The 107,741-nt window shown below is 41.9% G+C and overlaps 5 protein-coding genes across 14 annotated transcripts; 4 read left to right on the top strand and 1 right to left on the bottom strand.

The window, feature by feature from the left end:
* Nucleotides 1-5,996: 5,996 nt before the first annotated feature.
* Nucleotides 5,997-7,486, top strand: rbp4l (retinol binding protein 4, like; the record flags this gene model as incomplete). Its single annotated transcript, XM_083669790.1, has 4 exons — nucleotides 5,997-6,113; nucleotides 6,323-6,459; nucleotides 6,952-7,064; nucleotides 7,263-7,486. The coding sequence occupies 4 exons, from the start codon at nucleotides 5,997-5,999 to the stop codon at nucleotides 7,484-7,486; spliced, it is 591 nt and encodes a 196-aa protein (XP_083525916.1).
* Nucleotides 7,487-19,177: 11,691 nt separating this feature from the next.
* slc26a1 (solute carrier family 26 member 1) lies at nucleotides 19,178-21,800 on the top strand (the record flags this gene model as incomplete). Its single annotated transcript, XM_083670785.1, has 2 exons — nucleotides 19,178-19,768; nucleotides 20,280-21,800. The coding sequence occupies 2 exons, from the start codon at nucleotides 19,178-19,180 to the stop codon at nucleotides 21,798-21,800; spliced, it is 2,112 nt and encodes a 703-aa protein (XP_083526911.1).
* A 1,662-nt stretch (nucleotides 21,801-23,462) lies between these two features.
* Nucleotides 23,463-31,029, top strand: prc2 (protein regulator of cytokinesis 2). Of its 6 annotated transcripts, none has more exons than XM_083670710.1 (14): nucleotides 23,463-23,603; nucleotides 24,148-24,280; nucleotides 24,399-24,521; nucleotides 24,813-25,046; nucleotides 25,689-25,859; nucleotides 26,390-26,539; nucleotides 26,859-27,009; nucleotides 27,177-27,313; nucleotides 27,574-27,669; nucleotides 28,427-28,573; nucleotides 28,853-28,951; nucleotides 29,297-29,377; nucleotides 29,657-29,746; nucleotides 30,272-31,029. In XM_083670710.1, exons 1-14 carry the CDS (start codon nucleotides 23,587-23,589, stop codon nucleotides 30,335-30,337), a joined length of 1,695 nt encoding a protein of 564 aa, XP_083526836.1. In that variant the 5' UTR covers nucleotides 23,463-23,586; the 3' UTR covers nucleotides 30,338-31,029. The 6 variants fall into 6 exon arrangements, with proteins under 6 accessions (XP_083526836.1, XP_083526835.1, XP_083526834.1 ...); XM_083670709.1 differs by having other exon boundaries at nucleotides 29,654-29,746; XM_083670708.1 differs by having other exon boundaries at nucleotides 29,294-29,377.
* A 1,079-nt stretch (nucleotides 31,030-32,108) lies between these two features.
* LOC310804306 (5-hydroxytryptamine receptor 4) lies at nucleotides 32,109-50,270 on the bottom strand. The gene is made up of 6 exons (XM_083669474.1): nucleotides 50,215-50,270; nucleotides 49,895-50,044; nucleotides 48,900-49,100; nucleotides 48,032-48,185; nucleotides 46,631-47,196; nucleotides 32,109-32,724 (listed from the first exon to the last, which is right to left on the bottom strand). Exons 1-6 carry the CDS (start codon nucleotides 50,241-50,243, stop codon nucleotides 32,631-32,633), a joined length of 1,194 nt encoding a protein of 397 aa, XP_083525600.1. The 5' UTR covers nucleotides 50,244-50,270; the 3' UTR covers nucleotides 32,109-32,630.
* A 12,060-nt stretch (nucleotides 50,271-62,330) lies between these two features.
* On the top strand, nucleotides 62,331-92,439 carry LOC310804830 (putative cytochrome P450 120). 5 transcript variants are annotated; one of them, XR_014554220.1, is made up of 12 exons: nucleotides 62,331-62,719; nucleotides 63,684-63,761; nucleotides 64,811-64,895; nucleotides 66,839-66,874; nucleotides 67,176-67,327; nucleotides 68,387-68,510; nucleotides 68,667-68,811; nucleotides 69,091-69,201; nucleotides 74,470-74,597; nucleotides 83,776-83,863; nucleotides 90,415-90,789; nucleotides 90,973-92,439. XR_014554220.1 is itself a non-coding variant. In XM_083670188.1 (11 exons), exons 1-11 carry the CDS (start codon nucleotides 62,530-62,532, stop codon nucleotides 90,643-90,645), a joined length of 1,347 nt encoding a protein of 448 aa, XP_083526314.1. In that variant the 5' UTR covers nucleotides 62,331-62,529; the 3' UTR covers nucleotides 90,646-92,439. The 5 variants fall into 5 exon arrangements, 2 of the variants coding, with proteins under 2 accessions (XP_083526314.1, XP_083526313.1); XR_014554221.1 differs by having other exon boundaries at nucleotides 90,415-90,931; nucleotides 91,053-92,439; XR_014554222.1 differs by having other exon boundaries at nucleotides 90,415-90,931; nucleotides 90,971-92,439.
* Nucleotides 92,440-107,741: the final 15,302 nt, after the last annotated feature.

Below are 107,741 nucleotides of genomic sequence, written 5' to 3'. Positions count from 1 at the left end.
CGGCAGGTAGTTACCTCCTCTTCACGCGTTTGTCTTTAGGTATGGGTAAACAAGTTGGGGATGGGGTTGACAGAAATGTGGATCCCTGGAAAGCAGACACCTCTCTGAAAGCAGTTAGTAAAAGATGTCCCCACTGTTTTGTTTCCAGTCATAGTCCCCTTGCCCCTGGCAGTGCACAAGCTCTTTATGTTCTTATATAAAAAAAAAAAAACACTCCTCATTCCTAAGCCCTATTTAGCCAGGCCACTACCTGATTATCTCAGCACCACATCTCTCGCCTCATTCAATGTGATAGTCTTACCGTTGCTGTAGCATTCACAGACCTTTAGAGACTCTGAAGCATTTACAGACTAGTTCTACCAAAGAATCTTCACAGGCCTCTACAGTCTAGTTCCAGGTCCATGCATTGGGCGATTACCAAGGGGCTTTCTATTGACATATCCACTACTGTTGATGTTGCTTTATCTGATCACCACTGTGTCGTTTTTACTGCCTTGTTGCCCACAGCACAGAGTAATACTGAACATATTACTAAGAAAAGTTATCTTACCTCACTGTGAATTTTATTGAGTTGTATGAACATCACCATCACCAATTCTACCTTCCTGTTGAGATGATTTAGTTGATGTAGATGTCACATGTGGTGCTCCATCTACATGTTACCCCTACATGTTATCTACATGTTACCCCTATGTTACTCCTACAGTAACATAGGGCAGCATTATCAGAAAGCACGGCATTGATTTTAATTGCTATGCAGACAATACATCACTTTACGTTTCTGTGTCACCAGAGGATTTTAGACCCAGAGAGAGATATTGTCTGTACATTTCATGGGCACTAAAGACAAAGCACCAGGTAAAACACTACATTTTGAACCACACATTAGGAATGTGATCAAAAGACCTTCTACCTGAGGAACATTGCCAATGTGTGGCCTTTTCTCTCTCAGGCCGGCACTCAGAGACTAATCCATGCTTTTATTACTAGCAGGCTTCACTATTGTAATGTTCTCCTGTCTTGTCTACCCAAGAAAGCCATTGGTCAACTGCAAAACATACAGAATGCAGCAGCATGGGTACTGGCCAAGACCAGACAGAGAGCACTCATTACAAAGGTTTTAAAGTCTCTGCCTATTTGTTTTAGAATAGATTATTATTAAATTATTTTATTGGTCTTTAAATGACTTCATGAATGTGCACCCCAGTACATGACATACTTTTAAGGTATGTACCCAGTATGTCCTTCAGGTGCTTTGGCACTGGTTTTTTAACTATCCCAAAGCCGAGGACTAAGAGCCATGGAGAGGCAGCTTTTAGTTGTTATGCCCCCAGCCTCTTGAACAGCCTGCCAGAAGATCTTAGGTGGACTGAAACTGTAGACATCTTAAGGCCCCATAACCATCTTAAACAAAAGGTCAGCTAGATAAGCTGCACATGAATAGCTTCTCATACTCACAAAGCAAGTGGCAGATCTGGTGCCTGTGAGTGGCAAGAGCCTTATGAAAGTTCTGTGATGAGCACATACATAGATACACACGCACGCACACACGCACGCACGCACACACACACACACACACACACACACACACACATACATACTGTACAGGAAGGCTGGTGTATAGATATGAACTGCAACTACATAAGGAAGCTGATAATCCTCTTTACCTACGGTATGTACTGTAGTTAGTAGTCTATAGAGAGTAGTAGTCGACAAGTGTCTTGAGTGAATATCATGGAGTTGCAGTGCTACAACACAGCACCAGATGGCAGCAGACCCATAGACTGCTCACATACTGTAGCTTCTCAGGCCTGCTGCTTCCAGGAGAAATTGATCGGAAATTGAGAGGCAGCAATAAACAGTAGAGTGTGAATGATGTTCTTCAGAATGCCTTAAGCTCACATGAATGGAACCAAACACCCCTACATTTCCCAGTGGACTGATTCATAAGCATGATTAAGTATGAGAGTTTCCCAAGGATCAGACACAACTGGTTGGAGCCCAGTGGTCAATTGCATTCCAGAAATGTTGGTCTGTATAACAATTTTCTTCGCTAAGTGGAACAGACGTTGTGTTGTAAGACACAGACACACAGTGGCTGTGGAAAGAGACTATACTACCTGCAAACAGTATAATGGTCCTAATCAAGCCCATAATCGGCCTGGAAACACCAAAGAGTGAACACCGGCTGAGTGGTGCCACTTCTCCGTCTGGTCCATCAGCCAATCATATTCATCCCCCGGTCATCGCCTGTGTCTGAGGCCAGTCCACACAAAGCTACTCAGGTGTCCCCATAGGCCATTACCAGGCAGCTCCAGAGCCACAAATAGGGATGTAAAGCTAAATATGGCTTCAGACGGTGGCAAGAAGACTCTACACTTCCTAGGCATTAAGTCCCATTGAGGTTGAGGGGGATACAGCATGATACCATGCAGTTCACTAACTCTTGCAGTCAAGCAAGGAGGGCCATGGGCTTCTGAATTTTACTTGTGGCCGAATAGCATACTCTACCCTATGTGGTCCTCTGTGGCTCAGTTGGTAGAGCGTAGCGCTAACAATACTTAGGTCGTGGGTTTGATTCCTGCTGGGACCATATATACTGAAATGTATGCACTCACTCAATGTAAGTCGCTTTGGATAAAAGCGTCAGCTAAATGGCGTATATGTTATCTTGGTCGTAATCATTTTATGTTATTAGATTAGATTAGATTAGATTCAACTTTATTGTCATTGTGCAGAGTACAAGTACAGAGACAACGAAATGCAGTTAGCGTCTAACCAGAAGTGCAAAATAGCAGAAAGTGCAATGAACAGTATTTACAGGTAGTGCAATATATGAGCAGTAAGTAGTGCAGTATAATATAAGTAGTGCAGTGTAAGCAGTATATGAGTAAGCATTAGCATTATAGCAGAGTAAATAAGTTACAGTATGAACAGTGTAGCAGCATATGAACTGTATAGTAATGCAGTCTAGCAGTATATATATGTATTAACAGTAACATGAGGTAGATAGCAGAATAAATATAAATATGGAATGCCGTATGAACAGTATAAACAGGTATGTACAGTATGTGCAGAGTATTAACAGTAGTATTAAGAAAAATATAAGATATGTGCATTATGTGCATTATGAACAGTATGAACAGTATGGACAGATATGTACAGAAGAGCAGTGGTATTGAGTAAGAGCAGGGGAGGGGAGTGACAGTGCAATTGTCTGGGTGGGGGGGGGGGGGGGGGGTTGCAGGGGTAGTAGGTTGTCAGGTAGGTGCAGTGTTCGAGTTCAGCAGGGTGACAGCCGCAGGGAAGAAGCTGCCTCTGAACCTGCTGGTTCGGGTGCGGAGAGACCTGTAGCGCCTCCCGGAGGGGAGTGGGGTGAAAAGTCTGTGGTTGGGGTGAGAAATGTCCTTGACGATGCTGCGTGCCTTACGCAAGCATCGTTTGCCCTGGATAGCTTCGATGGAGGGGAGTGAGGAACCGGTGATGCGTTGGGCAGTTTTCACCACCCTCTGCAGTGCTTTCCGGTCAGATGCCGAGCAGTTGCCATACCATACTGTGACACAGTTGGTAAGGATACTCTCGATGGTGCAGCGGTAGAAGTTCACCAGGATCTGAGGAGACAGATGTACCTTCTTTAGTCTCCTCAGGAAGAAGAGACGCTGGTGAGCCTTCTTTATCGTTATGGTTGGCAACTAAAAACAAATAACTGAGGGATAGCAGGCTAGTCTCACTAAGTCAGATTCTCCATAGGTTCCCCTTATAGCTGGTTCACTGTAACATCACTTAGTAGAATGCAATTGAATGAAGACATACTAGCCTGTGGGCCAGAGATGACGTTCACTGTCAATCATCATGACAGCACCAGTAAAGTCACACGGCAAGGCGGGACCACAATAGGCTGAGTATTTGCTGTTTAAATTGTAGCTAGTTTGTGCCCCTTTTACTGTAACACTTTTACAGAAATATGTTGTCTGTCAAAATGACAAATGGCATTTGGAATTTTAGTTTAACACCTCTAAAAATCTGTAAATGACAGGAAATTCTCAGCTAACAGAATTCCTGGCCACTGGTATTGACATTGGTCAGGCCCATGGACATGTGCACAACCTGACACAGCCTGCAAATTGCAGGCTTCCCAAATGAGAGAGCCAAGCAGCTGCCAAGAAATGTTTCTGTGTCAGTTGTTTTGAGAAGCTTAGCTGAATGGGCAAAGGTTGTGCTTTTATGTGTGTGTGTGTGTGTGTGTGTGTGTGTGTGTGTGTGTGTGTGTGTGTGTGTGTGTGCGTGTGCGTGTGCGTGTGCGTGTGCGTGTGCGTGTCTGCGTCTGCGTCTGCGTCTGCGTCTGCGTCTGCGTCTGTACCATGTACAGCCTGGTCCCTCTAAGGTAACACAGATGCTCTATACATCGCTAGAATTATGTAACACACTATGATAACCTTACAGCCAATTCGCCATGCTGTGAAATCTATCGCATCTACATGGATCAGAGATCACTGAAGCCTAATGTAATCTAAAAAAAACACTTGCTCACACATGAAAAGCCCATTATCAGGGCTGTTATAACAGCACACAAACGATCACAATATGTAGTCATATGTGATATTTCACTAAACTGTTCTGTGCCCTTAAATTCCGTTAAGCTAGCTGCTTAATAGGGCAATCTGGGATTGGTACCTACATTTCTTGACTTTTAGATTAATGCTATACTGTATAGCTATTGATTTTTGAAGAATATAACTTAGAAATGCCTCATGAGCTTTGTTCAACTGTCTTAGCCCATCAGAATCCCAAATATAAGTGTGTTTTACAAAAGAAAACGATGTGACTGTAAACTAACACTGTATAGCTTCAAAACATGGTTAAAACTATAATTTCGATCTCATGAATTGTCAGTCCTTGCATCCATAGATCTGTCTATAAATTTGAGAATTAAATTTCTGCAGCCCCTTCCCTCAACTGTTCGCCAAAAAAGTGGAGAGGACAACCACTTTGTTGTTGTTAGAATCACAGATTGCCCCTTTAATCACTCTCCAGGAACCCCCAGTTAGTCTCATGGTTTACAATACAGCAGTCGGAGCAGCAAGGTTCAGTAAGGTTCAGACTCAGGCACATGTTCATTAGTGTTTTCTACCCTACCATGTGCTTTGTAATTTTTGCTAGTGCTTCCCTAATCCTGCCAGTCCTGCCAGTGTGTGTGTTACATAAAGCTCTAATTGTTTTTGTTTTAACGGCAAGCTTGGGTGGGTTCAAAGGCGAAGCCACATAGCAGTAAGGATTTCATCAACTGGATTAACCCCTCGATTTAAGCATCTTATTTAGTTACAAGAACTGAAAATAAGCTGTAAGCTTGTCTGTGGACCCTGTATATAAAGGTTCCACAACCTAGTGGACAACCATAAACTAAGGGTGCTACACCACAGAATCCTACCTGCTTCTTTGATCACCTACATATAAACAGGTAAGGACCCAGGCTTTATATGTATGTAGAGGACATCATTGGTACAATCTGTGGCTTGGTGGAGAGAATCCAGAGACATGATCTGTGCTGTTAAGAAGACTATATTACTTGTACATTTATAGTTCTTAAGAAATGCAATGCAGCTCAGGGAAACTATTCAAAAGGCTTGAGAAAACCTTGATACTGTTATTCTTGTTAACAAAATCTGTTTAATCCAAAAATATGGGCATGAAAAATTTAGACAACCAATCTAGAGGCTCTATAAATTACATGACTGAACGATCATCGCCAGAGAGAAGAGAAAGAAAGCAGCTATTTTGTGATGCCATTTTCCTCCATTGAGGATTAGAACAATGTCTCAGGAAATGCTTTGAACGTTTTTGGAACTTGAGAGAGAGGCAGACTATTTGAGGCTCTCTCCTATGATGACACCTGTACCTTGTCTGGTGCAGTGATGTCATCTCTACCATGGCTCCTCCTCTGTGTTGCAGCCTGAGGTAGTACATTGATCCATTGTTTCTACCTTCTATGGTACAGCATGGGATCCTTCAAGCTGGCCCTGCTGATGGTCCTCCTGTCCTGCGTGGAGCACTGTTTGTCTGCCTCATGTATGGTCGACAGCTTCACAGTCAAACAGGACTTCGATCCCAAGAAGGTGAGCCTTGCTACAGATATCATGGGTCACTCCATCCCTAGTCGGGAGATGATGAGATCAGATAAATGTGGTCAGTGGAGGGTTTATCTAAAATGCACCAGAGAGAACCACAAAGGTCTAGTAGGTGATATACAGTTGTCTACTGTGTGTACAGTAGATGTTTCTCACACCTCTCTCTCTCTCTCTCTCTCTCCATCTCTGTGTTGCAGTATGCTGGGAAATGGTACGCATTCCAGAAGAAAGACCCAGAGGGACTCTTCCTTCAGGACAACATCGTGGCTGAGTATACCATTGATGACGATGGTTCCATGACTGCCATGACTAAGGGCCGTGTCACTCTCTTCGGGTGGGTAGGAGATTGAGCTGAAAGAAAGACTTGTTTTTCTAGCAGATCACATAAAGTGAGGGTAAACTAAGAGTCTGTACACCACAAAATGTGACATTCAACGGCCATGGAAGTAGATAGGAATTATAGAACATTTCCAGGAACTATTGAAAGTGTGCATAGGTAGGCCCACTGGTAAACCATCATAGGGGTTTATGAGTAGGATGTCATCTGCGTATAGTAAGACTTTTCAGAGAAAGTTCGAATGAGACAGAAAGCGTATTCACTTTTGATGGATTAAATGTGTTCACACCTTAAGTTATGAATTATAAGAATGCTATGAATGGGTTTGGATCTTGGTTCTCGGGTTGTGTGTGCTAATGTGTGTGTCCATAGGTTCTAAGTTGTGTGTGCTAACATACTTGTGTGTTGATAGGCTCTGGGTTGTGTGCTAACATAATATGCATGGTTATAGACTATCTGCAGTGTGTTCTAATTTACTTGTATTTACAGGTTCTGGGTTGTGTGTGCTGATATGGCTGCCCAGTACACCGTCCCTGACCCCACCACCCCTGGCAAGATGTTCATGACCTACCAGGGTCTGGCCAGCTACCTGTCCAGTGGAGGTCAGTAGTACAAACACTGATACACAGACACACTGATATACATACATCTACATATCTTTACATATAAATACATATACAGTATATACATATCTTTAGATATACAGTATACTGTATATATATACATACATGTTCATGCGTACACATATATCATGCATATACACATACTGTACATCACATCCACACCTGTCTACACACTAGGTGACAACTACTGGGTGATCGACACCGACTACGACAACTACGCCATTACCTACGCCTGCCGCACATTGATGGAGGACGGGAGCTGCGATGACGGCTACGCCCTGACCTTCACCCGCAACCCCCGTGGTCTCCCCCCTTCCATCCAGCGCATTGTCCGCCAGAAACAAGGTGAGATCTGCATGGCTGGCCAGTTCGAGCCCGTCCTGCAGTCTGGAGCATGCTAAAGCTGTTTCCTTAAGCATGAGAGGAGGGGACCCATGGGCCAGCCACCGCTAGCAGCACTGTAGAGATGCATCGACCATGTGTGTGTGGTGTGTGTGAATTGGGAGCATTGTGGACGTCCACCTTCGCCACTCACTATTGTCTCAAAGGATTGTTGGTTGCTGTGTTGTATTACGTGTGTGTGTGTGTGTGTGTGTGTGTGTGTGTGTGTGTGTGTGTGTGTGTGTGTGTGTGTGTGTGTGTGTGTGTGTGTAAATAAACTTTTCTAAACAAACCTTCATGGGTTGCGTTCATATTTGATCAGGATTGTGTAGTGCTAAAAGACTATATGTTGATAGAGAACACTACGATTGCTTCCTCCGAACTGAATTACATCTACCGCACATATAACCAAGTCTGATTAGTAGTTTTTTTTTTAAACTTTTTTTAGGGCCCTGTGAGCCTTCTTAATTAAACTCCTTAAGAGGAATACAATAAGTAAAAGGAGTGGTGCTCAAATAGGATTTGCAGTACGATCCTGAAGATGCAGGTCCTCTTAAAAGGCAGACGTCTGGGAGGTGTCAAAGTTCACATCTAGAATGAACTTAAGGGAGATCATGGTGACAGCCTCTTGTTTCCAAAACTGTTCTGTTCATCCACTTAGTGAACACTTAGTTGTGGAGCCCTGATGCTATGGGTCTGCAGTAGTTATACAATTCTTGACTTCAGTGAAAACACATGGAAACCCATGTCCACTACTAGAGAGAGAGAGTTACTTATCAGGGTTCCATAATATACAGTATGTACATCATAGGTCCTGAAAAATCCATACCTTGCTGCACTAAAATAAAAGTGACTAACTATTTTTCAGGGTGTACTGTGTCATGCCGAACCAAGAACCCATAATAAAATACATTTCTGAATGCTACTGAAGTTACATCCCCTCGATTATGTTACACAAAAAAGGAGGCCTAAAAACCAAGCCAACTGAGGTATAGATATTGATTTATTGATTGATATAGATATTTGTATTGATATATCCAACTATGTTATTAAAGACAACCAAATATAAGACAAGTAATAAGAGTAATCCTGACATGTTCTTCTATATGTCTAGATATCAACTGGCCTCACTTCAATGTTGTCTGCATTTACTCAATCATGCTGTATGTCATACAACTAAATACAAATCAAGTTCCATGATCAAACTCAACTCTTGGAACTGTTAAGCTTGAGCTTGTTTAGTGGTTAAATTGCGACTGCATTGGGAGGCGTATTCTCTTATAATGTAGATATAACGTGTGGGGTTCAGCAGGGAGCTATTCTTGGTCCCTTACTATTCTCTCTGTATAAGCTCCCCTTGGGCAGAATCATTAGTAAACATGGTATCAATTACCACAGTTATGCTGATGATACACATCACAAGACATATCTGTGTTACCAAATGATAGAAGTGCATTCAGCTCACATATGTAGTCATGGAGCATGCTGTGGGCTCACCTTGTCACCTACATACCTACCAATAGTCTCTGGGGTTACAGTAAGGCTGCACAGAGGACCACCCCACCATATTGCCTAACAAGCCATGTTTCACTCCTATCTGCATCATATTCAACCTCACGATGACCCTGGTAGTTACAGGTGGTCTCTGATGCATTTTCTTCAGCCCAGTCCATTTCTGTGCCAGTCCGTGCCCTATAATCCTGAGGCAGGAGATCAGGGCACCAGAATAGAAAATAGAAACATTATGGCCATGCCTTTACAATAAACAGGCGTCAGGCTCAGTCTGAAAATCAATTATAAAATCAATAGAATAGAATAGGTAATGAACTCGGGGGTGGAATTAGGGCAGTTGTTCCAAACCTTTTCGACTCACTACCTCAAAATGACATCAAGAATTTCCTTTTGACCGCAACAACTTAATATGCTAACACAAAAATATTATCTCTAAGTGTAATCTAATCTAATCTATTCTGCAAATAGTATACAGTACATTATGTTTTTTTTTATATCAAATAAAAATCAAAGTGAAAATCCTATTGACGTACGCATTTATTTTGAGCTGAATGGCTATTATTTTTTTTAATTTCCACCTTTGGATGGACAACAATCATCATGATAGAGAGTAGAGCAAACACGTATGGAACGTGGCATGTTTGTCAAATGAGTGTGTCTTTTATGATGTTGTTCAAGATTCAAGATTTTTTATTTGTCACGTGCATACAAGTATACAGTGAAATGCAGTGTTGTTTGATAGCCTAATTGTTAGCCTAATTGTTATTGTTTGGGGTTAGTGTTCCTGATGGTCCCACCCAGCACAGGCGACAGATTGCTGACGAAAGCCTCCTCACATAGGGTCTTTGTTAGAGCCAGAGGTAAGAATATAAGTGGATTTAGCTGCTTAGTTCTGGCTTGGCTCAAACACAGGCAGAGAGAAGGAGGAAATGGTCCAGGACAGATGTCCTGTGTGTGTATGGCCCCGAATTATCAGTTGCAGATTACATCCCAGAATGTATTTTTCCTTTATCTGCAATTAATTGAATTTGGGCCCAAGAATTTCACATCTCACACAGGCTGGGCCAGAGTTTCTGTATGTAAGGTTGCACTCCAGATTGCCTACATTGAATGATAATCAGATCTCCCAACACCTGGATAAGAGTTTAGATCTCAGGAACCACATCAACATAACACAGCAATTTATTGATCTACGCAGCCCAACTGAAGTGTAGAAAACATGAATCTCTCTCTCTCTCTCTCTCTCACATACACACACACACACACACACACACACACACACACACACACACACACACACACACACACACACACACACATACACACACACACACACACACACAATTAGAGCCATTACATAGAACAGCCACTGGACTATGGCTTTCCACACATTCCACGGACCTCCTAACACAACAGCTGAATTGCACTTTTGCAATAATCAAACTAGTTTCTCTACAAGTAGACTTCTTAGGTAGACTTATGTTTTTTCAACTGAGCATACAATCCTAATACTTTGCAACATTGCATGCAACATCTGTGTCTCCCTATTTGGTAATCATTTAGATTTCCAATGGCAATGGCTGCAAACTCGTAAATCGGCATTACAATGGCAGCAAACTCATAAAGATACAGTACCTGTGTATGTTCCTGAGAGGTTCTTTTGAAGCACACTGTGACCTTGGCTCAGTTGGTAGAGCATGGCGCTAACATGGCGCTAACAACGCTTAGGTTGTGGGTTTGATTCCCACTGGGACCATATATACTGAAATGTATGCACTCACTGCAATGTAAGTCGCTTTGGATAAAAGCGTCAGCTAAATGGCATATATATATATATTTGATTCTAATAGGAGTTAAATGTGGCTGCACTGTATTAATGGTTTTGTAAACACTGCAACAAATGTGTATGCTATACATACCACCTTATAAACCCTTTGTATACCCTTTATAAAAGTATTATCCAAGTTATATCCATTCTAAACCATGATCATCCACTGACAAATTATTCTGTTCTATGAACAGGATCAACATCATTCAAGAAGTTCTTCCATTGTTTATTAGTGTGAGTTATGAGCTCTAATGATAAGAGACCCTGCCCTCTAGTGGCTGATGGCATTTCACTGCAGTTTCCTTCTGGCTGAGCAATTCACATCTCTCTGCTTTGTAACTCAAGGTGTAATGCCAACATTTAAAATATCATATCATTACCTAGGCCCAATGGTTCCCTTTGTATCACACTATGGTTACAGACTCTTCCATGCGATTATATAGTCTAGCGTCTACAATAATAATATGGAACATTGCTCAAATGGTGGCCAAGAAATATCATATCATTACCTAGGCCCAATGGTTCCCTTTGTATCACACTATGGTTACAGACTCTTCCATACGATTATATAGTCTAGCGTCTACAATAATAATATGGAACATTGCCCAAATGGCGGCCAAGAAAGTGCGTGACTCAAGTTTAGGATAAGGATAAATCATGTCACGTCTAGCAGCCATACTGGCCAATGTTGTAGTTCCATATATTATTGTAGCCACTCCGCAACAGAAAAAGTTGATTGTATATAGTTTATATGCAGCGACTATAACCTTTTATGTTATAAGAAAATTCAGTTCTACCTTCAGAAGTACTACCTTGGTACTCATTACCAAGCTCTCCTTACTGTGGAAGACCCACTATACTTGCAGCCACCAAGGTAAAAGTGTTTGAACACTAAGTAATGTTGCATGCAAAGTTGATACAACGTAGGCTAACAATTATTTGGTTATATTATGTAATTGTACAATAAGGTCCACATCTTTGTACGAACTCTGCAAAATGGCAAACCACAATAAGTGACCTATTAACTTAATGCATAGCACTTAAACAGTTGTTGAGCACGTGGATCGACAAGCCAAGACTGCTCTTTGTTTCTCTAGGTTTGGATCCCTGTGCCAACTTGTGATCCTCTTTGAACCTGAAGTTTACCCATGAAGGTTTGTTTAGAAAAAGTTTATTTACACACACACACACACACACACACACACACACACACACACACACACACACATAATACAACACAGCAACCAACAATCCTTTGAGACAATAGTGAGTGGCGAAGGTGGACGTCCACAATGCTCCCAATTCACATACACCACTACACACTGTTCAGATGGATAATATCTTCCTACATTTTACATTTAAATTTTTGACATTTAGCAGACGCTTTTATCCAAAGCGACTTACAACAAGTACATTTGTCTAAAGTAAGTGAATCATCTATACATCAATCATCATAAGCAAAAATCTATGCTAGGACCAGGTGCCATTGGCAGTCACAATGCTAGAAGAAGGAAGGATTACTTTATTTATTTTCAGAGGGGTAGTAGGGATGAAGAGGTCTTTAGGAGGGACAGTCAAGATGTAGCCTCAAGAGATTGGTCTTCAGTCTACGGTGGAAGATAGGTAGTGACTCTGCAGTCCTGACAGCAGTGGGAAGCTTGTTCCACCGGGGCGCCAAGACAGTGAAAAGCCATGACTGCACAGCGTGACTGCTGCATCCTCGTAGAGGTGGAAGAACGCCACCTGTGTGTCAGAGGGGGAGAAAGACAGAAAGAGTTGAGTTTCATCAGCGTAGCAGTGGTAGGAGAAACCATGTGAGGAAATTACAGAGCCAAGAGATTTGGTATAAAGGGAGGACAGTAAGGGCCCTAGGATGGAGCCCTGGGAGACCCCAGTGGTGAGGGCCTGTGAAAAGGACAGCGACCCTCTCCACGTCACCTGGCAAGAGCAATCGGCCAGGTAGGATGCAAACCAGTAGAGTGCAGAGATGCCCAGCTCTGAGAGGGTAGAGAGAAGGATTTGGTGGTTTACTGTGTCGAATGCAGCGGACAGGTCCAGAAGAATGAGAACAGAGGAGAGGGAGGAAGCTTGAGCAGAGTGGAGGGTCTCCATGACAGCAAGGAGAGCTGTCTCAGTAGAGTGCCCAGTCTTAAAGGATTGGTGAGGGTCAAGGAGGTTAACAAATGGGTGACTATCCCCTTTCTCTCTGGTTAACCTTATTCCACCATGTATGTGCTCAGCTAAGCAAACAGTTTCTTTTCTGTAGAGGAGTTAATGTGTAAAGGACGTTTAATTATTCTGTTACTCCACAAGCATACCTGAGTTACCTGAGTTGCCATTGAAGCTAACATTAAAGAGCTTCAAGACTCTATGAATGAATCTAGAATAATGTTGAATTGAGATAATAAAATAAAACAATTATAGAATAGAGCACTGAAATACTTAGTTGACAGTGGCATATTTGACACATGTTGGTCAGTGAATGTAAACTTGGATATCATGAAATAAAGCAGTAAACAATCTGTAATCTGACAGTATTCCTTTTTGAATATTCAAAATACATTATTTTGGCTGCACAGTTTATGTGAGTAACTTGAAACAAGAACATTCCCCCACTCCCTCACTGTCACACAGACGCTCTCTCACATCAGCGGATGCATCCGTATCCATGGTAACCACCCAGGCAGCCCCCTTTTCCCTCCCTACTCTCCCACTCTGATTGGAGGATAAGATGAGGGAGCCTGGATGACAATGAGTCTAGTATTTCCCATCATCCTTTGCCCCACCCGGTTGTAGAAAGGAACTAGGCTGGTGCAGAATGGATCTCTGAGCTGAAGAGGCATGGCTGATGTTTCCTCTCCACACATCACAGCCTCCTTCTCTCAGGGTGAGTCCCTTCTCGTCTCCTGGTCTATGATACTGCATATGTGCTCTGCTCAGCTACAGAAACATCCCCTCCTTGAGGCCCTATAATGCGGTTCAGCTAAGAGTCTGAAAGGGGGATTTATTTATTGCTGGCCAGACGGTGCCTGCCAGTGTATTTAAAGAGACAGAGCATTGATCCGGCCTGGTTTGATGTGTTCAGTGTTTCTCCTGTAGAATTACAAGCCATCACAGCTAAAAAAATTCTGCAGTGCTTTTCAAGAAGGTAGTGTTAAAGCTACACAGTAATTTGTGAAGCTGTTTTTGGATGTATGAATTGTTGCTATTCTTTAAGAATATTACTTATATATGCCTCATGAGCTTAATACAACTGCCTTACACCATCATAAACCAAAACATAAGGCTGTTTTACTGTTTACAAACAACAGGAACGTAAACATACATTGTGCAGCTTCAGAATATGTTTAAAACTCCCATGTTAACTCCCATTAATTCATCCCCATTCCTCAGCTTTATGTGGTGGGGCTGATGTTTTTGTAGTTATTCAAATTATGAATTCTGGCTTTAATATATAAGCACATCTCAAACCACTGCAATGTTTTATATGCCTACATGTACAGCTGTGTGTTTGAGACATGTTTTAGATTTAGGATATAAGTGCAGTTTATACATAACAAGTTAGCTGCCTTACTCCAAAGTAGACTAAAGATACATTTGTTTTATTTTACACTTCTTGTAACCTTGTTCAAGTGATATTTTCTATCTGGAATACATCTTATACAACTATGTGAATAGCTGTGTTGTCTTGCACAGTAACTACAATGACGTACCCCGCCCTGGCTTGTCTGGGTAATGTAGTAGTGTTACTCTATTGAGAGCTGTTTCTGAAGCAAGGGATCTGAACTGGTGCCACGTCTTCATACAACAATGGTGCCATTCACTAAAAAAAAGAGCCACACAAGACACACACCAAATCAAATAGTGGGTTGTATTTACTATGCATGAAAGCTATTCTTTTGTAAAAATGTTTTGAAAAATATTACATGGGGAGGTTTCACTGACACATTAAACTTATAGTTATGATGTACATATATTATAATTACATAATCACTTTGGTTTCTTACCCAGAAATGAGTCTATGGACAAGGACAGACTTCAATCCATACTTTGGTTGTTTATCTAGCCACTCTCACTGACCGCTTACTGATAGCATTTTTAATCTAGTTAGTCACAGCAGTGACTTACATGTCCAAATTATCTCAAAGCAATGTCAAACAAGTCATAGAACTCCACTATCCTTTTCTATGTTACTTTGCAATGATTTTGTTGTGAACATTAAAAAATCGGTGGGGTTTGACTTCTATTGGTCTTTGGTTACTACTGCCACTCCTGGACGAGACAGCCGTTTCTACACTGAGCATGAGTCTTCAACTAGGGTTTCTTCAGAGTTGGGTAGATATTTGCGATATGCTAAGAAGTGGCACCAATACAATTTCCACACATCTCACAGGACCTCGCCGTGTCACCTCATGTGATTTCTCCTTCCAAAAGCAAAGGTCAGGCAAAACGTCTCCATACACACCACATCATGTGATTTTAAATCATTCTGTTTCTCTTGAGTTCATACATACAGTGCCTATAGAAAGTCATCATACCCTGTGAAATCTTTACCTTTTGTCACATTACACCCTGGAAATTGAAATGAATCAAATCTAACTTTTTTGAGCTATGTACACATTATAACCCTCATCATCAAAGTGAAAATAAAAAATGTTAAAATTCTGGACAATTATTAAAAATTAATTAGTGAAATACCTGGTTTGGTTAAGTGATCAGCCCCTTAGAGTATACCATTATAAACTTGCTCAGGTGCAACCAATCAACTTCCAGATCAAACACCAGGCTAATTGCCCCCTACCTGACATCAATTGTAGTGGTTTTGATTACTTCAGAATAAAACCAGCTGTTTCTTGAGGATTCCACTACTAGAAGTGCATGGTTCTGCAAAGAATTCACCATGGTTGGAAAAGTACTTTCAAAAGGTCTCCGGGATAAAGTTGTAGGAAGGCACAAGTTAGGTGAAGACTACAAAAAGATTTCGAAGGCTTTAGCTATCCCTCTGAGTACCGTTCAGAGCATCATTAAGAAGTGGAAGGTGTATGGCACCACCAACACCTTGCCTAGATCAGGCTGTCCGTCCAAACTGGATGACCGAGCCAGGAGGACATTGATCAGAGAAGCTACCAAGAGGCCAAAGGCAACTTTGAAGGACTTACAAGTCTTTATGGCTGGGACTGGTCTGTCTGTGCATGTGACAACAATCTCACAAGCTTTACACAAAGCTGGCCTGTATGGCAGGTTAGCAAGAAAGAAGCCTTTTCTGAAAAAGTGCCACAGTCAGTCTCGTTTGTGCTATGCAAAAACACACCTGGATGATTCTGTTGCCATGTGGAAAAAGGTTTTATGGTCAGACGAGACTAAGATTGAACTTTTTGGACTGAACTCCAAGCGCTATGTTCGGCGAAAACCAAACACAGCACACCACCCAAAACACAATACACTGTGAAGCATGGTGGTGGCAACATTATGTTTTGGGGATGTTTCTCTTCAGCGGGGACTAGGCAATTGGTCAGGATTGAAGGGAAAATGGATGCTGCCAAGTACACCCAAATTCTTGAGGACAACCTGCGTCCCTCTGCTAGACAGCTGAAGATGGCAGGTCATTCACCTTCCAACACGACAACGATCCTAAACATACCGCCAAAAGAACATGCAGTGGCTTAAGGATAGAAAGGTGAATGTCCTTGAGTGGCCAAGTCAGAGCCCTGACTTAAATCCGATAGAAAATCTGTGGATGGACTTGAAGAGAGCAGTCCATTGTCGCTCACCACGGAATTTGACTGAACTCGAACAATTCTGCAAGGAAGAATGGGCAAATATTCTCCAATCTAGGTGTGCAAAGCTAGTAGAGACATATCTAAACAGATTGATGGCTGTAATTGCAGCAAAAGGTGGCTCTACAAAGTATTAAATCAGGGGACTGATGACTTTTCCAACCCTGTTATACTTGTTTTTCATTTTTTATACATTTTCAGAACTGTCGCCTTTTTTTTCATTAGTTTGATGTTGTATGGCTAAATTTGTACATAAAGCTGGAAAAAGGGTTTTTTGAATGGGTTTTGATTTCAGGCTGTATGACAAATATAGTAACTATTTCAAAGGGGTATGATGACTTTCTATAGGCACTGTACATGATATATATTTATGTGACAATTTAATTTGACATTAATTCAGTTCAATTCTTATTTGAATTAAACCATACAATTTAAGCTTTTACATTAAATGTTCTACTTTTTGATAGCAGGGAGCAGGTCTAATTAAGTCACCTGCTAGAGTAAGACAAGGGTAGAAGGTTAGTATTTGAAGTGTGCTTGATTTAGCTTGAAGGATGCTCTTCAGGACTATTCCATTGTATCACACAACCTAAATCAATCATAGCTCAATTATTTGAAAGCACTATACAAGCATGGGAAGATGCCCTTTTGATGTAAGACAATGTGTGAACTAAGTCAATGTGTAAACTAGGCCACACTGTCCATATGTGAATAATGAGTAACCCTTCTTCAAAGTTAGCCTACAATCAGCACAAGCAAGGTCCCGAGTTAGGTCTGAATATTAACACACCATGCAAGATAAGCTATACCCGTCAGTAAAACATTGATTTGCTTTACCCTATTGCCCTGATCCTCACTGGATTGCCCAAGGGAGGCGGGCTTGACAAACATGCTTACAATATCTCAACCCAGAAGATGACATTTCCCACCCCCTTGGGCTGTCCAGCCAATAACAAAGAGCTACAATATGTCAGGCCCATATCCTTTCATTCATCCAACATAGATCTGTGGCCTTTTTTGTCAGTCTGTCGGGAGGAACCAAGAAGGTGGTACGTGAGAGATTGCAAAAGAGAGTGGAGAGGAGAGACAAAGTAACTGAAAAGAAAGAAAGCCAGTGACTATTATTTAGGTTGACCTCCTAAAATCTAAGTCTGATACCTGATTTGCCCTCTCCTTTGGGTTGGCAGAACATTGACACTGTGGGTGAGTAGTTACTGTTTGATAACAGTCTGACATAGCTTTTAGAAAATAACTGCGTAAACTGAATTGAATACAGTGTATCAATGTTTTACAGACAAAAGTAGTTCATAAAAAGTGAATTTGTTATAACTCCGTAGTAGTTATAGGATGTAGAGCATTTTACCACTTTGACGTTTTAAGACCAGTTAACTTACTGTATGTGCAAGTTTTCAGACCTTTCAAAATAGTAAAAAAAATCCCCACACACACCATTACCACTGCACAAATGTATCATTTTTTCGGACATTGCCTTCTGGCTACTATGTGAATCCCGACAGTTCAGCTGGTGTATGAGAGCTGAGGGTGTTGACTTTGGCACAGGATGCAAGAATCAAAGCCCATCAGGAAGCCTATAATGAAGCTATGATTACACATAATTATATGATATAATATGTTGATTATGGGCTTCTTCAACTGGTTATCACATCGGTCTAGTCTAGCTTCTGAGACATTACGAGCTCCACAGTGAACTCCAGGAAATAGAGTAAAATCCAACCCACTATTCAAAGTTTGAACACTACACAAATGTGAAGACTCTCTGTTATTGAAATATAGCATAATGTTATTTTTTCTCTGGAAAACACTAGAAGCTTGCCTTGATGCTGGCGTTTGCCAAGCAGGTTCCCTTTAAAATATATTGAAGTTTTATGTAGACTGTGAACCCATTTTAAGTGTTTGCTTTTGTTTTTTTTGTGTTTTCTCTTTTTTCTATGAGTTGACAGATGGGTTTCCTAAGTGTATTTGCCCTGTGTACCATCAATAAGTGTTTCCATTGCCAATGTGCTTGACACCGCTGTTTTATATTGTACTGAGTATGATCACAGTAAAGTTGTTTCCCTTGAAAGGCTAATTTCTCCTGTATTATAAACATTTTGCCGACACTAGAATTTAATGTCAGTTTTGGTCTGCAAATATTCTTACTGTATGTTAAACGGCAACTGAGCTAAAAACAAAAAGTATACAATAAAAAAATCATCAGAGGGTGGTTCAGGGATGAGTCAAACATGACTAAAAAAAAAAATCATCATCATCATTCTAAATTATTTATTTATAGACATGCATTCACTTTCATTTATTTAAATTGGCTCATGTAATTCAGATAAACGAGCCATTGATGAATTACAACTTACTACACCAGCTAATCAAACTTTAAGAAGAGACATGAGTGCAACCACCCATACGAGAGTTCATTGTGTTTTATCATTGTTTCCTTTGGACGGACACCCTGTCGAATGATCAAATAGTGTCATGATTAGTACTGATCTCTCTCGGTGTGCTTCTTCCAGGAACACGGTTAAGTGGCCTACCCCCACCACCACCCTCACCCTCCCCTCAGCCCACCCCATCCACAGATCATGGAGGAAGGCAAGGTCACCGAGCTACCCCCCCTGGAGCGGAGGGTCCGCCAGCGGAGACAGTCCACCGCCGTCCTCCGAACCAAACTGAGCCGTAGCTTGTCCTGCTCTGTGCCCAAGATCAAGAGAACTTTGACCGGGTTCTTCCCTGTGGTGAGCTGGCTGCCCAGGTACAAGTTGAGGGAGTATGTCTGGGGGGACCTGATGTCCGGCCTCATCGTGGGGATCATCCTGGTCCCCCAGGCCATTGCCTACTGCCTGCTGGCGGGTGTAGACCCCATCTACGGCCTCTACACGTCCTTCTTCGCCAACATCATCTACTTCTTCATGGGCACATCAAAGCATGTGTCGGTGGGCATCTTTAGTCTGATGAGTCTAATGGTGGGCCAGGTGGTGGATAGGGAGGTGTACCTGGCCGGGTTCGACCTCAACGATGAAGGCCAAGCGGGCACTAGCGCCTGGAATGGCACAGAGGGCTCCAACAGCTCGGCAGTCAGCCTGACTGTGGGGGTCTTGGGTGTGGAGTGTGGGAAGGAATGCTATGCTATCAGCATTGCAGCAGCCATGACGTTTTTGGCTGGGATCTACCAGGTACATTTTCAGACCTTCAGATTTTCTATCTATTTATCTTAGATTAGATTCAAGATTAGATTCAACTTTATTGTCATTGTGCAGAGTACAAGTACAGAGACAACGAAATGCAGTTAGTGTCTAACCAGAAGTACAAAAGAGCAGAAAAGTGCAGTGTGAACAGTATATACAGGTAGTGCAGTATATGCGCAGTATAGTAGTGCAGTATAGTATAAGTAGTGCAGTGTAAGCAGTATATGAATTAGCAGTAGCATTATAAGCAGAATAAATAGAATGCAGTATGAACAGTGTAAGCAGCATATGAGCTGTATAGGCAATCTTGACACTAAGCTTAAAATGAACTGATTTAGTAATTTAAATTGTAAGTCATATTGGAAAAACAAACAGAACATGTATTAAACACTCGAGTGTTACAAATATTGTGGTCAATTCAAGCCAAATGCTTTTCGTTAGGGTTAGTTGCCTAATCATAAATGAAATATTATATATGCTTCTCCTGCTGTTTCTACAGGTGTTGATGGCTGTGTTCAGACTGGGCTTTGTCTCTGTCTACCTCTCTGCCCCCATGCTGGATGGCTTTGCCACTGGCGCCTCCTTCACCATCCTCACCGTCCAGGCCAAGTATCTCCTGGGCCTGAAGATCCCCCGGCACCAGGGCTATGGCACCGTGGTGATCACCTGGATCAATATCTTCAGCAACATTCACAAGACCAACATGTGCGACCTGGTCACCAGTGCCATCTGTATCTCCATCCTGGTGGCGGGCAAAGAGCTCCAGGATCGCTACAAGGACCGCATGAAGATCCCGCTGCCCACCGAGTTGGTGGTGGTGGCGGGTGCCACTCTGGTGTCCCACTTTGGGGACCTGAATGCGCGCTACGGCTCCACTGTCTCCGGGCACATCCCCACAGGCTTCATCCCCCCAGAAGTGCCCAGCTTCAGCCTGATGCCCCGGGTGGCGTTTGATGCCATCCCTCTTGCTGTGATCAGCTTCGCCTTCACTGTCTCCCTCTCGGAGATGTTTGCCAAGAAGAATGGCTACACCGTCCGGCCCAACCAGGAGATGTTAGCCATTGGTTTATGTAACATCATCCCATCTTTCTTCCACTGTTTCACCACCAGTGCGGCCCTGGCTAAGACAATGGTCAAGGACTCGACCGGCTGTCAGACCCAGGTGTCCAGCCTGGTCAGTGCCTTTGTGGTCCTCCTGGTCCTGCTTTTCTTCGCCCCCTTCTTCTACTCCCTCCAGAAGTGCGTCCTGGCATGCATCATCATCGTCAGCTTGAGGGGGGCGCTCCGTAAGTTCAGAGACGTGCCCTCTAAGTGGCGGGTTAGCAAGATGGATGCCGTGGTGTGGCTGGTCACCATGAGCGCCTCAGCTCTGATCAGTGTGGAGCTGGGCCTGCTGGTTGGGGTGGTCTTCTCCATGCTCTGCGTTGTCTTTCAAACCCAGAAGCCCAAGACTTCTCTACTGGGAAAGATCGCCAATACGGAACACTATGAGGACATGGAGGAATATGAGAACCTTGTGGCGCCCTCTAGAGTCCAGATCTTCAGCTTCCAGGCCCCTCTGTACTACGCCAATAAGGACTTCTTCTTGAAATCTCTATACAAGACTGTGGGTGTGGATCCCTTCCTGGAGATGACCAGGAGGAGGAAAGCAGAGAAAAAAGCCAAAAAAGAACTGGCAGCCAAGCAGGCCGGGAAGAATGACATGTCCAACGGGGAAGCAAACGTGAGTCTGGTAGCCCAAGAACTAGACTTTCACACCATCATCTTAGACTGCTCCGCCATCCCCTTTATAGACTCAACAGGAATGAACACATTCACAGGGATCATAAAAGACTACGAAAAGGTGGGCGTGACGGTACTGCTGGCGAGCTGCAACACCACAGTCATAGATGCCCTGAAACGAGACTCTTTCTTTGGGAAGGCTGACAAAGACATGAACAGATTGGCGTTCTATACGGTGCATGCTGCAGTTCTCTTTGCCAACAACAGGGCAACATCAATAGGCGACTCAGTGATGTAAACTGAAAAAGAAGCACAAACTAATGATGATCACAGATTATGAATAATAACAATACATTTCATTTGTAGAAGAACATTTCCTAGAAGAAAATCTCAAAGCATTGTACAGTACATAAGGCATAAAGCAAGTTGAGGTATTTGATGTGACAGAATCTGGTGAGGGGGTTTAGCAGATGAATGTGATTGTATACAAGATAATATACTGTAAGTTCAGGTAGGAGAAGAACATAACCAGTGATTATCAAGTTTTAAGTTTATTGTGTATTGTCTCATACACGAGTGCAGGGAGTAAAATTCTTTGGCTCGGTTCCATGACAATGCAGCATACAAAATACAAATAATACAATAATACAAATAATACAGTACAAGACAATAAGTGACATAGTACAAGATCAGTGAGACAGTTGGACAGTTGGACAGTGACGATTATGCTCCTCACTTGAAGGCTTTGTGTGTGTCAATGTCAAAACATTCTCTTTTTGTATTTTCATATGTTGTATATCACTTGATTAGGAATCATGAAGTGAAATAATGCTAAAAGTGAAGCATTGAGAGGGAGAAAGGTTTTTTCTTGAATCCTGTTTCCATACATACTGTACTGTTGACACAAGAACAACAAACTAAAATATTTAAACAACCAAATATTGCCTTAATACTATACCTGAAGAATGAGACCAATAAGCTTTTGTACAAACTAACAATTTTGGAAAATTAAATATATACTGTGTAGATAATTAATTAATTAGTTATTAGTTATATAATGAATATACATGTGTTAGTTTGACCAGTACACTCCTACAATATATTCAATACATCAGGTGCAGTGTTCATTTTCTGTTTAAAATTAACAATGTCTGCGTACTTCAATCCAATATGCCTGTTCTTTCAAGTATAATGATAGCCTAGTAGTCGATATTTCAGATGGTGACATTTTATTTTTTAAAACCCATTTCTTTAAGTCTTGTTTTCTCATGGGGATTGAATGTATTTGTACTGTAATTTATATATATGAGGTAACAAGTTCAGAAACTGAAAATTTGAAATTCTTCACACAGTATGTGGACAATTTATTTTGATAAATAAATTTATAATAAAACATGGGTAATTCAAAAAAGACAAATTATTTTGAGACTATGAATCATTATTTATGTAATTGCCAATTGACAGTTTCAGTGTCAGTGACTAATAACAGAATACAGCATTTGCCAAGTTACAGTTTGTCATTAGACAGGGGCCTATAGGCCTACTCATTATTATCACTCCAGTTTCTGCTGCATTTGTAAAACAGAGAGAAGTGTTTAATCATTGTCACTATTGACATTTTTTAATCACCACGCCAACTTTCCAAACTGTGGTTCCAAACATGCAATGCTTGAGATGCATGAAAGTAAAGAGGCACCGCATATCATCACCACGGAAAAACATTAACACCCGCCACCCGCCAAATGCGGATAGATTTTTGCATGAAACTGAAGTACTGTACTGTTATTTTGGTGGCAGTACTGTAAAAGTGCACTCTCTTACCGATGTTTCCTCTTTGGCTAGAAGAGGCGGGGAAAGCAAACAACGGAACTCTGTCATTGTTGAGTACCCAATCATATAGCCCCTTTAGAAAGAGCAAACCATTTTAAATTTCAAGCGCTTATTTGCACTGGTGTTAGTACTCAGACTGCAAATTCGCCAAACAGGCAGTCTGACGTATGTTTGATTTTATATGAAACATATTATTCCTACCAAGCTAGTTATCGTGTTTTTACAGAGCGCTTGATTCCGATCAGACTTACAGTATGTCAGCGCGGAGGAGGTAAGTTGTTTCAAATCAGTATCAATCAATGCTTGTATGCTATAGCTCTGGCGAGCTAACTCGATTAGCACCGTTTCGATGTTCTAGCTACCCTAACCCAGATTGAACGCTGTACGCTTAACCCCCTTTTGTTATTCCTCCTTCGGCTGTATTCTGACATTCGTTTACCCACAAACTACGGTAATCATGAATCATGACTCTCAAGTCGGCCCTCCGTATGAGACAGAAGCCTACTGTAGGCTAGCCTATGTTAGCTTATGTGGATTTGTGTCGTGTTGTAGTTGCAACTAGCTGTGTGCAGGATAGACTTCCACTAGTTTTATGGGAGTCGTGTTTCATGATTCTTAACCCCGTCAGTAAGCTCGTATTGATACATGAATACTTGGTTTTATATGTTAATTTGAGCGTTGTGTATTATTCACACCACACCCAAATGGAAATCTAAAATGAATACCGAGCTAACAGGTGGATCTACTGATTTTGCTGCTGCATGGGTGTTGAGCTGCCACACATCTGAAGTTTTTCTCATGACACTCATCTGCAGCGAAGTCCTGGCTTTCTCGCTTGTGACGGGTATTAACATCGCCAAGGCGAAGCTGGTGGACATCTGGGACAACATAGGGATCATGGAGGAACAGAGAGTGGAGCGGATGGAGACGGTCAAGAAGCACATAGAGGTGAGCTTTGGGTGTGCTTAAAAGCAGTCCTCTCAACTAGCTAGCTAGAACACAAGAAATGAAATGGTATATAGTATAAGTAACCATGTATCTTCCACCACATACTCAAATCCCAAAGGGCCTTTTGAATGACATGATTGCCGAAGAGGAAGCATTGAAAAACCGTATCCTGGCCAATATCATAAATTTCCAGAAAGAGCTGGATACCTTATGTCTGGAAATGTCAATGGACCCATACAGAGTAAGTGGGACTGGTGAGGGGCTGATGCAGAACTGCAGACAAATGTTAACCACAGTTGTCTGTTACTAGCCACAGTTTGAGTTTAATAAGGAAAGTTTAAATGTATTTTTCTTAATATTATGGAGATTTGAAAATAACTGTAACAGGCATGCTATGGGTATGTGTTGTAGTCATGCTGTAGGGTTACTTTTTCATTGGAAACTGACTCCTCAAAAACTACCCACACTGGTTCCCTTTGGTCAAACTAGAAAACTGTCCCCTGGCCTTTTGTGACTCTACCCTTCTTTTAAGTTGAAGGAGGACCTGACTGTCCTGCAGGTGGAGAAGCACCTGCGTCTGCGTGTGGAGGCTCTGTCCAAGGAGAAGGGCGAACGTTTAAAGGACCTGCACAGGCTCCAGCAGCAGGATAAGGAACTGTGTGTCGAGCTGTGTGTTACACCCTATTACATCCCCACCGGTACCTTTCCCTCATGCACACAGCTGCAGAAGCTCCAGGACCACATCAATACCCTTGATGAGGAAAAGGTACTGTAAAAGGTGCTCCCCTCCTAAAGACCTCTTCATCCCCACTACCCCCCTGTGCAAGTGTCTCTCCTGAAAATAACTATATATATTTTTAAATCCTTTCTTCTAGCATTGTGACTGCCACTAGCCCCTGGTCCTAGTATAGATTACTTTTTCTTATGATGACTGATGGATAGATGATTCACTCACTTAGACAAATGTATTTGTAAGTCGCTTTGGATGAATGCTGTAAATGTAACTGGTGCTTTGCTGTTGAATGACATAAATATTGGGTCAATGATCAACTGGGTCCTCTTCCAGGACTGAGGTGCGGGGCAAATGTAGTATCTGCTTTGCTTGTTCAATGTGTTGGAAAGTAGAACACTACCTAAAAGCATATTTTGCTATTTTGTAAATTTTGTGTCAATATTTGCTATAGTTTTTTCTGTCCCATGCGCCAACCTCACCAAGTCAATTTCCTTTATGTGCAAATATACTTGGCCAAATAAAAGAATTCTGATTCTGGTTATATAGGCAGTGTTGAAATGTCTGTCTTGTTTCATTACTGATGTTTCAAAAAGTGTTTTGTCCCTCCCTGTAGAAGAGTGATGCGATGTGAAGGTGTTTTTAGAAAGGGCGTTCGTTTGTCCTCCCCTCCTGTAGAAAAGCCGGCTGACGGTGTTCTCTGGGCTGAGGGAGGCCATCCGGAAGCTGATGGAGGAGATGGGTCACGAGCCTGAGACGAGTCTGGAGAGAGAGTCTGTGTGCAGCGACGAGGAAGTCTTCCTGCTCTCTCACGAAAACATCAAGGCCCTCAAACTGCTGCACGACCAGGTACACAGCAGATGATCCCTCTGCTACAATCATATTAGCATGAAGTTGAATGAAATTCAGTTTTTCAGGACTATTCTTACCCGTCCCTGATGATATTATTAGGTTAAACACTTCCTTTTTTTCAAGCAAGTAATTGAGATTACAATGATCCACCAAAGCCCAGTGGTACGCTGATCACCTGTGAAGGAAACAAATCAGAAATACTGAAAGAAAAAAGAAAAACATCACGAAGTGACTCAATTCAGATTTATGTACCTATGTTCTGTGTGTGCATATAGGGCTGGCATGTATGTATCCGTATGTGGATGTACTCCTTATGATGGCTATTATACAATATCTACCTAGGCATACAAGAGTGTACACAGTATTTACTGACTGTGTCTTAGGCTGGTAGCCCATATGGGCAGGGCACCATGAAAGGTGGAAGTAAGACACTTGAATAAACTCATTAAATCACTCAATCGGATGTTTAATTAATGTGAGTAGTGCCTCCAGGAGTTTGTGCTCATGAGTTGTGTGTTTTGCTTAAGATGGAGGTAAAGAAGGAATCCCTGGTGAAGACCCTGGAGGAACTGAAGGAACGAGCCCGATGCCTGTGGAACCGTCTGGAGTGTCCTGAGCAGGAGAAACGGGGGTTCCAGGAGAGCGTGCAGGGTACATTCTCTGACTGCATCACCCAGGTTAGAACCTCATACACTTACTGAGGGTTCAAATTACATGTGTTGGCTTGGGGGAGCCCAACCGCTGAATGTAGATAGTTTTGGGGGGGCCAAACTGAAATTTCAGTTCTTATGTATATGAAGGTATTTTAGAATATTCTGTGGTGTCAGCGGGCTAACTCTTATGTCCCGCTTTGTGACTTGGTTACCAGTGGTTAAACCTCACACCCTCTAGTAACACCAACACCACACTGGTGTGTCTGTGCATTTCAGTGTAGAGAGAAGGGTAGAAGAGTACCCATTTTCCCAGAGTGAAACATGTATTTGTTGCTCCCACTAGTGGCAGAGGGAGGTGGAGCGACTATCTGAGCTGCAAAAGGCCAAGCTCGAGGAGGTGATTGACAAGGTCAGACAGGAGCTGCTCTCTCTCTGGAACCAGTGCATGTTCAGCCCTGAGCAGAGAGAGCCCTTCAACAACGATTTCTGTGACAGTGAGTGGAGCAGTGTCAAAAATGGTGTATACATACATACCACCCATCCATTCACTCACTCATTAACACACGTGAAATAACTCCTGTATGGACACAGCTACACACAGTGGTAGTCACACAACAGTGCCAAACACCACTCCTTTCTGAACCCCTCTGTTGTTCCACAGGTAACTTCACAGAGGAGCTGTTAGCAAAGCACGACGTGGAGCTGCTGAAGGCAAAAGTGTACCAAGAACAGGCCAGGCCCTTACTGGAGGCCTTTCAGAAATGGGAGAGGAACTGGGTCCTCTTCCAGGACTTTGAGGTGCGGGGCAAATGTAGTATCTGCTTTGCTTGTTGCATAGATAGATATGTATTTGTGTTCCTTGAGGACCATTAGACATTTTTATAATAGTTGAGACAATGACAAACCAAAGCAACCAAGACTTGAGTTGAGTTTTTCTTGATACTACCGCACTCGTCTGTCTTCAATGTGTATCTGAGGCATTTTTTATTTATTTAATTATTTTACTGAATGAGAGAACTGATCATCTGAATACCCAGAATCTTTACCTTTCTCTGCAGAAGAAGGCCAATGATCCAAACCGCTTCTCCAACCGAGGAGGTGCGCTTCTTAAAGAGGCCAAGGATAAGGTCAAAGTTCAGAAGATGCTGCCCAAGGTTATGAATACTACTTTTCCTCTTCAGATTTACAGACTTAGTTGTAACCTTAGAGTTAATGTGCCCACACCGTTCCATTCTACACTATTGGACCTTCTGCTGACCATAGTCAACGGATTGTCTCCACGGTTTTTACTGTTAGAGAGTGGCGCTGTCCGGATGTATGGACTGCGGCTCCAGAGGCTAAAACATGTCATGGGCTGCTGGACTATTGAGGCTATGCGGCCAAGGACTCTAAATTCAGCTTCATGAAGAATCTATAAACTTTCTATGTACACAGTATTGAAGAAAAGTATGTGATGGAACGTTTTCCCCATGAGTGTTTCATTTGCCTCAGGGAATTCTCTTGACCTGATTACAATTGACATTTGAAAAGATAGGTCTCCGAATTACATTTCCCTGTTTATGAAAAGTGGCAGCTACGGTTGATGACTAATCAGGGGAACAAAAGACAAGACACCTCTCCCGACTAGTCGAGGCACTTTGCAATCGAGCATTAAATCAGCAGCGATTCTATTCAGGACGGCTCGCTGGAGCAGTCATTCTCAATGTCCCCATTGTTCTCTAATATTTGGATGTCAATTCTGGCCTCCGCAGTCTTCTAGGAGGGCCTCTGCTGTCCTATAGGAGGGCTAATGCCAATATCTGAAGTTGGGATCACTTAATGGCTTGTTGTTTGGAACATTAGAATGCTGTCAAAAGACAGAGAACTGTAATCTTCTTTCCTTTGTCTGTGTGCTGGGACCTGCTGTGACAGTTGGAAGAGGAGCTAAGAACCAGGGTGGAGGCCTGGGAGAAGGACCTAGGCTCTGACTTCCTGGTCTGGGGTCAGAAGATCATGACCTACATTGCTAACCAATGGGAGGAGCACCGTCAGCAGAGGGGCAAGGAGAAGAGTGAGCGGGTGAGTTGCAGAGGGGCAAGGAGAAGAGGTGAGGAGGAAGAAGAGTGAGCGGGTGACTCCCAGTACTAGTTCACAGGGTCTGTTGGTTTTTCCGTCTCAAACTATATCTGTTGCTATCAGCCATAAAGTCTATGATAAAACTCTACAAACTTGGATTAAAACGGTCCTCATCAAAATGCACTGGTCAGCATGTGGAACTGGGGTGTTAGGAGTCCTGGGAAATAGAGTTCCTTGTTAATTGTCTACTGCCATTATTGATGCTTTATTTCTGCTCTGAAGTTGCAGACATCCAAGAAGGGGGATACAAGTACGTTCAAGACCCCCACTAAGAGACCTCACGGAGGGATAAATGGCCCCACCCCAAGCAAAATCAGGAAGGTACAGTAACCACTGTCCCACAGGGGGCGCTGCACTCGCGTCATTTTTTTACTTTTATTTTTGTACTAACTTTTCATTTCAATGTTCCATATGCAAGCCTATGTAAGGTTGTTCCAGACATGACGTTGCAAACCATGACAGTTTAAGACGGCTTATGTCACATTGCACATAGGAAATCTGCATATGTGCAATGTGCATATCCAACTTGTCGCTGAATGCTGGATAGGAAATACATCTAAGATGAGGGGTGACACTTCCCTCGGGTAGGGCTAAAGTAGGAGGTGTGAGATGTAAGATGTGACATCCTAAAATGGACCTAACCACTGTCCCATTGCCTCTCAGCAGACCCCTAACCAATCCACACTACCAAGGATCTCCACCACCTTCATCAGTGTGTCTAGCAAGCCCCCCCTCTCCTCTCAAAAGGTAACGCACCCTTAAGTCCTAACTAACTGTAGGCTCATTGAGTTTGTCATTTGGTTTCTCTGTTCTTGTATCTTGCACATGATGTTCTTATACATAGCTTGAGGACCATTAACATAACCACTAGGTGATGCTGTCGCTCTAGGATTTGGCTTGCTCTCGCAGCGGAGCCATTTAAAAATGCAAAATGTAAGGCTAGTAGCTCTGGTCAAGAAATGTTCAGATTTATTGTGTCCAGCGTGACTGAGATGTGTTTTTTGTTTTGTTTGATTGTCCCAGCAGAAGATCAAGCCCTTGGATAGCAGCGTACGTACACCCCTGCAGGAGAACAGCGAAAAGAAACCTGTTGCCATCAGCTACTCAGACTTCACTGTAAGACCACCCCTCAACAGTACATTACACTCAAAGTCCCAAATTGACACCTATAAGCCCCAACAACCTTGGTACTTGTTTCCCCTAAAGTCAGACTGACATGACTTTATGTATCTACATTATCTCAGAACAACAAGTAATGAAATTGCCTTCACAGCCATTTCAATATATTAATTTGAAATGCAATCATATTTTTTGTTCATGTTAGCCATATGACTTCAAACGATTATGACTGTTAGAATGATTATTTGCATGATGATCGACTGACACCCAGAATTCCATGACAGTGATAGCCCTGGTTAATACCAGGTTGATGGCTATTCATGATGAAGCTGAAAGCGAGTAAACACGCAAATTAAGGTGCTAGGGGGTGAGGAAGGGACTGTTTCTGGACGGACCATGTCTCATGTCACTGTGTACTACAACTATTCAAACACCCAAAGAAGGAGTTATGTCTTTGTCTGTCTCTACTTCACTTGAGTGTGGCGTAAGTGATGTAAGTAAATGTGTACCTTTTTCTTTCAGAGTGAGTTGTCCAAGAAGGCAGGTCATGATGCAGTTCTCAATTCAACAGTGAAGGACCATTTCTAAGTTTCTCTCACGATGGATCCCCCACTTATCCCCTCACTGATGAGGTTGTTCAGTCTCTGCAAGTTTGTCCATCTGTCTGCTGGTTGATGGTGTGTCCCTGTCCAGGGCCACACCTAAGCCAGCTGCTGATTCGGAGGGAAGGATGAAGATCTTGCTCCTATATAGGTTTTCAGTTTTTAGGATTTTCTCTCCTGTATATAAAGCATGTGTCAGTAAGCCTTTCAGGTAACCAGTGCCTTCAAGGCACTGTTGATGCTAATGATTTGTCAACAAATGTCACACTTGCCTTTTTTGCATTATAATTCTTGTTTTAGTCGTCCTCTTTAGCAGCAGGTAGTACAAAAGGGAACTCTCTCATAGACATGGCACTATATAACCATGTTTTCCAGAAAAACATCCCGGCTAGTAGAAGTTTAACACTTCGGTTTTAAAGTGGAGTACCACCATTTTTAAGGGGATATCAAACTTGCAGTACTTGTCAGTCATTTGGTAATATTCCATTTTTAATATTTTACTTGTTTGTTGTTGAGTTCCAAGCGCACTGTCTTTTTTATTGTCTTAGTGATCTGACTACACCAGCAGATGCCCTTTTAAGGTATATCTATTTGTATTTATTTTTTGTATGTTTTGCAACACTATTTTCTTATTCTGTTTCACTACTTCTACTTCTGTCTATCTACTGTGTCTTTTCTATGAGCCAATAAATATATATTTCAATATTTCACCTGTCTTTTTTTCACTTTTTAGTCTTTATTGCAATCTTCATATAACAAATGAGAGCAGGCAGCAGGGGTGGGCTTGGCTTTATTTATATTGGGGAATGTTGGAGCAGAGCCAAAGTCTGGAGATTGAAGCAGACTTGGAAACTTGATATTGTGTTCAGAGAACAAGATGCATTCCTCTGCTTCTCTTTCAATCCTGGGGTGCATCTCAGTAGGCTGAACTATATTCCACCTTGTCTCTCCTTCATCTGCACCATTATAAACACATTCTAGGTCAAAACCGATCAATTACCTTGCTTGGGTAGAGCAAAATAAAATAAAAGGTATCCCTCAGGTTTACTTCCATTTTCTTCAATGTCGCAATCTAGCATAGGCAACAACTCTGCTAATAGTCCTACCTGGTTGGAAAAGATGCACATAACAAGAACCATTCTACAGGCATGTGGGTGGAGGGTCACATCACAGGGTCTATCACTCTGTCCAGTTCGATCCAAGCCAGAACGGAGGTGTGAGAATAACATGATTTGGAGGTATGGCTACACAAGACTAAATCAAGCCAGACTTGAGCAGTGCTGCCTCTCAGTCATTAGGCTTAGGTTCAGTGGATAGAACTGTTTACTTATTTACTTACTAGAAATATCTTTGGTAAAAGCGGCTTCCTGGCATGAGGTCATATCCCAGAGTCTAACATATGCTGTACAGCTTCAAATCAGGTTTATAAAAAAGTAATGTTGCTTTCATAGAATGTCCTTGAGCACTACAGATATTTCATAGAAAGCAAGGATGTACAGTATTTGCTTCATTGTTAACTTTTTTCTTGGTGGCCTACTCTTTGATTGTATGCACATTCTACGAAGTGTGGCTTTAAGGCATCAATAGGCTAGAATATCATGTGTTGTAGTTGCAAGAAGCATTCAAAAGTTAAACATTTATTATCACCAATAGTACATGCAACACAATGCAAAACTGCTCAACTATAAAACGTTGTCACACAGTAACAATACATCATTGCTCCTTATCTTTGAAGCTGGACATTGAAATAAATAAATTTGTGTAGATAAGTTTTATACTGTATTTCTTTCATACCATCATTGTTTTCAGATACAATAGTTCATGTCAAAGAACCCTAATAAAATAATATAAATAGTAAATGCTAGATTGATTGACATGATAAAATGTAGCTCTCCTCACAAAATAGAAGCCACTAGCAGGACCAAGAGAGATCCTCATCCACACTGTTTTCACAGGAACCCTGGGGAAAATCTACCACAAATGTACATCTTGTTATCACGGTTGATTGACTTATTCCAGAAGCACTTGAACTGGCTTTTGATCTAGTCATGTGTGTTAATGTGTTATGTTTTTTATTGACCACACAGTGGGTTAGGGTTAACCCTAACCCTTTTTTTCACAAACCATGGTCTTACAGTTCTATCTACAAATGATTGTCTTCGCAATCCTCTCAAGCCCTTCAGCTCAGTCAGAATCTCTGAACTAAACATATCCAAATGCATTTCTACTCTGTACGTACATCAATGTTTGTTGGTTTGTTTGTTTGTTTGTTGACGTCATCATAGAACGCCCATGGACTCCTGGGATTCCATCTCATTGGACAGAATCCTCCTGCCGTTGTCGCTGTAGCTTCGGTTGGGAAGAAACGAGAGCCTGGAGAGGGAGAATGGAAATGAGTTATTGTTAAATATCAGAAGAAAACAAAACTGATGAAGTCAAGTTAAAGACTGAGTGTCAATCATATGAGTATTGGGTTTTTAATCATACTGGTGGACTAAGGGCTCTAATTTATATGAGCAAAAAAGTGCCAAAAAGTCAGCAAAGTCAGCCAACTGCAATATTAATAATAAACACTATGAGATGCTACTGCAACTTGGGTTTGGATGATTTGCAATGTATTTACAGACTGTTCACTAAAACTGTGGTGGAATAACCACCGTTTTCGCAAAAACATTGTTAAAGACAAGGTGTAGAGTTGTTCTGATTTTTTTGCTCAGTTCAGCATTTATGCTCAAGCCTATTGGAGCCCTATCTGAGCCTCTCTCTAAGGCTCTAAACAATAAGAAGGTCTTGTGTTCACTGCTTCTGGCCAAGACAGCCCTGTCTGGAGTCCAACAAACTCAGAATCAGCTCTTAGCCTAGCCCTTAACCCTGTGAACACTCCTGTAGATCAGAGGGGATTTGACAGACCTAGGCCTAAGTAAGATGGAGGAAAATTACACATGACCCTAGGGAGGTGTTACCATATTGCTTAAACCTATCCAGTTCTCTCATATCTACAGATCAAGTGTCTGGGGGGTAGGGGGTTGTTTTAGGATTCAGAGCTGAAATCACTCTGATGAGTCAAAACGTTTGTATCACTATCAGACCATCAAACCCCTTTACGAATACCCACGGGGTAAAACAAGTAAACAAGCAAGTCATTGTTTTGTTTGGGTCAACTTGAATTTAATTAAAAATAGGCAATTGAAAACTGAAGGAAAATAACCAAAATTGGATGTTTGGTTCCCAATGATGTATTCCATGTCTTTAGGGCATCATTTTATGTTTCCATTGTTTTCCAGGATATTTTTATTCAGTTTGGGCTGTGTTTATGGTGTAAGAGCAAAAATAGCTCTCCATACCAGATTTTCCCAGGTTTGAACTAAATTGGGTTTGAAGTCCCCCCATAGTAACCCCTGAACTCTCCAGAATCTTGTTTACATTGAGCATGTAAATGCTTTGGCAGTGTTGTCTCCCCAAACTCTCATACTAAGTTAGAGACATCACAGATAAGACATAACTGATAACATAAAAGGCAACATCTTTGGATGTAGCACAAACTCGTCATTACCGTAACAACAATGTTACAACAGTGTTGTCCACATCTTTGAGAAATTGGGGATCACCAACATGTTCTGAAAGAACTAGTGCCAAAATAAACCCACACATGGTCAAACACACAACATCAACAGAACATGTTGTTAGGTCAAAAGGGGAACTAGGCCTGTAGGCCTGTGGTTTGACTCTATGCATGCCTATTTTGACCTAAACATTCCAACATCTATCAGACATCCAAATGACTCCCAAAGAGAATGTCTAGCGAGCGCAAGTACATTATGTGTCCCTTTTCATAGCTTAGATCGTTGTCACTTAATACAACATCCAACAAGTGAAGAGAAAGCATCAGGCCTAGAACTAACAAATTGAATCATCTTTTAAGTTGGTAACATTAAATAATCAGGCCTTATCTGTGCTCACTAGAACATTAAGCAATAAGGAATAGTGGATAAAATAGCTATTTTCCCAAAGGAAGGCTGATGTAGGCCTACAACGAAAGGGGAAACATCTTTTCAAAGAAATACAAACATCGTACATCACAAAATGAACACACTATACTCTTTTACAAATATTATACATATATTGCATCAAAATACTAAAACTGTGTATGCCACAATAACATCATACTGTGATACACTGTAATCCTATTTGTTGATGCACATACAGTTAGGTCCATATACACTCACCAGCCACTTTATTAGGTACACCTTGCTAGTACTGGGTTGGACCCCCTTTTGTAGCCCATCTGCTTCAAGGTTCGACGTGTTGTGTGTTCAGAGATGGTCTTTTGCCTTTCTATCATCTCAAACCAGTCTGGCCATTCTCCTCTGACCTCTGACCTCTGACCATCAACAAGCCATTTTCGCCCAGAGATCTGCCGTTCACTGGATATTTTCTCTTTTTCTCTGTAAACCCTAGAGATGGTTGTGCGTGAAAATCCCAGTAGATCAGCAGTTTCTGAAATACTCAGACCAGCCTGTCCGGCACTAACAACCATGCCACATTCAAAGTCACTTAAATCACCTTTCTTTCCCATTCTGATGCTTGGTTTGAATTTCCGCAGGTCGTCTTGACCATGTCTACATGCCTAAATGCATTGAGTTGCTGCCATGTGATTGGCTGATTAGATATTTGCGTTACCGAGCAGTTGTACAGGTGTACCTAATAAAGTGGCCGGTGAGTGTATCTTTGGACTCTGACACAATTGTTTAATTGTGATTGTCAATTATTTTAGCTGTTTACCAAAACATAATCAAGTCACAGTTATACAAATTACAGGGCTTAAAGTGCAGACTCTCAGCTTTAATTTGAGGGTATTCACATCCAAATTGGAGGGTTTAGGAATTACAGCTCTTTAATATGTAGCCCCCTCTTTTTCAAGGGACCAAAAGTAATTAGACAATTGACTCAAAAGCAGTTTCATGGACAGGTGTGGGCTATTCCTTTGTTATTTTTTTATCAATTAAGCAGGTACAAGGTCTGAGTTGATTCCAAGTGTGGGATTTGCATTTGGAAGCTGTTGCTGTGAACGCACAACATGCGGTCAAAGGAGCTCTCAATGCAAGTGAAACAGGCCATCCTTACGCTGCAAAAACAAAAAAAATCCATCAGAGAGATAGCGGCAACATTAGGAGTGGCCAAATCAACAGTTTGATACATTCTGAGAGAAAAAGAAAGCACTGGTGAGCTCGGCAACACAAAAAGGCCTGAATGTCCACGGAAGACAACAGTGGTGGATGATCGCAGGATCCTTCACATGGTAAAGAAAAACCCCTTCACAACATCTAGCCAAGTGACACTCTCCAGGAGGTAGGCATATCATTATCCAAGTTACCATAAAAAGAAGACTTCATGAGAGCAAATACAGAGGGTTCACTACAAGGTGCAAACCATTCATAAGCCTCAAGAATAGAAAGGCCAGATTAGACTTTGCCAAAAAAAACATCTAAAAAAAGCCAGCCCAGTTCTGGAATAGCATTCTTTGGACAGATGAAACTAAGATCAACCTGTACCAGCATGATGGGAAGAAAAAAGTATGGAGAAGGCTTGGAGAAGGCTCATGGTCCGAAGCATCCCACATCATCTATAAAACACGGTGGAGGCAGTGGGATGGCATGAGCATGCATGGCTTTCAATGGCACTGGGTCATTAGTGTTTATTGATGATGTGACAGAAGACAGAAGCAGCCGGATGAATTCTGAAGTGTTTAGGGATATACTGTCTGCTCAGATTCAGCCAAATTCAGCAAAGTTGATTGGACGGCGCTTCACAGTACAGATGGACAATGACCTAAAACATACTGCGAAAGCAACCCAGGAGTTTTTTAAGGCAAAGAAGTGGTCTGGGTTCCAGACATCAGGCAGTCATTGCCTGCAAAGGATTCTCGACAAAGTATTAAAAATGAACATTTTATTTATGATTATGTTAATTTGTCCAATTACATTTGAGCCCCTGAAAATAGGGGACTGTGTATAAAAATGGTTGCAATTCCTAAACGTTTCATACAATATTTTTGTTCAACCCCTTGAATTAAAGCTGAAAGTCTGCACTTCAATTCAATTGCAAAATTATGAAAATTGTGTCACTGTCCAAATATTTCCAGACCTAACTGTATCCATCTCTATCCTAGGTGGTTCAGGAAATCACACTCAAGCGATGAGTAGCCTTGCTGAGGACTTGAATTAGATCACAGAGCTAATGTCTAGGTTTTAGCTGGCTAAACAGTCTTGTGGCACGCAGGGCACTCATGTTCGAACATAGTCGGTCATACTGACGCTGTGTCAAAGGTCAAAGGGGTGTCATCGGTAAAGAGGTGGCACGGTGTACCTAGCTCATGTGATGATGAGTTATCTTGTCTGAGACATGAAGACTTGTGTTAGCTGCCCAAGCTAATGCCTTGGCAGGCTTACACAGTCCTGTGGTATACAAGAGACCTGGGTTCAAATTCCTTCGTTCGAACTAATGAACAAATGGTGGTCATCTCGTTAAAAATATGAAATATGCATTGATGATATTAACACTTCATCAACAGTGGATCAATCTCAGCTGCTGCTATTACTGCTGAAATACAGTATAGAAGGTTATTGGCACAGGACTTCAGGAGCAGTCCAGATGTCTGCTATCCATCGTCCTCTCGGAGACCTCCGACAATATTCGAACACAGATTATCCCCTAAGCCTGAATCAAATACACAGAAGGTCTCTACATCAACAGAGAGGCTGGACCATTATTTGAACAAGTTCATTTTCAGGGAAGGCTTTATTGACTAATTTGCTTTTTAATTTCATCCTGATTCTTTTTCCACAGTTCAGCTTTTCAAACTATAATGTGATCGGTATTGAATTCTCGAGGCCCAGAGAGACACTGGGTTGGAAACCAAAACCAAAACACTGGACTTCAGAACCGAATCAGGTGGACGCCAGTTTCCACAGTCGTTCATTGTTGATTGGGTTGATATGATTTTGTTTTGACATCAAAGAGTGTATAAATCTGCTTTTATGGAGATACAAGGATACTCCTACCTTATCTTACAGGTTTCAGAATACAGCATGTGACATTGCTGCAGTACCCAAGGACACAAGCTTTTCTTATTGCCAAAATATGCTGTGAAAGATAAGTTCTGCCACTAAAAACAAATACATTTCTTTTTTCCCCCAGCTCTAGCTAATCCCTATCATGTCCCATCTAATTTCAAATGAAGAACAACTGGGCCTGAAATAGGAGATATTTACAAAAACCTGGAGTCACAAAGAATAGAATAAAGCACCCTGTCTGCAAGATCCAAGGACTGTTAGAAGACATTGGGATTTCGGCTTAACTGAAAAACAACACTAGCCCTAATTCAATCAACTGCAGGTAGAATGATTCCAAGATAATGGATCAGAAACATAAAAGCAAGCTCAACCCGAACTAACTCAATATTTTATAATTCACTCATCATCTCTCCACTGTGATGGCTGATGATTTTCTGGCCCAAAATAGCTGCCATGGCATCCCCCAGGATCCCCCTACAGTGAGTTCCTCCAATACAGTACAATGAAATGTAAAGGCATTTGAGTCCCTGTAAAAACACTATATATGAATAAATGAATGAATTGATTTATTTTTGTTTCCGTATTTCTCAATTATACTGTTATCACCCTGATCGGTCCTTGGCGATTATACTGTAATTTCAGAAATTAACTAAACATTTCTTATGCACTGCATCATGTGTTCTGTTCACAAGCTTCAAAACATGTGTTTAATTCTCCGCTGGAGGACAATAATCCTACATCATCTTTTGACTGAAAGTTTTTAAAAGTATCCACAGAGTCCATCTCATATAGGGAACAAGCAAGCATAGTCTGCAGAGCCTGGAGGGGTTGTGTTATGAGGCATGTACAAAAGTAAGATATATATAGTTTGAATCAGGTGCCTATGGCACAAAGAGATATTGTGAAATAATATAAAAACCTGACTTTATATTGTTTATTGTGTGCAAAATAATGCTAAACTGCAATAAATGTTTTTGTTGTTTTCATATATGATCAAAAACTACATAAGGAATGACTTTGACTAGAGCCTTCATTTTTAGACTGAAACAAATGAAACCCTGCAAGGTGCCTTCGGGTCAGGAAGTGATTTCAGTACATCAAGACAAACGGGGATAACATCAGAAACATCCTCAGCATTTGAGGGCCTCCCTTTATGAGCTATGTTTAAACTCCCCTTTACGGTTATAAACCCCATATACCTTAGGAAAATTCATTACCACAAGTGAATCAAATCAGATCAGCTCTGACTTGTTATTCCAAGTAAAAAAAACTACAGTAAGTCTTACTACAGTCCAAATCAAGTTTGTTTCCTTTGAAGAAAATGAAAAAGACTTCATAAAAGCCAGCCATCTCATTTTCCACTGACGTTATCACAGTCATTCCTAAAATTCTAAGCCTTCACTTTTTTATTGTCTATTTCAGGGTCATACCAATGTGTTGGCCTCTGAAGACAGATTTCTTGTGAATTTCTGTATATTTGTTCAATGTTTCTTCTTTCTTCTTTACTTACTCCTTTCATCATACTTCAATTTACAGTTCACTGACAGCAGTTATTTACAGTTAATTCCAAGCATTTGTGTAAATTGGCCATATCTGTTAAGCCTTACATACATACATAGCATACAGAAAAAGCATGTTATGGTTGGCCTAGAGACACAGAGAGGCGGTTTATTGGTCAGAGAACCTGTACTCCTAATGTGATACTGGCTCACTCACTGAATAGGTTTGTTCATCCATTAATGTCAAGACAGGTATTCACAGCTGTAAGTACTAAATAACAAAGATGTTCATGTACAAACTATAAAACTATCTGGATCGTCCTACAATAGTGCCTGAAAAAAATGGTTGAAGTCTAAAAATAGTGTGTGTGTGTGTGTGTGTGTGTGTGTGTGTGTGTGTGTGTGTGTGTGTGTGTGTGTGTGTGTGTGTGTGTGTGCGTGTGTGCATGCATGTATGATTTACAAAAGGAACTCAACTTTGTTACATGGCCATGTTTGTCTACGGTTGGTTACATTGTGTTGCAGTACAATACAGGTGTGGCCGTGTGTGAACAGTGTAAACACCGAATTAACATCGGTCAGAGCAAGCAGGTTGATAAGGAATGTTCAAACATGAATAAACCTTCTAAACTCTTAATCCAAAGTCAACAGAACCAAGGGGTGATATGTGAACTTTCCAAACCTCTGGCTTTAACATTTCGGAATCTCTAGGGGAAACTGTGGATTGATGGAATCAAGACTCACACATAGCAGACAAAATTCGTCCATGCCTATGTTTAAATGGTCAATCATTACTATGGAAGAGAATGGAAGGGTGCAGGATTATATTGGCAACTGCTTGGAAGCAAAATCTTGCCAAAGCTTGTCTTGAACTGAGGAGAGATGATTCAAAATGATAATTTCTGACAGATCTGGCAATATCGACAACTCTGTTAAACGTATACGTATACGTATACCTGTACACTGTACACTGACTGCTCAAATTCTACCCTATTTCAGTTGACAAAACAAATACACATGAGATCATCTGCCAGTTATTTGCTGTTACTATGTAAACAAACAGAACGTAAAATAAAATCTAGGGTTTTCAATATATCGTTCAGAAAATATCTGATGACATTTAGGACCAGTCACCACGGTGCAGGCATTTATTGTACTGTAGTTCAGTTTAGTCCTACGAGCTGAGACCCTGGCCATGAGGCAATCAACAATGTCAATATCTGACCTGGTATCTCAAATTGGAGGCCTGTCTACAAATCTACACCAGCCAGACATCCAACTCACCTAACCTAACACACAATGTGTATCCCACTCATGACCAAATATGGGCATATTCTTCAGTGCACAATACATCTTGGAAACTTATTGAAACAGTTGCCATGGTGATCAGCACAAATAGACTGATTTACATGACAGACTCTATGCAGACCTATTGTTGATATCAGCATCAACAACAGTTGGAGATTAGAGGAGAATACCAGTTATTAAACAGATGCACTGAGGCCCTACCAATACACATTGCAAAAACACATTCACCTTACCAGAGGTGGCCTGCAATTATCAAGGCATTGAAATCTATAACCATCATTTATCTCGCAGTAAGTGATTATAACTCAATAACACCAGAATATGAATACTGCCTTTTCTCTTTCCTCTACTTATATCACTTCTAGGGCTGGTTTACCTGACACAGATTAACCCTAGATTAACCCTAGATTAACCCTAGGCCTACAATTAAATCTTCAATGGAGAATGTTTATTTAGTCCAGGACTAGGCTTAAACGGTTGGTTCAGGATTTTTCAATTTAAAGTCAGATGGTTCCTTACGTTGAAAGTAGTTTATGGATCAGGTGAAACTTTAATTCATGGTTCAGAGTTGCTTAAATAGCCACTACCAACTTCGCCACATTCAAGGTAAGAAACCATCTGACTATAATTTGAAAAATCCTGAACCAACCCTTCAATCTCTATCCAGAAAACCCGGAATACTCTCCTGTCCCAAAATCAGTGTAGAGGAGAACTAGATTAAGTTGTATGATTCAAGGAGTTATAATCTACTCTCTACATATGATATTATTAGACTTCCATACAAAAAACCAATAGCTGTTTATATTTACAAAGTAGAACGGTTGAGAACTCGAGCAGCAGTTGATAGCAGCAGTCAAGATAGCAGCTGTGAAAACAAGACATGCATTGTGTGTTGACCTCAACCCGTCCGTCTCTACAGAACACAGACCTTCTCTCTAAAGAACACATCAATCTACTAAACACCAGGCCAGACGCCAAGACGACAGCAATATATCATATATTGCAGTGAAATCATTTTTGTTCAATAGTAGATAACTTACCAGAATCTTAAATTCACCACAGTTTTGGTGATTACATTTTATACCTAAGCGTTGTTAGCGCCATGCTCTACCAACTGAGCCACAGAGGACCACGTGCCTTCCACCAACTCTTCAGAGGATCGGGTAGGGAATTGGACCGCAGCCAATGTCTTGTCTGATGGACATCCTTATAAAATCTTACTGTGTTGAACCATTAACCAGCCCTGTGGCTACCTGGTTTCTACACCCTGCAATAACCACACCTACTATCATCGCCTCTGAGGAATAAAGCAATATCAGCACATTGAAGACTTTAAGGAACACAGTCAATGCTTTAGAACTGCTAAAGAATTCCAGCATCTTTTGATCACTGCTGGCCCAATACAATGTATGAATGCAAAATGTTTTGGCCTGAATTTGCTTTCCGTTTCATCTGTATCAGATCAAATCTATGTTGCATGTGAATACCAGGTGTAACCATGGCCTAAATGTGGTCATGTTCAGTGTCCTAGAGAATGTTTTTTTCACCAGAGACAGCACAGACGAATGCCAACACCACTTCTTGCAGCGACTAGACTTTCCTAGCAGATTTCTGCTCCACACACTGAACAAGGCCAGCACTGCAACTTAGCTTCAGCCATTTGCCAATAGACAGACTGGGTTGGGTTTGGTGTGTGTGTGTGTGTGTGTGTGTGTGTGTGTGTGTGTGTGTGTGTGTGTGTGTGTGTGTGTGTGTGTGTGTGTGTGTGTGACTGTAGGAGCCTGATACAATCTTCTACAATATCCCTCAAATAAAAACTCCCACCACATGTTGTTTTCAGTGAGCCCATCATTACCAATGGCTCAGCAACGTTTGGACAAGCTCCTGCTTTTTGGCATTACTGGATTACAATTTTGACAACATTCAACAACATTGCAAACAAAAGTCCAAAGTTCTGCTCATGCAAGTAAACATTATTCTAAGAGAATAGTAGAGTTGGGCACAGATATGAGACACAGCGCTCGGTGAAAGGGCACTCCGGACTCCGGGAAAAGAAAGGGAAAAAGAGCGGAAGGGATGGATGGAGTCATACTATCCATTTATACAATGATTTTGTTTATCAGTTCATTTTGTGATGTTTCATCAAAAGCTTAACATTTCAATCCCCTCCTTAAATCTTTAGAAATATCACACTGATATTTCTAATCTGCGGACAGCAAAGTAAGAATTTCGTTGTACAGGGAAACATGTTTTCTACTGTGCCAATGATAATAAACACTTTGAATCTTGAATCTTGATAATAGGCTATCGCTCCATAGCACTCACAGCTGTCATCATGAAGTGCGTTGAGAGGCTGGTCAAGGCCCACATCAACTCACATTACCTGACGCACTGCACCCAATCAATTTGCATACCACCCAAACAGATCCACAGATGATGCAATCGCTACTGCAATATTCTGTATCCATGTTGTGGCCACATTCTAGCATCTGTACGCTACCATAAAATGGGGCCCAAAAGTCACATTGCTACAGTACTTGATTCTGCTTTTTATCACACATTTTCCTTTGAAACCTCTTTACTTGTAATATGAACAAAACCAAAGAGTACTAAGTGAATGAACATGAATAAACCAATGCTAGACCTGTGTGAACCGGAGCCTATGGCTAATCTGTGTGTGAATCAAGACTCAACAGAGATTCCTTTCTCTTCTCGCATTATTACCACACTTGGGTGTTTTTTCGTGTACAGTACAGCTTGTTATGCCCCTGCCTGCAGATTACTAAACACACACTCTCAATCCACACTGTGTTCTGATCCTGAAAGCGGCTTTCGAAAGAAAATACGGTGTGGCTAAAGCTACTGAGAAGAGGAAAATGTTTTTCTACATGCTGATGGCGTTAACACATACAGTAATGATTTCCGTTACCGACAGGGAATCGTTTATGCACAATACTGTACATAACACAAGTTAGACATAATTATGTTATTTATGACACAACTATGAATGTATGACACAACTATCAATTAAGTGTTACAACAGCCTCAAACCTCATAAGAGGTCCTGACCTGGGTCAAATCCATGTAAAAAAAAAAAAAAAAGGCCTACTTTTTGCACTTTTATGACTATTCCATTGGTTGCATTTTACCGGGCAAACTAAATAAAGCGCAACTTGAGTATTTGACAAGGTGAGGAGGCAAAGGGAGGGCAGTAAAAGTAAAAACAGTACGTTTTTGTTGTTATATCAATCAAACCTCTGACTCAGCCCTCGTTGATGCTTTTTATGCCCACTAAACAGTTGTCTGCAAAACACTTAAACGACAACAACAGAGGCCTTGTGACTGAAAACACACCACACCTTGTGGTGTGTTTTCTTTACACACTGTACTTGAAATACATAAGTGATTTATCAAAGAACAAAGACTTGATTTAAACAACTGCAGAGGGTAGCAAATTATTTCAAATCAGATCAGCCCTCATGTTTACGACCGCTAGATAAAAATAACTTTAAAAATATCTCACACACACACACACACACACACACACACACACACACACACACACACACAGACAGACAGACAGACACACACACACACACACACACACAGACAGACAGACACACACACACACACACGCAGACAGACAGACACACACACACAAACATCACATGGCTGCACATGGGACTGTGCCTAAATGTTCCTGTACCAACCAGTTCAACGCTAGGGAAAAGAATATTCAACACCAAATCCGGAATGAGTTCCCAACGGCTTCTATTCTAGTTGCAGTAATCAGATTACGAGCATCTGTTTTGTGTCTCAAACACATTTTAATAGACAGCCATTAGACGGCATCTAATATTGTTTGTTTTTCTGCTTCCTAAATTACGCACTCGTGAATCTAACTAGTGACCATTACAAGTGTGAACACAGCAACAAAGTTACCAGCTAAGCATGAAATGTAATGTTCTTTTCCACTAATATATAAAATAAAAACATATGGGCGCGTCCTAATATGGAACAAAGTCATAAGCATTAAATGTGAAAAACCCGCAAACAACATGGAACAATAACAGAAAATCCCACCACAGAAAGAGACATGTGCTAAAACCATGCACTTTAAAGTGTCTTTCTCTATAGTCTGTGATGCACTTAAAAAAGCCAGAGACAAAAAAGGTCATCCTAACAGAAGATCAGTCACCTCACAGACACCTAAAAGATCTAAATAAAATATGCCAATGGAGTGTCTAAAGTACCTAAGTAAGACTGACTTAGGTGCCGTTTGACATTCCAGCCTTGAGAGGCACATCCATTTTGTTTTCCTTCTGTAAAGCGTCTGTGTTGATGATGATGTCATCGAGGGCGCGTGCCATTGGTGCAAGGCTTTGTGGGTTTAAGTGTCTTCACTCACACATGGGTCTGTGTGTGCCAGCTACCCAGCCCCGACCAAATTGGGTATGGAAAAAAACAGGCTTATAATCTATATCCCTGTTCTTCCCTGGTCTGCAGATAAACTCCCCCGGGTTAAGGTTTATAGTTAAACAGAGATTATGTGCTAGATGATACACCTCTTCACTTGTTAAGTTAAACATAGATTATATACGTGATACCCTGTTAAAAACTTTCCAAATTTCCATTACCTTTTTCTAACATGTATGAGATTACTATACGCTGAAGTCATATATAGCTAAGATTAGAGAAAACCATTAACGGTCAAATCAAAAAAAGTATGGCATACAACAGACAGTTAAGTGTCAGGGTCTATACTCAGGGTCTATAAGACTATGTTGTCAATGGCAACGTATCTATTCATAACTAAACCTGTTTCAAAAAAGAATGATACCATAGATTAAAGATAGGATAGAAACGAAAGAGGGACATACAGGCAGTCAACAGTTAAGGTTTGAAGCCTTATTTGAAGATGATTCTACATGTTGAAAAGTGGACTAAATATTCATTGTACCTGACCCTGATGGAAGCGTGAGATTAACCTGGTTTTCTATCCAAACCCCAGATGTGTTTGCCAACATCTCATCTCTGTTGGATCCAAATTAATTGAGAGATTCCTATTCCCCCTACCTGAGAGAGGAGGAGGATGTTAATTCAGTCTGGGCCGTGTCTGTGTGGAGTCAATGGCTCTCTAGAAACCAGTGAAGATGTACAGTATATTATCCAATGCAGAATTTCTGCTTATCTAGAAGCTGGCAACGGTGTGTATCATCTAATATAGAGTATCTGCTTACTGTGAAACCAGTGAAGAGGTGTATTCTCCAGCATAGAATCTCTGGTTAACTAAAAACCAGTAAAGAGGTGTACCAACTCATATATAATCTCTGTTTATCTAGAAACTGGTGAAGAGGTGTAGGAACTCATATATAATCTCTGTTTATCTAGAAACCAGTGAAGAGGTGTAGGAATTCATATATAATCTCTGTTTATCTAGAAACCAGTGAAGAGGTGTACCAGCTCATATATAATCTCTGTTTATCTAGAAACTAGTGAAGAGGTGTGTTCTCCAATGTAGAGTCTGGTTAACTAGATTAACCCTGACCCCACTGCAGATGGATTTGATGGTGCCAGCCTTGATTTAATTGTGTATACCTATTTACAGTTGAATGAGCATGCCTTGCGGACATCCTGAAGAAATCGCACCTCACCATTTGTCAATTCCTTTGCGTGGAATGTGTCTCACACCTATGTCCTTTTGTTGGGAATGATATTTAAGGAGAAGGACAGCAAGTCCTTTGAGTTACTCTCTTGTGTTGTCCTTGACACACGTTAAACGTATGGTTAAAAGTTACAGTCATATGTTGCTTTGAAACTGTTAAATTGTTTACTTTGTTGATACTCTATTCTCATTCTTCCTATGTGCATTAATGTGATGTTGTGCGCGAGATAAAGGATCTGTTAATACAGCACAACATAATCGTGACAAGGTTCTCCCATTTAATGTCTAATGTTCACATGCATCATTAACGACACGTAGAGTGAGTCATCAGCTTCATATATTGGCTTGAGCGTAAACTCCTCACAATCCGATTTATCTAGCATTTTGGGAATTCTTAATTGAATCTAGGATCCGATAAGATCGTTTGTCTGTCACATAGGGATGAGCAAAGCATTATCAATCATTATTAACCATGAAATATCTTTTGGAGTCAGATATAACGTAATGTTAACTTGTGTTAATTGGTCATGTGACCACTTACCACGTACTGAGTTTGCCTTATCATGTCCATAACCGTCTGAAGTTGTACATGGGGATACATATATATGTCTTATTCTTAACCTGTCCTCTATTGTTCTGTTTGTTGTTTTTTTACTTCCAATTCTTCAGTACCTACTTGAGGAAGGCAGATTCTGTCAGGGCCCCGGCACTTGTGGGTCTGGGCAGCAACCTACCTGAGAGCGATTGAGGTCCCGTTGGCGGATGCAGAGTAGGGCCGTGTGGGGCCGTAGCTGCTCTGGCGGACGTAGCGCTCATCCCCACAGCACAGGATCATGAGGAAGGCCCGCCGGAAGGCCCGGTTGAGGAAGGCGTACAGGAAGGGGTTGAGGCCCGAGTTAACATAGCCCAACCACAGCCAGGCAGTCCACATCTGCCAAGGCACGCTGTAGTGGATGAAGGGGTCCACCACGTTGGTGATGAAGAAGGGCGCCCAGCACAGGCAGAAGCAGCCCATGATGACAGCCAGCGTCTTGGCAGCCTTGGTCTCCACGCGGATGCGGCTGGAGCCGTGCTGCTCGGGGCTGAGGTAGTTCTCAGGGGCAGAGCCCGCCCTCTTCAGCGTGCCAATCTGTCGGGCGTGGCCCATGGCCGTCACATAGATCCGTTGGTAGGCCAGGACCATCAGGCTCAGCGGCACGTAGAAGGCTACGGCGGAGCAGACGAGGGCGTAGGGGCGGTTCACCAGGAACACGCAGCTGGTCTCGTTACTACCACCGCTACTAAACTTCCTCTCCTCGATCTGAGGCAAGAGAGACCAGCAAAACATGACTAACAAACAGGCAGAGACCAGTCCACAAACAAGCTGGCATGTACACACAAGCAAAACCAGGAAATGGAAGACAAGAGATTTCTATGTACAGTAGTAACATGATAATACAATGTTGTTACCTGTGTAAATACAGAATTACTACACAGGTGTTCCAAAGAGAAACGTAATGTAAAGTGTCTAATGTTAAGTGTCTAGTAACTCAATACTAACTTTAGGCTGAATGATCACATTATTGTTGTTCAGAAATCGGTTGTAGTGGATTGTTCTAAGCACTGATTTGTGTTCAGACATCGGAGCTATGTTGTATGATCTACAGTATGTCTACATTGCAAACAACAATCATCACTGTCTATGTTGTTTTTAAAACTAGAAGAGGACTTCATACAACAGACTTCAAATGCTATTCAAATGAAAAGGCTTTGACCTCAGTTTAAAGTGATACTCTTGTTCACTCAACAACAAAATCACATTTTAATCCTCATGCCTACTGTACCTTGAAAGCAGTGTATGGACAAGGACAGACTGCAATCCACACAGTGATCAAGCCACTAGCCTAGTTGCTTAATGCTAGCATTTTGTAACCAAAAAATGAATAGAAGTCAATCTCTACCGATTTCATGCCTAAATCATCTCAAAGTAACTTAGAAACATATGGTTGGGCTCTATGACTTGTTTGAATTACTTTGAGATGAGTTGGGCATGAAATCAAGAATGTGTGTGTGTGTGTGGGGGGGGGGTGTATTGCACATATGGACACTGTTATGTTCACTGAGAATACCCCCTATGTCTACTATTGCACACTCACGATGTCCTCTATGCCAATGGCATTCCAGCTTTGCATGATGGGAAGAAAGGAGATGAAGACAGGGATGAGCCAGCATCCTCCCAGCATCATGGCCACTCTGACAGGTGTCATCTTGTTTCTGTACACCAGCGGCTGGCAGCAGATGGCATAGTACCTGGCAACACACACACACATAAAGCTTACAATGCATTATGAAGAGGATATTCATAGAAAGTGTAACTGTGGCAGTAGTCCTGTGTACCGGTAGTTGGGTAGGACAAATAAGCAAAGTGACTCATCATGGATGAATCAAAAAAAAAAATATATATATATATCGAAAAAGTATTTTCACATTACAAATTCCATGAGTCATGTGTCATATTTACACCCAGGGAATATGGAAGGAATGATAATGTGAAGTGAATAAATCTGATTAGCAGAGTGAGGGGGTGGAGGCGCTGAATGCTATGGTGACTCACACTGCCTCTGTGTGGGGCAGGTTTTTAAGATTTTAAAGGGATGTTCCACTTTTTTAACATTTGTTTCTGGTTTGGCCCTGACCTTGGGTGTAGTTAATTAGGCCAGACAGTTTTTAGCTACATCTGTTGCTTTCTTAGATACTCAGTAATAATATTTTGAGCCCCTATGGGGCTAGGGCTGGGTACCGACCGAATCACGTCGGTACCAAGTATAACGTGTCCAAAAAATGTGTTCCAACTTTTGGTTCTTTTGGATAAACAAGTACGCTGATGTCTGATTTGCGGGCGGCAAAGTTAGCTGGATGGGCAAAAGTTAGCTGTTACAGTTTCTCCTGGCCCACAGACAACATTCAAGGTAAGAAGCATCTGATTATAAGTTGTAAAATAGTGAACTATCCCTTAAAGATCACCTGTCCAGTGCTATACAGCACAAGTGCAGGATAGATGCAGTGGTCAGAAGGACGTCCAGTGAAGTCCGGACCAGACAGAAGATCTCTCCGTAACCCCAGTGACCCGTGGTCAGCTCCATGGCCGCAAACGGCATAACGGCCAGTGCCACCAGGAGGTCCGCAAACGCCAAGGACACGATGAAGTAGTTAGTTTTCTTTTTCCTATAAAGGAGAATTATAGGAACAAAGAAACTGGTAATTGTTTTGAAAACACCTAAATTATCTTCCATTAAGGCAGTTTATTTAATCTTATTCGATTTGAATGGAACATGGTGAGTCAGTTAAGAACCAATTCTAACAACGATGACCTGGCCAAGAGTGAACAGCTAAATGCAATGATATCATGCTTCTTTTTCACAGTGCCTCCATGGCCTACTCCATGGCCTACTCCATGGCCTACTCCATGGCCTACTCCATGGCCTACTCCATGGCCTACTCCAATGGCCTACATAATATCTTTACCTGACATGGAACTGTGTTACTGGCTAGCGGCCCCATGTGCACCTTCCTGATGATAATTGCATTTTTTAACCACCTGTGGTGCTTTGCTATGCACCAGAGAGACAAACCTATAGAGGCTGTGCTAAGTACAGTACACTAGTGGCATCTCAGACCATTACATGTTTACATTTATGGCATTTAGCAGACGCCTTTATCCAAAGTGACGTACAACAATACATTTGTTTAAGTAAGTGAATCATCTATCCAACAGTCATCATAAGACAAAGTAATCAATGCTCACACCAGGGGCCATTGGCAGTCGTAATGCCAGTAGGCTAAAACATTTTTTTGTAGTATATTTAAGTATATTTTATTAGCAGGAGAGAACTTGTACAGGGGGGTAGCAAGGGAGAAGAGGTCTCGGGGTTAGGGTTAGTATAGGGGGGGTAGTGAGGTGTCTGTTTGGCAGGAAGTGACCTCACTGTCGGTGTCTATTTGACAGGAAGCGAACTTACCGTAGCTGTCTGTCTTTGCAGAGTGCTACCATCACAAGCAGGTTTCCCAGTACGGTCATGATGATGATGATGGCAAGGAAGATGGTGAGAATAATCCTCTCCAAGGGGTTCAGTATATGTTCTGTGTTTACCACTTCTTCATCGACTGAACTACAGAAACAGACAATAATGGTTATTTCATTATTTATTACAATAATGGGGAAATACACAGTCATTATCAGTGTGGCACATCAAAAGCATATTGAATTATCGAAGGCATGAATTTGGTGGTGGCCTTCAAGTGTTTTGTGTATGCAACGTATTAAGGTCTATCTCCTTACTGTTGAGTTGGGTGTGATTTTGTGGCCATCACTGTTTATCTGCATGGAGGTCACCAGAGGGTATTCCTCCACACCAGACGCTGTGGCCCTGTGGACAAACAACCATAGTCCCCATCAGAGCTCTTATACTGCTGGAAAAGAGGTAAAGACTGCAGTAGTCCTGCTCCTCAGTGCTCTTAAACTGCTGCTACAGACTACAGTAATCCTGTTCATCAGAGCTCTTACAGACTACAGTGGTCCTGTTCATTTCTTTCTTGCTCTGATTATGATCAATGACTGATTATGATTAGCTACTACATTTATGTATCACTATGATGATGCTAAATGATGCTGAAAATAACAATAATGCTGAAAATTTTATGTATTGTACCTGCAACTTTTAAATGCTAATAATAATAATAATAATAATAATAATAATAATAATAATAATAATAATAATAATAACAACAACAACAACAACAACAACTACATAAAAAAATATAGTGGTCCTGTTCCTCAGAGCTCTTAAACTACTGGTGCAGACTACAAGTATCCCATTCCTCTGAGCTCTTAAACTGCTGGTAAAGACTGAAGTAGTCCTGTTCATCAAAGTTCTTACAGACTGAAGTAGTCCTGTTCATCAAAGTTCTTACAGACTGAAGTAGTCCTGTTCATCAAAGTTCTTACAGACTGTAGTAGCCCTGTTACTCAGAGCATTCATACTGCTAAGACTACAGTCCAACTACCCACATCTGGTAGGCCTACACATGACAAACCTACTACACTGAGATCTTCCATATCAGTTAGACATCTCATGCAACAACAAATCATATCCCTGAAGAATGCAATGCTCTGGATAAGAAGTCCAGGTATTGTCAACAATAATCAGTGAGGTGAGTTTACAGTTATAAAGTTCATTTCATTATCTACAATATCAACAGCGCTTTGCAAGGTTTACCTGATGTTCATTATGGGCCAAGGTCAACACAGCTACCTGAGAATCTCTTCTACCTTAGGAATCTCAGTCAACAAGAGATAAACTGGTGTGCAGCAGATTTGAGATAACACAGCTCAAGTGCATAACCACCACATTCTGAGAACTGCATCAAGGAAAGATACCACCAAGTAATGTCTACTCGTACTGTACGTTGACAAAACAATGGTGTGAGAGAGAGAGATAGAGAGAGAGAGAGAGCAAATAGAGAACTTTGGTAGTTTGACCCATAAATCTCTTAGCAGCTTGACTACATATGTGCACGCCATGCACACTTGTATGTGCATACAGTGAAACACACATAATTTCTGAACTAACTCTACCCACACATTCAATGGCATGAGACAACATTTGCCCAATGTGAATTTCAGACAGGTTGCTGTCCTTTGATATTTCTCCAAAGAACATTTTCACAGACCAGTCCGTAAATTTCTCATCTGTCAGACAAGTAGGTGATTTGAACAGGATGAACTCCCTCTTGAGGCCCAACACAACGGTGAGGGATTGTTGGTACATCCATAACAGGGAGTCCTTCATGGCCATATCACACCCACACCAAGGGAGCTGTGGGTCTAACTCAAACAAGAGCCCCAGGAGCTGGGACCAGACTGAATGTACTGTATCTATGTTTCACTTGGTTGCCTTAATTGTGTGAATATCGGTCTGGAAACTCCTTCATTGAAACCTGTTGTGTGCACACCCCTGCTGAGGGAGGTTATACAAATACATTTAATACCCACAGATATGGCTTAACCTGCCCATAGTTTCTGAAAGGATGCTGGTTATCTAGATGGTCCAGATGCCTCTGTACAAGAGCAGAGGTGAAATAAAGGAGCAATATTTAGAATGATTCCAGGCTAGAGCTGAGACCCAACTGGGTAAATACAAGAGGAGAGTGAGAGGAAGGTGGGAGTACTCAGAAGTCCAAGTGGGTAAATACATGAGAACAACATGCTGTTTGCATTAGGGAACTCCTCATTCCTCAGGATATCACACCTTACACAGTGCACTTCAGGAGAGAGGCATCACACTTTACTGACCCTACACACCACAGTTACAGAGAGATACAACACACACTGACACAGACACAGACACAGACACACGCACACACACACACACACACACACAGTTACAGAGAGATACAACACACACTGACACAGACACAGACACAGGCACAGGCACAGGCACACGCACAGGCACACGCACACGCACACGCACACGCACACGCACACACACAGTTACTGTTAGAGTGGGAGGACAAAAACAGTTATCTACAGATTAAATACTATTTATGCTTAATAAACACTGATAATAAATAACTGTTTCCACTAGTCTAGAGTCCATAAAAAGGCTTGACTATTATTAGTATTAACATGAAGTAATGTTTAACATACATTTATCATCTTATTTGATTGGTACTGTACACAGTATGACAAGTCATTGATTCTTGATGGCAATAAAACACACTTCTGGCATTTGTATTCATGCACAACACAACACTGCACTGAATATAGTCTCAGATATTGCTAAACAACTTGCTTTTCATTAACTGCATAATTTAGATCATGCTAACAGAGGTCAACAGGGGTTAATGCTAATTTGTAGCCAAGTAAACAAATCCAAATCTAGGATTGCTGACTCCAGGTCCACACACTGAGCGACCGCTTTCTATGCAAGGTGAGATTTATAAATTGAGATTAATGTGTAATTTGAGGGAACTATCTCTTTTATAATTGACCCAACAAACAAGCATCCTAATAAAGCATTTAATAATAAGGTTAATTACTTTATCAACAAGATAAATCTGAAAACTATTTCAACCCTTTATTTATATAAAAAGTAGTATTATTAATAGTTTATAAGTGTCTTTATTATTAGTTTAGTAAACATTAAATTATTTATGCTTTGTAAATGCATGACTAAATAGTTTATATTTGTTAACTACTGCATTAATACTTGTTTATTAATGTATCCTTATTGTAAAGTGTTACCAGGAAAAGGCATTCCACAAACTCTGAACAAAACCTATAATGAATACATGATCGATCGTAAAAATATGCATTCAGAACCAAACTGAACATTGTAGTTTATGTGTCATTAATGACTTAGCATGTCAGTGTCAAAATTATGATTCGGATTGTATAGGTAATTTAAGGCTCATTCCAAGCCTTTGAGGAAGGGAAATCCAGTCAGATTCAAGCATAAAGACTGTACTTTAGTTATTAAAATGAATGGCTTGTTAGAGAAGTCCATAGTGCTCAGAAATGCACCACAATAACCAAGGACAGGAATGTACCCAAACCACAGAGATCCAGTGGAATAAAAACCACCCATGCACAATGTGTTTCTTGAAAACAAACCGGAGGATTGCCATAGTAAATTGATAATTAGTGTGTGATTGCTGCTCCCTGGAAAGTCTGTCTAACCAACTTCATGCAGGACCACGTAAATGAGTCCAAACGGCAGCAGGAAACTCAGGACAAAATAAATGCTTAGTAAAAAAAAAGAACTTTCATGTGACCATTTCAATGGATATCACCAATGAGTGAGTTTGAAAAATGTCTACCCCGATGTACAGTATGTAAATCATGGACTAAATTAATCATGAAAGCAGGAAGAAAATCAATGCCATGATCAGTGCAATTGCCATTGCCTTTGCCAGTGTAATTCTATTAGCCCAACTGTTTCTTTTGTAAAACATAAACCTTAAAGTTGCAGTTTAGGGGGTACATTTGTTTGTTTTTTCTCTGAAACTCAACTCTTTTAGCAGTATTTCCAGAAAATTCAAGTAGCAGTTTAAGACGCTTGTGCCATGAATTCTTAATAAAACTCCATTAAACACATTAGAGAATCCTTAGTCTCGTTCCCAGACACTTCCACTCAAATGCATGGAAGGTCTGGTGGACCAATGCGTCAAACTTGTCCTTCATTAAGCCAATAAAAAGAGCTTAAAAAAAACCGTAGCACATAGCCATTGGCTTTACCTCGCATCAAACATTTCCCACAGCAATTTACCCCAATGCACACCACATGTTTCTGATTTGGAGCTCTGCCTGGCAGCTGTGTAATTCGCTGAAATCAATTAACACCAAATACTTTACTCAGTAAATTCAGTCCCACTAAGGCCATTTTGAGTCGTTGTTATTCCAGGTTTATATGCGCTGTGCACAATAGCCTGGGGACAAGGTTAGTGAATCCTAAACAGTAGAACTATTTGCCAGCCCAGTGCCTGAATGCATTTCATGACATGATTCATGACACCACACATGTCCCATACTGTAGCAATGAGGGAGCATCCTCATCATGTCCCACAACCAATTAGTTCCAGAAAACTCTGACAGCAAGATAACTGACTACCCTGCATGTGTTTGAAATTGTAATCCCAAAATAGTTAGTACTGCAAAGATGTAATGTATATGTTTTGCAACTTGCATGAACACAAAAATCCATGAACAGAAGGCTTGCCACTATAGTTAGCCAATCCATCCCTCACCTCTGAACGATGTAACAATTTACATTTCACTCCTCAGTGAGCTCATGCCAGACTTCTGTCCGATACGATCAAGCACAGATCTGGTTTTAACATAAACCAACATGGGGAGAGGAAATAGAAGGGAATTGGAGAAATAGCATACTGTTTTAGTTTGTTCAAGAACCAACAGACATGGGCTCCGTGTCAAAAACGCAGAGATCAATAATCATGAGTTATTACATGGGACCTTAACTGATTCACTGCATTAATTACCTAACATTAGCAGAAGAAAAACAAACTGTTATGATGACTGCTCTCATAATTAAATATGACACCTTCCCAGACAGTCCTGTACTCTCTCTCTCTACTCTGTCTTTCCTATTTTTTACAACTACATTTTTTCCCCTAAACTTTCCTAAATCTCTCCAACAGGCTGACTCTACTGTGGGTGTTTCCAACAGGCTGACTCTACTGTGGGTGTTTCCAACAGGCTGTCTCTACTGTGGGTGTTTCCAACAGGCTGTCTCTACTGTGGGTCTCTCCAACAGGCTGTCTCTACTGTGGGTCTCTCCAACAGGCTGTCTCTACTGTGGGTCTCTCCAACAGGCTGTCTCTACTGTGGGTCTCTCCAACAGGCTGTCTCTACTGTGGGTCTCTCCAACAGGCTGTCTCTACTGTGGGTCTCTCCAACAGGCTGTCTCTACTGTGGGTCTCTCCAACAGGCTGTCTCTACTGTGGGTCTCTCCAACAGGCTGACTCTACTGTGGGTGTTTCCAACAGGCTGACTCTACTGTGGGTCTCTCCAACAGGCTGACTCTACTGTGGGTGTTTCCAACAGGCTGTCTTTACTATAAATCTCTCCAACAGGCTGTCTCTACTGTGGGTGTTTCCAACAGGCTGTCTTTACTGTAGGTCTCTCCAATACACTATCTTTACTGTAGGTCTCTCCAACAGGTAGACTGGCTGTCTCTACTGTTCAGTAGGTCTCCAACAGGTAGACTGGCTGTCTCTACTGTTCAGTAGGTCTCCAACAGGTACAGAGACTGTCTCTACTGTATTGTAGGTCTCTCTAAAATGCAGACAGGTTGTCTTTACTTTAGTCTCCTACAACAGTCTTTACTGTTGGTCTCTCCAACAGGCAAACTTGAACATGTTTACTCTGAGCACCTCTACTGATCACATGCCCCATTTAGTTTAGCCTAATTGTAATTCTAAGTTGATTCGCCTGAGGAGAATTCCAGTCACACGTGTTTACATGTAGCCAACTGTTTTACTCTGTAAACATGTTTAGGATCTATGCATTCTATGTTTACTAAGAACAATGTTCTGCATTCAATCTTTGGCTACTATCTAGTTTTAGTTTGATTTGTACGGCACTTCAGAGTGCCCACTTTCCCCGACTGAAACCACCTGTATTTTGTACTTGTACCTGTATCTAAACCAGTGCCTAATCAACCAGAGTAACATATCGGTAGGTACTACAGTACATCTACATCTTATGTAGGCTACAGAATGCCCTTACCCCACTGCTTACGTAATTACGCTTCGCTTCGCTTCGCTTCGCTTCGCTTACGTAATTACGCTTTACTCAGAGTAAAAACCAAATCGCAGTTAGATGGTCGTTATAGCGGTTACTCAATTTGTTTTTCAATAACTATTATGGTCACCGATGAAGCTGCTTAATTTATACATGCAACGGTGTCATTGAATTCACACGCTGATCAGTTAAAGGTTCTTATTTTCTCCATAAACGTACATTTTCCATGTGCTCAGTGAGATAATTTCACAAACTACGCAAATGTCTGGCCACAGGATGCAAATCCTTGGAAAGGAACATATTGTATAAATTAAGCAGCTTCATCGGTGACCATAATAGTTATTGAAAAACAAATTGAGTAACCGCTATAATGGCCATCTAACTGCGATTTGGTTTTTACTGTTCTGAGGGACATGACGGACTCTCCACTCTCTCATGGCACCACTGTCAACATCAATGATGGCTAGAGGTACTTTGACCGGTGACCGTGGCTAAGCTTAAAAGGATGATAAATAGTTAAATCATGCTGTAGCTTTTAACTATGCTTTTAACAACCCTTACATGCAGATTATTGCACATAACCTCTGACGGTAGCACTTATCTTCCGCCGTAGATTGAAGACCCATCTCTTCAGGCTACATCTTAACTGTCCCTTCTAAAGACCTCTTCATCCCCACTACCCCCCAGTACAAGTTTCTCTCCTGTAAATAAAAAATGTATCTTATGATGACTAATGCATAGATGATTCACTTACTTCGTCAAATGTATTTGACGTAGGTCGCTTTGGATAAAGCGATAAATGTAAATGTAAATGTAAACTTATCAAGGCAAGAATGCTTTGAGGAGAATACAGTGACAATGGACTAGGTATAGGTTCACTGAAAAGTGGGACTTGGAGGTGAGACAAAGCTACAACAGCACAAAAAGAAACCTAAGTACTACCTGGTAAACAGGTGTACTAGATATGCAGAATTGTGCTATCTCCTAGTTATGTAGATTTACTGTTCTCTCTCCTAGTTACATAGGTTTACTGTTCTCTCTCCTAGTTACATAGATGTACTGTTCTCTCTCCTAGTTACATAGGTTTACTGTTCTCTCTCCTAGTTACGTAGATGTACTGTTCTCTCTCCTAGTTACATAGGTTTACTGTTCTCTCTCCTAGTTACATAGATGTACTGTTCTCTCTCCTAGTTACATAGATGTACTGTTCTCTCTCCTAGTTACGTAGATTTACTGTTCTCTCTCCTAGTTACGTAGATTTACTGTTCTCTCTCCTAGTTACGTAGGTTCCCTTAAGCTCATGTTACAGGTTAAGAGAATTGAGACGCAGCATCAGACTCATAATAGTGTGTGCACCCACCAGGTAGTCACAACGCTATATCTTTAGTTACTATCTTATCTATCTGATTATGTCTGCTGGAGCCTTAAGAGACAGGGCAAAGCTCCTCATCATAAAACGACTGTATACAGTTCACATGCAAACGTCCTCTCGAGGGGATCTCGGGCATGCTTTGAATGATGCCTTGGTTATGAATGAGATGAAACAGGATTGGTCACAGCAGCAGCAAGATTTCTCCAGGGGGGTGACATTACATCATCACTTGAGATATCCTAAACACACTGCAGACAGGGTACTATAGCAGCCAGCCTTTGCCTCTGTTTGGGCAATACATTACAGAGGGACATGAGGTCATCTGAGCCCTGTCAGACCACTGAGGGTGGTGTGTGTGTGTGTGTGTGTGTGTGTGTGTGTGTGTGTGTGTGTGTGTGTGTGTGTGTGTGTGTGTGTGTGTGTGTATGTGTGAGATGTGTGTGTGAGATGTGTGACAGAGCAAAAGAGAGAGAGAGTTATTGTTTTTTGTTAAATTGGTGGGAGTGTTTGCCATTGAGATGAGGGATGTTGGTTGAACTGAGGTCTAGTCCAATCCAACCAGGGGAGTAATCCTGCTGAGAGATTTTGAAGGCAGCTATACCATGTAGCCATGTGGAGAACTGCAGCTAGCGCCTAAAAGCATGTTTCTCCATTGAAACCAATGTAAACGTCATCCTCCATATGGCAAAATAAGACTGCGATTTTGGTTTCTATTATTTCCTAATATTATTTGTAGTCTTCTCCCTGGGACCGATTTTTCATAGCCCACAAGCCACATAAGAAGCATATTTGTTTTGTTTTTGCTGAATTGAGGTAAAGGTCACAAGAATACACCAACAAATTTCAATCAACCAGATGCAGGTCAGACAAACACTGAAAACTGCATCTGTGTTGGTACAAAGGGCTGTGGTGCCAACAATCAGATGTCGCTGTGAATGCTATTGTGCCCACAAACAGCATTTTCTGGCTTCACTGCGACAATCCCATCTCTCATAGGAAATGAGTTACAGTATATATATATGTGTGTGTGTGTGTGTATATATATATATATATATATATATATATATATATATATATATATATATATATATATATATATATATACACACACACACACACTCTTTCAGCATGATAATGCACCATGTCACAAAGCAAAAGTCGTCTCAAACTGATTTCAATGATAATGAGTTCAGTGTTCTTCAGTGGCCTTCCCGGTCACGAGAGATTCACAGCTTGAAATTGCAACTGAAAAATCTGTAGGAATTGTGTGATGCAATCATGTCATCATGGACCAGAATCTCAAAGGAATGTTTCCAACATCTTGTGGAATCAATGCCATGAAGAATTGAGGCTGTTTGTTTTGAGAGCAAAGGGAGGCCCTACCCAGTATTAGTACAGTGTTCCTAAAAAGTGCTCAGTGAGTGTGTGTGTGTATATATATACATATAAGGTGTCCATTTATAATAACATCATCATTAACACACTGTGATCAAATAATAAGGAAGGCGGAATTTAAATGTGCTGTATATGTTGTTGAAATTGGCTTGCAGTGCAGCAAAACATAATATTATACAGGAATTCTACTATGCTTGTAATTTTGGAAGGCAAATATTTTGATTTGACAATGGCATACCTCTTACAATCAATTGTCATTTCAAGCAGTAGCCATCTGACAGTTCTATGTCATTGAAGTAAAAATGCAATTTATGAGAGACAAGAAAAACCGTATTACTACATGGCAAGACATGGACTAAGAATGAGTAAATAAAACTTCAGCCAGGGAAAGATGAGAGTGGTCTGTGTGGAATATGTATGGGCTGCTCCTTACCTCTGGTCAACGAACAATTTTTACCCTCTAATGGCTAAGGTTAGGACGGTGGTACTGGTCCTTCAATTTATTGTGGTGGAAATGTTCCACTTTCTTTTCACATTCAAGTTTGGTAATAGTATTCAGTACAACAAACATTTGAGACTTTCAACCAACATAACAAAAAAGTAACAAAAAAGCAGCTACAGAGCTAACCAACTCTCTCTATAAATGGCATTAGGGTATGCAATTAAGAATTCATAACTGCATGTATAGGCATTACACATTTAAATTGATAAATATGTAATGCGCGTGCAACATTGCGTTCATTGTATCATATTGCCCGTTTCCAGTTACAATAGTCTGATGTGTTCGAGCAATACAATTTTTGTACATTAGTTTTGTGACAACATGTGCTAAATTGCAGCACGGCTATTAGGCTATCGTTAGGTCGATTTAATCTATGTATTATGAACACGTAAAACACGCATCCTCTCATCTGCTGCTGGTTTCTGAACTTGAACAAAAATATTAAACTTTCCTTACCTGCGGGCTCTGCGCCTCGGTTTTTGGGTTCGAGCAGCGCCCTGGGTTGCTATGGACTCTCATATTCCGTCGGAATCTTTTCAAGGATTAAAAACATCCGGCAGTGAGCAGTTAGTACCATGGGTGCGGGTAAATGTGATTCCATGGCGCGCAAGGCGAAGTGCGGTTGAACAGATGAGTCGCAGGCAGTGAACTACATCGGGGAGTTGCTATGCAGCAGGTAAGTAGAACTACCCGCCTTGCTAATGACAGAAGGGTAGACTAGATCGCCCCCATGTGGTTTCAACAAGGAGAAACGTATGTTACTCTCTTCGAGACACTTCACTGTAGATTTCTTGAATTAGGCTTTCTTTCTATGTACAATTGTGTACAAGTTGTGCAATTATGTAAAAATAACATAACTGCAGTGCGAATTAGTGTTGGTATGGTTTAATTGATCTATAAGCAAATCTTGCTGACAAACATTGAGTGCAAATTTGTCACGTGAAAGATATATGTGGCTGATACAAATCACAAAATTGGGATTATATCACCCATTATAAGTAATGAGTATAATAGGCCTATAATTTCATTATTATAATGTGTAACGGTAACGGATTAAGTTTTTAAGGAGCTTTACCCAATCTTGGTGGGCGAAAAGGATGCTATAGTGAAATGGGTTGTGATTTCTTTGAACGAAATATCAAAATGTCTCAATTTTTAAATTGCATTTTTACAGGCTGTGCGCAGCGACTGTCATTTTGACACTTCCTTATAGTCATAGTGAAACCTGCTTCCTCGTCCAAAACATTATTTGGAGAGTTGTCTTTGTCTTGCATGATGATACAATTTGCAGATGATCCCCTGGGGTAGCCACCATAGCCACTCATGTTACAAAACAAGATCATATCCTGCTAAAACAGTCAACTAAATTCTCTCTCGGGGAAGTTGGTCCGAGTTTATGACAGATGACAAGTGCATATGTATGTTTGCATCATCGTGCTCTCTGTCCTTTTTACATACACACACACGCACACGCACACGCACACACACACACACACACACACACACACACACACACACACACACACACACACACACACACACACACACACTCACTCACTCACTCACTCCCACTGTTTCATAATAATACTAATTTTCTTAAAAATAGAGCAGGGAAAACACAAGAAAAATACAAAGTAAGATAAACTAACTCAACAAAATCATAACAGCAACATAGGCCCAACAAATGTCTCTTAAACATAGTTTTTTTGCATAACATTCCCAGGCCGATATTGACAACCTACCAGGATAGTGACACTCAGTGCTCAGTAACTCCAGCTACTACTAACATTCTCAATTCCCTTCCCATAACACATCTATATTTTAATCTATTTGGACCATAAACCATTTGTTATGAAAATACAATGAAGGTCGTAATGAATGTGTTTTAACCTCCATTCATTTGTTATGAATGCAAAATTCAAAGAAAGTGTTACTGTTTTGTTTTTCTCAAATAGCCTCTATTTCTCAGATTTGCTCATATGCAGTGGAGTGTTTCATTTTGGTTTGAGGAGGGCCAATATAATTAACTAGTGGCTACATTTATTTTCTTTCTTTTTGGGTGTTTATAGAAGCACTTTGAGTTGCTTTGTACGTATGAAAGTGATGTACAATTGAAGATGATCATTGTATCATTACTATTATCACTACACTGATTGCATCATAGCTTCCCTGCTAGAGGATGCAGTCTGCAAAATGCAGACTCACAAAGCACAAAGTCATACACCTGACGAATTGGGGGTGGGACTACAAGTCAGGAAGCACTTTACTGAATACTTTCAGCTACCGTCGAGATAATGTGTGTTCTCTGAGCTCAAATAAGGTCCATCTAGCTCAATTAAGACTTCCGGTTTCGCTTTTCGCCGTTTTCGCGGCTTCAAAATAAAAGCGCGATTTAAAACATGAATGGAAAGTGACGGGATCACAGGATTTTCGCTGAAATAATATAGACGTTTTATGTCCATGCACCAACCTCACCAAGTCAATTTCCTGTATGTGAAAATATACTTGGCCAAATAAAAGAATTCTGATTCTGAAAGATTTCAATTCATCTCTGGTACCACTCTACTCGGCAACATTTCTAGAATATAGATCAGGTGAGTTTGAGTTTAAAGTCAAGCAATATTATACCAAATCTTATATGGTGATGATTGATATATATTTGTTAAGATTAGCATATTGTTTGTGTTTCCGTGATCCCTATTTATCATGTTTAAATGCTAAATAAAGTTGAATTTGGGCTCTCTTATTTTGAAGAAATCCTAATTTACATTGACCAGAAGTAGGTATGCGGAGTTCCACTATTCGAGCTCTGAGAACATAGATGTCGAGATCACACAATGAGATAGGAGTAATAAGATAGTCCGGTGTAAATGCCGGGGCAAGTTATCCGAGCTGTCAGAATATGTAAATAATACATGAATTTGGCTTCAAAACATGCGTGAATCCGTGGTATCGAATGCTTTAGTTGGACTATCAACCTTTCTGTTGACCGAAGATGTGGGAAAGGTGGCTTCTCATTGTAGAAATTGCACGACAGGGCATCTTGCCTAAATAGTTCTGGATTATGTCGAAATTACCGGGAACGGCGGGGGTGTCGGTACTAGGGGACAAGTCACTGGAGTTTTACCGAGATCCGGTGACTTTTTGCGAACAGCGCATTGAAAAACATCGTACAAGGATATTTCAATCCAGACTGCTGAATAAACCCACAACCTTCGTCTGTTCGGTTCAAGGAATGAGAGAACTACTTTGCGGTATGATGTTGTGGTGTGTGTGTGTGTGTGTGTGTGTGTGTGTGTGTGTGTGTGCGTGCGTGCGTGCGAGAGAGAGAGAGAGAGAGAGAGAGAGAGAGAGAGAGAGAGAGAGAGAGAGAGAGAGAGAGAGAGAGAGAGAGAGAGAGAGAGAGAGAGAGAGAGAGAGAGAGAGAGAGAGAGAGAGAGAGAGAGAGAGAGTGTGTGTGTGTGTGTGTGTGTGTCTGTGTGTGTACTTTTGCGTTGAGTTAAACGAATATGTCCTTATAATACAGATAATTAAAGAGTCAGCTCAGTGCACAATTACATTTGGCATGTAAGTTTCTCTAATAGATAGACCAATCCCGTTTTAAGAATGTAATGTTGGGTTCAATGCTATTTTCAAGGCTTTAGATATGATATGATTTGATTAATGGTAATTCATCCATGGACTAGACCATGTCATGAGATACACCCGTGACGTTGCCCACGGGGCCGGGTGTGGAGTGTGACCCTTTCGTTGTTTGATGGATCGGCCCAAATCCCACTCCCACATGGAATAGGTCATTATTTCTCCAACTCATAGTTGCATGAGTGGATGGAATAACAGTTGATTAACCATATGTTGTTGAGACCTCACAAGAATCGCGATTAAGCGGGGCCTAAATGCGCGTCTAACCAGGTTAAAACTTAATGGGGGGGTCTAATTTGACGAGTTGAGAAAGCCTAATATTCGTTAATCATTTGCTGCAAGTTGTAAAGTCGTAAGATGGTTAATCACAGTTTGAATACGCCTCTTATCTTAGATAAACTACTTATATTTACTTACTTTACTTATCTTTACCTACTTTTTGTGTCATTTCTATTTTTTCTAGGTGCAAGAACAATGACACACACACACACACACACACACACATATATAAATTGAGGCAAAGAAGGCCTTAGAAGTATACTTTGATGGAAAAGTCGTCATCATGATGTATTTCAGATAAGTCATCTGTATTCCTGAAAGACCCAACTGACGTAATGCACCACATGTACGGAGACAACATTGTGACATCTAATGGTAAGGTGATGTCCCAATACTACTTCCCCACTTGTGCAAATTGCATGTTTTGTGCATTATGTTAGGCCTTCATAGCTGCACCACTTCCTCTGGCCTCAACAAAAGTATCTTTTGCCATACAGATTTATGATATGTGACGCAGAGCTGTTTTAATGACGTATTATTCCTTTATTCCTTTATTTATTCATCAATTCTTGTTAACCATATGCCTGAGGGAACCAGAAGTTGAGAAAGAATAGCCATTTACTTTTAGACCAGTAGACGGCGCCATTGTACAGTGTTTCTATCCATCAAGAGCAGCAATTGACCAATCGGTTTAAATTAATGACAAATAGACATTGATTCTTAAAGAGATATAACTTATAAATGCCTCATGAACTTAGTTCTACTGTTGCCCCATCAGAACCCACAATATAAGTGTGTTTTACTAATTATAAACAAACACTGTATAGTTTCAAAACATGGTTAGAACTATAATTTTGATCTCATGGATGGTCAGTCCTTGTATCCATAGCTCCGTCTATGAATTTGAGAGTGGTTACATTTCTCCCAGCCCCATCCCTCAGCTGTTTACCAAAGAAAGTGGCAGGGAGACCACTTTGTTCTTGTTTGAATTCCAGATTGCCCCTTTAAGGGACCCAATCTAACAACCCCTTTATTAGGTGAAGTAGGAAATCACAAAGACTCTACAATAGAAGCATTATATGTATCACTTAATTTTGGCTCATATGACGTCATTACTCAAGTGTATGTTAAACATCAAAGGACGGAGATCACTTTGCCTATTATGTCTGTTACATTTACTTAGAACCAAATAAAAGTAGTATATGTTTTGCCAAATTATAACTTGGAAGGCTGTTTTGAATCCTCACTTATCTGTAGAGTTATGTACAGTCTCTGAAGCACCATAATGCTGTGCTTTGTATTGTCTCTGCACCATTTTATATTGTGTTGGTCATTCAGTGTTATGTTGACAGATAGCACCATAAAGGTGTGTAGCATTGTATTCTATAAGTACCATAATGTTGTATTCTGTGCTGTCCACTCAGGTGAGGAGGCGTGCCTTCTGCGTCTGTCTCTCACCAACCTCTTCACAGGGAAGTGTCTGGCCTCCTGTTCTGATTTCATCAATAGGTAAAAAGAAGCTTTATAATAAACTCACATATAACTGGTCAATTCACTGTGGTTGCTCAACAACAAGGCTCTTCATTGGACATCACAAGTGCTATACTGTAGTATTTATCTCTGCATTAAGGGTGGAATCCTAACTTGAGATGCATGCACGCAACTCCTTGGCTGCTTTTTGGCTGCCGCTTTTTGTCTTGAAAACTTGTTATTTCTTGCTTTCCTCCTATTTACATTCTGAAGTAGTAATAATAGGTGATTTTAATCTTCACTGGTTATAAAATCAAATACCTGTGCAATGGCTTACAACTATCACAGTTAATCTCAAAACCAACACGGCCTAACTTCATCCAGATAAATCCACCCTGCTAGACATCTTTAAACAAACAGGCCTTATAAATATATATCCAGTGGTGTTTTTTCAGTGATCACTCTCCAATAGCCTGTGTTAGAGATGAAAGGATAAAAAAATCTGCTCCACACTTCATTACAAAATATTTTAGCAAGCAAGGTTTTTTACATGATCTTTATTGGTCAAATCTTTCTCTTATCAGCTGCATACCTGACCCCGATTTGGCTCAAGCACATTTCTCATCTATATTTACATCTCTGGCAGACAACCATGCCCCCTTTAAACACCTTAGAGTTAAGAATAGAATAATCTAATCCTTGGTATTCCACAGAAAAAAGCTAGAAAAACAGACTCAATAGCTGATTGGCTGATTTCAGACAACTGAGAAATAGATAGTCCCTCATCAATTAAGAAAGCTAAATCAAGCTACTTCCTAAGTGCTATCCTGCTGGTTTCTGCTGGTGATTCTAAAACATTTTGGAAAACAATTAATGCCCTGAAGCATGGAAATTCCTCTTCATCCCTACCTAAAGAAGTTTTGTCAGACTCTGGCCTCATTACAGAGAAAATTTAAATAAGTTATGCCTTTAACCAGCATTTGATCTCAGCAGGCTTTTTATTGGAGAGAAAAGGTGGTTTGGCTGACCCTGGTCAGATGGTCGACTGTGCTCCCATCTCCCAGCCCCCAGTTGGCTCGATGGGAGATCAGTCAACTACTAGCGAATCTTTGTTTTCATTTCAACCATTTTCTACTTGTGATGTACTATATGCCCTGCTTAAAATGGATGTAAAAAATCCACTGGGGCTGATCTGCTTGGTCCAGGCCTATTGCAGCTTTCGGCTCCCCTGATTGCGGATCCATTGACTCATATTTTTACATATTTTCACTATCCCCAAGGTTTGGAAGGCAACCCATGTGCTCCCTCTCCATAAATGTGGTGACCCCTCCGACCTAGATAACTAGTGCCCAATATCCAAGCTACCAGCCTTTCCAAAGTATTAGAGTCCCTGGTCAACTCTCAGCTAAGAACCTTTTTATCTTCTCATTCTATTCTAAATGTGCGCCAATCTGATTTCAGACCTGGTCATAGCACAGTCTCAGCAGCTACACTTGTCTTAAATGATGTGTTAAGTTGCCGAGATCAGAAAAAACATTGTGCTGCCTTATTTATAGATCTCTCCAAGGCATTGGATACGGTCGACCATTACAAAAGGTGCAAAAGGGTGCAAAAGAGGCCTGCAAAAGAGACCTTGCTCCCAGTCTGTTTCCACAGTATGAATAAAGGTTAAATAAAAAATAAATAAAACAAATTTCCCCTTGACATCAATGCAAGATTTACATGAATGTTGGAGCTACGCAGGATTCCATCCTAAATATTTATAAGAGGAATATGTTATTTTGTAATAATGGCTTGCCAACATAGAACATAAATGTAATTGGTGGGTAACACAAGTCTTACAGTCGATGGATAGAAATTAAAAATCTGTTATATCACCACATATACACTATGTAATTTTTAATTTTAGGAAAGTATCCAATCAATTTTCATGAAGGGTATTAATACAGTATAAAATTATGTCTTTTTTCTTTCCCATACAGTGTGTGTGAGCGCTGCTTAAAGGACATGTCTGCAGGGTATAGTGGTTTTACACACACACACTCACTCACACACTCACTCACTCTCGCTCTCTCACTCTCTCACTCTCTCACACACACAAAATACTGTTTTGGTTGTGTTTAAAAAGAGATTATAAAGGGTTGAAGTTGGGGTGCACATTATGATATGCATTTGTTGCTGCAGTTAAGCTCACTATTATGATTAATAAAATAACTAGAAAAAATTTGCTACAGTCAATAAACTATGTATAACCCCTTCAGAAAGTCAACCATAATGTAAAGTTTTACTCCTGTTTTCCCACATGTTCACTTACAGTAGGCTATGTGTGTTGTTGAGCAGGGAGTCAGTCTACCCGTTGTTTAAGCGTCTGGGCACAGAGATGGTACTTGGCCTATTCCTCAACGTGAGTCCTGAGGAGACACCAGAGCAGTTTGAAGAGATCACAGGGCTCTGCACTCTACACTGGCACGGTGAGCTCAGCCACTCTAAACATACAGTATTTTCTTTTTACAGTACTTTTTTGAAGGCATACATTCTCTCTCATAAAAGAAGGCGGACAGGCTAGTTTACAAGCAAAAGGAGAGAGAAATAGAGACGGAAATGCAGACAAGATGTTGAAGGGGGCGGGGGCGGGGGGTAGAGGTAGGCACAGTAGTTAACAAGCAAACTGTTGCTAAGAATGTCAAAACAAACATTCCACGAAATACGCTCACAGAAGGCCACATTTTATGTCTTTATTTTGGTCAATGTACCATACTGAGAGATTTTGGGCAATGTCAAGTTGGAAATAGGGTTAGGAAAATGGGTTAGCGTCTGCTAAATGTCAAAAATGTAAAATGAGTCAAGGTGTTAATTATCAACTGAGTAAGGGCCTGTTCACACTACACCTAATTCTGAAAATGCATCAGCGTTGCTTTACTATGGGGCTTTTGAGAGCCTGGCACGCTCTGATGTCATAGGGTCACTTTTTGGAATGCCATTCAGGAAGTGCCAAAGTTAAAAACAGTCCAACTTGTGATTGAGCTTCGTGTGGCGTCTCGCTCCAAAATAGCGCAGTGTGAATGCCTGCTAAATCTACCTTCGGAAGGGGGATGTGACTGTGGTATGTTCTGTTCTGTACTACTGTAGATAAAAGAGTTGGGGTCAATTCCATCTAAATGACAGTCAACTCATGAATGTAATTGCACTGCTATGGAGCAATTCCATGTCTTATGAAACTGAAATTGAAAGAGGAATTGAAATGGCAATGATCTCAACTCTGGTAGAAGAACATCTCACATACAGGACAGTTACTTGTCTCATTTCAAACAGTGCTTCAATTGGCTATAGGACAGGATAGCTCATTTATGGCCTATTTTGGCAGTTGGTGTTCAAAATACATTTGGAAAGTAGACAATCACATTCCAGAATGCTTTTTTGGGGGGGCTCCAGCCATTCTCTGAACAAAATGAACAAAGGTTGGGTTGCAAGATACAACTTGTTTCAGGATGATCATGTGACCTCTCATCTTCTTGTCCCTTTCCATACAGGGATAATCTCTGCTCCGGTCAGTTTGAAAGTGCCCCTGTGGTCCTCAGGCTTCTGCACGGCGCTGGAGGCCAAAGACAAACTCATGGACATCATTAAAGACAAGCTGGAGACTGAGAGACAGGGGTGAGGTGTTTCCACACACACACACACACACACACACACACACACACACACACACACACACACACACACACACACACACACAAACACACACATACTCATACTCACTCACTAATTGTTTGTTTCTCTATCTATCTATCACCCCCTCTCTTTGTTCAGGTTTGTTGGTTCTCTCCGTGCCCTCCCTCTCCCTGATGATAGTAGTGCCTCCCAGCACCTTCTGCTATTCATCTCTGCTCTGATCCCCAAAGCACTGGCATCCATTCTTACCTCCTTCACTCTGGCTCTAAGTGGACCAGGCAAGGTGAGACATACTTCCTACATCCTGGTACTTAGTGGACCAGGTGAGACACACCTCTTTCACTCGGGACATACCTCCTACATCATGGTACTCAATGTGTAGAAGACCCTCCCCGGAAGATTTTTTCTCCCTTCTGGAAGGTCCCAAAAGGCCATTATTAGCTAGTACAGATGGCTTGATACTAGGTGCTGAGTAGACTTGCATCCTAATGGGAAACGGATCACAAAAAACGTAACTTAACTTAACTTAACTTAACTCGATCTGTTGATGTGCTCTCATCAGGAGGAGATACGGCGTCGTGCAAGAGAAGATCCTGAGTACCTCCACCATGTCCTCCTGGAGGTCCAACGACTATGGCCTCCCTTCATTGGTGGAAGGAGAATAGCCAATCAGGTGAGTCTACCCCATTGCTCTTTACCTTGGTTGGTCAAATGTCTTCCTTGATTCCTCTCGTCCTCTATTCTCTCCTCCTTCTCAATACTCATTGGAGGAGATTGTCTGGAGTTCCTCCCCTCAGATCGTCTCCCCCAATATGTTTTGAGAAGGAGGTGAGGAGAGAGGATGTGAAGTTTGGCACTTGGCTCATTCATGATCTGAGCTCTAGAGGGTGTTGCATACTTGCAAATACACCTCAAAAAAAGCCTGAAAGCAGAGGGAGCAAATTGCATCTTTCCCAGCTCCATGATAGCCAAATTGATATCTCTTCAGTCACAAGGACTTTCCTTAGAAGTGTTTACAGAATCTATTGTAATATACCACCAGATAAACACTGGGGGATTATAAATGCATGCAAGCCATCATCATATTTTTTTTTGCTTTATCTTTTTGGGCTTTAACACTGTGCTGATATGGAGAACCAGCCTCTTTAACCTCTACTGAGGGCAGGACTGCAGGATATGAACACATACTGTGCCCTCCATAAGGACTGGAAAGAGGACACATTTTGTCTTTTAGCTTGATACTCAGTTTGGATTTGAATTCAAACAATTACCAGTAGAGATTCTAAGCTTTTAATTCAGTGGGGGTTTTTTTCAGATTGGGTTCACCATTTAGAAAATAAATTTCTTAAACATACCCCCCCTATTTCAGGGCTCCAAAAGTATTGGAAAAAATCATAGAATGTCTAAAAAAAGTATGCTGGGTATATCCTCTGGTGATACTCTGCCAGTCCTGTACTGCAGCCATCTTCAGTTGTTTGTTTTGAGGTCCTTTTGCCTAAAATCTTATCATCAGGAAATGAAATGGATGTTCAATTGGATTTAAATTTGAAGATTGACTTGGCCAGTCAAGAACATTCTGCTTTTTGGCCCTGAAAAACTCCCTAGTTGCTATGGCAATATGTTTTTGACTTAGTATATGATGAAGCGCCATCCAATGTATTTGGAGGCATTTGCTTGTACTCAAGCAAGACACTATGTTTGTGTACACTTCACAATACATTCTGCTGCTGCAATCAGCAGTAACATCATCAATTAAGACAAGTTAGCTAGTTCTTGTGGCAGCTATACATGCCCAACCAAACACCCCCTCCACCATGTTTCACAGATGAGCTGGTATGCTATAAATCGTGGTCACAAGACACGTTTTCACAAGTCACGTTTTCCAGACCTCTGCAGGCCTTTTAGGTACTTTTTACCAAACTGTAACCTGACCATCCTTTTAGAGGATAACTAGTGGTTTGCACCTTGCACTAAAGCCAATGTAGTTCAGCTTGTGACGTATTCTGCAGATGGTAGTCTCTGACACATTCACGCCTACCTCCGTGAATGGAGAGTGTTTGTGATCTGTGGGACAGTTTTCTTTTTTTTCTTTTTTAAAATTTAATTATGGTGAGCAGTCATCCACTGTAGAAGTCTTCCTTGGACTACCAGCCTGTTTGTGATTGCTGAGCTCACCAGTGCTTTCTTTATTTTTTTAATGATGTAAGTCTAAGGTTTTTGCTATATTTCAGATTTTTCTGATATTTCAGCCTCATAATGGCATTGACGTCTCTTTGGTCCTCATATTGACAGACACCAATAGCAGACTCCAAAGGCAAATGAAAAGCCTCAAATCAATACTAGACATTGACAACTCTGTTATGCCTGCACAAATGATGAGGGAACACATCCGACTAACCAGAAACACCTATCAAGCCAATATTCCAATACTTTTGGGTTGTAATTTCTAAATGGTGAAACCAATCATTGAATCATCAAAGAAAACATTGAATTAAAGCTGAGAATCTCTATTTTAACCTCATAGTAATTGTTTGATTTCAAATCTAAACCGTTGGAATATAGAGCTAAAAGATGACAAAATGCTTCCCCTTTCCAATACTTATGGAGGGCACTGTAGGTGGTGTCTCTCTGTCAGGATGTCCACATATTAGCAGGAATACATTTTGTGGTGAAAGTATGTCCTGAATTTATATTTTCCACGAATACTAACTGCATAAACAGTCCAGACAGGAACAGATAGATTAGATTAGATCATTTTTTAATTCAACTGCCACCTACGCCATGGCATTAAAATGCACATACAATAACATGAACTCAACTTATATAGCAAGGTAGTATATGCTTAACTTGAGTATTGATGGTAGAGCCAGGGTAGAGTAGAGTCAGTTTGTCAGTTTTCCCTTATCTCATTGTGTGGAAGCACTGATAAAGAGTGCTACTTATCAAAACAAGCCTCCTTCCTCCCTCTCGATGTTTACAACCTAGCACACACATTTGAAATACGCAGAATTCCCTAACTCAGATATTGAACACTGCATCATTGATTTCTAGGTAATAATAGAGCTGTCGGCCAATAGCATCTCGGCTTACTTCATTCCTCAGCTGCTCATTGGTCACTCTGGGCGTGAAACTGGTTCGGCTCCTGTCATCCATCTTGGATCTGTGTGACCTCATGTCTCTTTATGCAACAACACCCAGTGAGAGGAATAGATTTTTCCCATATTGATTGACCCTCTCTCTCGCCTCAGGCTGTTGTTTGTGGAGTGAGTGGAAAAAGTAGTAGTCTCCATTTGCAATGGCGTACATTATACACTCACAAGCTATCTTTTATCAGTAAAAAAAAAACTCAGTCAGTTTGAATGGGTCTTCGCTCCACACAGTAAGCCTGATGCACTTCCTGTGTCCTGGATAGAGTTTGACCTTTGACCTCCTGGACATGCTGGTAATAAAGAAGTGGCTTGGGATTTAAACCAGCTGGCAACACTTTCAACACGACTGTTGAACAACTGTTGAAATGAATCAGACCATAACAGGTGATAATATCATGGAGGTTTATTTAAATACCTCATGAATATGAATCCATGCAGAGTAAGCTGTCAGTGTGAGAGTACCGGAGAGGAGAGGGAAAGGGAGAGAGGGGAGGGGAGAGGAGAGGAGAGGAGAGGGAAAAGGAGAAAGAGGAGAGGAGGGGAGGGGAGAGCAGAGGAGAAGGATGAGAAAGAGGGGGAGTGGGAGAGGAGGGGAGGGGAGGGGAGGAGAGGAAAAGGAGACATAAGCCTAGAGGAGAGTGAGAAGAGGGGAGGAGAAGGAGAGAGCAGAGCAAGAGAGGAGGGGAAGGAGAGTAGAAGTGGAGAAGGCGAGGAGAGGAGAGGGGCTCTGTCTGAAGCCTTAGAGCCCAAAGAATATCTGAAAATAGTCTTATCCTGAATTAATAAACATTGCAATATGTACTGTATTTGATGTTCTCCATGATCTCCAGGGTTATTGGAGAGGAACATTTTCTTAGTCAGTTAGGCAGCTTCTTCCCACCCCAGCAGTGGTCAGTGAACCATGCTGGGGCACAGTCACACATGTGGAGGCATTGAGGGAAAGAATTTTAAGGGTCATGTTTGGCTGTTCAGGAGTGTTGAGTCACCGTGGTAACAGAAAGGTGTGTGTTGAATATTCATGATGGGGGAGCCACCTTGTCCCCTCCCCTTCCCATTCGGCTTGTGCATGAATAATGCATCCACATAGGTACACGTGAAATCACACACACACACACACACACACACACACGCGCACACACACACACACACACACACACACACACACACACACACACTGATGTAGGCATTGCGTGAGGGGGAGGAGGCTTATCATAGCTGGATCAATCCTCTCCCTGAGACACGGTAGCTCATCTACAACAATAACAAGGAGAGAGAGAGAAGTGACAGCAGAGAGAGAGAGAGAGTAGAGAGAGAGAGAAAGAGAGACATACAGTAGAGAGAGAGAGAGAGAGATACATAGAGAGAGAATGGAGAGAGAGAGAGAGAGAGAGAGATACAGTAGAGAGAGAATGGGGGAGAGAGAGAGAGATACATAGAGAGAGAGAGAGAGAGATACAGTAGAGAGAGAATGGGGGGAGAGAGAGAGAGATACATAGAGAGAGAGAGAGAGAGAGAGAGAGAGAGAGATACAGTAGAGACAGAGAGAGCACTTCTTCTACCAACATCCCCCGCCAGGTCTCAGAGCTGCGAGGCTTCACCTGACATCATTAAGATTCCAGAGCTGTCGGAAAGTCTGGAGTAATCCTGTCAGCCGGAACAGGGAGTGTGCCGCAGCATTCTGAGCATGTCCCCTTGGCACTCTGTAGTGGCATATTAACTCTGCCAGGTCAGGGAGTACGGAGGACTGAGACTCTGCTATTGTGATACGAATAGATTAGATTAGACAACCTGACAACTCAGTGAGGATATTCATTGTTTTGCATTAGAGACTCCATGTACACATACAAAACACAGCCATTTAAAAAACAGACATGCCATACACAGCAGGGAGACCTCCTGTTTACAACAACAGAATTCAAATGTGCCAACGCTTCCATTACGTGTGCAGTCCCAGCCAATCTGAATCCTGTTATTGTTGACATCCGTAAGCAGGAAGTAGCTGTTGGCGTATATGATGTTGTCATATCGCTGAATCTACCCTTTATTATGAAACCCACTTCACTTCATATCAGCCTCATATCATACGTGCCAGCTACTGGATGTGTTTGTTTATTTTCCGAAGCAGCACTCTCTGCCCAGAGCACCCAGCAAACCACCATGTGGGTCCATATGCTCCCTGCTAATGGGTTTCTACATAAAAACATCAGCATCTGCTCCTCTCTCTCTCTCTTTCTCTCTTCCTGCCAGGATATAGGCCTATACCTCTCATCTAGCCCTCTCTTTCCCTGCCAGGGTGAATGAATGAATGAGGGAGTGATTGGGTGGATACGTGAATGAATGAATGAATGAATTATTTTTTACCCATCCTGTAAGGGATGAATAGACACAGATTTTCACAATAAATCGTAAAACACCAAAAATACACAGCAGGCTACAGTACTTCCATTAGGTCCTCTCTCTACTCAGCAGGGTGTGTCTGAGAATAAGTAAGGCTCCAATTTGCTTCCACAAAAATGGTGCTGCACTTCCTTAAAAAAAAAGATTGAACTGAGACCTGGGGTGGTCCAGTGGTCTAGCACCATGACCAACAGTGCACACGTATGCCCATGTCAGCATGGGTTTGAATCTGGCCCATGCCCTGCTGACATGCCCTCTCCTCCTTATTTTCCTGTCTCTATCCAATGAAGTTGAAAAGAGAAGGAAATGAGGAGAGAGGAGGCAAGGAATAGAGGAAAGACTCTCTCGCTCAACTCAGCTGTTTGACTGCTTTTGTCCCTGTCTTCTCTCCGTAGGACACCACACTGGGAGGCTACCACGTTCCCAAGGGCTACGCCGCCATTTACATCAGCCACGCCATCCACCGCGACCCGGAAGTGTTCGACCAGCCAGAACACTTCCTGCCAGACAGGTGGAGCGGAAGGTGAGGGGAAGTGACATCAAAGCCCAGCATTACACTAAAATGGAGAGTGGGAATTTTGCCTTTCACTATTTGTCCAATAATAAAGAGTATTTGAAGGGATAGTTCACCCACAAATAATAATTTCTTAATCTATCACATACCTACGTTTGTTGACCTGTAGTGACACCATATGCGAGGTCATTTCATTTGCCAGAACATACTAGAATGTTAGCATAGCTTCAGCAAGCAGTTTTATGGATTCTCAATCTACTGTAGCCGTACACATGATTCAGCGTGACATCATTATTTTCACAAATATAGATAATTGAGTGCCAGTTTATTGAAAATGTATCAGAAATTACCAAATAATGATTTGGTCACATTTACAAAAAGGTATACACGGCTTCGAGACTTCTTCTTCGAGAAAATGTATACACTGGTCTCTCTCTCTCCCTGGCCCCCCTCCTCTCTTTCTCTCTTTTCCTCTACCTGGTCCTCCCCCCTCTCTCTGTCTCTGGTCTCTCTCTTTCTGGTCTCGGAGGTTGTTTTTCCCTCGTACCAGCCGTAACCTCTGACCTCTGCCTTCTCCTGGTCACTTCACAAACACCTGGGCTCCGGTTTAAAAATAACCCACTCTTGTGCTGTTACATATTCTTCGCTCGCTCCCTCTCTTTACTCGAGTTGAGTTGCACTTCTGAAATTCAATTGAAGTATAGCAAAGGAAGATGTTTTATGTGCAGCCAGGTGAGGTGGAAAACTCAACAGGGAATTACATCAGAACCTTACCTCAAATGTGAAGCTGTAAGAAACGGTGAATGTACAATGTGATAGGACATTCATTCAGTGGTCACATTATTGACAATCAATTGATTCTCAGTCCTGTTTAGTTTCTTTGGATTGACAATTATTTTTTCGTTATGAATATTGTTTTATCCAATACTGTATCTTGTAGAAATGTGATGGATGTATATCCATCTGCACTAGTTATTCCTTTGGGACACAACCTGTCTTAATGTAAGGATTTGATGCTCTTGTTGTTATTGTACGTTGAGTTCAGGGTATTCAGGGTTGTTGTCCAAATAGCCAGGAAATATGATGAAATTCAAGCAAATAAGTGAGAAAATTGCCTTTTTACAGACTAAGAAGTAATATGTAAGAATGATTAACAACTACAACGTCCATAGTGCTTTGCACCTCCCAGTCAGCATGTCTAAGCTAAGATGCACATGAGTAAACACAAGAAACGATAAACTCACTCCTCCCTAAAGCTCCTTAGTTTAAAAAAAAACAAAAAAAACAGGTGATTACCCCAAAATACGTCACTCGAGGTAAAATCCTCAAACTAACAATACCCAGCTTTTGATCTACAGAACATTTGGAAGTTATTTTATATGCCCACATGTTCGTTAGGTGATCTGGACAACGATTTTGAGGTAAAAAAAACAAAACATTGGTGAAGTATCCCTTTAAGCCACATTTTGTGGGAGAGTCTCTGAGATAATGTTGCTTAGAGATCTGGTCTGTCCGAGCTCACGTTTCTCTTGCTCGAGATTCACACGTGTCACTTGAATCATTGAGCAGGTTTCCCATTGACATCAATGCAAGGATTACTTGAATGTCGGAGTACCGCATTCGTGGAATCACTCAGAAAGGGAAGAGAGAAAGAAGGGGGGAACAGAGACAGAAAGAGCTTCCTAGAGAGGATGATGAAAGGGAGGAAGGATGGCGAGAGAGAGAATAATGGATGATAAAACAGATGGAGAGAGAAATGGTAAGAAAGAAAGAGAAAGAGAGAGAGAGAGAATAACAAAAGGAGGGGGGGAGAGTCTCGCTGACGTCTCCTCGTCAGTCAGAGACCACAGCTGCCTGATGCCTGGAGCTGCGGGGCGTGATGATGCTGCAGGACCTGGACGGCCCTCTACGAGGTCAGCGGTGGCGGTGGCGGTGGCGGTGGGCTTCCTGTTCCTGCTTCGCCAGCTGTGACTCTGGACTGGGATTAAACCACGGGGGGGAATATGGACCACAGGGATGGTAGGCTGGGGTGGTGTGTAGTGGAAGGGGGGTGGGGGGTGGGGGGGGATCAGACCATGGGGGGGGGGGGGGGGGGGGGGGGGACGACGACATAGTAGAGAGAGCAGGGCAAGAAGGCATGGAGGGTGGGGTGTGATAAGGGTTAGTGATTAGGGCGAGACGACGACGGAGGGGTAGCAGGGTAAGGACGGTGAATGCCAAAACGGGTTTGTTTTAGGCCTCTACTATATATAATTGAAGAGTGAGTGAGTGCTTTTCCCTTCCTGTAGGAGGGTAGTGCCATATTTTATTTCTATGGGTAAGCCAACTCCCCCCCAACCCCCCCCACTCCCCCCCCCCCCCCTTCCCTAGGGTAAATAAAGCGCCCATCTGCCTGTGGAGGGGGTGAGAGCGGGAACAGGAAGAGAAGGTTTTAGCACTCCTCTGGTGATTAGCCATGGGCATGCTCTGGCTGCCGCAGGATGGAAAATGTGAGTAGGAAAGGAACGCACCCAGTCATAACTCTTCGTGGTGCTCCTCTTTACGAAGCCACAGTTGACTCAAGACTTCCCTCTGTAGTGTTGCTGATAAGTCTCATGCATTACATATCGAATGCGAATACAAGTGACAGTCAGTATTCTTTTTTCTAGGATCGTAACGAGACGGGAAACTGAGGTAGGCTGAGGTATCCCCCCAAATATAAACAGCAGACAAATCTAATTCATTTTTTGTTTCTATATCATTGAGTTGATTATTTATTCCACCTGCTAGTGATGGTACGATAAGAACACATTTGTCGTGTGTCTGTGTGTGTGTGTGTGTGTGTGTGTGTGTGTGTGTGTGTGTGTGTGTGTGTGTGTGTGTGTGTGTGTGTGTGTGTGTGTGCGCGTGCGCGTGTGCGTGTGCGTGTGCGTGTGTGTGTGTGGCTGGGTTGCGTAGGAGGCAGTGCCCTGTGAGGATGTGCCGCACAACCAAAGGGAGGAAGAGGATGAGATGAATGGCCTCTCTTAGCTTGCTGAGCCCCCCGAGGCGAACCAGAAGCCCACCCATAAAAGGTTGCAGAGAGGGGAAGCTTAGAGTGCCGTGTCACATTAAGAATAGAGAGACATTCATCGAGAGGGGAATGCATCAGAAAAAAAAAATATTCATAGCAAAATTATGCATTTTTCATAAATGGAAAAAGCACTGCACAAGATGGAAGGGAGGAGTATTTAGATAAGGGAAGGGGTATTTAGACGGAAGGGAGGAGCATTTAGATAAGGCAACGGGTATTTAGATGGAAGGGAGGGGTATTTAGTCCTGCTTTAATCCGGTGGGGTAGTCGAGTCCTGGTTTTAATACCATTGAAAGCGGTTTCTATCCAGTTCGGGAGGAGTGAGCATCATCATGTGTCAGGGAAACCACCTTAGAGTAACTGGTGGCCCGCTGGTCCAGCCTGCTACCTTATTAGCCTCAGTATGACTCATCAAGTCATGAATTAGATTGACTGTTCTCCTGTAACAACCACTTGCTCCACATATAGCAGAGAAGGCAATCCATATACTGGGCTAAATGTGTAGGTTAAGTGATTTAATGCTTTAAAGCATGATGGTTATTGCACCATATTAGGTCTGGGTGCCATTCTCCAGTCACTCAAGAATTGTGATTATGTACTCAAGGTGTCCTGGTGTTATGGTGATATACAGTAGTCGAGGTAATGGCTATCGATGTGTGATAATGGATGCATGTTAATTGTGTTATTGATTCAAATAATTGCATGTCATTGATCTTTTTTGCTAAATCGGTGGCCATCAATGAATTAGACCACACGATGAAGAACGTTCAGTGAAGAGTGCTGTATTAGTCCAAACAAAGTGTTTTCTGAAAGCCTTTACTTGTTTATTTCACGTTTGGTTTGTTTACAAGGATATGCACATGGTTGGCACTCTTAGAAAACGTAGCATGTGCACGTTTTCAAATGCTCAGCGTGGCCAGCAGGGGCAGCAACACGCAAAAATGCTGGACCTTTAAATCCATAAATGCTGTTTTCCCCTATCTATGTGTACAGTATGTGTATGATGTTCATTAGAGCTCATTACAGGAATCATCATGCATTACACATGGACTTTTATCTACTGTGATTTTAGAACTGCAGCAATCCTGCTTGTCTGGGTTACCTGCCTTTTTTTGCTGGTTGCAATTCCTCCTCTCGTGTTTCTCTCTCTCTCTCTCTCTCTCTTATCTCTTATCTCTTATCTCTTATCTCTTATCTCTACTCTCTCTGGTGACTCCAGTCTTTCATTCATCTCTCACTTTCATTTGTTTTCATTCATGCTGGCTCGTGTTACTGAGCACTCCCTTATAAGGCTGAGCTGCACATCTATGAAGGAACCAGTGACTGCCCTCCCCCCCCCCCCCCCTCTCTCTCTCTCCCCCTCTCCCTCTCTCAGGAGACAGGCAGTAGGTAGCTGTTGCTATGGAAACTGGTCACCTGACCCCTTTCTTTACCAATGGGGATTCCCCAATATTTACATGGCTTATGTCTGCAGTTCTATGCCGTGCACATTAGCCATATGAAGCGTGTATGTACTATGTATGTCTGAATCCCTGTAGGTCTGTGCATAATTTACCCGCTGTGTGTGTGTGGGTGTGTGGTGTGTGTGTGTGTGTGTGTGTGTGTGTGTGTGTGTGTGTGTGTGTGTGTGTGTGTGTGTGTGTGTGTGTGTGTTGGTAGAGAGTGTGTGAGTTGGGAGGGCGGGAACGGCTGTTCTCTCCCATGGTGCTTTCGGGAGGGTGATGATTCAAGAATGAGTCAGAGAAGTCCCCATGCCCCACCCTTGCCTCTTGCATGTCAAATGGAAGCAGGGAAGTGGATGGGGGAGGGGAGGTGCAGCTGCTGGGTAGTGAAGGGCACAGAAAATTAGGGACTCCTCATCTCCCAGACTGATGACCTCTCCTCGAATGACCTATCAGATTTCGGAAGGGACAGGATCAATAACCCCGTGTTTGTTTGTGTGTGTGTGTGTGTGTGTGTGTGTGTGTGTGTGTGTGTGTGTGTGTGTGTGTGTGTGTGTGTGTGTGTGTGTGTGTGTGTGTGTGTGTGTGTGTGTGTGTGTGTGTGTGTGTGTGTGTGTGTGTGTGTGTGTGTGTGTGTGTGTGTGTGTGTGTGTGTGTGTGAGCCAGGCATTTTTCTAGAAAGAGGCATCAGATTTGAGAATGAGACTCAGGGTCAATGGCAATGTCAGCACGTGTGTCTGTATGTCTGTGTGCTGGAGCAGTATAGCCGCTTTAAAGTGGCAGTAGGCAAGTTTTAATCATTCAAATATTGCCAAAATGACCCTGGTTTATCCTGGTGATTGGGCAGTGAAATTGACTGGCAGAAAATCATCACCTGAGATCATCTCTATTCCATTTGTTGGTTGGTTTGTTTTGGTTTGAATAAGAAGGTTACTGTTTTCCACAATCCTGCCTTCTGCCACTTTAAGCATTGCTAATGACTTGCACTTGAATATACACTTAACACTTTATTAGGAACACTATAGTAATACTGGGTAGGGCCTCCCTTTGCTCTCAAAACAGCATCAGTTCTTCGTGGCATTGATTCCACAAGATGTTGGAAACATTCCTTTGGGATTCTGGTCCATGATGACATGATTGCATCACGCAATTCCGGCAGATTTTTCAGGTGCACTTTCAAGCTGTGAATCTCCCGTTCTACCACATCCCAAAGGTGTTCTATTGGATTCAGATCTGGTGACTGGGAAGGCCACTGAAGAACACTGAACTCATTGTCATGTTCATGAAACCAGTTTGAGACAACTTTTGCTTTGTGACATGGTGCATTATCATGCTGGAAGTAGCCATTAGAAGATGGGTAAATTGTGGCCATGAAGGGATGCACATGGTCAGCAACAATACTTAAATAGGCTGTGGCATTCAAGCGATGATTGATTGGTATTAACTGGCCATAGACTGATAAATGGTAGTTTATAGATAGCCAGTAAATCTGTATTAAACATTATTATTCCTCATCCCACTCCTAGTGCAGTAAACTTGACTGACTGATTTGCCATACAGCAAATCCTGTGGGATAAGAACCCCCAAATTAACACATTCACTTGGTTATGTCCACAAAACACTGTAACTAGCCATATTAGCATTTAGAACTCATTCAGTAAGATGACTTGCAGCTGTGGAAACCTCAGCTATACACGGCAACATTGGGACTCTGAGGGAGGCTGGCCCAAGTATGAAAATAGCTAGGCTTGAAAAGGTGGATGACACTGAGGTGTGTCGCTGTATTTCGTTCACACCAGGATGTATCTAACAGGCTTCATGCAGCCGCAAACAGTATTGCTTCCATGCATCTAAGCTCACATGAGTCTTGAAACTGCGTCCTCTGTATTGCCAACATACGTGACCGCCCTCCGAAATACACGATGTAAACCAGCTTTGCCGTGAAAAAGTTAGCAATTTGGGGCGGGTGGGGGTATTTAAAGTTGAGGAATGAGATCACATATACAGTATTTACAGTCCAGACGTTCTGCACAGATCTTACAATGACTGGAAAAGCTTTTAACACCTCAGGAACTATACTGTATCAGTATGGTACAGCAATCTGCTGACCTTTACAGCTTGACTGCAAAGTGGGCGAACTGGAATGCAACCAATGTTTGCTGCTGTGCTTGACAACTCATTGTCTATTCCCAATATAATATTCCCAATATTTGATCATTATTGTCCATGATTACCGTTAATCTTTATTGACTGGTCCTATCACAGTGATCATTCAGATGTGTAATATCCCTGCCATACTCACTCAGTGAGTCAGTGAACCAATAGGTGACCACTGCTACAGATATGAATCCATCATGGCATTGTTGCCTGCTGGAAAATTACACATGTCTGATGTTACCGTGGGTTGAACCTTGGCCAATGTTATGTAAGCGGGCTTGCGTCATCCGGTCCAGGCACATGGTCACATTGTCTGATATTCTACCTCCATCTGATATGTGAACGGACACATAGAGGTACTCAGGAGGCAGCTGTAAGCTCTAAGCTCTGGATGGATGCATAGATAGATAGATATATAGATAGATAGATAGATAGATAGTTAGATAGATAGATATATAGATAGATAGATAGATAAATGTAGATATATGTAAATAGATAGATGTAGATGTAAATAGGTAGATGTAGATGTAGATGGAAAGATATATATATATACACACACACTCACCGAGTACTTTATTAGGGACACTATACTAATACTGGGTAGGGCCTCCCTTTGCTCTCAAAACAGCTCAATTGTTCGTGGCATTGATTTCACAAGATGTTGGAAACATTCCTTTGAGATTCTGGTCCATCATGACATGATTGCATCACGCAATTCCTGTAGATTTTTCAGGTGCACTTTCAAGCTGTGAATTCTACCACACCCCAAAGGTGTTCTATTGGATTCAGATCCGGTGACTGGGAAGGCCACTGAAGAACACTGAACTCATTGTCATGTTCATGAAACCAGTTTGAGACGACTTTTGCTTTGTGACATGGTGCATTATCATGCTGGAAGTAGCCATTAGAAGATGGGTAAATTGTGGCCATGAAGGGATGCACATGGTCAGCAACAATACTCAAATAGGCTGTGGCATTCAAGCGATGATTGATTGGTATTAACAGGCCCAAAGTGTGCCAAGAAAACATTCTCCACACCATTACACCACCTCCACCATGAGAAGGTGTACAGGTGTTCCTAATAAAGTGGTGTAGATAAACAGATGTAAATAGATGGATGGATAGATAGATGGATGGATGGATGTAGATTGATGTAGATAGATAGATGTAGATAAACAGGTTTAAATAGATAGATGGATGGATAGATAGATAGATATAGATATATAGATAGATAGACAGATAGATTGATGTAAATGGATGGATGGGTGGATGGATGGATGGATGTAGATTGATGTAGATAGATAGATGTAGATAAACAGGTTTAAATACATAGATGGATGGATGGATATATATATAGATAGATAGATTGATGTAGATGGATGGATGGATGGATGGATGGATGGATGGATGTAGATTGATGTAGATAAACAGATGTAAATAGATGGATGGATGGATAGATAGCTAGCTAGCTAGCTAGATATTTAGACAGATAGATGAATAGATACATGAATTTGCAAATTAGCAGTGCTCAGAATGACCACCAGGTCTATTGATACAGTCGGACAAACAACACTGTAGGATTCTGGAAGCGAGCCACTCCGAAGCTGTAGTTCATCATTGTCCATTTAGTCCATTAGTCTATACTTATGTCTCAGAGAAAGCCAATATGCTTCCTTTCTCTCTCTCTCTCTCTCTCTCTCTGGGCTTCCTTCCTGTAATCTGAGTGGAGAAAAAGTATATCAACAACGCGTGTGTGTGTGTGTGTGTGTGTGTGTGTGTGTGTGTGTGTGTGTGTGTGTGTGTGTGTGTGTGTGTGTGTGTGTGTGTGTGTGTGTGTGTGTGTGTGTGTGTGTGTGTGTGTGTGATGGAGAGACTAAGCAAGGAGTTCCTGTCCCAAAAAAGATAGCTAGATGTTGAAAAAGATACTGTGATAGAGATAAATAGATATAAGTAGAAATAAATAGATGTTGACATACAACAACATAAAATGATACAACAACAAAAATACATGAATATGTAGCAAAAACCCGTTTTTGACTGTGTGACATTAAAGGAAAAGTTCAGCCAAATGACAAAGTTGGTTAGAAGGTTCTTTGCCTTGAAAGTAGTCTATGAGCAAGAAGCGACTGTAATCCCAGGTTCGGATTTGTTTGAATAGCCACTGCAACTTCTGCTAACTTTATCCACCACTAAGACTAAGTTCCAATTATGTGGCCAAATCACCTCAAAGTAACTTCCAACCAAGTCAGAGAGTTCATGTGAGTTTGGCCATGTCATTTTGACCTTATACTACTTGCCCCGATCATATCCATTGTTTTTTTTAGGGTTAGCAGTGACTACAGTTAGCATAAATTATAGTAGATATTAAAACAAATCCGAACTGTGGTTTGTAGACACTGCTGGCCCATAGACTACATTCCAACATAAGGAACCATCTCGCTTGGGTGAGTCTCATCGAGGTCTTGTAGAGGTCTGGGGAATAAAACCAAACTGCATGAGAGGACTATAATGATTGGTTTATGTTTTGTCTCTTCAGGAATGCCCGACAGGAGCACCTCCTCTGTAGCCTAGGAAACGGCCCCAGGAACTGCATCGGAGCGCAGCTCAACAATGTCTTCCTCAAGGTGACACAGAAGCTACGTTCATTGTTAGAAGCCATGTTAGTGCATCGTTTGTCTCAAAACCCTCACACTAACATTGACCATGAAAACGCTAGTAAATTAACGAGAGCCTCAGACCACTCGTACAGCAACAACATCTATCGTAAGGTAGCTTTTTGCCGTCCCGATCACATTACACCCACAACATGCCCATCAAACATAGAATTAATTGTTTTATTCAAGTCCCTGAGACGTTCGACGCTCATCCAGGCAACTTTAATTAGGTTTGCAGATGTCTTTGCAAACAAACATATCAAGGAATTACTTATCAAGAAGCTTTTTTAAAACGTGCAAATGTGATTATGCTCTGAGGATATTTTTTCATAGGTTTAATTATATTTAAATTCCGAATGTGTGGATAAATTGCAAATAGTTATCGCTTATAGATTCCATAACGTGATGCCACTTTGATCTTGTGCGCATAAAAGTAAGGCAAATCTCTTTAATATAGTAAACATTCATACAATGGTTTCACAAGAATTGAGAAAGCTGATGTTTGCCATTGTTGTGTTGCAATGCGCTGCCATTGGTGGAAATAATATCTCCAAGAGTTGCTATAGTGTTCAGTATTACGTATAACTCTAGGAACCCTAACCCTAACAGAGAAAGCTGATCTGTGTGCAGCACTTCCAGCCTATCAATGATTCATAATCGATGTACTGGATGTCCCTCTCTGCTCTTACGATGCGCTTGAGAAACAGATATTACATTGTCGTTCTTAGGGAATCGTTAAAACACTCGCAAAAGGTTACGTTTCATCGCTATTGGGAAATGAGGCCCGAGTATGTGAACCCATGCTCAGTTTTCACATTTTGTTACTTTGAAGCCATAACTGTAAATTTATTTTAGTTTGCAACCGATCTACACAATCCACTCCACACATTCAAAGTGAAATAAAAAGTATAGAATGTTTATAGAAATAGTTAATCATTAAAAACCTAAATGTCCTGTTGCAGTTGCCTACCTGATCTCACAATGCCTTGATATAACATGGAAGCTAAATGCATCATATGATACAGCAATGATGCCTGACTGTGCAGTCGATGATATGGTATGCAACCATTGGTTGGTACGGAAAGTGTGACTGCAATGCAGTCGGCATGGGACACACTGATTACACAACCACTGGCTGCAGTGTGTGTGTGGGTGTGTTAGTATGAAGAGGTAGCTGGGTGGTAAGGGCTTCCTTGTGACACCTGTCCATAACCCTTTTAAGGCACTATCTGTGTCCTTTCCATCTGACAAATAATGTCACATGTTATGTCACTATTACCATAACATCTTAGTTTATCTGAGGTGTTTTTGGGATGTGACATAGTGGATTGTCACATTAGAGTGATCTGTTATGTCACACCTTTATGTCGTATGACATATCACCCTTCATGTCATACGACTAGGCTTATAGACTGTTTATAACACATCTGTGTAGAGTTTATGAAGACTTGAAGAGAATGCTCTATAAAGCCTTCATGAGTTGTAATTTGTTTAAAGTGGGGCGAATAGAATCAGTCTGTCTGACTAACAGCTGTAGCCAGTTTCCTTGCAAGTAGAGCAGCTCTCAGGAGACATGGATTTAGAGATTCTGTAGGGAGTCCTCTTGGCTGAAGGGATTGTGCTGTTACCTTGCTAAGTATTGCCTGAGGGTACTGGTTGGTTGTATGAACAGACCACCTGCATGGGGTTCTCACTGGCGTCACGAGTAGGCGCTGGCTGCGGTAGTCTGTCCACACACACACACACACACACGCGCGCGCGCGCACACACGCACAGCACAGAGTGGGAGGCAGGTGAGAACAGGACAGGTGTGCTGCCTTGACAACAGAATGGGGAGTGGGCAGGGATCTGTTTCCTGTCGCCAGTGATGTGTGTGATGGGTGTGTGCCACTGTATCCGGAGGCTTTGACAGGCAGGAGTCACAGCGTCTGGTCTCCAGGGCGTTTATCCCTCCATCACACAGCCAGACCCTGTTGACGGGGATATTGATGTCCCCTGTTTGCTGTTCGCAGTTTGTGCCGGTGACACAGGATGTTCAGTAATTGCACTCTGAAAACGACACCGCCCCGGCAACGATTGTTTTAACAATGGCAGCTGCTTAAGCCTCTCACACACACTGATGAGCGCACACACGCACACACACAGACACCGATGCACACATGCATACACACACACGCACACACACAGACACCGATGCACACATGCATACACACACACGCACACACACAGACACCGATGCACACATGCATACACACACACGCGCACACACAGACACCGATGCACACATGCATACACACACGCACACACACAGACACCGATGCACACATGCATACACACACACGTACACACATACGCTCGCACGTGTACACACACACACACACAAAGAGTGAATATAAATTGACTTACTGAATTGCAAAATTGCATCTTGTTTTCCATGACAAAGAGTTCCATATCAGGTCTCTTCTTAAAATGAGTGAATTAGAACTCAATTAATCCATTGATTCTTGAAGAATCTTATAAATGCCTCATAAGCTTAGTTCAACTGTCTTACCACAGCATAGCCCAAAATATAAGCTTGTTTTACTTTGTAAACAATGCCATTATGAACAAACACTGTATAGCTTCAAAACATTGTTAAAACTATCATTTGTATCTCATGGATGGTCAGTATTGCATCCATAGCTCTGTATGAAATTGAGAGTGGTTACATTTCTCCAGCCCCATCCCTCAGTTCAACCCTGCAGTGAAACCTTTTTAATTATTTTTTTCTGAAACAAGTTATTGTCAAGACCACAGTCCTCCCCATCACTCACAATGGAACTGCATAATATTTCAGGACCATGGAAAAATAGGGAATTTGAACAAAAAAAAGAGATCAAAGCTCAGGATGGTTGCAGGATCGTGGGTATGTCAGTCATTCCTAGAATAAAAAACTCCCTGCTCCAGTGTAATGATTTGTAGACTGGTGCAGGCTGCTGCATACTGACATACTGCTGTTGTGAAGGATGACTCAATCCTGATGTTGATAATGGGTGAGCTTGTGTACACACACACACACACACACACGCACACGCACACACACACACACACACACACACACACACTGCATCCTTGACACGCTGCATCATGAATACAAATACAGTACTGACTGGCTATATGGCTGAAGCAAACACACACACACACACACACACACACACACACACACACACACACACACACACACACACACACACACATACACACACACTGCATCCTGTATACAAATCATCACTGCCTATGACTAATATATAGCTGCTTCTATTCAGACTTGAGTATTATGGTTTTTGTTTGCATTGAAAGGCAAGCACAGGATAAACTGTGCATCATCATGTGATTGCTCAATTGTGGTATCAGTATAGGGGGGATATTGCTTTGTATCAACCTCTCTCTTAGTAACTGAACAGTGATGACACATCCACAAGAGCATATCTTCGAGACAGGTACCATGGCAACCATCTTGAGTGTGTGATTCATGTACTAGAAGGTGCGTTGTATCCAAACATTCCTTTTGCTGGTCAGAACCTCAATGCACTTAAAATAATTAGTTTCTCAAATCAAGGAGCACATTACTCTGATATGTTGTTGACTACATTGCAGATTCACGCCCGTTGTGTATCGTTGACACCCTTTGACAGGTTTGGTGTGCAATACATTTTCATGATGTTTACCTAAACTCTATTTTTCAAAAACATTGTTAAAGACAAGGTAATTAAAAAAGCATGCTGTATAGTTATTATATTATATTATGCACAGTGGCCTGCATAAGTAATGGGACTTTGAAGCATTTTGTCTTCTTTTGGCTCTGCACTCCAAGAGTTTACAACGGTTTTTATGCATAGTGTTGTAAACACTATCTGTCATAAAAAGTGTTGTAATTTCTGAATGGTGAAACCAATATGTACACAAATACCAATCAAATAAAAGCTGAGCTCTACTTAAACCTAATAGTAATTGTTTGATTTGGAGTGTAGAGCCAAAAGTAGAAAAAATTATTTGGAATTTCGACATACTTCCTGCATTGAAATGGAATTGACCGCAACCCAGCATTACCTCTAACCTGCATCAGTATGTACAGTTAGGTCTGGAAATATTTGGACAGTGACACAATTTTCATAATTTTGGCTCTGTACGCCACCACAATGGATTTGAAATGAAACAATCGAGATGCAATTGAAGGGCAGACTTTCTGCTTTAATTCAAGGGGTTGCACAAAAATACTGTATGAAACGTTTAGGAATTGCAACCATTTTTATACACAGTCCCCTATTTTCAGGGGCTCAAATGTAATTGGACCAATTAACGTAATCATAAATAAAATGTTCATTTTTAATACCTTGGTGAGAATCCTTTGCAGGCAATGACTCCCTGAAGTCTGGAACCCACGGACATCACCAAATGCTGGGTTTTTCTCCTTTGTGATGCTTTGCCAGGCCTTTACTGCAGCTGTCTTCAGTTGTTGTTTGTTCATGGGTCTTTCTGCCTTTAGTTTTGTCTTCAGCAAGTGAAATGCATGCTCGATCAGGTTGAGATCAGGTGATTGACTTCCGCCATAGCAGAATATTCCAATTCTTTGCCTTAAAAAACTCCTGGGTTGCTTTCGCAGTATGTTTTGGGTCATTGTCCATCTGTACTGTGAAGTGCCGTCCAATCAACTTTGCTGAATTTGGCTGAATCTGAGCAGACAGTATATCCCTAAACACTTCAGAATTCATCCGGCTGCTTCTGTCTTCTGTCACATCATCAATAAACACTAATGACCCAGTGCCACTGGAAGCCATGCATGCCCATGCCATCACACTGCCTCCACCGTGTTTTATAGATGATGTGGTATGCTTCGGATCATGAGCAGTTTCAAGCCTTCTCATGTTGTGCGTTCACAGCAACAGCTTCCAAATGCAAATGCCACACTTGGAATTAACTCAGACCTTGTACCTGCTTAATTGATAAAGACATAACAAAGGAATAGCCCACACCTGTCCATGAAACTGCTTTTGAGTCAATAGTCCAATTACTTTTGGTCCCTTGAAAAAGAGGGGGCTGCATATTAAAGAGCTATAATTCCTAAACCCTTCCTCCAATTTGGATGTGAACACCCTCAAATTAAAGCTGAGAGTCTGTAAGCCCGTATTCATTATATAACTGTAACTTGATTATGTTTTGGTAAACAGCTAAAATAACAAACATTGTGTCAGAGTCCAAATATATATGGACCTAACTGTATGTATTCTCAGTAGTCAAGCATTACAGAGGCCCCATCATCCTAACTCTAGTGGCACTGGCCCATGTTGGTGACTGAATGGATGTGGCCAGAGGAGAGACTCTGGAGACACCCAGGGATGTAGGTCAGAGCTATGAGTCATCCTTCTCCACTCGCTCCCATCAACCCCTCCCCTCGCCGCCCCTGGCCGCCCCTGGCAAAGGCACTCAGAGATTTCGGAAGAGGGAAGGACGCTTGGCTGTCACTCATGTAGAGTTAGCATCAGACTGGTCACTTTAGAGAGGGCTTGTCATGCCAAAAGGCCACTTTTCCATGGACTGATCGGACATTGTGACCCTAAACAGAACTATGACTTGCATGTCAGACAGATGGCAGATTTGGGTAGTACTAGATTGCACAGATGGTACATGCAGTTTAAAAACGAAAAATCACGTTGGGAATTAATCACTGCCAAAGCACTGAAAGAACAATACAATAAACATGTATGTGTGGTACTGTGGTATCAAATCAAGGAGCGCATTACTCTGTTATGTTGTTGACTACATTGCAGATTCACACCTGTTGTGTACTGCAGACACCCTGTAGTTTTGATTGAACAGCACTGTGAAGAACCCCATTTCCCATAAAAGCATTCAACTGTGCAAAAGAAACCTTCATATTTAAAATAGACTTGGATGTCAGACAAGCGCCAGATTGGGCTGATTTGTAGATTGGACAGATGGTTACATGCAGCACAGAATTAATCATTGCAAAAGCACTGATATAGAACAATAATAGTAAAAAAATAAATCTGCATGGCATTGTGGCTGAGCAGTAACGTTCCTGACAGTGCACAGGTAGTGTACTTTACCCCCCCCACAGGTCCTGGTTTTGCCACTTCTGTCCCTCTGTACTTTCTTCTGCCACAGTAAACGGTGAAAATACAAAAAGAGGGCGGGATTAAATTCTGATTAAAGAAATGATAAAATAAACATGTATTCAGTTCTGCAGAATCCCCACAATGGGGATTCTGTTTCCATGTCTTCCATCCCAGAGTACATGTCATGTCATGTCCGGACCTGCCTTCAAATTGTATTTGTAATCATTTCCAATACGTGTGCTTGATTGAGTTTCCCTGGCACAAAGCAACCAATGGAATCGTCCTAAAAGTGCAAACCCTTCCCATCTGGCGCTCCAGCCAGAATCAAGCAAACGCTCAAGATATTTGAAATCATTTCAAATACATTTCAACCCAGGTCTTATACGTACTGTATCTCTATTGCAGGCTGCCTGTGGGTACCTGCTACAGCACTTTGATTGGGAGCGGGATCCCTCATCACAGGACCTGCAGTACAAATGGCTACCTGTCTCCCGGCCCTCCGTCCACCCGACGGTGAGCTTCACAAGGCTAGAGCAAAGTGATTCAACCCTGTCTGACAGCCCAGTCCAAACACCAGAGCAACAATCAAATATGCAGGGCAGCCTTGACCGGAGACCCGAAGATCAATCAAACTGAACCCAGGGACCACAGCACCATTCTGACAGGCAGGACAACCCAGCCCAGTGACTAGAGCACCAGCAATCATCAATTAGACATGCAGGATAATCCAACCAAGGGACCAGATCACATGTAAACAGTGCTGCACCAAAGTTTGAAACGGTGCTGTATCAACAATGAGAGAGGTTTCAGTTTGAAACGGTGCTGTACCAACAATGAGAGAGGTTTCAGTTTGAAACGGTGCTGTATCAACTATGAGAGAGGTTTCAGTTTGAAACTGTGCTGTACCAACAACAAGAGAGAGGTTTCAGTTTGAAACTGTGCTGTACCAACAACGAGAGAGAGGTTTCAGTTTGAAACGGTGCTGTACCAACAACGAGAGAGAGGTTTCAGTTTGAAACGGTGCTGTACCAACAACGAGAGAGAGGTTTCAGTTTGAAACGGTGCTGTACCAACAACGAGAGAGAGGTTTCAGTTCACTGCACCAATGATGAGAGAGGCTTCAGTATGAAACCAACCCTGCATCAAGATTTAACAATGCTGTAGCAGCACCAGAGAAACACACAGCAAAGGAATGCCCTCAGACTTCACCACTGCACCATGGGCTCTCCAAATGTTCCACCTCTCTCCCTCTGACTTAGCAACCACTACTGCTTAGCAACCACTACTGCTTAAATGACTCAGAGGTAGCTATCCCATGCCTGTTACCATGCAGCCCGCATCCTCACGCAGACATCCACAAATGAAACCTTTTGTTTGTTGTAGACGAGGGCCCTCAATACCACATAGAGAGCAATGAAATGCAAGCTTTATCTAGTGAATGTGAATACCACATAGTTTATTATGATATCTGTGGTGAATAATAGTGTCGTAGAGCATCTCAGAGTTCAATATAACACACCCTATTTGTTGAATAATGATATAAATACTAATAATGTTTAGAAGATTGATTAAAGTAGCCCTTTCTTCAGTAGACAGAATTTGATTGTATGAATAATTATTTAGCTCAAGGTCATTTTGAAACAAGATTTTATCAGGGTCTGATGTTATCAAGCCTCACAGAATTACTCATAGGAATCGTGCTATTAGGACATCTCGTGACGTATTCTAAATGTTGCTTTTATTCCTATACGTTAAAGTGGGACCAGAATTTTGGAGCAGTTGTTACCTATTTCCTACTCTGAGAGCCTTGATAACTACCAGCCCAGGTCTTTCAATGTATTTTTCACATGTAGTTGAACATTTAGAACAAATATTTATTATATTACCTCATTGTATTTAGTTAGTAAGGCGTCTTATACTGTATCAATCAAAACTGTAAAATCTGTAATTCAAAGCAAACTATTTGAATGAAAACACTCCCATTGCCTTCTATAAATCACCAGCAATAGCAGCTCAGTCTGACTTTGTGAAACATCTATGAAATGTAAGCTATACTGCTGATCCTTTGTGATTTACTATGATTGTGAAGGACGCTATTGTCTAACAATGGTACACTGCACAGACCTGTATTTCTTTCAGCTCCTGGTGAGTCGCTCACCACACGCGCGCGCACACACACGCGCACACACACACGCACACACACACACACACACACTGTTGAAGTCCTGCTCTCACAGACAGAGCACAGAAGGACGAATGAATAATAGCTCAATTTCCAAAATGTGAGTTATGTATGAGTCTTATTGTTGTTTTTCCATCTGAATTTCATGTGCAATAGTTAGCAAATTCCAAGCTACCAGTCTGTATGTCTTGTATTCTTTTCCTTCTTCTGTGCTGTATAATTAAAACCATTCTGGCTACCTTCTCACACACTGGTGTATTGACTTGGCTTGCATTAATGTAGCATTGTGTGGACAGTATGTGAACGCATGTTGTAGACTTCTGACTCCTACTCTACATCCTACACTGTGGAAGTACTGTAGAACACCATCCTGCACCCACTAAAGGTTAGATGGCTCAATATGTTATGCCTGAGAGCATGGGCGTAGGTTTTACAAAAATGTGTGGAGGACAATAATCCAAAATGTGGCCTTCTGTAAGCACATTTTGTGCAATTCTGTATAGTTTTAGACTTTTCAAACAGTTTGCTCGCTACCTACCTTGGCAGGAAAAACAAACTCCAATACTGTGTCCATCCCTCGCAATTCTATCAGAAGTACTGCCTCAATGCTCCAAAGCCAGCTGGCTCTCTACCTGCCTGCCTCCGCAGAGTTCTAAAGCACATTGTTATCGTTTTCCTTATGACAGTGAAATTATAGCAAATACCATCTAAGATAAAAGTGGAGGAGACAAATATTTTATTTTCAAATGGGGAGTGGGGGTGCGGGGGGGGCACACAGTAAGCACCCATTCCAGAGCAGTTACAGTAATATGCTCCTCATGACACACACACACACACACACACACACACACACACACACATACACACACACACACACACACACACACACACACCTCTCTCACCCCATGCCCCTGCCTTAGTGTATCAAGGAGGAAGTGCTAGCCCTCTGTCTGCCTTGTGTTTGGGGGGTCGTTCCTGTTTCTTATCCTCCTCTCATACAGGAGGCAGAGGAGGGAACCAGATGTCACTACAAAGGGACAGCCATGTTTTTAATGACCAGCGCTAATTAGAGCATGGCGGCTACAAGGAGCACTGTGCCATTCAGCCTAACAGGACGGCCCATTCACATGGTAATCAGACCAGGAAGAAGACACAGGATATACCCCTGCATGGGTCTCACTGGATATGTATGGACAGCTCGCTAATTGCTAAGCTTTGTACCCATAAGTGAAGCATGCTAAGCTATGTCCTGTGTAGGTCACCTTAGGAATCGTCCGGTGAATGAATAGTTTATAATCATTTAGAGACCTTGGTTACAGATAGCAGGATATAAAAACATCATCAATATGCTGTGCCCTCCGGAATTACTGGGACAGTGACGCTTTTTTTTTGTATTCTATTCTATACTTCAAATAATACTTCGAACAATTACTATGAGGTACTACTTCCTCATAATTACTAAAGTATAGATTCTATAGAAAGCATAAGCACTGTAGCTACCATCCTTCGGTCACAGTGAATCAGGAATGAATCAGCGCTTATGTGCCTTACCAATGTGACACGTCTCTGTTTTGTGCAAATCCAGACCGACCACTTATCTCACTGACATACATTAATTAATTAATTAATTAATTAATACATTAAGCACCTAAAGTTAGAGCCCGCTCGGAGAGAGATGTGTGCAAGTAATGTAATAAGTAAGTGTGTGTAACTGGAGTTACTATTCCTCCCTTAGTGGATATCAACCATTACAATTACAGTGGTACTGTAGAAACCCAAGTAGTACATTCCTATGGCTGATCCTGTCTCTCTGATCCTGTCTCTCTGATCCTGTCTCTCTGTATCAGCTCTCTGGTAAAAGATCCCTTCCACCCTCCAGATAGCCTCAGCCCAACAGGAAGCCAGCCTGTCAGAGCTCAGCCCCTTAGGGGTCAGGTCAATACCATCGTCACAGATTGAATTGGCTTCCTGTGCAGCTAAGGGACCTTAATAATCGTTGCACCAAGCTTCCTTTGCAGCTAAGGGACCGCAATAATCATCGCACACAACTTCCAACGGGACCATATGAACCATTGCACCCAACTTCCTCAAGGACCGTAATAACAGTTGCATCCAGTTTCCTCAAGGACCGTAATAACCATTGAAACCAGCTTCCTGTGCCTATGCAGCCCTAGAACTGTAATCATCGTTGTTGTCAGTCTCACACGTATCTCAAAGCTGAGATAAAGTGGTCCTCTGTGGCTCAGTTGGTAGAGCATGGCGTTAACAACGCTAAAGTTGTGGGTTTGATTCCCGCTGGGACCATATATACTGAAAAATGTATGCACTCACTGCAATGGAAGTCGCTTTGGATACATTTTGTAATGTAGCTAAATCTGGTGCAATATTGGTTGTGCATTTGTCCTTGTCAACTAAACTAGTAAATACGTCACATTTATAAATAAAACCACAACCTGGAGTAAAGGGATGGTAGGAGGGAGGAGGGAGGGAGGAGAGACCTTGGGGAGGACACAGATGGCTAGAGTCTAGACTGTAAGAACAGCATACACAACTGAATCATTGTAATCATGAAACTATACACTCACTGAACACTTTATTAGGAACACTATACTAATACTGGGTAGGGCCTCCCTTTGCTCTCAAAACAGCCTCAATTCTTCGTGGCATTGATTCCACAAGATGTTGGAAACATTCCTTTGAGATTCTGGTCCATGATGACATGATTGCATCATGCAATTCCTGCAGATTTTTCAGGTGCACTTTCAAGCTGTGAATCTCCCGTTCTACCACATCCCAAAGGTGTTCTATTGGATTCAGATCCGGTGACTGGGAAGGCCACTGAAGGACACTGAACTCTTTGTCATGTTCATGAAACCAGTTTGAGACGACTTTTGCTTTGTGGCATGCTGCATTATCATGCTGGAAGTAGCCATTAGAAGATGGGTAAATTGTGGCCATGAAGGGATGCACATGGTCAGCAATAATACTCAAATAGACAGTGGCATTCAAGCGATGATTGATTGGTATTAACGGCCCCAAAGTGTGCCAAGAAAACATTTTAACAGTAACGACTACTGCAAACCCATTCACCACTACACTCAAAAAAAGGTTCTAGTTAGTTCTTGATTTGTCCCTGTAGGGGAACCTTTTTGGAACCCTTTCCACCGAGGGTTCTACATGAAACCCAAAGGATTCTACATGGCACCAAAAAGGGTTCCCTTACAGGGACAAAATGAGGAACCCATTTGGAACCCTTTTTCCCTCTAGTCTGTTTGTAACACAACTTGCAGCCCTCAACTGTAGTGAATGTATCGCTTGGCACTACATGCCAACTAATGTTATGGTAGAATCTACAATAAATCAATTACCAGCCTGAAACAGCATTCTTCACTGTCACGTAGGGCGAGCACAAAGATAATTAGTTTTTTTTTATTTTTCAGCCTTTATTGTCACATTCCATTAGGCGGGAGTGGAGAGGGTGATGAAGGAGACTATTAGGACTCTGAAAGATTCAGGGTCCATGTGTCACAGCCAGGGTGTCAAGTGCATTCATACCAATAATCTAGTCAATTCTTCAAGTAAGTACAGTACGGTATTAACAGTGTTATATTACATTGAAGGTAGAGGGGTGCTCTGGTGGTACTGGATGCTCTGCTGACAAACAGTACACAGCAGACCTGGGTCACATAGTATTTGTAATCCTTTAAAAAAAAAAAAAAAAAACACGTGTTATACATACACACCTGCTTTGAGTTCTGGTAAATACACAGATAAGACATAAACACCTGCTCTTAACCTAGTAAATACACATAGACATAAACACCTGCTCTTAACCTAGTAAATACACATAGACATACACACCTGCTCTTAACCTAGTAAATACACACATTCTAGACATACACACCTGCCGTCTCTGCTCCTTTCACTGACCCCTTCTCTTTGAAACTTGGATGTAAGATCAATTCACTTACAGTGCTCTCCATAAGTATTGGAAAGAGGAAGCATTTTTGTCTTATTTTAGCTTTATACTCCAACAGTTTGGATTTGAAATCAAACAATTACTATGGGGTCAAAGTAGTAGTTCTCAGCTTTAATGCAATGGGGTTTTTTTTTCAGATTGAGTTCACCATTTAGAAAATACAAAATTGTTGTACTTTCCCCCTATTTCAGGGCTCCAAAAGTATTGGAAATGGAAGTCTGCGGCCCATTGACCCCACCAGATGCTGGGTATATTCACTGGTGATACCAATACTTATGGAGGGCACTGTATACACACACACACACACACACGCACATACACGCACACACACACACACACACACACACACACACACACACACACTCACCTCCTTTCTGCACCATGTAAGCTCAGCTCACTTATACAGACTTTAAACACACACCCTCACACCCTCACCTTATCTCTGCACCATGCAAGCACAGCTCACACACACACTCTAAACACACACTTTCACACCCTCATCTCATCTCTTCTCCATAAGCTCATCTCACTTATACACACACACACACACACACACACACACACACACACACACACACACACACACACACACCTCGTCTCTCTGCTTGCTGCTCTGTTTGTCTGTCTGGACCACCAGTGCTGACAGGAAGAGGGGGTCATTACTCACTAGGATGCTATGAACGGCTCTTTAATTGTGTCATTTTTCATCCCAGGAGCCTATCTCTCTCTCTCTTTCTCCCCCTCTCTCTCTCTCTGTCTCTCTCTCTCGCCCTCTCTTTCTATCCTCTGTCTTGGCTCCTTAATCATTAATGGCAACAACAATGAACAACACTTCAGCTGTTTTTAGACCTGCATCATGGTGGTTATACTGTGGCTCCTCAACTGTCTCTGAAACTGGAACAAACAGTTATTATAACCCATGTACTGAAAGTGTGTGAGTGTAACATTCTCTGTACATGTACTTGGGGTACCAAAAAGTGGTTTGCTGTAGTCCTTAGTGCACTAGTATTCATTTTGTATATAGGTACACCCTGTACTGAAGTAAACATCACTCAGTTTCAACATGTTTCATACCATTCCTTATTCCGTTCCATGCATTACAATAAGACCGTCCTCCGATTTTTACCTCCTCCAGCCTCCCCTGAAATGTACCCTAATGTTAAAAGGGTTACCGCTTTTACAATTGCTATATTCTCCAACAACAATCTCCACAAAACCTGATTTTTATATTCAATCCAGTTCAATCAGTCCCCTGTCCATGACCCTTCACAACCAATGAGTTATAGCAGTCAGTGGTTAGTAACAGTAGCTAGGTAAACAGAGCCAAAGGGTGGATTTAAGTCTGTCCTTGTCCATTGACTGATTTCAGCGTAAGAAAGCAATCATTGTTCATAACATCATAACTATTTCAATGTTCAGAAACACTGTGGCTCCAGCTCCTTTTAGAGACAGCGGCAGCAGCATTTTAATGGCGTAAAAAACAGTCTTGATGCAAACGCAGGCGCTGTTGGGGGCGCTGACAGTGGCGCTTAGGGGGTGTGTCTGAAATATTAAAGTCCAGATGATGGCACTTGACCTGCTTATTGTCATAAACATGCCTCTATTTACCGCTACTCCACCCATGTGAGCGCAGCGGTGTTTCATCTGTTACCAACGACACAAATTGCCAATATCCCCGTGCTTGGACATGCGTCCGTTTTGTGCCGGGTGAAAATAGAGTGCCTTAAGTTGAAATAGACCCATCCGAGCCGTCAAATTGCTAGCTTCTCCAGTGGCGCAGGTGTTTCAGAGGACGGTCACATGTGTTTGCAATACAGAGGCCCCTAAGATCGAGCCTCAGTGCGAGCTTGTGAGGGAGGAAGCGGTGATGTTGAAGCAGCAGTGTAATGCTGGTTACACAGGGCAGGGGATAGAAGGTCACTCACCAGGAGGTGAGTGGCATGCAGGCCATATCCTTGCAGAAGATCAAACACAATGATTTACTCTCACTCTTCCCCCAGGACCCAAGCACCTGGATGGCCGGCTCCTGACCATGTTACAATGACTGCTTACCTTGATAAATGCAACCTTAAAGAGGTTCACCGTAATATGCAATGAACTACATACCTTCACTCCAGTCAGTACACCAAGACATAAGTCATTATCTTGGTTATGTAGCAACTTGCACTTCAAATATAATGGAAGTGGTTACATTTGTGGCCACATTACCTGAGCTTTAAAACTCCAATAGAGTGCTACCTTCCCTATCTACTAGGGGTAGAGTGAAAACAAATTAGATGGTCTGATTTCACTGAATAATTGATGGACGTCTTCTTACCATGTTAACATGACTATATACTGTATCAGCTTAAATTCTTAAATAATTGTTTAGCACAGTTTCCCATAATCAAGCAGTATGTGGAGCAAACATTAAAAACAGACCAGTCCAGTCGAGATCAAATAGAAACCTATGGCCATCCTCATCCAAATTGGAGCTGACCTTATACGGTTGGCTTTAGTTAGAGAGGACGTTCTGCTTCATTCAGACCAAAGTTATGACCTTTGCACTGAGTTAGAAGGGCCAGGAAATAAGCATCTTTATCCCAGTTAGGCAACAGGGTTTACAAACAATCACTCAGACAGACGCAACAAAAGGCTGCTTGTTCCCATGGCCTTGCTTTTTTTTATCAGTCTGGGAAACCGGAGGTAATTTATAGCGGTCTGGCTATTTTCTGATATTCATTTTGTGTAATGGAGGTATGAGTCAAACTATTTTGTTTTGTTTGAAAAATGTCCATGATGTAAAATCAGTGAATGTCCTAACATGAAATTAACATGGAGGAATTAATTGTTTAGTTAGATCTAATGCACAAAGCAGTCTTGATTTCACAAATATGTGGTTTGTTGAGATGAAAAAAAACAAAGAAGAAAAAGTTTATATTTGGTTACAAAAATGACTAGCCTCGTAGTCCCACAATATGGAATAAGCATATTCACATTTCCCTGGGAAAGGGCAGAGAGTGGTAATGTTTTTGTAAGTTGTTCTTGTGGTTGCAGAGAGGGAAGAGCAGAGAAGCACTAGGAAATTTGGCATTGTCTTATTCACTGACTCTTGGTAAAACAAAAGAGGAAGTGGTGTAAAAATTGTCGCTTCCTGAAAAGTGTAGTGTAGTCTAATTCCTTGGAATGCTCTCAGTCACTGTCTTTTCACAATTTATACAGTATGTAAGACTTGTTCGGCATATTTTCTGCAAGATTACCCCCTCATTCTAATGAGATTACTCTAAGAACATAATATTACAAACTTTTATAATCTTTATTATACAAGCTGGACAAGCTGGTCCTTAACAGTCCATGAATAGGAAATGGCTGCAGCTAAGGTGATTCTGTACATTGTTCCATTGAGTAAAGTAAATAACTGCTCACAAATTGTAGACTGCAGTATAAGTAAATACATGAGACATCTGTTTGGTTGTTACATGGAGTAAAGACTGCCGCCCTCTGACTCTGAATTTACTGTCCTTGTCCTTTTAGTCTTTAGTATTAACTCATAAGCATACCAGGTCATTCACATTTTGACTTAGGTGTTACCACGGCAAGCTCATCTTACTACCAGGAGTGGATTTGGTTGAAGCCTCCTTAAGGTTGCGGTCCGATTCTCTACCGTTCTGGCTCGTTCTGCACTCCTTTACTTCCTCTCCTACGTTCAGAAGCATTGGATTGGAACAAGCACGGGTGAGTAATGATTCCACCATGTTGCTTACACCAGTCCATTCCTTTTGCATCCATGAAGGGAAGTTTACGAGTACACACTTCGGCTATAAGGGTAGAGCATCAGACCCCAGCCTACATTATGCCTCACCTGCCTGTGCTGACTGAAGCCACGCCCCCACCCTCACCCTCACCCTCAGGGTTAGGAGGTACATGGGTTAGGGTTAGGAGGTACATGGGTTAGGGTTAGGGTTAGGGTTAGGGTTAGGAGGTACATGATTTGGTGGAGGCGGGACTCCAAACGGAAAGTATATTGAAGCGTTTTTTGGGGGAAAATCTTTATATTTCAATTGCGTCTACCACAGTGTCTTCATGTCTCTGTGCTTTTCGCCTATTTCACCTGAGGCATGTAAACCAAAAGTATGTTGAAGAATAAGCGGGAGTTAGGAAGGGATGAAGAGAGCGGATGTGGGATAGCTATAAAAAGCTGTCAGTGTCGGTCATCTCCACCCAATGCTCCGGGTTTTCCAGACATTTCGGAATGATTCAAGAGGGGAAAATGAATGAGGCGAACAATGAATGCTACTGACTATATGGCATTGATATATGGATATGGTCCCAATGACCTGGCCAGTAGACCAGCCTTGTTCCCGAAAACTGAAAAGTTGTCAGATAGTTGTCACATGGTTGTCACATGTTTTTCCTCTGCCCGCTGCAGTGGTTAGACCAACAGAGCCAGATGTGTTTGCTTTAAGAGATTATCGTCTCTCATGTGATAGGGCCAGTCAAGGTCATTCACACACACACACACACACACACACACACACACACACACACACACACACACACACACACACACACACGCACACGTGCACACACACACGCACGCACACACACACACACACACACACACACACAAATCCTGTCTCCGTCTCTTTTGATTTGTGTATGGGGTCTCAACTTGAAATGGCAAATTTAAGCCGCTAAATATAAACCACTAAATGACTCCCTCTCCAAGAAACCTTCAGCATAGCTAACTTAAGCTAAGTCAGTAAAGTCAAACCCAGACAAGGTCAGAGAATGATTCACCCCATTTACAGCTGAGTACAGTTGAGAATGGAAAAAGACAGCTCAGGAATAGGACAGAAAAGACCAGACTAACAAACTCCACTCCTTCTTGCTCGGAAACTAGCTTTTGTGCTGGGTGCCATTTTGGTTTGGGGTTTGTTATTGTAAAGTGTTGTGGACGTAGCTAACTATAATTGGTCCATTGGTTGGTACTGTACTTTAAAGAGTCCCACACAGGGCTGGGAAACTACACGTGTCGCATGTTGTGAGACATGATCTTGGAATCTACTTCTTTTTACTATGTTAGCCTGTCAGCTGCTTGTGCATGAGTAATTATCTGACTATTGGCCCAAGACACACACACACATGTAAACACACACGCACACGCACACGCACACGCACACACACACACACACACGCACACACACACACACACACACACACACACACACACACACACACTTGGCCTTGAATCAAGATTAGCCACTGGTCATTAGCTACCCTGGCCTTTATGAGACACATCCATTAAGACTCAGGAGCGGAAATTTCAATTCAGTCACTTGTTGGAAGTGCTGATGTCACATTAGTGTCAGGGATCTGCTTCCTCCCTCTTTGTCACCTCTCCTTCTCTGCCCCCCCTTCTCTCTATCTTTGCCCCCACTCCTCCCTCTCTGTCCTCCCCTTCTGTCCCCCTTCCTGTCTATAACCCTTCCCATCCACTCAATCACCCCACCTCCCTTCTCTGCCTTCATCCCTCTGTCCCTTTCTCCCTCTCTGTCCTTCCCTCTTTTTCCGTTCCACCTCCTCCTCTTTCTCTGCCTCCATCCTCTCTCTCTCTCTCTCTCTCTCTCTCTCTCTCTCTCTCTCTCTCTCTCTGTTCCCCCCCCTCCTCCCCTCCTCTTTCTTTCCCCCCTCCCTCCTTTCTCTGTCCCCCATCCTCCTCTCCCTGCCCCCCCCCCCCACCTCACCCCACACCCCTGTCTCAAATCATATGAAAATGTGAGTAACTATGAGGCAGGTTGATTTACAAAAATTCAAAGGGAAAAAATAGGTAATTCAAATGTTTACTCAAATATTATGATGTTATAGGTTTTAATGTTAAAGCTCTGGGGTGGGACTGCCCATGTAACTGCATTTAATTTTCTCCACCAATACAACTGTGATTGATGAAATGATTGCAAACACAAACACTACCACTATCTTGTCTAATGTCTACTAACAAAATACATATTTCATCAGACAAGAGTGTGCATGGTCGCCTTGGCAACTCCATCCCTCTAGCTGCCTCTCTCTCTCTCAGTCTTGAAAACACACAGAGACATATCAGAAACATATCAGGGGCGGTGACGTCTGACACAAAAACATCGTCTGTAACAAGAGTCTATCTGTCCCTTAGATCTCAGTAAGAACACAATCCCCCCCTTTCTGTGAGGAAACCTTTTGAATTTTGCGATTAGCTGAATTTGAGTGTTGGGCTGGGACAAAAGTTGATGGCTCTCCAAGACCAGGATTTATAGAACACTTAATATAAAGGCAGGATATGGTAGCTGTATGCTTGCTTATTTGTATCTAAGTATTTATATGACTCATTGTTTGAAGGCATTGTGCAACCAACCTCTCAGTACTAGAGTTGCTGAAGAGAGTTACTAGAGATAGGTAATGTAGCACGTCTCCTGTTGTTAGGCAACAAATCAACCTTGATCATTTCCAATATCCTGCATATGGCGATAATGTTTCTAATAAGCAACAAGGGGTGTGTAAGTGTAGAAATAGAATGCCCATTCTATTCATTTTAATGACATGGGTGTGACGTCCTCATTCACAGACCTTCACATGAGAGAAAGGAAAAATCAAAGCCAAGCTCCTCAGTCATCAGTCACCATTTCGTGCTGATCACGATTCTTGTCAGCTTCTTGCCTTCCGGTTAGAAGAGCTACCTTGGCCATGAAACAGAATCTGAATGAATGATGTTGTTAAGATGCACCCTCGAGACCCTCCTTTCAGGAAAGAAAATAATGTCTACTTCCAGGAAAATGACAGTTTCAAATTATTCCAGTGGAAGGTTGTACCTGGTAAAAACGTCACGCTAATGTTTCATTGATTTTACTACCACTTCTGTATATGTATGTCTATATCTATAGACTATATTATATGTATAATTGTATAGGGAAATGCTGCCTATACTGTATAATGGGATGAAAAACCTGAAAGGTATTTGTTTGAGTATTCAGTAATGAAGAAAAAAACGAAACTACATTATGTCGAATTTAATATCAAAGTGGCATCTAAAAAACTGCATTACATTCAGTACATATGAACCCAATCCCTGGGTAACCATGGAAACAAATGTCCGCAGGAGTTGATAGAAAAAAATACTTTCCTCCTCTCTTTGTGAATATGTGGACAGACAAGAAAAAGTATGTGCCTTCTATATATATACTGTACGTAAGTGAAAAGGAGTTTGTGCAGTACTGTAGAGTGTATTTTAAAAAAAAACAGATAATCAAGTTGTAGGGCTGTGTAGGTATCTATTAGAATATGGGTTAGGAGAGTTGATCAGTAGATGTATGCATACAGAGTAGAACTAGAGAGAGAGAGAGAGAGAGAGAGAGAGAGAGAGAGAGAGAGAGAGTGAGAGAGGGAGAGAGTGAGAGAGAGAGGGAGAGAGAGAGAGAGAGAGAGAGAGAGAGAGAGAGAGAGAGAGCGAGAGAGAGAGAGAGAGAGATGACTGCTCTGTGTGAGAGTGAATGGACAGAGAGAGAGAGTGGAGTGAATACTTTAAATGAGTGAGCGCGGGGGAGAAATAGTCCTCAATTACTCTGTATGAGTTCAGTGAAGAGTCCTTAGAGAAGTCAGAGAGCAGTAGAGGAAACAGAGAAACCCACGTGTCTTTCTCTCTAATTTCCTGTGTCAGGGGGAGTCAGCTCTCACGTGGCCTCTCATATCGCTATGGTTCCGGTCTGTAATCTCGGAACGCCTGTCTACCCGTCTGCCACGTGCCACTACCACTCTCACCGCGCTCCCCTTCCCAATGTCTCCCGCTCTGGCTGCCCTAGAGGGCCGGGATAATCCCTGTCCATCCCCCACAGCACACAGAGGCCAGGGATGTAGGTTAATAATAAGCTAGGCTCAGATGTAGTAAATAGAGGTTGGGAATGTAATGGATAGAGGCTGGGGAGGTCGGGGGTAGAGGCTGGGGAGGTAGGGGCTAGAGGCTGGGGAGGTAGGGGATAGAGGTTGTGGAGGTAGGGGATAGAGGCTGTGGAGGTAGAGGATAGAGGCTGGGGAGGTAGAGGATAGAGGCTGGGGAGGTCGGGGGTAGAGGCTGGGGAGGTAGGGGATAGAGGCTGTGGAGGTAGAGGATAGAGGCTGGGAAGGTTGGGGGTAGAGGCTGGGGAGGTAGGGGATAGAGGCTGGGGAGGTCGGGGGTAGAGGCTGGGGAGGTAGGGGATAGAGGCTGGGGAGGTCGGGGGTAGAGGCTGGGGAGGTAGGGGATAGAGGCTGTGGAGGTAGAGGATAGAGGCTGGTTGGGGATAGAGGCTGCGGATGTAAGGGAGACAGTCTGGACAAAGGATGTAAGGAGAGAGGCTTGGGCTGTCGAGAAAGGAACTTGGAACATGGAAGCCTATAGATTGCAAGGCACTACTTATGTGACTTTAGAATATGGGAATGGAGTCAAAATCCCAAACAGACCTGGGTCAAATATGATAAAAACTTGAAAGTATTGGTAGTGGTATGGTGTGCTAGGTTTGGTTTAGAGATTCCATTACATATTTCATTACAGTAGTTCCATTGTACCTGTTCCAGTGTACCAAAATCAAGTGCAGGTCAAGTATTTGAAACTATTTGCAACATACAGTATGCATTGGTATGATTGAATCCCATGTTATGATCTCACATTGCATCTGTGTGTAAAGTGTCATTGAAATGTCACACAATAATAAATTGGATTAGGCATAATAGGATGAGGACTATTCTGTGTATGTAGGCCTATGAGTGTTCCCACCATATGAAGCATGAATACATTTGTGTTTTGTCTTAGTGTTATCTAATAATGTGGGATTGGTATCCTGACCTCAAGCAGTCCTCTCATCTGCTGTGACAGATTTGACTATCAAAACAGTTTTTGAATGAGGATATATCAGCTTCCGGAGTTGTGGGCTGAATTTGTGTCAGACACAAACGCACTCCTGCGCACATACATACGCACATGCATACGCGTGCGCACACACACACACACACACACACACACACACACACACACACACACACACACACACACACAAATCCTCTTATTGACTAAGAGATAGAGAACAAGAAGAGAGAGAGAGAAACAGGGAGAGGGAGAGAAGGAGTGAGAGCAAGGTGACGTATCACATTATAACCCAAGAGGGGCTGCTTTCCACTAGTCCAGTTGTTACAGGACCACTCTGCCAGTCTTTGACAGTAAATACAAACATTGCGAGAAGCTTGTATGGACACTATCAGTCCATATTCATTCAAATTCCAGGAGGAATTTCTCAGAACCTGACATTTAAACAGAAATCAATACATGTTGGGAAACTCTTTGTTTGAATGGCTCAAACACAAATAGTCGTTGGTGTCTTTCCAGGAACTTCAACCAATCAGAAATGACTGGCGAGGATAAGAGGAAGAGGAGGTGTTCCTCAGGACCAACTGACAAATCATGAGATGATTACTCAGCCCTGACTGAGCCTGTGCATTCTCATTCTCTCTCTCTCTAATGCACTGTCTGTGTGGCATCCGCTGGCGGAGTACTATTGACATGACTGAACTATACAGGAATAGAGAGCCACAGGATAGCTAGTGTAGTGCATGGACAGTCACTAGTCTGATCCACTGGGTTTGAACTTGGGTTGTTTGATCTCCACACAAATGTGTAAGCTCTCTGATCACGTGAACGTGGTTCACTGAACCCCCTCAGTTACACTAGCCGGAAGAGGACAATCTGAATCTCTCTGCTGTGCTAGTAGGGTAGAAAGTGTAAATGCTCCATATTTTGACCTGTACATTAAAACAGCTATACACCGAGAGTATGCATTCAAATGGCATTATTCGATATGGGATACCCAGTAGAACGTTGCTAACAGGTTGTCATTCTCATCTGCCCTGATTTTAAAAGCTGCAACCCACACTGGTTGTCTATGGTAGAGTGTTCAGCTGTGAACAAGGCGTATTCCAATACAAATTGAATTTTCCAAAAATTAAGATCACAAAGCATTAAGATCTTCTTACTGTTATGAAAAAATCAAGAAACTCTCTCCTCCAGAAGGAGAAAGCTCCAGCATGCCTTTAGATGTGTGGGACCCCAACTTTCTTCTTGTTATCATCTCAAAGCCTCAGCTTCAGAATAAATTACCCATTCAAACCAAGGACAGGGGGACCAATTTCAACCTGTTTCTGTGCATTGAACATGAGCTCGACAATGGACCCCCCACACCATGTATCAATGCTAGGCTGCATAAGGAGGAGTGAGTCAAACCTTATTAGATACAGGCCTTGTTTCCAGAAAGCGTTGTAGCTAATGTGATACTTTATTAATTATAATAAATGTGTTAAAGCATGGGTTAAGAGTGGTTAAGAGTGGCATGGGTCTGGGTCATAGAGAGAAATAAAAAAGTACCATATTAGCTACAAAGCTAAAGCTTTCGGGAAACTGGGCCCAGGAAAGTAGCTGTAGATTCCAAAGTCAGCTCTTTTCTGTTATACAAGTACCTTGGGTCTGGGCTATCAAGAATAAATGGAGTACCACGTTAGCTACAAAGAAAACTGGGCCCAGAAATGTAGCCGTAGATTCTAAAGTCATAAACTCCATGAGTAAACAAGCTGTTTTTTCCATGCCCAGGATGAAGTCTGTCTGACCAATGTAATGTTTTACAGACAACAGTTGGAGAAGCAAGCGGTGAGAAGTCAACACATGGATTTGGGGTTATTGACACAGAACTCTGTCATTGATTAACTCACAGACTTTCCAAAAACATTGGTCTATTCCGGCCTTGATTTTATCACACGTAAAAGGTAAAATAGTAATGGCTCTACTGCAACGCATATTTTAAAAAAAATATGATTTCTGTTCAATATTCCATTTCTCCCACTGAATGGATTTATCCTGGGCATTTAGAGCTTTTACATGCTTAAATCTTCCATCCTGCTCCTTTAAGACATGGTATGATAAAGGAATAAGGCACAAGGGGCCCCTTAGCTGTGATATATTAAAAACCCCAGCCTCTTCTGTCTTATTGCATAATCATAGAGTTCCATAATGCTCAATAGCACTCTGCAATACTGAATACAGTTTATCCAAGGTCTTCAGAGCGGAGAGCAACTACTACTCTATGTTCTCTAACCCAAACCAAACTAAACCCCACAGAGTTGAAACTGGAGACATACTAAATGACTGTCTGGCCTCTATATGGTTCTGTTCCAAACATAGTCGTCAACCTCCCACCCCAATAACCCCACCCCCACCCTACACACCCACACACCCACACACACACACACACACACACACACACCCTGCAACCTGTCCACATGACACCCACACCCACACAGGCTGTCTACCCATCTCTCTTTCTCTCACAGATATCATCATAGACAATGCATGCACACGCATGCACGCACGCACGCACGCACACACACACTCACTCATTCACTTACTGAACACACTAGCTTAACTCATAGTTAATGCTTACACATTGGATTAAGATTTTATAGAGGAAAAGATTCACAACAGAGCATCCTGTACAGTATGGTTTGTGCAATGTGAATATGAGTGGAATCCATAAATCAGAG

The sequence above is a fragment of the Argentina silus genome (genome assembly GCF_951799395.1).
Source record: "Argentina silus genome assembly, chromosome: 5".
Taxonomy (NCBI): domain Eukaryota; kingdom Metazoa; phylum Chordata; class Actinopteri; order Argentiniformes; family Argentinidae; genus Argentina; species Argentina silus.
The sequence above is the reverse complement of the archived record's forward strand: the minus strand, read 5'-3'. Positions and strand labels throughout refer to the sequence as shown.

Coding starts and splice junctions, on each gene's coding strand:
- LOC310804830 (XM_083670187.1), top strand. CDS start 62,530: ATGTCGAAATTACCGGGAACGGCGGGGGTGTCGGTACTAGGGGACAAG. Junction 67,328..68,386: donor CTGCACTCTACACTGGCACG/GTGAGCTCAGCC, acceptor CTTTCCATACAG/GGATAATCTCTGCTCCGGTC. Junction 68,511..68,666: donor CTGGAGACTGAGAGACAGGG/GTGAGGTGTTTC, acceptor CTCTTTGTTCAG/GTTTGTTGGTTCTCTCCGTG.
- prc2 (XM_083670707.1), top strand. Junction 24,522..24,812: donor TGTCAATGGACCCATACAGA/GTAAGTGGGACT, acceptor CCTTCTTTTAAG/TTGAAGGAGGACCTGACTGT. Junction 25,047..25,688: donor ATACCCTTGATGAGGAAAAG/GTACTGTAAAAG, acceptor CCCCTCCTGTAG/AAAAGCCGGCTGACGGTGTT.
- LOC310804306 (XM_083669474.1), bottom strand. CDS start 50,243: ATGGCCACAAAATCACACCCAACTCAACA. Junction 50,045..50,214: donor AAATCACACCCAACTCAACA/GTAAGGAGATAG, acceptor CTGTTTCTGTAG/TTCAGTCGATGAAGAAGTGG. Junction 32,725..46,630: donor GGGACCTCAATCGCTCTCAG/GTAGGTTGCTGC, acceptor CTCCCTCTCCAG/GCTCTCGTTTCTTCCCAACC.